Source organism: Castor canadensis, chromosome 5, assembly GCF_047511655.1.
Source record: "Castor canadensis chromosome 5, mCasCan1.hap1v2, whole genome shotgun sequence".
In the NCBI taxonomy this organism is placed as follows: Eukaryota; Metazoa; Chordata; class Mammalia; order Rodentia; family Castoridae; genus Castor; species Castor canadensis.
The window spans coordinates 156,902,093-157,041,082 of record NC_133390.1 but is presented as its reverse complement, the minus strand read 5'-3'; the positions used below and the strand labels follow the sequence as shown (position 1 = coordinate 157,041,082).

The following is a 138,990-nucleotide window of genomic DNA, read 5'->3' as shown; positions in this document are numbered from 1 at the left end:
GGACTGAGTGAGGTAACGGAAGCTGAGGTATCCAATGTGGTGCCCATGCCCTTCGAAGCTGGTGTCAGTCTCATGTACGATGCACACAGGTGAAATCTGGACTTGGCGCTCAAAGTGGGGAAGCTGGATGCAAAGCCATGTCAGCAAGAATGAGCTGCTGTGTCCAGGGAGCAAGAGGAGGCCAGCCAGCAGAGTGGGGCTGAAGAGGGACAGAGACCAGCCAAGTAAGACCCTCACTTAGGAATCTGTATTTTGCTCTCAGTTGCAGAAAGCAGAGGGGAGGATGATCTGGAAAAGGGGGCTGTGTGGTAAGGCAAGTCCTTCAGCTGGATATGCAGGACCACCAAAGCATTTCCTCAGCGGGGCAAGGAGCAGATGTCCCATCAGAACCCAGAGGACACCATGTACCCTCAGGCTCCCCAAGATGACTTGGACAGTGAGGACAATGGATCAGAAACCCCTGAAGGCCTCTCTTAAGTCCAAGGTTAGAGTAAACCTACCATCCTCCCACAAACTGGTAACTTCTACCATTCATAATGTTGAGCTAGGAAACCAGGAGCCCCAGAAGTTTCAATGACCTGCTCAAGGTCACATAGCTAGTGACTAAGGCCCAGGCCCACCTCCAACTCTGGAGCTTTCCATCCGTGTGACAATAGACACAGGTGGGTGTTCACAGATGGTACTGAGAATCTCACCCTTTCCAAAATCTACCTGCCAAAGTAGCCCCTATAGGAAGAGCCTCCAGGCCTGCTGGGACTTCCCAAGGGAGTCTCCCTCTATCTCTTCAGCCTCCCCTGAAGGAGATGGAGGTGCCATGTAGCAGCTGCCATCAGGAACTGAGGCTGCAATGAAACCTTCCCCACTATACAATACACATATGAGCTTGGGAACACAGATATGAAAGCCATTGGGAGAGTCCCAAGACCTCTACAAACCTTAGTGCCATCAGGGTCCCTTCACCCCAAGGGATAAGCCCTACTGCAAGTCTGAAACACTGCTCAGGGTAGGGACTGGAGAGGGACACAAGCAGGAAACCCTTTGTGCTGCTGGCAGCATTCTCCATGAGCCTTTCTGTGGAGCCCAGATTCTGGACTTGCTGGGCAGCATCAAGTACACAGCAGGTTTTCCTAAGAGTCTTTTATTGCTTCTTACTCTTACAGCAGAAAAACATGATGATGTTGGATTCTATTTATCAGGTCCTTGTTGTGTTCTTGCCCTGCTCACACACTACCTGTGTCCTGACATGAACTCCTCCCACAGCCTTGGAAGGACACTGGTAGTGTACAAGCCCCTCTTGACAGATGAGAAATCTAAGGCTAGAGAGCACACAGCACTTTGCCCAGGGTCACAGAATGGTAGATGGTACAGTTGAGCTTCAGCCCTGGCAGTCACGCTCTTGAGCCCACGCTTACAACCGCATGATGTCCTGCCTTGCTGGACAAAGAGTTTGAATCATCAGGACTTGGGGACAGAATAAGTGAGATAGGTAAGGAAGGGAGGCAGACTTGTAGCACAGGAGCCTTGCTTGATGATAATCATCACTCACTGAGATGAGGACTTGAGAGCAATAAGCCGTGTGGGCAGGGGCCTGCAGTGACAGGCTGTTTGGACAAACTGGACTGGAGGTGTCTGATGGACATCAGGTGGAGCCAACACCTAGATGGGCTCCTGCTTAGCAGAAGAGAGGGTGAAGCTCTCATGGAGAAACCAGGATCTGGACCCAAACCCTGTGACTGCAAGTCCAGGCTGCTTAGACCCCAAATCCCAAGGATGAGCCCACTTGGGTCCAGGTGAACCACATTGTCAGAGTGCTACAGCAGAGGCTCATGGGTATCAGCCTCACTCACCTTAAAGGAGCTGGTCAGTGAGAAGGATTCAGACCAGAACTGCAGGACTCCATCCTTGGTGACAGTCAGGAAACACCCAATCTTCTTGAACTGTTGGATTAAAAACTCCACTTTCACAATCTCACTCCCATGATTCCTGTGGACAGTATGCAGAAAGGAGGGGCATCTCCATGAGAACAAAGAGCCACAGAGGAGGAAAGACAAAGCAAGCAAGGAAGTTTCACTTGCACATGCACATGTGCACACCAAGAAACTGTAGCTGGCTCCAAAAACTCTACCCCTCCTCCAAGCGGATTTTAACTGTGACATAAGAAAAAGATACCCAATGGGAACTGGGGTATAGCTCAGTGCTGCCTAGCATGTGTGAGGCTCTGGGTTTGATCCCCAACACCACAAAAAGGAGAAAGAGCTAAGTATGATGCTGGTATGAGATGAGGCTCCCAAAGCTTACCAAGAAATAACAAGCTAAGTCCTACATAAGGTAATGGGTCAGAGAACAGAGGTCTTCTACAAAGCTTCTTGTCCAGGAAAAACAGCCCACAGAGAGCAAACAGAGTGGGCTTATGACTGAAACCGAAAAAAATAACACTTTCTAGCCACTGCTCTAGTGCTTGGGGTGGAAAGGGGAATAGAGTACAAAAATGAGGCATGAGTGAGCCGGGCACTGGTGGCTCACGCCTGTAGTCCCAGCTACTTGGAAGGTTGAGATCAGGAGGATTATGGTTTGAGGCCAGCCTGGGCAAACAGTTCACAAGACCCCATCTCCAAATAACCAGAGCCAAATGGACTGCAGGTGTGGCTCAAGTGGCAGAGTGCCTGCTTTGTAAGGGTGAAGCTCTGAGTTCAAAGCCCAGTTCTACTAAAAGAAGCAAGAATGAAGACTGCATCAGAGAACGGTGAGGGTGAGGTTAGTGGGTCCTGTGCATCCACTCTTCATCTCCAGGACATACACTAAGCTCAGAGAATAGGTGCAGGGGCAGACCTGGTTTAAACAAGCCAGACCCTACAGTCTTCCCAGTAAGTTTTAATGTACCTTCTTCCAATGGCTCTTCTTCTGCCCCAAAGTTGGCTAAGCCTGCTACATGGCCATAAAGGGTCACCACCATTTTGGCTTCCTGACACTTTCTCACCTCATTTGCCCTATCTTTTGAGACCTGGTAGGATTGGTCATGTTACATCACCTTACAGGGACCTGCTCCAGGGACACCCACTGCCTGAAGTCACATCCTGATTACCAGCAAGCTGGAACAAAATGTAGGCACCTTTACCCCAATTCCAGCGGCCTTTCCAAACCTTGCCTGTGGGCATGTTCTGACTCAAGGCTTAAGGAGAGCCCATGCCACTGTGAAATCTGACTGCTCTCCAAGCAGGAGAGTAAGGGAAGTGTGTATCTAGACACAGTCTCCTTTCTCCTACCCACAGCCCAATGCTCTGTGCAGATCATGACCAACATTCTCAGACATCCCTGAGGCCACCAGTTCCAATTAGAGTGTGAGGAACAGAGGTGAGGGCTCTGAAAAGTTAGGACAGCCAGGGAGTGTCATCTCAGTGAGGTCTTGTCTCATCTGAGTGACAGTAGCACTTCCTCCTCCTCCCAGAACTGTGATGGGTACAATCCACACAGGCTCAGTAAGGATAAGCCAACTTTTAAATAGTTACCCTTCCATGAAAGTAACAAATATTGTTTGGCTATTTTCTTCATCAAACTGGAAATGCTCTCTGAGTTTGTAGGTTGTAAAAATAAACAGGAGAAAGTGAAAGACAAACTTCTTGACATTTTTGTCTTGGAACCTTTAAACATTCTTGGGATCTAAATGTTCCAAAGAAATAGGAAGACCAGTGAAGGTGTGGCTACATCAAGCAAAGTGTTTGTGCCAAAATTATAATTACAAAATCTTTTATTGTTCATATTTATTAGCTACTCAATTAAATTCCAATCTTTTTTTATAAGTTACCCTTTCATAATTTTTATTTAAGCTACCTTCTCTATTAAGGCCCAGGCTGCCTGAGGGTATGGAGGCCCTCTGAGGACAGCCCCCCCCCTACCCCCAACAGCTCTCTCCTGACCAGGCCTCAAATGTGGGTCACCACACTGCATACCACAGGAGCTGGTTCCTTAGTTCCCACCACCTGCCCCATGCCTTTGGTGCCCCCGAAGGGGTGGTGGCCCACAGGCAGCCCCACTCAAGAGCCCTGGCTGCAGGGGGCTACTTGGGACCAGCAGGTCAGAGCCACCAAGTGCTACTTGTTCCTAGGAAGTTTGGAAGGAAGAAAAAACAGAATAAACAGGGCCATGGCACAGAAAGGAAGAAGGTGATAGTGTCCAAGACATGCTACCCCAAAATATGGCACCCTGGCATATTGAAAATTTTAAGCTAAAGGAATCTGAGGAACTGTACGCTCAGGAGCGACTTTTTGACCTTCCTGTGATGCAGGTGAGAAGATCTCATTGTAAGCTTCCCTCTTCATACCAAGAGGGAAGGAGGCTCCTTGTCTCTGATCCCAGGACCCAGAGGAATCTGAACAGACAAGCTTGCTAAGTTTCCCCAGTAATTACACTTAGCTCCCACCCATCTTTTCCCATCTTATTTCTGATGAATTTCTGTTCTTCACCAAACCTAGCATGAAAGCACTCAGGCTTAAAACATGTCTTTGGATCATTACCTAAGGAAGGCTGCCATTGTAATATAAAAATTAATAAATTTGTATGCTCTTCTCTTATGGATCTGTCTTCTGTTATAGAAGCCCCAGCCAATAAGCCTAAAACAAGTAGAAAGAAAGGCTATTTTCCTCCCCTCAAAGGTCAACGTCCAGTGGGCACAGTAGGTAGAAAAGCCACAGGGGGAGTGAGCAGCAGGTCAAGCACAGTCAAGACAAGAGCCACCAAGCTCCAGCAACTCATTCCTAAGGGCCAGTAATACTGAGACCTCTGTATCTAGTTGCAGGCTCAGGAGCAGTTTCCTCCCTATCACCTCAGAGAAAAGCCTTTCTATGCATATTTGATCATCTGTGCCCCTGGGGATGACAATGCCAGACACTCAGTACTGAGTGTGAAGAGAGTGTTTAACACAGGGGGAGAGGCTGAGGGCCGAAGACAGCAATCCCACCACTACTGGGAAAACCCATCTGACCTGAGTCTCAGTTTCTTCATCCATAAAATGGGAACAAATCACCTACCTTTTGTCTTTATGAACTCCCACAGGGTCCTGAGACTGAAAGAACTGGGCATTCGGCACCAAGCCCACTGTCAGGCCCCTGGGTGGACCAGCAGGGGGCGCATGGACTCAGGAAGTGACTCCCTGCAGGGCTGGTGTAACACTTGTTCCCTTACACCCCCAGGTCCAGGGAAAGGCTCTTACAGGCGGACAATCCTCATGGGAAGATGGAAGTGCAGGCGGTACTGACTCTTCCTCATCTCCTCCTTTCCCTGGAACTCCCGCATCATGTAATCCACATACTTTGGCTACCTCAAGAAGACAAACAAGGGAGGGAGGGTGTTGGTGGCAATCTGGGCATTTACCTTCAGGAACCCAAGCCTGATTTCCAACATCTTTCTTCATCTTTCCTCAGCCTAGGGGCTCTGAGAGCTGCTTCCTGAGCACTGGCCAAAGGAAGTGGCCAAGCATCAGACCTATGATTTCAAATATGAGAAGGGCCTATTCAGAACAGCACAACACCATCTCTCTCCTTAACTTCATTAACGCTAAGCACACCAGTGCCATATCCAGAGCTGGATCTCATTTAAAGTTCCTTATTCACCTCCACTTTATAGAAAGGATAAAAAACGGAGGCCCATGTAAGTATGTTGTAGTTGTCCAAGTTCATGTACAAAGTTAATAGCAGGGAGGACCCATAACTAGGTAGATGCACCCACTCTGGAAAATATCTGCAACTCCAGGCTCTACTGACCAACCTCAGCCTCATGACAACATGGTCAGGGCCTAAACAAGCCACTATATGAAGCAGTAACAAAAAATGGGAGCTGAGTACACTCAACTGATACACACTGGTAGTAGGCTGAGGCAGGAGGACTGCTCAAGTCCAGAAGTTTGAGACCTGAGAGGGTAGGAAGGAAGAAGGAAGGAAAGAACAGAAGAACAAAGGAATGAAGAAAGGAATGAAGACAAGGAAATACGGAATCATTAAGAAGGATTCTGTGTAGATGGTGGAGAACGTTGGAAATATGTTTACTATACAATGTTAAGATAAATAAAAAGAAAAAATAAAACAAGCCTGGAATATATACCCAAACCATTGGGAGGTATGCATGCTGTGCCAGGTAACACATGGACTTTTGAGACAGACTCCCTGGGTTTGAACAGTGGTTCAATTGCTAACCAGCTCTACAACCCTGGACAAGTTTCCTAACTTCCCTGTCTCAGTGCTCCAATCTGCCTAATGGAAGCAAATACCACCACCCTATAGGATTCCCACGAGATTTAAGTAGAATAACACATTAATTGCTTAGCGTGGGGCCTTATGTAATCAATGATATACGATATCAATACGTCAAACTAAGCTTGGCACGTTTCTGTATGCTTGAATGCTATATATGCTCAATGTAGAATCAAGAAACAAAATCACACTGGAGGAGTGGCTCAAGTAGTAGAGCACCTACCTAGCAAGTGTGAAGCCTTGAGTTCAAACTCTAGTTAACACCAAAAAAAAAAAAGCAAGCAAGCAAAAAGAAAATCAGCCTTATTTCTACACTATAGAACCCTAACAGTTTGGATATAACAGCCATAGGTTTACCTGTGCCTGAGTGATTGTAAGAGATATGAGGTAGATGAAACACAGCTTGGACCACCTAAACTAGAAGGGAGGTTAGCATGCAGGAGAGCTACATGGCAGGTAGGGATGCCCTAAGAGATGGTCTTATGCAGGGGCCACTAACACCTGCCACTTTCTCTCCTATGCCCCAGGAGCAGCCCAGGCCACAGAAGTCTCAGGGGGACCTCTCAGAGATACCAAGAACCCCCACCTGACAAGTACCCAGCTGATATGAGAATCCAGGGAGGCTGCCCAACACAGTGGCTATCTCCCCATCTTCAGACCTGTTTGCTACAGCCCCCATCCCCCCAGCTCCCTGAGGCATCAAGGGCTTCCTCCTCACCCAGGTGACAATAGCCATTACAGTCTGAGTCCACCTTCAAGAACAGTGTCTCCAGCATCTCATCTGACACATTGTTCAGCACCTTCTTCATGGACCTAATGAAAGCTTTCATGTCCAGGGCTTCAGAAAGAAAAGAACAGTATCCACTCAGCCACAAACCACTCAGCCCTCATGGGCCCGTGTCCACAGGCACTGAGAGCACATGGGCAAAGGACCACATCTACTGGGTGCCTTCAGCTTGAGGCAGCCTCTTTGCTGCCTTCCTTGTAATACTCAGCTGGAGCACTGGAGGGGAAAGAGAAAGGAAATGTCTCAAGAGGTGTGGCATGGTGGGGGGCAGGGTGGAGAAATGACCTAAACAATGTATACACATGTGAATAAATGAACAAAAAAAAAAGAGGTGTGGCGCCTCAGAAGGCTGCTGCTCCCCAGTCCCTCACATAGTCATTTGCTCAGCTCCATCCACCCTAGCAGAGGCCCACTGCTTCCTGAGGCTTCCACCATCACTTGGTTATTGTTTGCAATGTTCCACATTCAATTCCTCGCAAACCCTGCATCAGCACCTTTCCTGTGTTGGTCCCACAGCAGGAGGGTGGGCAGAGGTTCTAAAAAGACCAGCTCCACTGCTGAACAAATAAGACAGTCTAGGCATTGCAACAATAGCAATTCTTCAAAGAATAGAAGCAAAACAAGAACTGGGTGTGGCGGCTCACTCCTGTAATCCCAGCTACTTGGAATGGTGGAGATGTGAGGATTGTTGTTTGAGGCCAGCCTGGAGGAGGGGGAGTTGGTGAGACCCTATTTGAGAAATAAAGCAAAAAGGGCTAGAAACATGGCTCAAGCGTTAGAGCACTTGCCTTGCAAGTACAAGGCCCTGAGTTCAAACCTCAGTACCACCAAAAAAAAGAACACAAGTAAAACAAAAGTAATTAATGGCAATGAAGAGACATTAACAAATTCAATCATACAGAGGAGCGTTGAACTGCACTCTTTTTTTCATTTTTTCCTGTGTTGAAGAAGGAACCTAGGACCTGGTAAGCACTCCACCATCGAGCACACTCCCAGCCTGTGATGTGCATCTTTTAATTTAACACAATTTAACTTTGGCTGGAGAGAAAGATGGTGAGGGAAGAGAAGAAAAGGACAAGGATAAAATACTCTCCTCAATCTGGGTGTTATGACTAGAGGGGAATCTGTTTGCAATGTGTCAAGAGCCCATCTACTTTTTTTTTTTTATAATTACTGTCTTTTAAAAAGTGCTTCTAAAACCCCTCAGACATTAGAATCCTCCCCATGGCCTGAAGGTTGTGCATTACCTGGCTCCTCTTGGGTCTCACTTCCTACCATTTCCTTCATACTCTGCTGCAGTGATAATGACCCTCTCACTGCTTCTCATACCCCTGAGCCTAGGCCCACCACAGGGCCTTCACACAGCCTCCCTCCCTGCAGTTCAGGTCAGTCCTTCCACAGGGAAGCCTTCTTGAAGATGATCTAAGATGGCCATCCACCCCAACTGCCTAGTTTTACTGTCCCTCCTGACATTCCTCATTATCTGACACTTGATTTGACTGTCTTCTGTCTCCTACTCCAGCCTGTGAGCTCTGGAAATGCATCCATGACTGGGTCCTCAGTATTCAGCAAACATTGGTCCTGAGTGGGTTTGTTTTGTTTTGGGTGGATTAGGGTTTGAACTCAGGGCCTTCTACTCGGTAGGCAAGTGGCAGACGCCTTTTTGGCTTTAGTTTTCAGGTAAGATCTCACATTTTTGTCCATAGCCAGCCTCAGACCGCAATCCTCTTACATATGGCATAGACCTACCAGACAGTAGGTGACCTTTTGACATCAGGAGCCTGAAACTCTACCCTCAGACTATGCTAATGCTGCCATTTCCTGAACATGTGTCCCATTAAGAGCCATGCTTGATAAACATGCACAGACCACTGACTATACCACCTCCTCATCTTTCCCTACACTTTAAGTCACCTGCTTCTTTCTCCCATAAATATGCTCAAACGCTATCCGTGGGGAGGTGGATTTGAGATTTGGGCCTCTACCTCCACGCTTGGCCACCTTGTGAATACATTTCCTTCTGCAGAACCTGTTGTTTCGGTGACTGGCAGGCCTGCTTAGGTAACCATGGAACCTCTTGGCTCCTACACCAAACTAAGGAACCCTAATTTAGGAACTACCTCATTTCAGGGCAGACACAAATCATGCCTCCTAGGTCTCACTTTGCTCCTCTATAAACAGGATTTGTTATCCCTTCCTGCACACATCATGTAAAATTCAAGAGAAAGTAACAGGCAAGTACATGGGGCATTGGCACTCGTAGTCTAGTGGTTATAAAGAACTATGCTTTTACGTATTCCTATTACTTGGCTTTTAGAAGTGTTATTCCAAAGGAAAAAAATGAAGCTCTCATGAGTAAAAGGTTGATATGAAAAAAATATTCTCAAAACATCACTTATACTCAATAAAACTTCAACATACAAAAATAGAGGGGTGGCTGAGTCAGCAGTGGAACACCTGGTGCCATTAGATGACTATGCAGCAACATGGAAAACTCCTTAAGATTGGTGAAAAAGAAGTGTCTGAAATGACATATACAGAGTCCCCAACTTGTAATTTTTTGACTTTATGATGCAAATGTGTACCATACAATCACTGCTTTTCACTTTCAGTACAATATTCAGTAAATTATATGATATCAACACTTTATTATAAAATGCACTTTGTATTAGAATGATTTTACCTGACTATAGGTGAATGTAAGTGTTCAGTATGATACTAAGACTTGAACTCAGGGCCTTGCACTTGCTAGGCAGGCACTCTACCACTTCAGTCATACCTCTAGCCCTCTTTGCTCCAAAGTGTTTTCAGACAGAGTCTCATGCTTTTGCCTAGGCTGTCCCTGAACCTCAATCCTCCCAACTCTGCCTTCCAAGTAGCTAGGATTACAAGCATGTGCTACCACACCCATTGTGAACACATTTAAATCAGGCTAAACTAAGCTATGATGTTTGGTACATTAGGTATATTAAATGAATTTTCAGCCTATGGTATTTCCAACTTAAAACAGATTTATACTAGACATAGCCCATATAACAGACATATTCCACCCTAAGTAAAGAAGCATCCATACTGTACAATTATAGACACATAGAAACAAATGTAGCTATCCATTAGGGGAGCAGATTTAAGAACACCCCCGGAATGTCTACTTCCTGGTGTTGGTGCCCTCTAGTGGTCCCCTTCTACTTAGTGTGGTGGGACCTGTGACTTCCTTTAGCCTAGAGAACATGACACAGGTTAACAGGATATACAAAATAATACGCATATGATTACATGACTATGTTAGATGAGATGGCAATGCTCATCCTGCTGGATTTGCTCTCTCCCTTGTTGGCATGAGCCTTGCAAGCAGCCATGTGGGTTAATTCCACATGGCCAGGAACTGTGGGTGGCTGCTAGGAGCGGAGGACAGCCTCTCAACACCAGCTTGGAAGAAATGGAAGCTCTCCGTATTACAGCTGCAAGAGACTGAATTCTGGAACAACCTGAGTGTTCTTAGAAATGTATCTTTCCCGAATCAAGCCCCAGATGATGCTGAAGCCCCAGCTGATAAATTTGACAACAGCTTTGTGAGCCACTAAGTAGAGGAGCTGGCTAAGCTGTGCCCTCACTACTGGCCCATCAAAGCTATGAGATAATGAATTCATGCTGGTCGAAGCCACTAAGCCTGTGGAACTGCAGTAACACAGCAGTTGATAATAACCTGAAAATGTTTGGAAGAAAACACCTCAAAATGCTAATTGTGAATGTGTGTTTGACCTACAGAGATTTTTCAAAACTTCACAGATCCCAAATAACCTCTCATATGTTTATACTACTCACCCAATGATTAAGTTTTAAACAAGACACTGAATACAAAACTGCTGGTCCAATCTGAACCCTCCACATACCGATCCTGTACAGAAGTCACAGAGCCTGAGCTGGCCATGCAGCTTTACCTCCATTTGAGCCAACGTTCTCCTCAAACACTTTCTCCACCTCAGCCAGCTGTAGCTTGGTAAACTGCTCTGTCCTGTGCGGAAGGTAGGAACTCTGGCTAAGAGTGATAGACGGTGCTGGGGAGCTGGGAGCCTCTTTGTCCTGGAGTCCACCTTGGAGGTACAGCTGCAACAAATAAGGCTTCAAGAACCAGAAACTGAACCAAGTTAATACCCCAAACCAAACAGTTTTCAGTACATCTTACTTGACAGAGTCTTTAGGGAAGAACAGACTAAGTAGTGCTATGATGTTACTAACTGATGGCCTAGGAAGATCAACAAAAATCTAGACTGCTTCTCCTGACTTTATTCATCTATCATACAACTCTTTTTACAGATGCTCAGCAAGGTTAAAAGACACAGGACTCTGCAAGGGGCCTTAGCCCTGCCAAAAGAGCAACCATGTTCATCCTCCTATGAAAGCTCATTCACTCGCAGGCCACACACACTTACTGAGTGCAGATGCTGTGGATACGACAGTGAGCAGTGGGGAGTCCCTGCCTTCGTGGAGCCCAACAAACGAGTTGTTAATGCTTTCATCATTCACCAGGCCCCAAATTAGAAATCCCAGCACTGTCACCAGCTCTTCTTGCCCCAAATTAGAAATCCCAGCACTGTCGCCAGCTCTTCTCTCTTCATCCTATACATTCTTACTGCCCCTCCTGTTGATTCTTACTAGGATCTATCATAAAACTCTCCCAATCTATACCTCACCCCGAACTCTGGCCCTCTGCAGTTTCCCCACAAGACCAGGATCTGGTCTTCTCTTCCAATCCACCTCCCAACAATGGCACCTTCCTAGGAGGCAACTATGTTCAGGACTTTTTTTTTTTTTTTTTTTGGCAGTACTGAGGCTTGAACTCAGGGCCTACACCTTGAGTCACTCTGCCACCCCATCTTTGTGATTATTTTTTTTTTTAATTTTTATTTCAAGATAGCATCTCATGAACTATTTGCCTAGGTTGGCTTCAAACCACAATCCTCCTGATTTCTGCCTCCTGACTAGCTAGGATTACAGGCATGAGCCACCGGTGCCTGGCTCTGACACTCTCCATGGCCACTGCCTCTACCTCCAGATCCTGAGTGTGCTATTCAAAGCCCTTCACAGTCTAGCTTTGACCTAATTGCTAGTTTCAATGTGTATTTCATGTTCTAGGCACACCACTGTTTTCCACTGGCCCCAAACCCAACAGGCATTCCAGTTCTATTCACCCAGCCCACCTTCCCCAGACATGAACTCTCACCTATTCTTCCGCCTGGCTCAGATGGCACTTCCTCCAAGGAGCCAACCCTGCCACCTCTCTGTTCCCAGGCTCTCTGTTCACTTCAACCACCCATGGCAGGTCTCTACATAAGGAGACTGCAGGTGAGAGGAGAAGCTGCAGAGTCCCAGAGCTCTGGGTTAGAATTCTGCCTGGGTCCCCCACTTCCAAGCCATGTTATCATGGGCATATTCCCATCACTTCTCTGAGCCACAGAGTTCCCCATCTACAAAACAAGAGATCCATAGTACCCACATTACAGGGTTACAGAGACTAAATGACACCTGAATATGCAGGAAGCCCAGCAAAATTAGCTTCGCAATAAACAAAACCTCTTGTCACTCATCTCAGAGTGAGCTTTTTAAGACAATGGTATATTCAGGGTTTTTTGGGTTTTTTTTTTTTGGGTAGGACTGGGGTTTGAACTTCACATTTACAAAGCAGGTGCTCTACTGCTTGAGCCACATCTCCAGTCCATTTTTGCTCTGGTTATTTTTGGACATGGAGGTCTTGCAAAGTATTTGCACAGGCTAGCTTCGAACTGTGATCTTCCTGATCTCAGCCTCCTAAGTAGGAAGGATTACAGAAACCCGGCCTTAATCTCCTTTTTCTCCCTTTTTTGGGCAGTACTGGGGTTTGAACTCAGGACCTCATGCTTGCTAGGCAGGCACTCTTATCACTTGAACCAGTCCACCAGTCCTTTTTCATGTTGGTTATTTTTGAGACAGGGTGACCTGGGCTGGCCTTGAACCCTGAACTATGATCCTCTTGAGTAGGTAGGATTACAGGAGTGAGCCATCAGCACCTAGCCTGGCCTTAATTTCTATTACCTCTGTATTATTATCCAGGTCCATGCACTTAACAGATTGGCATGATAATAATCTATACAGCTCATCTCACCATTGTCCCAACTTTGCTGGAGAAAATTAAGCATAGGCCATGTACAGATTGCAAACTAACAGCCTCAATTAGCGATAAGGGCAAAATAGTTTCTGCTGGGTATTGAGGGGGGGAGCGGGAGGGGGTGGAGTGGGTGGTAAGGGAGGGGGTGGGGGCAGGGGGGAGAAATGAACCAAGCCTTGTATGCACATATGAATAATAAAAGAAAAATGAAAAAAAAAAAAAAAGTGTGTGGCACTTGGCCTATGCAGTGCTTTGAAAGGAGAAAACAGACTGTTTGTGGGCACATTTAAGTTATCTACCTGGCCCTATGAATACCCAAGTGCACAAGCCTGGTTGCAAAGGCTCATGGGCTTCTATGCTGATGAGTCATGCTCTGGATAGCTCCAGAGTGTCATTCCACTTTACTCACCCTGATGTTGTGCTTACCTTGGAAGGTGGACGGCTCTCTCCTAAGTCCTCAGGAGACACTAGTCTTGACCTAAAATAGGCAATCATAGGCGCTTTAGCTCCAGTCTTTGTAATACCATGTGGGAGACTAACCCAGCAAGCCACAGAAAGGTGAAAAAGATAGGATCAAGGGACAGGGTAACTGCCCCTTGTCCATGAGCACTCCCAACAAGGAATTCAAAAACATCCCTTTTCTCATAGATTTTTCCCCAAGTTTACAACAGATCCTTCCTTCCCCTGATGGAAAGGAGTTGCCCTGCTGAAGTTGTGGAGCTTCTCAAGTTACTTTACTCCTGACCAGGAAGTAAAAACTAGAGGCACCCTAAAAGACACCACACTTTCTATGGAATTCCGGGAGATTTTTTAGAGAGCCATTTGGTGGTCCAAGAACAGTTCACAGCTGAGGGAAATGAAGTCCAGAAGCAGACATATATCCAAAAGTCAAAGACATGCACCAGAGGTGAGCAGTACAGGCTGGACTTTCTACCATAGACACACTCCTGATGGAACTCTCTTCACAACAGCATGAGGATCAGGTGAGAGTCATGTGGGAGAGATCTCTTCCATGGGCCTCTGCTCTAATATTAGTCAAGGGCATTTTTTCTGAGTCAGTGCTGTGTTAGGATGTTGGGGCACCAGTCTACCTCATCATCAGCAAGTCCCTGCCAGGCAAGAGTTAAAAGGCTCTTTAAGGATGGCAGGAATCGCCAAGAGACAAGCCTAATATGCACAAGACACTGAACAAATGAGGCTCTAGTCTTTACCAAAGGGGTCCTGGGAGACAGAGGGAGGAGAGGAACAGTAGGAGAAAAGAGTGAAAAGAAAAATTGGAACGAGAATGCAAAATCTTAAATTTCTGATCAGGAAGACTGAAGATGATGAAGACCAATTATGGAAAGTTCTCAGCAAAAGATGGAAGGTGAGGGGGAAGAGGAAGAAAACTGAAGATGGGCCAAGACACCAATGGTGTCTTGATGACAACCCAAACTTAAGGACCAAAGGAGAGAAAAGACTCAAGGGAGAGGATCTGGAAGCCAAAAACCAAGGTAACCGAGGCAAATGGCAAAAGCATTTCCAGAAAAAGTAGCAGGGAGGGAAAGTGGTTTGATGCATATGATACTAAACTGTTCAATTTGAAATAAAACACAAATATCTGGAAATCTGGTGGACCAGTACAGTGGTGCATTGCTGTAATCCCTCCTGCATAAGCAGGAAATCGTCTGAGCCCACCTCAGGCAAAACAGTAACAATAAAACCCACACTAAGATCTTATCTGAAAAATAAAGCCAAAATAAGGGTGGGGAAGGCTGAAGATGTGCTCAAGTGGCAGAGCACTTGCCTAGCAAGCTTGAGGCTCTGAGTTCAAAGTCTAGTACCAAAAAAAAAGTCCATTTCTGTTAAGAATACATACATGTATATGGTGGCACATGCATTTTAAAAAAGAGAGAGCCTGGAAAAGTATATTCTAATAGTAGTTATCTCTAGCAGGTTAGATTTTTACTTTCTAAATCATACATTGCTCTAATTTTTATTTTCATTCAAAAAAGGCTCATGGTACTCTTTTTCAGTGGAGTGGAAAGAGTGGTTAGTACTGAGTTCCAGTACTCAGAGCACAGGGTGGTGAACTGGCTCTGGTGACCATATCCCCTTGACTCCTTGGACTCCTCACCCAATCAAGTAGGACACTGTCAGAGGAGAAACAAAGTAGGACACCTTCCTCCCCTGCTAAAACAAAGCTCTGGGTCCACGGAAGGGGACCTTCCTGCCTGGATTTAAGAGGATACTGTGGGATGGGATGTGGCTCAAGGGATAGAGCACTTACTTAGCAAGTGTAAGATCCTAAATTCAAAACCCCAGCAGGGGTGTGGGGGGAAGATAAAGGAGAATGATGGAGAGAATGAATTCAAGTATGATATACTGTAAGAACTTTTGTAAATGTCTCAATTAGTACTACCAAAAAAGGGGGGAGGAAAATATACTATATGTATGTGCAAATTATGAGTACAGACAAACATATGGAGGGTTATACACTAAGTTGTCAGTTTGGGTTTCAGGGAGTTGAAGGCTAATGAAGAAAAGTAAGTTAAAAAAAGGGAATAGAAAAAAGTCTAAACTAACAAAAGGCAAATGTATCATCACATTTATATAAAGCAGGTAAGCATAGTGCCCACAAAGAAAATGACTTAGGCTTTGTTTTAAAATCTTGGCTAACAAGCAATAAAAGTTATTACCAATGATGGAGACATCATGCATCTCCTGGATGTGATACATTCATGTATGCTCTCAATCATGAGGAAACAAACCCAAATTGCAGAACAATCTACAACATAACTGGGTTTTTCTCATTCAAAATGTCAAGGCAAAAAAAAGGGCCGGGCACTGGTGGTTCACACCTGTAATCCTAGCTACTCGGGAAGCAGAGACAAAGAGAATTGCAGTTTGAGGCCAGCTTAGGCAAATAGTTCACAAGACCCTATCTCAAAAATACTCAACACAAAAAAGAGCTGGTGGAGTGGCTCAGGTGGTAAAGCACATGCCTAGTAAGTGTGAAGCTGAGTTTCAATCCCCAGTACTGCCAAAAATTAAAATAAAATTTCAATGTTGTGCTGGGCACTGTGGCACACACCAATAATCCCAACATTGGGGAGACTGAGGCTGAAGGACTGCAAGTTCAAGGCCAGCTTGAACGATATAGCAACCTCCAGATAGCTATATATACGTATGTATGTATATAAAACGAGAGAGACAGACAGAAAGAACATAGACACTGTCTCAAAATAACAGTAACAAAAAAGCCAATGTCATATAAATAACAACAACAAAAAAAAGTTAGCAAACTGTTACAGATTAAAGGCTACTCAAGAGACCAACAACTACAGGCAATGTGTGATTTTTGAATTGGATTCCAGACTAGAAAAATAAAAAATCTATAGTGCCCGTTATTTGGTGAATTAAGGGAAATCTGAATAGGGACTCTGGATTACACACTGTATTACCATTTTCTGCTTTTGACAATTGTACTATGGTTATAAAACAGAATTTCCTTTTTCTTAAGAAATACGTGCATTTAAAGTACTTAAACATAAAGGGGCATGACACCTAATTTATTCTCAAATGGCTCAACAAATACTAATATAAAGCAAATCAGGAAAAATGTTCACAATTAATCTGGGCAAAGGGGAGCTCTTTGTATTATTCTTACAACTAGTTCACATATTTTAATAATTTCAAAACAAAATTTCCTAAGAGATGTCTTTAACCAGGAGAGAGCAGCTCTGCACCAACTGGGAAAAAAAGTTGGTCAATGACAACATAGAACAACCAACAAAAAAGGACCAGGACTGGAGTATAGCTCAGTGGTAGAGCACTTTGCCTGGCATGTGTGAGGCTCTCAGTTCAATCCCCAGCACCTCAAAAAGAGAAAAGGGGGGCTTTGGGGATGGGAGGCCAGTATACTAAGACAAAAAAAAAGGGGGAAAGGGGCCTGGAGGTGCAGCTCAAGAGCCCCTGCATACCAAGACCAAGCCCCTGAGTTCAAACCCCAATACCACAAGACAGAAAAAAAGAAAAAAAATAAATAAGCAGAGAGAGGAGTACAGTTCCAGCATAAAATCTTAAAAAAGAGAGACAGCACATAGAGAAGTACCATTTCCAATTTTGGAGGGAAGAGAAAACAGAATTCACTTTATATTTAGAATTAAGAGAACAGGAATGAACAGCGGTCACAGCCACTAGCCTCTATGTACTCCCTAGAGTTGCCCTGTCCAGAGAAGAATGAAGAGAGGGGTAGGGAGAAGAGTACAGATCTGGAAATGGGTAAGAGCTTGGGACAGCCTATAGAGGAGCTTGCTAGTGATAGGGGATAACCGGAGCACTGCATAACTGGTTGGTAGATTACTAAAGGATAAGGAAATTTACAACTGTCCCAGAAATAAGTAAGAGATGCTCCCCTGGTCTCCATCCAACCTTTGATGTCAGGCAAGTGACTCTTAAGGGCAAGGTGTCCAATTTTTGGAGGGCGACTTTAACCCAACACTCAACTCACCCTGACTCAATTTCATCTCTCCAGCTAAGTACACTGGCTGTCTGGGAGTTGTCAGCTTTCAACTCCAATTCCAACTGCGACATCTTGGCAGCTGTCCAAGTCCAAGACAGCTCCTCTGTGAAGTCGCAGCAGAACTCTGAGGGCTTCCATATGACCAGAGTCATTTAGAACCAGGGAAATGTGGGAATTCCACATGAAGAACATAAACAGAGTATCAGAATCCATTCCACAAACCATAACCACAGCCATTTTTATCCAACATGAGACATTCTTTTTATTAATGAAGTTGAACTTACAGTAGACAGTGACAGGAGACAGCACAAATAGCCAGGACAAGTACAAATACAAAACAATCCATAGGACAAGCACAGAAACCCCACCTCTCAATGGGAACCATGGAGAGGGCCAGGGAACCCTAAGGTAAAGCAGGATTCACTCAAACCAAAAGGCCAACTGGCTTCCATGGCTGGACACCAAAAGACACAATGGCTCTCTAAGCCCCTTCTGCATGAGACCCAATTATTTAAGCAGAGGAAGGCAACAGGAGCATTTGTGTGAGATAGGGGACAGGTTGGACATGCTGCAGCTACTGCATAACCTTGGTCCACGGCACAAAATGGCAGGGCTAGCTGGTGAGAGGCAAATCTCAGGAAAGATTTCAGCCAGGAACATGGATTCCAGATTTTAAAAGATCACACATTTAAAACAGCTAAATCACATTCCATGAGGAATTGAATGTTACCAAACTATCAAATGATCACTACACAAAACATTCTCTCTGGGCTTAAACAGAGATCATCAACATACATTTTACCAATAATGGAGAAAAAGGGATTTTGTCATATTATAGAACATTGAAGGTAAAGTGCATAAGTGAAATGCCTAAAAAAGTACAGAAGTAGGCTAGAGGCATGGCTTAGGCAGCAGAGTGCATTACCTAGCAAGCACAAGCACTCTAACCCTAGTACTGAGTTCAAACTCTAATACTGCACCAAAAAAAAAAAAAAAAAAGTACAGAAGTCCTTTATATTAATAGGGTTTTATTAGGGATGAACAAGTTAGAAGGATTAAAAAAAAAAAAAAGAGGCTGATGAACCTAAATCTGACTATTTCCCACTGGTTTTTGGCTCAGTGGGATCAGTTCCTAATAGAGCATCATCAATTTTTATGGCAGTTTCTGCATTTTTTTCCAATGACACATTTACTAATCAAATGATATATATTTTTTCACTATATCCTATCTTCACTGATCAATAACTTTACTAATATTTTTATACGGTTAAAATATGCTAGGTTCTGTCATAATAAATAAAATTTCCCTCTCTGGGAAGAAACACGAGGAAAAAAGGGATGGATTGCAGTGCATTCCTCTCTTCAGTTAAGTTTTAAAAACTCCATCAAGAGTGAAAATATAATCATTAATAAATAAGGTTAAATGCTGGGCACCAGTGGCTCATACCCGTATTCCTAGCTACTTGGGAGGCTGAGATCAGGAGGATCATGGTTCGAGGCCAGAGGCAAACAGTTCGTGAGACCCCCATCTCCAAAACAACCAGCGCAAAATGGACTGGAGATGTGGCTCAAGCAGTAAAGCATCTGGTTTGCAAGCATGAAGCCAAGTTCAAACCCCCGTCCCACCAAAAAATAGGGGAAAAAAAAATGTGGAAGGAAAATCTAGATAAACCTCAGTATATGAACGATTCTAGGAAAATTTAAAAGTCCTACCTAAGATGAAGTCAGGCATCACTTGCTAACCCTAAGGTAATTCTGATCCCTACTAGGAGGGACAGTAACAGAAAAGGGCCACTCAAGTGAGCAAGCACCCTGATCAACACAGACACAGCCACACTCAACAACAATCACCTCCTCATGCTCCCACTTAGCAACAGCAATGCTGCCCTCACACTTCAACACTGGGGTTTTAAGATGTCAACAGTTGTATCCTTCTTCAGGTCTGTGTAGTTTGTCAAAAATCTTAAGACACAATCTGGTAAAAAGAGGCTTTTCCTTTCTGAACAAGAATAAACAAGGTAGAAGTCACTGGCGGCTGGAGATCAGTGACAGCATCACACCTTCAGCTGGCAGTCAGGCTGAGCTCAACCTGGCTCACATGACTTTTACAACAATGCTCCTCCAACCACACCACACTGCCAAAGGGAACTTTAAGCCAAGTAGACTGGTACACCTGTAGTCCCAGCTACTCTAGAGACTGAGTGGGGAGGATCACTGAAGTCCAAGGCTTTAAGGTCAGCCTGGGCAACATGGAAAGAACCTGTCTCAAAAGAAAACAACCAACCAAACAAACAAACAAACAAAAAAACCCCACTTCTTAATGCTCAGCAGCACCATTAAGTCAGTTTAAAATTCTAGCCAGGTATCTGTGGCTCTTGCCTGTAATCCTAGCTTACCTGGGAGGCTGAGATTGGGAGGATCAAAGTTTGAAGCCACCCAGACAACTAGTTCCCAAAACTCCAATCTCTAAAATAACCAAAGCAAAATGGACTGGTGGTGTGGCTCAAGCAGTAGAGCACATGCTTTCAAGCATGAAACCCCGAGTTCAAACCCCAGTCCTACAAAAAAACTGTTTTAATTAATTTTCTTAGAAAATTTGTTAAAATATTTCATTCTACATTGACTATTACTTCCTCTCAGGCTTTAAAATTAAAGGACAGATGCATTCGGGGAGAAACTGGGAAAGCCTTTAGCCGCCTATTAAAAAAATATATATATATATATTTTCAAAGTAAAAACAGCACTATATAATTATACAAGTCTAATTCTCCCAGCTTATGTTGTAGGAAAATATAAAATGCACAAAAAAAAAAAAAGGGTCTATCTCAGGTTAAAAAACTTCAGAATGCTAAAATGCAGATATCCTTTAAGTTATGCTGTTATCTTAATATCACTAGAGCTACTTCAAAATATATAAACAAGCTCCATGATAAGAAATATAAATATGAATCAGGATGGCCGAGCTGTCTAAGACAGTACGTTCAGAAATACAAATATGAAGACAATAAAATAAATGAAAAGCAAGCATGAAAGTAAAGAAATCTGAGGGCCACTCAAGCTAAGATGAGGATAAACCACAACAGGTCCTAGGCAAAAATGCATTTAGATTCTTGAATTAAATGACTCAGTGATGACATTATTAGTGAGGCTCTCCCTGAAGCATGTAATCTATAGAAAAAGTCAAAGGGGCCGAACCATTTGTTACTTCTGTCAAAGCTTCCCTCCTTTTATAGTCAAAAACCAAGTACTTTTAAGCAAGGTATGGTGGTATACACCTACAATCCCAGCACTCAAGAGGCTGAGGCAGGAAGATTACAAATTTGAGGTCAACCTGAGCTATGGAGTAATTCCTCATCTCAAAACAAGAAACAAAAAATTTTGTCCTTTAGCTGATGAAAACCAGCCTCCAGAGGAACATTTGTTAGGAATTGCATACTCTCCTACTCTTTCTTGTTCCAGTATCCTATTAGCGTTTACAGAGCTCATTAATTTTTTCTCAGTTAGAAGGCTTATCTCAGTGAACTAATGAAAAGCCATTCTCTATAGACCTGGGATAGGATACAGAGCCTAGAGGAGGGGCCTTCCAAATACAATGCTGTCTCCATTTATTTTGGTCAGAGTGTCTATCAAGATGAAATTTTAAAAACTCATCTCAGTCCCTACTACAAACTAGTAAGAGCCATTAAGTCAGCTTTAAAACTTACCCTGAAGGACTGAATCTCACCTATCAAACTAAATTCACTTTTTTTCTTTTTTTTTGGTGGCCTCAACTTAGGGCTTCATACTTGCCAGGCAGGTGCTCTGTCACTTGAGCCATTGTGCCAGTTGAATCTCACCTATCAAAAGCTTTCCACATCTCATTCTTGGGCCAAAACTGAAAGCTAAACTAAAGATACTAGAAGATAGAATAAATTTATTCTTCCTTCTATGCCTTATACCTGTGCCCAGCTATCTACCCTTACCAACAATTCCTGCAGACTGCATAGTTACAGGAGAAATTTCTTTTTCCTTAAGGTACTGAACTCAGGGGCTCAGGCATGCTAAGCAAGTGCTCTCTCTACCACTCAATCATGCTCCAAGCCCTCAAAAAGTTAAGTCAAAAATCTCATAGACCAAGTCGCTGACAGATCATTTTCTGGTTCTAAATCTACCCCTTGATGCCATTTACAAAGCTGGAAGCTTTGGTGGACAAGGTGATTAGCTTTCAAATGGTGACAGAAAAAAGAAGTTTTCCCCTCCACTCAGAAACGTGTCTCTGAAGGTTATTCACAATTTACACTCAGAACCCAAGAGCCTCCAATACAAAAGAAATGAAGGTTACCTAAATTTTATGAAAAGAAAGATTTAAGGTTCTTGATTAAGGAAACCTAGAAATCTGACACTAAGACTAGACTTGCTCACCTAAGTAATCAATCAATGAGGCTACCTGACTATGATCTCAACAGAAAGCTTCTGGACTCCAAGAGTCAGTTAATATTATTTACCAATTCAGATTAAGTCCAAGAGGAAACAGACCTTCATGAGTTACGCTACATACCAATCTGGCTGAAGTCATCTAGGTTAATAGTTCTAACCACAGTCAAGTTCAGAGTAAAAGTTCAGAATCCTTCCTTGGCCTTTTAGAGAACTCTACATACTCAATTTATATGTTGACTTCAAGAATTAAGAAAAAGAAAAAGCAGCAAATGTTATGAGGATACTGAAATGAATGTTAACACATTTGGATTTAAAATTTTATAAACTGAATGTATGAATTCAAAAGTTAAGAACAATGGTGCCAGGCCAGAGAAATGACTAGTGATTCACAGACACTGATCACAAGATAAGATGCAGCTTAATTCAAAGCAAGTAGTTCCATACTCTCGGCTGATGACACCAGATCTGGGTCAGCCACATGCTAGCAAGCTAATCTGACCAGGGTGATCAGGCTTAAAGCCTAGGACTTATTTGTGGACTAAGCAAACTATTAACTATGGTAAACATCACAAGAATAAAGCTTCAGAGAAAAAAAAAGAAAACATCATAAGCTCCTCATACTACATCATACAGAATAATTTTAAAAGAAAAACTACTAGAGAAATCACCTTGGTTACAGCAAAAGAAAACTACTTTTTCAAACCATATTACAGCCTAGAGAGTTATATAGCAGGAACAGTGGTACACTCCCATAATCCCAGCTATCCAGCAGGTGAAGAGGATCAGAGTTTGATGCCAGCCCAGGCAAAGTTAACACAAGACTCCATCTGAAAAAGAAACTAAAACCAAAAAAGGACTGAGGGCATGGTTCAAGTGGCAGAGCACCTTGCCTAGCAAGCACAAAGCCCTAAATTCAATTCCCAGTATGCAAAAAAAAAAAAAAAAAAAGGAAGAAGAAAGAAAATGTGATCTTTTTAAAACAATGAATCTGAGTCACTGAATCTTCATTTAAAAGATAATGATGAAATGTCTGCTTAGACCTTGATTCCAATTGGGGAAAAACAGGAGGAAAATCAGTCTGAAGACAGAAAGGAGCTTGACTTATCAATACCTCCAAGCTGAAAAAGAAACATTAGAAGAACTTTGTTACTCATTTTATAGAATTCTCAGGATACAAAAATCTTGTTCTCAGCTTTTTCTAATCTCTAAACACAATTTAGGCTGGATTTGAAGAACACAGGCCATAAATAATGCCTCTTGTCTGCTCAGAGCTTCTAACACTGTGGTTGTTTCCTCATCCACTAGCTCACTGTGAGCCCAAACATATACCCAGGGAGAGAGGCACTTTACCAAATACCATCATCCTTGTTTTGCAGACAGGAAAAAGAGGTCAATTAAGCTTAAAACTCACAAAGCTAGGAGGGCTCAAATCTGATGTTCTCTATGCAGAATTAAGACTCTGAAGTTGCAGACATCTAGGCAGAGACCAAGTACAGTCCACCTGAGATACGTATTAAAATGCAGATTTTTAATCTCCTAACTCAGAATCTTTGGGAATGGAATTTACAAACGTTATGCCAAACTCACTCCCCAGGTGACTTGAAGCCCATCAGTTTGAGACCAGTCAGAGGACTGAATCCAAATCTACGCAGAGAACCCTTTGTTTATCCTCCATGTAACACAGAACTTGCCAAGCCAACATGTAGCTTATTTAAGTTTACTAAATGAGCTAGTGAGCTAACACAAACCAGTCACATCAAGATTTTATGTGCCTCAGCCTAAAGAGCCAGATCAATGTGCTGAGATCACAGGCACATGGCATCAGCTTCATTCCTTACCAAGAAGTAACTTCTCAGCCAACAGCGTCTTCACAAACTCCATTTACTCCTGGAGATATCTTCTTGCAGATTATGAATACACAGTATTAAATTCCTTCTGAAGGTGTATAACATTTTAAGGAAGGTATCATACTATTAACTTCCAGAGAAAATGTAAGGGCAACCCTAAAATCATGAAGTTGGGTTTTCAGAGCACCCACAATTATGATAGGTATCTAAAGAGCATATAAATAACTGTTTTCTACCCATTAAACTATATTTCATACTGAAAATGGCAAGGAGTCATCTTTTGAACTCATTTCTAAAGATAGGACTTTATAAAGGAAGAAAAATGGTGACAGCTCTAGATTATTTCATAGGTTGAGATTGTGCTAAGTATCTTTGAAACATACTTTCAGAAAAACAAAACATCTCTGCCAAGCATGGTCATCAGCCAAGCACTGTCCTGCTGTACCTCTCAAGAGTAAATAGCATGAAGACTTCACAGGAGCTAGGCCAAACATTGGGCTTCTGAGAGGAAAAACTCATAGTAATGAAAATTTACAACAGCAGGAGGCTGAGAAGTGTCATGTGAATGAAGAAAAAAGAAAACAGGCTTAGAAATAAACACATCTGAAAAAAAACAGCAAGGAATTTGAAAAGATCATTCCTAATTTAAGAAGCATAGGTACTTTATCACTGTAACCTAAAAGCTTATACCAGGGTAAGACAAATTCCAGAAGACATACACTCTTGAAATACAGAATTTTATTTAGAAACTGTTTAAAGTAGAAAAAAACCCTGTCAGGAAAGACCAGGTGGAAAATGGGTTCCCAATAAAATGGAATTTTAGGGCAACAAAAGTCTAAAAGGCCACAAAAGAGAAATAGCACCACTGTCATTTGAACAATGGCTAGTTACTTGCATTTTTTGGCATTGTTAATCAATGAATCTGGGTTTTCCTCTGAATTCCACACAAAGCATGCACTACACAACAATTTTATCATAAAATACCTGTTTTCTACACACATTTTAGGACAAGCTACCACCAGAAACAAATCAATACAAACACATTAGGGGCTGAACAATCAGTAGTGGGTAAAATACATTTTGCAGAATTCTGCCAAACAAAGGGACTGACTAGGCTGTGGGCAAAGCAAAGGAGGGAGGGTTAAGGAATGAAGTCTTTTAAATATTAATAATTAATTCAAACATGGTACTGTATTTTCTGCAAAAAAAGAAAAAAATGAACACTTAGTAACACACTAGTGAATTTTATCTCCAAAGAGATTAGTGCACTGGCAACGTATTCGGGTAACAGTGGAGAGCTGTGAACAGCAGATCCAGAAACACCCCAGCCTTGCAGATAGATCCCAAGGTAACGATGGCCTTCACCGATCACTCCCTTTGCAGAGGCCCAGCAAGAGCTTGCAGCCTGATCACCTGCCCGCTGTACTTCAACACTAAGCAGCAAACTTAATTAAGGAGCCAAAAAGGAGCCCCCTGCAGGCAAGGGGAGCAGAGGAGAGAATGTTAAATGTAAACTTAAAAGACAATGGGACACAGCTCCCATATGAATCCCAGAGATGTGGGAAATTCCCCAAAAGTAGTTGTTAGATTAAAAAACTGGACTGATCCCATTTCCCAAAAAACACAATACATAGAAATTTCGGGGTTAATTGAAAAAATCATCAGAGGACCGCTCAGTGAAAACTGAGTTCTTCACCTCAAAACATCTCAAGGCTGAAACGCACCCAGGCAACCACATCACTTGCTTTTAGCAGGGAAGCAACTGGTCAATGACACCAAATGGCTTTACAGACGCATTTTACTTTTTAAACTTTCCTTTTGGGCCAAAGACTAGGCCTGTGAGGATTTAAGCAGTCCTGCAAGGCCTAAGACAGCAGATTCCCAAAGTTCTGGCCCTTCCTTCCCAGACACAATGTCAGACACATAACATCTTCTGTCATGTTACATTTTCTATTTTGAAACATGGAAGCATATTTTAAATACTCTTAAGGCATTTATTTATTAAAATGTTCTCTGCCAAGATTTCACATTAGCTTGAAATTCAATTCAGTCTTTACATTTCTCAACTGAGGTCACCACCTCAGTGTATTATACCAAACACCTTCTCCAGCAATCAGTGTGACCAGCATCCACACAGTGAGCCCCATGGTCAGCCTCTTTGTTCCCCAGGTGAACCAACTAGATGTTAATACTGCTCTGCTACAAGGTAAAAGCTCCTAACTCAAACTTATCAGAAAAGGAGTGAAACTTCTGCAAAGTGCACTTTTAAGAAGAGGTACTTTTTGCTTATGAAAAGAAAACCAGTGAATCCTCTAAGAATAATAAAAGGGAGTATTTTACAGTTAAGCACATGATTTGGAGTGAAGAATTCAGATGTTGCTCTGCTGGTCCAAACTGTTAATACTCTTCCTGCTCTTCCTGCGGGCCCCCTTCATCAGGTATCACAAAGCCTTCCTAAAATGGGAAAATGAGAGGAGAAAGGTATTACTCAGCTGGGAATGATCTGTTTGTACTGTGGGTCACCTTCCTCACGTTTAAAGCCTCTCAAATGAGACATTTCTTCTTGTCTCTACCACATACCTAGCACATAATCACATGGGTCAGGTAACCCTTACTTTATTATCACTACTTTTATTTTTTGGACAGTGGAACTGCTTGTTACATGAAGCCAAAACTAAGCACAAACAAATTTGCCCTCAAAACTTTTGAAGGTGATAAATATTTGCTGTCTGATTTCACATGTCATCAAATGTACATTTAAAATATGTGTTGTTGACTAGAGGCATGGTTCAAACAGTAGAGCACAAGCATAGCAAGCATGAGGAACTGAGTTCAAACCCCAACATGGACAAAATAAATAAATATGTGCAGTTTATTACAGGTCAATAAGTTGTTTTAAAAAAGAAAGAAAACTGCCCACAAAAACCCCTCAAGTCTCCCGTATTCTATCATCTAACTTCAATAAACCACTAGCTTTTCTGTTATGCATTCCTTTTGTTTTACTTAGGAACCATGTTTAACCTAAAACATCAGATTTGAGGCTCCCACATAATGCCTACTCCAAGGCATCTCATGTATTTATAGCTGGGAATGGTACACTATACTATCATAACCGCAGTGTTGAGTATCAAACCCCCCAGGGTCTTACGCATATTAGGCAAGCACTCAACTGAGTTACAGCCACAGCCTTGGTTTTTCTGAGGCGGTCTCACTACGTAACCCAGACTGACCTCAAACTGAAGATCTTCCTGAGTACCAGGATTACAGACATGCACCACACCTTTTTTTTTTCCAAACTAAATCTCTATTGCTGAATGTACGTAAAATGTGCCTCCACTAAAATACTCAAGACTAAACCAAAGACCCTGCATCTTCATCTTCATTTTTATTATCTAGCACAGATCAAGTCCTAAAGATCTGTTTTATTATCAGCTTTTTAGCCATCTGTCTGAATCCCCCAAAATTCACAAGAAATGTTTAGAACACATCAATAAAAGCATTATTACTACTTTATATTTGTACTACTTTGTATTTGTACAGTGTTTGAGCCCACAGACCTTACTAGGCATGCGAAATTATATCTATTAAACAGTAGACAGATCCAAATACAAAATCCTAAATCTAGAGAAAATCAGTCTTCCCTGATCAGTTAACATGTTATGATTAATATAGCACACTTGGTTATCAACAAACATGGTTCCAAAGAAACTTACCACAAAGGACTCTGAGGGACTAGAAAACAGGCAAGTTCCTGAGGGAGAAGCAAAAGCACACCCTGGCAGCTAGGGGCACCAAACATCATAACAGGACAGAGAACATGGCTGGGGTGCTAGTAAATGGAGGTAGCACCTCAAGCTGCAGGTGATGGATTGGGAATGGAGGGCATTTCAGGCTAAGAGCATTTTGTGGCCTTTCAGTGACTACAAACTACAGAGGCTCAGCAAGCCAGCCAGCCACCTCTTTGTCCCACTGCTTCCTCAAAGGTTCGTGGACCTCAAGGTAGAGACTAAAGCTGGGAAAAGGTGCTGGCTGACTCTGAGGGATCAAAGATGAAATCTTTTAAGAATGCTACGATGGACATAAGCTTCAGCACAGTGTGCTAAAACCAACTATATTAAATTTATTTTTTTCTGAGTTGGCAAAATGGAAAGATAGTATCTTCATGTGAATACTTACATCTGTGGCATAGAGAATGTCTACAATCCTCTGCAACACAGGGTCGTTTTCCCCCTCATTCTCCTGGCAAATCAGTTCAATGTTCCTTAGCTTGCCAAAGTAGAAATCTCTCTCTTTCTCCAAGTCTTCGACAGTAAGTTTCAATACTTTGACCTGCACAATGCATTAAAAAGGGTAAGGGATCTGGCATTGGTACATCAATAAAATATCACACAAACTTCTAACCCATGCCGGGTGCTGGTGGCTCATGTCTGTAATCCTACTTGGGAGACTGAGATCTGGAGGACTGCAGTTCAAGGCCAGCCCAGGCAAATAGCTGGTGACACCCCCCCCACCCCCCCAATCTCCAAAACAACCAGAGCAAAATGGCTGGAGGTGTTACTCAAGCAGTACAGTATCTGCTTTCCAAGTGTGAACCCTGAGTTCAAGACAAACTTAACTGTAATAACGCCCAAGAAAGGGCTATACATTGAAAATTCAGGAACTAAAAAAAGGAGCCAGTAAAAAAAACTAAGGAAGCCTGAAGTAGAATCTACAATCCAGCCTGGCAAGATGAGGACAATCACAAATTGAGTCTTTACCAAAGGGACTGGCCAATCAAGTCAAAGTCTGGGTATACATGGAATCATAGGAAAGTAAAGAGTGTGATCTCCCACTAGCCCCACTGAAGGGCTATTAAGAAAGAAATCTTGCCAGGCATGGTGTACACACCTGTAGTCCCAGACTTGGGAATCTGAGGGACAGCCTGGGCTACACATAACATAGCAAGACCTTGGTTCAAAGAATGGCTGGGAATACAGCTCATTCCCAGCTTGCCTAGCATTCTTGAGGCCTGGGTTCAATCCCCAACACCACAAAAAAATTTTTTTAATAAATAAAAAGAAAAAGAAAAGAAACAAATCTCACCAGGCATGATGGTACATGCCTTTTAATCCTACTGGGGAGGATGAGGCAGGAGGATCATCAGTTTTAAGATGAGCCTGAACTACCTAGCAAGACTCTGTATCAAAAAGAATAAAAATTTAAAAAAATAAATCTCAGGACTCTAGCCGAAATCAGTAAAAGTCACAACAACTCAGGGTCCTTTGTGTACTTTAGCCACGGTGCACCTTCTTTCCAGTGTATACAAATCTATGATAAGTGAATTTAAGTCACACTGAATGCAAACTGCATGGGATACCATGCAGCATAAAATGCTCACAAAACTTTTGATCTATATGCTAGGGCCACAAAACAGCATGGAAAGTCAAACCAGGAAATCAAAAGCACACCAGAGAGAACGATCTGGGCAAGAGCAAATTCTGAGAACACTACGAGGTACCAGAAATCACCTAGCGCAACCTTCCAAATGTACCACTGGCAAACACAGAGGCAGGCAGCTGATCACACTTCCCCATAGCCTGGGAAAGAAACCAAATACAGCTGAGGAGATCAAATTTCATCCAGGGGTACAGTCAAAAAGAATTCAGAGCTGGGGGCGTGGCACAAGCGCTAGAGCATCACTGAGTTTAAACACCAGTGCCATTTTTTAAAAAAAGAAGAATTCAGAGGAGCTGGGGATGTAGCTTGCCTTGTATCATCAGGGCCTGGGTTCTATCCCAGATGCACATGCAACAACAAAAAGCATTCAGAAATGAGGAGCATGTGAGTGAAGCAACAGATAATTCTGCCAGACCCCTAACCTCAAAGCTCATCATGGAAGTTCGGAGCAAGCCAAACCAGAAACAATGTTCTAAAAAGTTTTTCACTGTTCTTTATCAATTATAGAAATTGTTGAAAACTTTCACATGTCTACAAATTTCTCTCTAGTGTTAACAGTACTTGCATCTTACTTCTCTCATCCCATCCTGTGATCACCTAAACCATTCTATCCTATTTGTATCTCTTGACCTTGTCCATTAAATTTCTTAATTTTATTACATATCTGTGTTCTGTGTTGCTCAAAATCTATAGCACTGCAATGAGACATATTTTCAAATAAATATTTGCATAATATGCTCAGGAAAAAAAAAATTGCAGAAATCACTTTGAAACAGCACCACCATCACCTGATGGCCAGCAAAGCTAAAATCTATTTCCCCATTCCTCCCACTCCTGCTTTTGCTACAGCTTGTTGACTTTCCGGAAACTAACAGCCCCAAAGTAGGATCTGAGAAGGGAGGGGACAGAGGGGCAAAAGATGACCAGCCCAGCAGCAAAAAGCTGCCTCAGAGCTTCAGCTCTACCATCCAAAAGGCAGAGAAGAGGCCTTCTAACAACAGCCTGGTGCCCTCAGTTAACCAAGGAGAAAAGGAAGTAAACATCTTAAAAAGGAACACTAGCTTTTTTTTTTTTAATTCATTTATTCACATGTGCATACATTATTTGGGTCATTTCTCCCTCCTGCCCCCACCTCCACACCCTCCCCCTCCTCCCTTCCAGGCAGAACCTGTTCTGCGCCTTTCTCCAGTTCTGTTGAAGAGTAGAAACAAGCAATAATAAGAAAGACATAGCATTTTTGCTAGTTGAGATAAGGACAGCCATTCAGAGAGATTGCTAGCATTGCTTTCATGTACAAATGTGTTACAACCCAGGTTGATTCATCTCTAACTGATCTTTACACTGGTTCCTGATCCCCTTCTCATGTTGACCTCTGCTGCTTTAGTTTCTGTATTAATTCCTCTGGAGTGGGGACATCAAATGCTTTCATGTTTTGGGTTTTCTATCTAACCCCGTACCTCCTGTATATGTTCTCCCCTTGTCATGTAACCCAAGTCCTACAACATTGCTGTATTTGCCCCAGATCTAAAGACCGCATATGAGGGAGAACATATGATTTTTGGTCTTCTGAGTCTGGCTAACCTCACTCAGAATGATGTTCTCCAGTTCCATCCATTTACTTGCAAACGATAAGATTTCATTTTTCTTCATGGCTGAGTACAATTCCATTATGTATAAATGGAAGAAAATGTATAAATACATTTTCTTGATCCATTCATCAGTAGTGGGGCATGCTGGTTGTTTCCATAACTTGGCTATTGTGAATAGCGCTGCAATAAACATGGGTGTACAGGTGCCTTTGTAGTAACCTGTGTCGCACTCCTTCAGGTATATCCCCAGGAGTGGCATTGCAGGATCATATGGCAGGTCTATGTTTAGATTTTTAAGAAGCCTCCAAATTTTTTTCCAGAGTGGTTGCACCAGCTTGCATTCCCACCAGCAGTGTACGAGTAGTGTTCCTTTTTCCCCACATCCTCACCAACACATGTTGTTGGTGCTGTTTTTGATGATGGCTATTCTAACGGGTGAGGTGGAATCAGTGTGGTTTTGATTTGCATTTCCTTTATGGCTAGAGATGGTGAGCATTTTTTCATGTGTTTTTTGGCAATTTGAATTTCTTCTTTTGAGAAAGTTCTATTTAGTCCAGTTGCGCATTTCTTAATGGGTTCATTGATTTTAAGAGAGTTTAGTTTCTTAAGTTCCCTATATATTCTGGTTATCAGTCCTTTGTCTGATACATAGCTAGCAAATATTTTCTCCCACTCTGTGGGTGGTCTCTTTAGCTTAGAGGCCATTTCTTTTGTTGTGTGGAAGCTTTTTAATTTTATGAAGTCCCATTTGTCCACTCTTTCTCTTAGTTGCTGGGCTGTTGGGGTTCTACTGAGGAAGTCCTTGCCTATACCTATTAGTTCCAGAGTGTTTCCTGCTCCTTCCTGTTTTAACTTCAGAGTTGATACTAGTACAGGGTGACAGACACAGATTTAGCTTTAGTTTCTTGCAGATGGATAACCACTTTTCCCAACAACATTTGTTGAAGAGGCTGTCTTTTCTCCATCTTATATTTTTGGCACCTTTGTCAAAAATAAGGTGGGTATAGTTGTGTGGATTCATATGCGGGTCCTCTATTCTGTTCCACCGGTCTTCATGTCTGTTTTTGTGCCAGGACCATGCTGTTTTTATTGCTATTGCTTTTGAAGTCAGGTAATGTGAGACCGCCAGCATTGCTCTTTTTGCTGAGTATTGCCTTGGCTATTTGTGCTCTCTTGTGTTTCCAAATGAAATTTAGGGTAGATTTTTCAATCTCTGTGATGAAAGTCATTGGGATTTTGATGGGAATTGCATTAAACATGTAGATTGCTTTTGATAGTATAGCTATTTTTTTTTAGTAAGTTGATTCTTCCAATCCATGAGCACGGGAGATCTTTCCATCTTCTGTAGTCTTCCTCAATCTCTTTCTTCAGGGGTTTATAATTCTCCTTGTAGGTCATTCACATCTTTTGTTAAGTTTACTCCTAGGTATTTGATTTTTTTTGAGGCTATTGTAAATGGAATTGTTTCATGTATTCCTTCTCAGTTTTTTCACTGTTGGTGTATAGTAAAGCTAATGATTTTTTTAAGTTGATTTTGTATCCTGCCACCTTGCTATATCTGTTTATGGTGTCTAAGAGTTTTTGGGTAGAGTTTTTTATGTCTTTAAGGTATAGGATCATATTATCTGCAAATAGGGATATTTTGACAGTTTCTTTACCTATTTGTATTCCTAAAAAGAACACTAGCTTTCAGTCCCACTGTACACCCACATTTCACTAGTGCCAACCTCACAAACTCATTTTAACTCTCCTGTGTCCTACAAGTCATCAAGGCCACCAAAGTCTTCTGAGTCCCACCTATAAGGCTAAAATATCATTTGTCCATCATAACACTCAATGACTATATATACAAAAGAAACAAATATGTATATACCAAGTCAGTGGCTTTACCTGGCACTCCTCTAAATGCGTATTTGTGAGATCATTAAAAATCTGAGCCAAGCATGGTGGTGCATGTCTAATCTCAGCACTGAAAAGGCTGAGCAGGAGGGTCACAAGTACAAGGTCACCCTGGGCTACAATAGTGAGACCTTTTCTCAAACAAAATATGTAAATTTCTCCAGGAAGACTTAAGAATGTCCAATCCTTGCAAGCAAAGAGCTCTGAGTTCAAACCCTAGTTATCACCTCCCCCTCCCCAAAAAATAAAAAATAAAAAACAAGATCTTTAACAAAAACTTTAAGAATATTTTATCCAGAATATGTTTCATTGACTCACTAAATTCGTAAAGACAGAACCAAAAGACTAATAGGCCTTTCATACCAGCTCTACTCAAGTACAACTTCCAGAAAGTAACTGCTTTACCTTTCACTCTCTGAATCCCAGAAACCCTGAGAACATCCCAGAAACATCCAACAAGGTTCTGCTCTAAGGGCTGGTTTCCAAACAGACAGGTCTGTGTTGTACTAGCAGAGCACAGAAATGCCTGACCCCTCCTCCCAAACCCCCCATGCTCACTATCCACACTACAGGTGTGTGAGCAGGACTGATCTGGCAAGTAGGGAACCCTCCTTGGTTCCTGCAGCAAGAAAAAACCAGAGCAACTGATATCCTGGACACAGGAGTACCTACCTGCTGCATTAATTCGGCTGCTTCATCATCCCCATTGCCTACACCAGGATTCTTTCGCACTACCCCAGGGCCAGCCTTAGGAGTTGCAGTAGTTCTCTGTGTCGAAATGGGCCTTGGTGGAGCTGAGAGAGGATTAAATATTATATAAGAGACGAAATTTCAAAAACAAACAGAAACCCACAAGACAGCAAGGTAAGGCTATGATCAACGGCTTTCCACAGACATTCAATGAAGGAAACCAATGCTAGAGAACTCCAGCATGTAAGTCAACACCCCACATTTGCCAAAAGTGGTTTTTATCGTGGCAGCAGACCTAAGTACTAATTTTAGCTACGCTCTCTTGTGCTGGGAGTTAAGTCCTCCAGTGAGGTCTTTTCTCTGCTGCAGTGAACAGTACTGTCCTCTGAAAGAGGTACAGTCATTCTGGTGGGTAGAAATGATTTACTTTTAACACAGCTCCCATCAAATCCACAAACAGGGCAGCTAGCTACATGGACCACAAGCAATCTTCCTACCAGGAGTAGATCATATCCCAACTGTTGCTGGTGACCTCTATGCTTTATATGGAAAACCTGAACCTTCCTAACTCATAACCTCAGACTTCCCTCCAGAAGAAGGAAGATGTCCATAAGGCTGGTAGAACTTTCTCTCACCACTATGACGTCAAAACCACTATCTTTGCTCACCCTTTAGAAGGTGTTTAGATCAGGATAGAAAAGCATCTCACTAATTAGGATTTATAGACTTCTCCCAGTATTTACAATCAAAAGCAGATGAAGCAGTAATGCAACTAACCTATATAAAGTTAAAATAATCATGAATGGGGTGCCTCAGGATAAATATATCATTCCTGACTCTTCTTATTCATCAAGCAGTTATTCTACAAAACATGTACACTATGCCAGGCTTAGATATAGTTAATCTTCCCAATACCCAAAAACCTGTAACCACAGGCCTTCTGCCTACCCCAAAATCTGTAAGCACAAGCCTTCCCCCACAGTAACAGTCATTTCCTCTGGATGACTCTTTCTAGTATACATTTATCCTGAAAACTAAATGCTTATTACAAATCTCCACTCAACTGTTAGCAGCATCTGAAATATGAAATATAGAAGGTTACCTATGCAGTTGCCATTCTAAACAGCTGAAGAATCAAAGTACACAGTATCTGGGGGAATGTGATCCCTCATATACTGTTCATGGTACTGTCGATGGTTTAGTCACTTTGAAAAACAGGTAGCTCTACAAAAGGTTAAACAGAGTTACCTACCATGTGATCCAGGAATTCTATTCCACAATATATACTCTTGGGCATACTCCCAAGAGAAATGAAAAAACATGTGTCCACATAGAAACTACATGAATCTTCACAGTGCTGCTACTCGTAACAGTGAAAAAGCAGAAAGTATTCAAAGGACCATCAACTGACAAATAAATAAAATGAGGAATAGGCACACAATGGAATACTGTTCTGCAAGAAAAATGAAGTGCTATCTAGCACAGATGAACTTTGACAACGTTATGCTAAGTAAAAGAAGTCAGACACAAAGACCACATAGTCTATGATTTCATTTATAAAAAATGTCCAGAATAGGCAAATCAATTAAAGTAGATTAGTGGTTACCTAGGGCTGGGGAAGGGAAAAGTTACAGGGAAATGAGAAATGACTGCTACAGAGCACGCATGAGGTTCTAAAATGTTCTAAAATTGTTTTGTCGTAATGGTTACACAACTCCTTGAATATATTAAAAAGAAAATCATTAAACATTTTAAATAGGTGAAATGTGTGGCATATAAATATATCTCAATAACACTGTTCAAAGAAGTACTCAACCCACCCTCTCTAACCAACCAGATGGATCAGATCTCTCTGGGTACCATGTATGAGACCTTAACTAATGTTCTCGCCACCTCTGGAAAAGAAGGAATTAGCAATTGTAGAAAATCTATCCTGCCCCAATGTACATGTTCTATGAATACACTACTGTAAACACACCTTGGGAAACATGTCAAGCCAATGCCTTCTGAAAATTGTTTCCCCCTGCTTCCCAAACTTTATTAGCATCAAATTAAGCCACAGTTGTTCGCCAGCTAAAGCTCTAGGGAGGGCAGGGAAGCCTAGAGTAAGCTGAGAAAGCTGATCTACAGACAGCATGATGATGACAGCCTAGGACAGTCCCTGAGACCTAGAAAGATTATTCAGGTCCTAGACTTCAGGACTAATTATAACTTACATTCCTAGGGTCCTATGAAATGCCCAATTTTCAACATAAGTAAAGCCTGCTTATGTAAGCTAACCTTAGTTCTACTCCACACAACCAAAGAGCTTTGGCAAAAGAGCATACAGTAACTCATTCAGTCCTCAAAAGCAATGCTCTATGGCAAGTACTAAACCTCCCATTTTACAGAGGAGGAAATGATTGAGCAGAGATGGAGGGGCTCACACAGAGCTGCAGAGAACACAGAACTGCCTAATGCCAAAATCCATGCTCTTTCCACATGTCTGAAGATCCCCAAGCTTATTGCTACTCAAAAAATACTGATTCAGGGCTAAGAGTCTACATAACTCAGTGATAGAAAACTTGCCTAGCATTTGTGAGGTCCCGAGTTCAAACCCAAATACCAAAACATTTTTTTTTAAAAATTTAAACTGCCAGGCGCCAGCAGCTCATGCCTGTAATCCTAGCTACTCAGGAGGCAGAGATCAGGAGGATCATGGTTCGAAGCCAGCCTGGGCAAATAGTTTCTGAGACCCTACCTCAAAAAAACCCATCACACACACACACAAAAAAGGCTGGTGGAGTGACTCAAGGTGTAGGCCCTGAGTTCAAACTCAGTACCGCCAAAAATAAATAAATAAATAAATAAACTCTGGTTCAATGCTGAATGAGCACTGGAGTTACTAGAAATGAGGTTTATGGTTTTTTGAGTTTTTTTCCTTACCTGCACTGCTAGAGCCAAGAGGTTTCTTCGGTTTATTCAGAGCTGGAGCAACAAGGGAGGGAGCCACTGCAGTTTCTTGACCTTGTCTGGCAGCGACAGGGTCATAGTCTTTTCCATCATAGTTTGCATCAAAAAACTTCTTGAACCACTGTACGAACTCAAAATTATCCTGAAACTTTCCTTTTACTAATTTATCCACAGGAATTATCTGCAGAAAAAAAAAAAATTATTTAGCCCAAAGAGAAAGTTTTTGGCAAGTATCAAACTGGCCCATAAGTCAAATCAGCATAAAGCTCTATCAAAGGGAGAAAAATGTATTTTAGAGAACTTTATACTAAGCCCCTACAAGTTAAAAGAGCAAGTTTCATTCAGTTTGCCTTCAAAAGAGTACCAATCCCTACCCAATCCCTCAAAGTTATGAAAAGGAATCTGAAATGAAAAAGGAACAAGTATCATCTAAGTCACATATATAAATCCAAACCTTTCTAAGATGTGTCGTTGTACTATGAAGGGAAAACCCCTGCCAGGAATGGTAGTAAACACCTATAACCCTAGCTAGCACTCAGGAAACTGAAGCAGGAGAATCTCAAGTGTGAAATCAGCCCAAGCTTCAAAGCAAAGACTGTCATTCAAAAAAAAAAAGTTAATGCCAGGCATGGTGGCTTATACCTATAAAGCCAGAAGGATCAGAAGGATCACAGTTTGAAGACAGACTGGGCAAAAAGTTACTGAGACCTATCTCACAGAACAAACTGGATGTGATGGCAAATATCTATAATCCCAGCTACATGGGAGGTAGTGGTAGGAGGATGGAGGCCCAAGGCCGGCCCCAGGTTAAAATACAGCACCCTATCTGAAAAGTAACTAAAGCAAAAGGGATAAGGGCATGGATCAAGTGGTAGAGCACCTGGCTAGAAAGCTGGGGGTGGGGGGGGTAAGGGAGGGAAGAAAATACGTACAATGAATAATATGTGCCAATTAAAAATGTTTTAATATCAAAAAAGTAATATAATGTAAACTATACTCCTCTGACAATTTTTTTTTAATTACTTGGCATTGAAACATTTTCTAATAAAACATGTCTGGGGCTGGGGATATAGTTCAGTGGTAGACAGTCTGCCTAGCATGTGTGAGGCCTGGGTTAGATATGGAGTAAGACACACACACACACACACACACACACACACACACACACACACAAATTGGGGCTGGAGGTGTGGCTCAAGCAGTAGACTGTGAAACACTGAATTAAACCCCAGTATTATAACCCCTCCCACAAAAAAAAAAATGTCTGGGTTCCCTTCAAAATAATTCAGAAGGACACAGGGTAAGATAGAGTTAAAACACAACTGACTATGATAACCACTGAGGTACACAGGGGAGGGAGTACATTACACTATTCTGCTTTTGTATACTTTTAGAATCTTTCCACATTCAAAAAATAAAGCCAATAAAAGAAAAATGAAAAAAAAAAAAACAAAAAATAAAGCCAAGCATGATGGCTCACACCTGAAATCATAGCACTAGGGTGGCTGAGGCAGGACCATCACAAGTTCAAGGCCAGCTTGGGCTACATAACAAGACCTAGGCTCAAAATGAATATAATTTCATAAAAAAAGAGTAGAAAAGTCATTGTATATAGGCTACTCTTAATCTATGCCTAAAAACTAAATGATATTCTTATAATGCAAATGCTTACTTTATACATTATACATTGCACAGAAATAAAACTAAAACAAAAATAAGAACTGATTTTAAAATTAAAAAAAAAATTATCGAAGACAGTAAGCTTTATCAAAAGAAAAGTTATCCTCCCCCAAAAATGGTTTAAAAGGATAAGCTGTTCTAATGTGGGGGAGAAAAATAGTAACTGCTTACTTTAGCATACTCTATTAACCACTAAAACAAAGGTAATTATTTGTGCTAATAAAGCTGGTAAACAATTTCTGGTACCATTAAATAACCTCAGGCACAACAGGGAGCTTCCCAGCACCCACAAGGGATCCTCCATGGCCCCTGCCATAAAAATCAAATATTTCTACTGGAAATTATTCTGCTGGGACTTACAGTGTGCTTTACATAAGTAAATCCACATTCATGAGGTTCAATTCATGGGTTCAATCCCTAGTACCAACAAAAAAAAAAAAGAAAGAAAGAAAGAAGTAAATCCAGAGATTAAAGAGCGTTAGCTCCCAAAATAGTAGAGATTAATCTTTTTTTTTTTTTTTAAATCACTGGTACAGATGTAGAGTTGACTCCTCCAAATAGTTACTAAACTCAGTTGGTAAAGAAAGAAGACAGAAAAGGAAGCAGAGATAGGAGGAGAGAGGAAAACTTTGCTTCCTATAAATACATATTAACTAGAGAAAAGAGAGCTATATAAATTGGGGAAAGGAAAAAGAAAAATCTCAAAGTCATGGGCTACCTTCCAAATTAACCTAAAGAAAGGAATGAAATTTACTTACTTTGTCAACACCCATTCTCTTAAAACCTGCTTGTAGTATTTTGAAGTTCTGGATATATTCGTGTTCTAGCTTAGCTTGGAATTTTACTTTCTTCAAGGCAATGGAGCCAGGGAATAGCATGTCCATAAACTGACAATAGGCAGCTCCTGAGTGAACAACAACAATAAGACAATAAACACTGCATCACTGAATGCTATGAAAGAAGCATTTACCCAAATAAAATTTAAAAAGCTATAAAGTGGTCCTATACAAACCAAAAGCTTCATTACCACTTGAATTCAAAGTCAACTTTTAAAAATCTATTAACAAAACTATAGTTTTGAACTCAGCCTTGCTCTTGCTAGCCATGCCCTCAGTCCTTTCTTTGCTTTATTTTTTCAGATGGGGTCTTATGCTTTTTGATTAGGGCCATCCTTAGACCTACGTCTTCCACATTGTTGGAATTAGAGATATATACCATCATACTCAGCTTATTAGTTGAGATGGGGGGGGTCTCACAAACTTTTTGCCCTAGCTAGCCTCAAACCATGATTTTCCATTTCTGCTTACCAAGTAACTGGGATTACAGGTACGAGCCACTATGCCCTACATAAATCAACTTTTTAAAAAAATCCAAAAATGTCATAATGAAACCCAATATTTGGTACAATTAGTATAAGCTAGTAAAAAAATAAAACTACATAGATACTGGCCATCAGTGGCTCATGCCTATAATCCTAGCTACCTGGAAGTTTGAGATCGGGAAAATCACGGTTCAAGGCCAGCCTAGGCAAGTAGTCTGCAATACCCCCAGAGCAAAAAGGACTGGAGACATGCCACAAACAGTAGAGAACCTGCTTTTGCAAGCATGAAGCCCTGAATTCAAACTCCAGTCCCATGAGGAAGAAAAGAGAAAAAAAAAAACCCCACAGGTGATTTATTAAGCATCTGTACTCACAGTACTGTTTTACATAGGACTATTTCACATGCAAAAAAGGACATTCTTCTGAAATAGCAAAATAATACACATTTACTAAAAATAAAGTATTCTCAAATCTTCCATGGGACTTAAAAGCAAGAGTCACCTGCTTCTCAGGAAAAGAACTATCACAGTTTTTATTTTAGAACTAGAAGAATGCTTAGAGACATTATAAATTTAAAAACTCACACCTGGGCTGGGAATGTAGCTCAGTGGTAGAATGCTTGCCTACACAGCTCAAGGCCCCTAAGGCAATCCTCAACACTGGGTAAAAATTTTTAAACAAGGACCAAAAATTGTGGCCCAGTATCACAGAAGCCAGAGACCAAGCTTAGGACCATATCCAAGCATTCTGATTTCTGTCCACTGCTCTTTTACACATCATTAGAAGTCCTCTTAAGATACCATGCACTTCCCAAAAGACTGTGACACAGGTTACTCCAGAGGCACCTGCACACCCATGTTTACTGAGGCACTATTCACAATAGCCAAGTTATGGAAACAGCCAAGATGCCCCACCACTGACGAATGGATCAAGAAAATGTGGTATCTATACAAAATGGAATTTTATGCAGCCATGAAGAAGAACGAAATGTTATCATTCGCTGGTAAATGGATGGAATTGGAGACCATCATTCTGAGTGAGGTCAGCCTGGCCCAAAAGACCAAAAATCGTATGTTCTCCCTCATATGTGGACATTAGATCAAGGGCAAACACAACAAGGGGATTGGACTTTGAGCACATGATAAAAGCGAGAGCACACAAGGGAGGGGTAAGGATAGGTAAGACACCTAAAAAACTAGCTAGCATTTGTTGCCCTTAACGCAGAGAAACTAAAGCAGATACCTTAAAAGCAACTGAGGCCAATAGGAAAAGGGGACCAGGAACTAGAGAAAAGGTTAGATCAAAAAGAATTAACCTAGAAGGTAACACACATGCACAGGAAATCAATGTGAGTCAATGCCCTGTATAGCTATCCTTATCTCAACCAGCAAAAACCCTTGTTCCTTCCTATTATGGCTTATACTCTCTCTACAACAAAATTAGAAATAAGGGCAAAATAGTTTCTGCTGGGTATTATGGCTTATACTCTCTCTACAACAAAATTAGAAATAAGGGCAAAATAGTTTCTGCTGGGTATTGAGGGGGTGGGGGGAGAGGGAGGGGATGGAGTGGGTGGTAAGGGAGGGGGTGGGGGCAGGGGGGAGAAATGACCCAAGCCTTGTGTGCACATATGAATAATAAAAGAAAAAAAAAAAGATACCATGCACTTGAAAAGATTCACTTTCTGCTATTTCACTGTCATTGGCTCAAAGTATTAATATATAAACAGAAAAACATTAAGGGCCAGATGTGGTGGTACCCATCTAAAATTCCAACTACAAGGAAGGTGGAGGTAGGAGGAATGTGTTCCACGGCCAGCCCTGGGCAGAAGTGCAAGACCCTATAAAAAATAAACTAAAGCAAAAAGGGCTTTGAGGAATGGGTCAAGTGGTAGAGTGCTTCTTAACAAGGTCAAGGCCCTGAAGTCAAACCCCAGTACCACCAAAAAGACAAAGGGAATATAACTCAGCACTTCAGTGCTTGCCTACTACACATAATGCCCCAAATTTGATCCCCAGCACTGGGACTGGGGGGGAAGACCCCAATAAAAATAAAGCTTTTGGACAATTCATAGAAGACACGTAAGTGACTAATAAACACATGGGGGTGAGGGGATGTAACTCAAAGAAGTAATCTAAACATAAGGAAAAAATCAAGCCTGGTGGCATATGCCTATAGTTCCAGCAACTCAAGAGGCTGAGGCAAAAGAATCCTGACTCCAAGGCCAGTCCAAGCTATATCTTGAGGTCCTTTCTCAAAAAACAAACGAACAAAAAAAACTGAAGAAACCTCCCAAATGCTTTAACACTAACATAAAGGGAACACAAGACTATAAACTGTAACAGTGTTCAGGCTTCAGTAAGTAGGTGAAACCTGAGTCATCTAAAACGGCGAATAAAATATGGGAAGAAAGGGCAATGAAGACATTAATACAGACATTAAAAATCAGGCTCAAGATATTTCAACATGGAGGCTGGCAACAATGGCTCACATCTATAATCCCAGCTATTTTGGGAGGCAGAGGTCAGGAGGATTGCAGTTCACAGAGAACCCACACAAAAAGTTAGCAAGACTCTCACAATCAATAAGCCAGGTATGGTGGCACACATCTTCGTTCCCAGCTGCAAGTGAACCCACAAACAGAAGGTTCAAGGTCTGAGGCTGGTCCCAGAGGCAAGACCTTACCAGAAAAGTAACTAAAGCAAAAAATGGTTGGAGTGTGGCTCAAGTGGTAAGGCCTAGCAAGCAAAGGCCAAGTCCAAACCTCAGTACTTGCAAAAAAAAAGGGTGTTTTGAAATAGGAAAAATACTATTTTGACTTTAAAAACAGGAAATACATGTGTTCGTATATACTACTTAACGCAACAGTCTGGAAGGACAACAAACTGTAAACTAAATACCCATTCCATTACCAGGATTGATACAGAGAACTACCCTACTACAGACAGAACAGAGGAATGGTAGGCAAAAGGCAACTAATGGCTGGTGGAGTGGCTCAAGTGGTAGAGCACCTACCTAGCAAACATGAAGCCCTAAGTTCAAACCCCAATACCGCAAAAAAAAAAAAAAAAAGAATTAGTGGTCTTTTTGACAAAAGCAATCCCTTATCAAAATCATTCTCTTGTGATCGAATTTTTTCCTGATCACTATTTTTCCAAACTACTGGATGACTAGCTCTCCAAAGTAGACTATGAAATGTAACAATGAATCTCAAAACAACCTGCCAACTCTGTCATTGAAAGTTAACCTCACCTCTTCTCACTACCAGAGCCAATCAAAGGCTCATTACACTGTTGGGGACAGGGAGCTCCTGGTGCTGACAAAACTTTGCCACTTCATAGGCACCTCAAAAATTTGTCTCCTGAGAAAAACCTGTTTTTATCTTTTAAAGCCTGTGCTAGGTGAATTCTTGTCTACTTGACCCTTTGCTCACCAGAGGCAAGATCAGGAAGCAGGCACCAGTGCTAATAAAGGCTATAGAGATTCTCTTCCAGCCTCAGAAACCACAGGGGATGGAGGAGCCTCCTTGTCTCCAATCCCCTGGCTGCAGGCCTTCTTCAGGGCAGTATCTGAGCTCATCCTTTATGGTCTCATACTGGAAGGGACAGTAGTGAAAGACAAATGCTATCAGCTAGTACTCAAAGTTAGCTTCTACCCAGCTTTCAAGAAAGACTACTTACGAATGAATACAAGTTTGTTTATGAATTAGCACTTACCACTTTCTACTAGGGAAAAGCACCTTATCTGTGGTAAGAAAAGTGGCAGCTGTTAAAAAAACTGAAATACTTCACAGATTTTGTAGTGAAACAGTGTCATTGTCATTGATTATATGTAATTATATTTGTTCAACTCTTCCAAATGTTTCTTTAAGGGCTGGAGATATGGTTCAAACAGTAGAGAACCTGCTTTGCAAAGGTGAAGCCCTGAGTTCAAATCCCAGTCCTGCCCGCTCCCCAAAAGAAAAACAGAACAAATGTTTCTTTAAAATATAAGATGCATGTCGTAGAAAGTATATGTGCTGTGTGGTCAGAAAGATCTCAATTCGAAACCAGGCTCCATAGGCAATGTATAAGCCACATGAGCAATCTCCTATCTGTGCAACACGGACATGTCCTCTCCAGAGGTCACTCACTCACCTCCAGGGTCTGGCAAACAATTAATACCTAAGAGCTATTATTACAAGGCACCCTCACAACAGTCAAACAGGTGGGCCAGGTGCTACTGCCCCAGTTTAACAGATGAGAAACTAGAATATCAACTGACTCCTCCAAAGTCACATGGCCCAGAGCAGACTGAAGCCTTTTCATGCCCAGTCCTGTCCACGACGGTTCCGTCTAAATGAGATAAACCTGGTGCCAGACTGGCACAAGTGCAACCTACCTACACAGGAAAAGAGGTAACTCTTTTCCAGTTAAGTGACATGAATATTTATAGGAAAAGTTTTAGGGAGAAATTGCTGGTGACAAAGCTGCCTCCAATGAAGGCAAGAATGACATCACACATTAGTCATAGATCACAGGGTAAACAAGCGCTTTAAAGGCCTTAAATAAATAGAACAAGGAAGGCAGGCACCAGTTGCTCACACCTGTAATCCTAGCTACTTGGGAGGCTGAGATCAGGAGGATTTGTAGCTCAAGGTCAGCCAAGACAAATAGTTCATGAGACCCCCATCTCCAAAATATCAGACTAAAATGGACTGGAGGTGTGGCATGAGTGGTAGAGCACCTGCTTTGCCAATGAGGAAACCCTGAGTTCAAACTCCACTCCCACCAAAACCAAAAACAAACAAAAAAACCAAAAGTGAAGATACTGAGGAAACTATAGAAAATGGAGGGAAAGCAGCACAAATGTAAGGCTAAATTGTTAGCCTTAAATTGTTAGTCATAGACTAACAAAATAATTAAGGTTTGATAAAAGTAATTGTTGCTGGGCACTGGTGCCTCACGCCTGTAATCCTAGCTACTCAGGAGGCAGAGATCAGGAGGACAGAGGTTAAAAGCCAGCCCAAGCAAACAGTTTATGAGACCCTATTTCAAAAAATTCCATCACAAAAAAAGGGCTGGTGGAGTGGCTCAAGTGGTAGAGCACCTGCCTAGCAAGCATGAAGCCCTGAGTTCAAACTCCAGCATTGAAAAAAAAAAAAAAAAAAAATAGATTGTTGGGAACCACTGCTTTACTGTATACCTTCACACATAGCATCCCTCTGAACATCTGTAAAACCTGTGAGATGGAGATTAAACCTCAAAGAGGAAATAAAACAAGCAAATGAAACTAAAACCAAGACCCAGCAAAAAAAAAAAAATTTTTTGAAGAAGGCTGGCAGTGAGGTTCAAGTGGTAGAATGCCTGCCTAATAAGCGTGAGGCCCTAAGTTCAACCCCATAGTGACACCATAAAACAAAAACAAAATTTTGAAAAATACAAAAGCTGAGCTGACAAAAAAACATAAATGATACTAGTAATTTTAAATCAATCCAAATGGTACCAGTCATAAAGAAAAAAGTCCGAAAAGCAAGTAAGGTATAGAGGTTGAACAACACAGGTTCTGGATTTGAACAAAAGTGCAAGTCCTTAGCTGGATATACATGAACTTGTTACTCAACATCTCTCAGCCATCCTGAGAATGAAACTGATAACCAAAAATATGTCATGAAGTACAGTGACAATTAAAAGAAGGAGATGCTTGAAAAGCATTTGTGTAACTCTGGCACACAAACGTCCAAGTAAATGGTTGTTGTCCTTATTATCCAGAAAACCAGAGGGTTTTGATTCTGTGCCCCATTAACTTTTTTTTTTTTTTTAGTGCTGGGGTTGAACTTGGGTCCTTGTGCATGTTAAGCAAGGACTTTACCACTGAGCTATGGCCCCAGCTGCCAACACTTGATTTTTTTTCTTCTTTTCTTTTTAACTTCCAGTGCTAAGGATCAAACCCAGAGCCTTGTGCATGTTAGACAAGTGCTCCACCACTGCTGAGCTACAACCCTGACCCCAAGACAAGAATTTAAGCAGAATACACATCCCTTTTCTAGAATATTCCTGACCTCATCTTCCATCTGTGGAAGATTCAGTTTTGACAATCCTGACACATTCTATACCATGTCTGAAGTCAGGGACAGTCAGAAAAATTCAAAAGTAAGACAAAAATCTGTAAAGGAAGACAGATAAAATCTTCATGAGAAATAATTACCAAGGGCCTAATGTTCATACCCTTGATCTAGTAATTCTACTTCTAGAAATCACCAAAGAAATAAACAGAGATAAGACACGTTTGGGCCAATACTGGTGGCTCACGCCTATAATCCTAACCACTCAGGAGGCAGAGACAAAGAGGATCGTGGCTCAAAACCAGCCTGGGCTAATAGTTCCAGAGACACTATCTCGAAAATACCCATCACAAGAAAGGGATAGTGGAGTGGCTCAAAGTGTAGGCCCTGAATTCAAACCCCAGTAGAGCCAAAAAAAAAAAAAAAAAAACCCAAAAGATACATGTTAAGGCTGGCAGAGTGAAACAAGTGGTACAGTGCCTGTCTAGCAAATTTAAGTCCCTGAATCCAAACCCCAGTACTGCAAAAAAAAAAAAAAAAGAAAAAAATGTTAAAGGATATTCAATCTAGTTATTATAAATAATGGAAAAATGGGAAATAACCTGAATGTCCAAAAACTGGGATAAGATCAAGCAACTCCAACAAATTTAAATATTTCCAAGTTACTGAATGATACTGGAGAATATCCACAAACTCTTAAATGATAAAAGCTGGAACATATGCATATGTATCAATATACATATAGAATACATACATACAGAAAGGTGACAAAGTTGTTCTGAATAATACAATTCTAGGCATTTTTATTTTCTACTACTTTTATAAATGTTATACAGTAAGTATACACAGAAACAGATGATGTTTTTTGTTCTTGTTTTAAATCATTACCTCTCTGGCAAATTGTAGTTTGATAAAATTTGTGGCTCAAACAGCACTGGCCCAACTTTGATCTTCTGCTTGAGAATAAGAAATGTCAGAGATTAATATAAAAACTAGAGGGCTAGGCTGGGTGCCAGTGGCTCATGCCTGTAATCCTAGCTACTCAGGAGGCAGAGATCAGGAAGACTGCAGTCCAAGGCCAGCCCAGGCAAATAGTTCGTGAGACTCTATCTCAGAAACTCAAAACACAAAAAAGGACTGGAGTAGCTCAAATGGTAGTGCACCTGTCTAGTAAGTGTGAGGCCCTGAGTTTAAACCCTAATACCACCAAAAAAAAAAAAAGCTCTGGAATTACTGTTCAGTGGTAGAACACTTGCCTAACACGTATGAGGCCCTGATTTCAATCACTAGCACCCAAACTTGTTTTTAAAAATTAAATAAAACTAAAACAAGTATAATTACTGTCCTTGAATAAATATTTGAAATCTGGCTACAAGAGTATAGACTGAGAGGTCTTGTGCTGCAGTCTCTGCAGAAGAGAGTGAACACCCTCTACAGAAGCATTCTCTTTATAAGCACAGTGCCTTTTAGAAAAGGAAGAAGGGTAGAGCTGAGAGGAAGAAATGGGCAGTTCTCTGTGTGGTTCTACAGATACAGGCCTGCACATTTCCAAAGGACCTGCAGACATTCCTAGAAAAGAAGTCTAGTGGATTTCTCTTACCTGAGCACAACTGTTCAATCTTTGTCAGATTCAACTGCAGAGACTCATTGATCCAGGCCAGCATGTCATGTCGACTTAGGTTATCACTGGTGACTGATGTCGAGTATACATTCACTGCCATCTTCTACAATATGTAAGGGAAAAAGGAGTCATATTTTAGTTGGTATGCAAGTAAGGACAAGCATTTCACAGGCTTGCCGACAGCAAACCTGTGGGAATACTCAATTTTTAAGTCTGGCCTTCTTCATTGAGGGGTCAAACCAGACACTAGGATTCCAGCAAAAACCTGGACTTCCAAGCAAGATCCCCTGAAATTGTCTAACATCAGCCAGCCAAAAATTTAGGTCTCATTTTAATGAGTGATCTAAAATTATAAACTGTAAGAGGCACTAAGTAAAGGGATGAGTAAGTGCTTCATGAAAATGCACAGACAAGAACATTCCATTTAGAAAACAGGTGAAGGGCTGGTATGGAGTGTGGTAAGCATGCGCTGAGGCCTGGGTTCAATCCCCAGCATTGCCAAAAAGAAAAAACACAGGCCTGGATGGGTGTGTATGTTTGGGGGATGGGGGTGTTTCAAAGGTAGAATGCTCATCTAGCATGTACTAGGTCCCTAAATTTCCTTAAAACTGAAGAAAAAAAAATTCAGTCTAAACTTTCCAATCTAAACATCAAAATGTTTATAGAAGTTTTCTTCAGAGAGTAGGCAGTGGGCTTTTCTTAATTCTTTATACTTTTCAGTATTTCTTACATTTTCATTAAAGACTATTTCTACTTTCACCATTGGGGTGAAGGGGTAGGTCAGTGGTAGCACACTTGCCTAGCACGCACAAGGCCTGGGTTTGATCTGCAGCACCGAAAAAAAAAAAAATCTTTCATAATGGTAGGACTGGAGTTCAAACTTAAGGGTTTGTGCTTGCAAAGTAGGCACTCTACCACCTAAGCAACACCCTCAGTCCATTTTGCTCCGGTTATTTTAGAGATGGGGAGCTCTCAAAACTATTTGCCCAAGTTGGCCTCAAACTTTAATTCTCCTTATCTCGGCCTCCTAAGTAGCTAGGATACAGGTATGATACGTTCATAATTTTCAACAGTCTAGGTACTGTAAGGGTGGTGTCAAATGACAACAGTTGGGCACTGGTGGCTCACACATATAATCCTAGCAACTGAGGAGGCAGAGATCAGGAGGAGTGAGGTTCAAGGCCAGCCTAGGCAAAAAGTTCTCAAGACCCCATCTCAAAAATACACAGCACAAAAAAGGGCTGGGGGAGTGGCTCAAAAGGTAAAGTGCCTGACTAGCAAGCATAAGGTCCTGAGTTCAGGACCAGTACCACAAAAAAAAGGAAGAAAAAAAAAGGACAACCTAACAGGTGAAGATTCCTTCCTATAAATTTTCTACAGAATCTTCTGTGGACTAGAGGATATGTGAGTGCCTACTAAGCACCAGGTGCTTTCCAGACACTTGTCATTTAGCCCTAACAACACAATCACTTCATTCTCCTCATTTCCCAGGTAAAGAAAGGAAGACCCTAAGACTGCTGGCCAATCTCATCCAGCCCATTCTCAGAAAATGCCCCCCCTCACTCTTCTGCCAGACTTTTAAATTCAAAACAATAAATGGAGGCAAGGCTCAAGTAGTAGAGGGCTTGCCTACCAAACACAAGGCCTGTGGTTTAAACCCCAATACTGCAAAAATAAAAAAATAATAAACACAGCAACAAATCTCATTTAACTTTATAATTATTTTACTTATTTACTTATTCTTTTTTGGGCAGGGGGAGTGACAGGAGAACAGGGTCTTGCGATATTGCCTAGGCTAGTCTCAAGTGAGCCTCCTGCCTCAGCCTTCAGAATACCTGAGATTACAGGTGCACACAACCACACCCTAACAATCTCACTTAATACACTACTAAATGTGGGTACCATCCTCTATGAACACCAATCCAGTCATCTCTCATGCACTCAACAAATATTTCCTAAACTCTATCACATGCTGGGCACTGTTCTAGGAACAGGAAAACAGATAAGCAAGAGAGACAAGGTGCCTGTCCACAAGGTGTTCACATTATGGTGGTAAGACGTCTGCCACAGACCCAACACACAGAGGAACATCATTTCATACCAAAAATCTAGGCAGTGAGGGTGGGGAAATGTGACAGGGAAAGCCTCTGATCAACAGCTGACTTTATCAGAAGAAAGCAGCCTCACCTGGAGGAAGGGGTCAATCACCCAGTGAGCAAGAGTTAAACCAGGAACAAAAGTAGAAATAGCCCAGATGAGGTTAGGGCCCTGCAGACCACAGCATGAGTCTGGATTTTCTTCTAACTATTAAAGAATCCCACTATTTTTTCACTGAACAGTCAAATGAAGTATGGCTTTAGATATAATCCTTATAAAATGCCTTCAAATCCCACTTTTTTTTTTTTTTTTGTAGTTCTCAGGTTTGAACTCAGGGTGCCATGCTTGCTAGGCAGGCGCTCTACCACTTGAGTCACTCCACCAGCCCTGTTTTTAATTTCATTTATGTATTTTGTAATTTATCTTGTTTGATCTATTGGTTATTATTTTTTTCTTTGGCAGTACTGGGGCTTGAACTCAGAGTCTCATGCTCGCTAGGGGGGCACTCTATCATTTGAGCCACTCCACCAGTAAATCCCACTTTTAATAAATGAGATTCATACAAAATTGAAAAAAAAAAAAGAAGCCCACTGTTTTAAGTAGGACAGAGTCTTGTTCTCATTAAGGTCTGAAAAAGTTCATCTTGAATTTGAGTAAAGAGACAACAAACAGGAAGGGAAGACTCAAGCAATATGAGATAAGGGCAAGCTACTCCAGATCTAAATGAAATCCCTGGGCAGTCATTATGAGGACATACTATAAAACAGTAGGTTTTATAGTGACCTTGACACTTATAATTTTCCTCATTTCACAAGACATCAACATTGCCAATGGGGTGATGTGTGGGATACACAGCAATTTGGAACAACCATGAGATCCCAACCCTCGGCTCTCTTGTGGCATAGCTCCCTCCACATGCATTTCCTACACTAAGCTACTATAGACCTCAAGAGTCACACACCTACAAAAGGTGAGAACCAAAAGAGATAGATGCCTCCCATCTAATGAGCAGGGATGACTGAGGTCTATAGAAGCAAATGACTTACCAGCTCTGTGTCAGACATTCCTGCCAGCATTTGACACAGTGCCTTGCACAAAGCAAGCACCCAGTAAATGTTACTTGTTTTCAGGCTATGAGGAACATGTCAGAGAAAAACTTTTTTCAGAAAGCAAATCATCAACACTCTAACATTCCCAAGATCAACTGATAAGACCACAGACCAACAAACGCAATTTAATTCCTAACTCTACTGGGAAATTAATCCCTGTGTTTCCAGAGCACTTCATTCAAACATATACAACTGGAATTACCACAGTGGACTGGCATTATCTCTTCATTTCTGAACCATTCCAGACCAGATTTAGGATGGGAGGCAACCCAGTCAATGCAGAGCTTAGAATTTCAGACCCAGCTGAGGATCTGGGTTTGTATGTGAGGCTATCTCATTAGCTGTATGACACAGCAGCCAGAAAGAATTTTCTGAATCACAAATCAGATCAAGCCTCTCTCCTGTTTAAAATCCCTGAATGAATAAATGAAAAGCAAACCGTATCAGGTACCAAGGCAAAACATCCCAACAAAAAACATAATCCCAGGCTGAGGACTTGCAATCCACCTTGGTGATATTCATATATACACCAGATATTGTGTCTTGCTACTATAAAATGTAAGCAGCTGGTAAAGCCACGTGTGTCTCCTGACCACACCCCACTTCAGAAAACATTAATAACCTTACATCATCATATAATTTAAAACTCTTTCATTAGCAATACATTAATACCTGGTCCCATGTGCTCCACAAACTCTACAGCCACTAAATACATGGGCTTAGGCACCCTGTGGATGTGCAATAAACATCCACTGACTCAGTCAATTAACTGGCTCTTCCAGGCAGTCAAAGCAGGGCCTAGTTCTCAGAACTACAGCTCCCATTCACCTTCTTCAGTAACAATTCCACTGCCTGCTCTCAATGGAAGACCCATGATTACCACACAAACCTCACCCTTCCTGGGCTCTCTGATCGAGGTTCCAACTACCACGACAACTCTACCACTACCACCACCTGCCTAGGTCTCTCTACCTGCAACAGCTCTCCTAGCAGAGTCCCTAACTCATTCTAATTCAGTGCTGGCTGAAGATAACCCTATTATTCTCAAGGCACAATCGTGAGACCTATGGGAAGGGAGAGAGGGAGGTACCGCTATTATGACCTAGATAGAACACTTCACCTGTAAAATGGGTAAAACTCTTCTGCACAAAGTAGTGAAGATTAATGAGAATCTAAGTAAAAGCACCTAGCTGAAAATGAAAAGCAGACCACGTCCTCAGCTTCCCTATGTACCATACACTGCATTAAGCACTTGACACACCTCACAGTGGCTGCATCTGCAGGCAACGTGCTTTCTGTACCTCCAGGAGAAACCATAATAAAGAGATTAAGAGCCTGGACTTTGGAGTCACAGATGCAGATTCAGACACTTGCTGGGAAGCATAAAGCAAGTCACTTCTCTGCTCAGAGTCTCATACTCCTCTCTGTAAAATGAAGACAGGCTGAGGACTTAGCTGAGTGGTACAGTGCTCGCCTAACATGTGGAAGGCCCTGAGATCCATCCCCAGCGGTGTCAAGAAAATAAAACAAAGATACTATCTTCTAAAAACAGTGTGAATATTAAGAGATATAATGCCACACCAAGCATTGAATACACTGCCTGACAAGTGTCAATTACTAAGAAGCTATCTTCATTACCAGAGAGACATCTCATCAGTTATGGCTGGCATAACTTCCCTCAATGGGCCTTAGGATCCTCATCTCCACCATAGGGCAGAGATCAGGCTCTGCCCCACAGCACCCGAGGGCAGCTAACCAGGGACTGGGAAAGCCCTGCTGATATCACCTTGTTACACTGCCTTCCCAGTAATTACAAGAAATTAACTTGTCTGTGTATTCGTTTTCTTATTCTTAGCTCCCTCCCCACAAGGCCTACTTCTGGGGAGCATGTCTTTGCCTGTCTACTTCTGGGTATAAAGTCAGCGCTTAGCAAGGTTCCCAGTTGGCATTCGACAAACACCCTTTGAAGAAGAGCTGGCTTACGTTACGCGTGCTAAGACTTCTCTACTTAGTACTACCGTCCCCGTTTCACAGACGAGGAAGCTGAGGCCCTGAGGTTAAAGCACCAGCCCAAGGTCGGAAGAGTAGAGAGCGGAACCCAGGTCTACGAACGCCCACCCTTAGGAAACACCGCCTGCTACACTGTGGGTCTCCAGAGCTCCCTGCAGGCCCACCATGCCCACACACACCCCCCACCCGGGTCCAGGCGCGCCTGACCCGCCCCCCTCCCCCCGCCGTCCGCAAGCTCCACACCTTGGCGGCCTGGAAGCCCCCAGGCCGCCGAGGAGCAGCCCGCACTTCCGGCCCCAGGCCCCACCCCCGGTAGAGCGGAACGCGCGCCCCCCGGCCCAGGCCGCGCGCGCCGGGTCACGGCCCCGCCCTTCCCCCACCCGGCCCGAACAGCACAGCCGTGTGTAGCGGCCGTCCACAGGGGCTACATGGCCGAGATCCATCATGCCACCCCCACAGCCGCCGCTCCGGGCCCGCTAGCCGACTCACCGGCTCTCGGTGGAATCGCGTCCACTGCCCGCGCCCAGCTCCGGTTCCGTCTTCGTCTGGTTCAAACCGTCCGACCCCGCCCGCTCGCCCGCCCGCGCGATGACCTCACACGCAGCCCCCTGTGACGCGCCAACGTAAGGGCTAGTCATCGCCCGCCGGCTCCTTTTATAGAGAGGGACCTGGCTGCGCGCCGGAGGTGGAGCCTAGTCTTTGATCGACAGCTGGGGTACCCAGGAGGCGGGACGCCGACTGCGAGAGCGACTGGCTCGGCTGCACCCAATGGGATCTCGTCTCAGTTGGCTTGACTCCGCCCAGAAGGCGGGGTCCAGTTACACAGCCTCCGCCGCAATAGCCAAAAAAGAATTGGTTTTACAATTAATTTCTACAAAGATGGGTTTTGGGCAAAGATACTTGGTAGGCGTTTGAGGTGATATGTCACCTCAGACACGTTCTTGCACCATTCTATCTGTAAGAGCCCTGAAATATGCGACTTATTTTCTTCTTAGTACTAGATGAAGTTGTTCTATTTGTTTATGCCTTTATTGTATGCCTTCCCATAAAGTGCATGGAAGCAAGCGCCTTCTTATTCCAGTTCTGAGATGTGTCCCAGTGTCATCAGAGCCTTGCTGAAAGAATGAATTACGCTACTTTACCGCAGAGGAAACTGAGTATCAGCGAGACCCATTGACTTACCCAGATTCACAGAGGTTGATTCAAATTTCGGCCTGATTTCTTTGTCTAGATATTATTTATTCGTGTATTCAAAAAATATTTATCTTCTGTGACCGAACAGGCCCTCGGGATTTGATGATGATGACCTTAAAACCAGACCCAGCCTCTGGCCTCTCAAAAGGTTCCAGTCTGACAGTGGAGGCAAACAGGACAGACACAATGACACAAATCCCTGTTTAATGATAAATCAGATTGATTTGTCACTGTGCTAGCAGGAGTGGTATATGCAAGTAGTGATGGCACTTGCACTGTGTGAGCAGGATTTTAGAGGTGACTTCTTTTCAAGTCTCACCCAGTTAATTGCTGAAACTCAGAGAAGCGTTCAGAGAACAATAGGTGAGCCATCTGGGCAGGAGCTGGAAGCATTTTGATATTCCAATTACCAGCACATACTGCTGGTTTCCGTGGTATGTGCTGCTCCAGGAAACTATTGCAAGAGACTCAACATCACTTCATGTGGAAGGAAAGACTTCCCAGACAGTGACACTTGTCCTGAAACATGAGGAATTATCCTGGCACAAGGTTTGGGGTAGGAAAGGCAAGCAAGAGGCAAAAGCCAGCCTTTCTATAATGGGTTTTTTCAAGAAAGGATCTCTTAAACTATTTGCCAGGGCTGGTTTGGAACAGAGACCCTCCTGATCTCTGCCTCTTGAGTAGCTAGGATGACAGGTGTGAGCCATCTGTGTCCAGAAAGCAATTATTTTAATGTGAAGTAATATCACAGATAGGACTTGTGAAATAAAACATTTACAAGCATGAAGCCCTGAGTTCAAACCCCAGTAACACTCCCCCCCAAAAAAGAGCCCTATGACTTCAAGGCCTGCCTGAATTTTACAAATGTATGACAACTTTATTGAAAAACATGGTATTGGCAGATCTCAGCTTTATTGTACTAAAAAAAATGTGTTGAGAATTTCACAAGTTCATGGAAGAAATGACAACAAAAATAGGAAGTTATCATAGAAAGTGCTTTGTGTTAACATAGATTCTACTATCTAGAGATAAATATTTATAATTATATTACTTCTAGGCCCTAATCCTGTCTAGAATAGGGACAAGGAAGACTTCCTGGAAGAGGTGAAAACTGGAGGACTATACTGGCAAGGGCAGAAAGCTGCTCCTGGCAGAGATTAACATGTACAGACTCAGGGTGAGCACTTGCTAATTCCAGTGATGCCAACCTCTGCTTTCTTTCTGCAATGCTGACACCTTGGAATAAACCACAACTCAGAGAACACAAACAGGTTATAAGATCTCAAATACCAAGCTTAAATGTATAGTTGTCTTATTAACTTGTATAGTTCGCAATTTTGAGTTTTAAAAATAAACCAGGCATGGTGACATACTTCTATAATCCCAGCACTCCTCAATGATGAGGCAGGAGAATCTAGAGATCATGGTTTAGGATCCATAGCAAGTTCCAGGCCAGCCTGGGCTACATACCAAGACCTGGTCTCAAAACAGCAAAGAGTCTGGCACCACTGGCTCATACCTGTAATCCTACCTACTCAGGAAGCAGTGATCAGGAGGCTAGAGGTTCAAAGCCAGCCTGGGCAAACAGTTCAGGAGACCCTATCTCAAAAATACCAACACAAAAAAGGGCTGGTGGAGTGGCTCAAGTGGTAGAGCACCTGCTTAGCAAGCATGAGGTACTGAGTTCAAACCCCAGTACTGACCAAAAAAGTTTTAAAAATTGAAAGTAACTAAGTGTAATATGTGATTCTAAAATGGATAACATGGATATCAAATAAGGAAAAAATTATCTATAAAGACATCATTGGAGCGATTGGCAAAATCTAAACGAGGATTGTATATGAATGCTCATTTCATGACTGTGATAAAGTTATAAGAAAATTGTAGTTTTAGGAAATACACACTAAAGGATTTGAAGGTGAAGAGGCATCACATTTACATCTGTCCAATGGTTATGTGAAAAGTGTTATTAAGAGAGGATAACAAAGCAATGCCACAAAACGTTAATAATTGTTTGGGGTTTTCTTTGGGGAGAGCAGTACTGGGGTTTGAATTTAGGGCTTCACCTATTAGGCAGACGCTCTAGTGCTTGAGCCACACCACCAGCCCATATTTGGAGAATGAGTCTTGCAACTTTTCTGTAAAAGCTTTTAAAAATTGATAAATTTTAGCAGAAAGGAAACAAAGGGAGGGAAAAAGGAAGGCAGTTAGGTTGGATCAAAGAATGAAGCAAGAAAGGTAATTATACCCCAGGCCACAAAGGGCAACAAGTCATTTCAAGCTCCAACAAAATAAAACAAGATGCAGATGATACCAAAGAGTAAAGGTTGCCAAATTCAGACCAGATTTCAACTCACAGCCCCTAAGGCTTGTGGCTGCATGACCTTGGGGAGGTGAGGAGACCTCTCAGTTCTGTTCCTATAATCCAGGCAACCAGGCCTCCCACCAACACTGTTAGAATTCTGCAGTAAGGAATAAAGCAGCTCATTTGACCAACATATCAGTCCTGAGACAGACTTTACAACTGGGCAAGCTGAGGCTCACCTAAGGTCATAAGTACTCAGCTTGCTAAAAAAACAGTGGGACACCACACAGCCATGGAACTGCCAGTCCCTGCACCACCATCCCCAGATGAGATCCCTGGGCAAGGCCAAAGCTACCTCCCAAACAAGGAGCATCCAGGCCCCGACAATGAGGGACTTAATGCTAGATGCTGCAGTTGCTAGTTAGCATAAACAGCCCAGCTGCAATGTATCTGGGGCAATACTGCCCAGTCCATCTTGAGAACTTTATTATTCATAAGCATTCCTCCTTTCTGTCATCAGCATCCATCATGTCACTAACACTGCATTGACTGATGGCTCGTTTTCACAATACCACTTAGTACAAGCGAAGGGGCTATTTCCTGCCTAGATCTGATACTTGAAACCCTACAAAGGTTTTATTTATAATCCCTATATTCTAGATATAAGATGAAGTTACCTACTCCAAGTGAGATGGCAGTGTGCCAGATTTGACATAAACCCACAAGACTGCTTCAAAAAAGGGCCACATGGGGAGCAAACTCCAGCTTCTTCCCCGGTATGTTCTGTCGAGCTTCCACAGGTACAAAGACCATGCAGATCCAAGCAAACACAGAATTACCCCCACAGTCCTTCCAAGGCCTCTGCCAACCTGCCCCGCAAACAGGCCCTCACCTTGAGAGGTGGTCCATCTCTCTTGGGGTTCCGAGGCCGAGGCTGTTTATTTTGCTTCATCCTGTCCTGGCATTTGCTGCAGCACTGTACACAAGATGGCTTAATTGGACAAGCAAGGCCCCTGGGGTCTCAATGCCTCAGGTGGAGCCCAGGCCCAGCCTCTTGCTAATTGCCAATTGTTTCACCATAGCAACTTGCACCTGTGTGGTTCTTACAGCCTGTGGCAACTTTCTAACATAATTTGGTGTCCCATCCTTTCACTCTCAAAACTTCTCTAGGGCCACTTTGGGAACCCGACCTATGGGCACATGGTCGTGTCACAAAATTATAGCCGTGTCACAAAAGTGCCAAGTCTGCCTAGTACACACATGCCCCTCATTCATGCCTGACTCCCTCTTTACATGCACCAGCTAATCAGCTTTAGCCTCTGGAGAGGTATTTCCCTTGCCACCTCTCTGAACAAAGGCTAGAGGTAGAGTATTTTAGTCTGGGGTTACAGCTCACTGAGAACTGCTTTTCCCCCAAGGGCTATGCTGGGATCACAGAGCCATTCCCAACCAGTGCCTGATTGAGAACAACAAAATGGCAGCAGTCAAATAGGGTGCAGAATTCCACAGAAGCAGGAGGAACTGCGTATCTGTGCTGGTGTTCTTGTAGGTGGTCATCACCTTAGTTAGCTGCCTCAGAAGTGCAGAGAGGGATATTCCAAACACCAAGCCTTTGAATGTCAACCAAGCTTGGGAACCAAGATTTAGATGCCCATTCACTAGCCCAGTGTGGTCCCAAGCAATCACGATATCACAAGCCCTGTAGGAGCTGATGATGTAGAATTGAGGACACTGCTTGGGCCCCATGGCATCCCACAGTGCTTGAATGCATGTTATGACCTAGCTCAATCACCAACCCTTACACTTCAGCCCAGTCCTCCAAAGCCCCACCCACCTGGCCTGTAAAAGAACAAAATGGACACCAGACTATTATAGAGAAATACTGATTTTAATTAAACAGAATAAGGTAAACTCTAGGCAGTGATCTTTCGGTCTAAAAATTAGCAAAAACTGTTGAAGCAAGGCACAATATTTCCCCATTCTTGTTACGTGGCTCCAGTAACCAAAATAAAAAAAAATTGTAATGAAAAACACATAAAAATAGAAGTCAAATTTTTTTTTAAAAGTGTATTTAAAAAAAAGACCCACAAAACTTGTCGAGGTTGTTCTTATTCTACAAAATAGCACCAGTAAGAAGTGTAAAAGGTGTTAAAAAACCATTACAGCATTTCTGAAATGCAGCTTGTTTGACCTCCCATCCCTCTAAAAACAGACATATTGTGGAATAAAAAAAGGATTTTAAAATCTCTGAAGGGAGGATTGAGTTTTTATTGCAGTGTTCCCTCTGCCATCTCTTAGATGAAGGGGAAAATGTGCTTCTGCCCCTGGCTGTCATGGCTTCAGTCTAGGAAGATGAGGAATTACAGTATCAAACTTCTCTCATCTGGGGACCCGTGCCGGTACCTGGGTGTGTAGGATGGAGAGGGTACTTGTGGTGGGCTGTATTACCTAAGCCCCTCACATAGGGAAGAGGGGAGACTGAACACGTCCACATAATACATGGCAGTTTATATTATGCTAACTTAGCCTGCCCCTTCCTGAGCTCCCCAGGGGGCTCTACTGGAGTTAACAGGGAAGGATTCTAGCTAAGGGTGGCCTGCCTTGAGTTTGTGGGGGAAAATAGCCCTGAATATGATGTCATCCCTGCTGCAATCATCATCATGATGGGAAATACTCCAAAGCAGACTCCAGTCATTGTGCCAGGGGAAGGGGTCAGGTAAAATTCAAGACATATATATCATTTCCTTTTCTGCTATCCCTAAAAACATCCTGGGCCCTGAAAATGTCCGTCAGCTACATGTCTACAAATGCACACTCCAGTAAACATGGAGCCGCAGACATTGAAAAAAATTAAAGTCTTACAGTAACTGTCTTGGGTGATTTTGCAGCATTAACCTGAGTATTAGAAAGCTGTCAGCACTGTGGTTTTGGTATCTTAGCCATTGATTCACTGAGAGGTAAACCCAGGAGGGGTGGGGGGAGCCATTTTTCTATCTACTTCAAGTTTTAAGGTTTGAAATGAAAATGAGCACCATGTTTGACCACTCTGAGCAGCCAAGTCTGAATTGTGCACAAAGAGGTGGCACCTCGGGCTCCCCCTGAAGGAGAGGGTCAGGCGGCTCTGCTCCCACTGAGCAGGAGAGAGCTGAGGTACACATTGAGACCCCACACAGCTGAGCTGAGGAAGGGCAGAGCTGGGGGGATGGGGGAGGGAATCAGTTTCAGGAATCAGGGCCCTGGTGCCCTAACACCTCAGTGCCCCAGCAGGCCTGAGGCACTATAGTTATTCACATGCAAAGTAGTCTTTCAAGGGGGCGAAGAGGTGTCGGATGACAGGTACACTCCAGGACCTCCCGAGCAGCTTCTGGCGGGCACTACGACCCATGTTGGACACGTCGGTGTAGTGTACAGGAAAGCCGAAGATCCTGGGAGAGCACCAGGGTAGAAGACAAATCAGAAGTGCCCATCCCTCACGAATGCCAAGAACCTCTGGGTTCTGGGAAGTCCTCAGCCAGTTGGCAAGCTACCACTCTTCTACCTTCATCTTGTTCCTTCAGTCAGGCCCACTGGGCCTTTAGAGGAGCCTCTTCTGGACTGCCAGCCAGGGAATGCAGGTCCACTTGTGCAGAACACTTGTCGTGAGGGCACCTGTTCTATACACCCCCAGCTCTATATTCCTGGCACATATTCGGTGCTCAGGGGCCCTGGCTTTAATGTGTTGTATAAATTAATATATGCATGAATGATTGTCAAACAAGCTGTATTACCAGCAGACATGGATCCTTCTTCAAAGCACAATGATGGAAAAACTTCCTTATGAAGAAATAAGGTCACTCACAAAAACATCATCACAGGTAGGTTCGTGTGAGTACACCAGTTTGCCTAATGCTGAACACCTCAGTATTACCCAAGTTTACAACCCAATATGAAACATAGCACTAATATACCCATGGCTGAAGGGCACAACACCTCGGGGCCACGTCTTGTTTTGTCATACTTAGTTACAGTCAGTTGTACCTCCCCTTTTCACATATTCACCTAACTCTGTATGCTTGGATCTCAAAACCCAGAAGAACTGGGCTGAAAGAGTGGCTCAAGTGACAGAGCACCTGCCTAGCAAATTCGAGGCCTTGAGTTCAAGCAAAACCAAAAAGTTAAAAAAAAAAAAAAATTCACAAGATCTACAGCATGGATAAATTGGGCAAGGTTACTGACCAATTTTCTTTCCACTAATCAGAAGTTATTTTTATGCTACGACTACTTTTGTTTTAAGTCAAAAGAAATAAAAAAGAACTGAAATACCTGGAATGAAACTCTGCATGAAAATCTTCATAATACAGTCAAATATATAAAGACATAATGCATATCTTTAAACTACATTGCTAGCAAATAATAATTTCAAATACTGTAAGAACAAAGTAAAACAAGCAAACAAAAAAAATACAGGACGAAAAAAGAGAAAACAAAAGAAGGAACTCCATCCAAGATCAGAAGGAACTTCGCATCAGGATAGACAAACTTAGCTCAATAAAGACAGACAGACTATGGTAAAGTATGGCAAAGTAGGAATGAGCTAGAGTGAGCAACTTGGAAGAAATCTTCCAAGAATAAGCAATAAGGTTTCCTTTCACTGGAAGATGTCGGGGCCAGACAGGTGGTGGTGTCTAATGACTTCATGTCTCAGATTCCTCAATGCCCATCCACACCCACAATTTCTGCCAGAAAACAAGGGCTGGCTCTGATACTCCTGTTTCACAGGAGGCAGTGAGAACCTGCAGAAATAAGTGAAGCCCCTGCCCATTTGTGCTCCAGGCCTAGCTCATGCTCCTCCCCTTTCTGTCTCTGCCTGCACCATGACCCTCTCCAAGTGCAGCCTTGCTCACCTTTCGAGCTCAGTGCACCACAACACATCTTCTTTGCCATTCATGACAACAGGGAAAAGTTGGTTTTTCCCCTGTCTGATCGAGTTCGACTTGGTGGTTATTGTCTGTACTTTCTTTAACTGGAGAACAAAAGGACAGACATCATGAAGGGAACGCAGAGGAAGGCTTCTGTGAGGGGTCAAGGCCCACCAGTGAAGGGGGAGGCAGGTGCAGGAGAGAGGCAGCAGGGCCAGGCTTGCAAAGGGAGTGACAATGGGAGAGTCATGAACATTTTGTGCTTCCCACAAACACCAAGAAGTTAACAAATAAGCCTCAGAGAATGAGATAAGCAAAAAGTGACCATGAATGAAGGAGATCACATGGGGGCCAAGACACCAGTTACAGATCAAGCATGATTAAGGAAAAAGGTAGAAACAAACCACCCAGATATAAAGAATGGTCAGCCAGACTTTGGACAAACATTTTTGCTTGATGCAGACATGGAGAATTAGGCTTATAAATCTTATTTTTATCTGGGAGAATTAGGCTTATAAATCTTATTTTTATCTGCAGCTCCACAACAGATACTTTGTTTGCAAAAGGACACACTTATTAGTGAAAAGGCCAGTTTCAATTCTGCCTCTAGTAACAATTGGTAAGTATAGTTGCCTTTTCTCACAGTGATTTTTTTTTTTAATCAAGAACATTTCCTGCTCTCTGTACTTGAGGAGACAAACATGTGAGGAAAGAGGCCCAGCACCAGGGAGGGGGAGGCAAAGGAACCAGCCAGAAACCACCAAGGTCATCTACCAAGTCCCCACTGAGGGGTCACCAAGTGCATTTTCCAGGACACTGTACAGGCTGTTCAGGAACATGTCTTACCTTTGCTGTCCTACTGAATTCCAAGCAGTCCTGCAGTTCGAGTTTATCATTCTTTGATGCTATCACGGGCCTGGGAACAGCCAAAACCCATTACTTTCTACCCTCTGCACAGGGGGCCTCAGTCAGGCATCTCACAAGGCAGGAGGGAGGGGTACCTCCATGGTGAAAATGTGCCCTGGCAATGAATGTACCACATATGGACAATCCAAACAATCCTGTTTTGCAAAGCCAGGGGTATAGGTTTACTAGTCCCTGCAGGCAGCAGTCTAATGTCCGCATTTTAGAATTAGTGAAAGCCAGACTTCCACTGAGGGACAAGGAACACTGGAGGGAGAAACAGGAGAACCCTCCAGGCCCACTGCTCCTGGCTTAGTGAACTTTAGCAAGTCATGGACTTCATATCTGGGGGCAGGGTGTGCTTGGAATAAAGCTGAACCTAGGGACCAATGTAGGCTAGGCAAGTGCTCTACCACTGAGCTACACCGCTAGCCCCATGGCATAAAGTGAGAAGGTTGGATTAGACTTTGTGGTTCTACTTGATACAGCTAGCATACCATGACTCACAACCGGGGGTGCAGTCTCAGGAAAGCTGGGTGGGTGCCACCCTCACATGAAAGGACACTCAGTGTCCAAAGACTAAACCCCCTTATCCTTACTCATGAGACCTATTTGCCAAGGGCAGAGAGATGCAAACTTGCTGAGAAAGAGAAAGAACCAAAAGGAGTTGAGTTTCAGAGCAAAACCTCTAATACCTCTGAATGCAGAGTTGGTGAGCACCATGGTAACTCCTATTGAGAAATTCAAGTCCAAAAAAGCCCCAGACATGAGAATGGAAAAATGCCAAAAAGAGACTGAGGAATTACACAGTATTTCCCTAGACTCTGCAGATTTCCTCGACCCTCACCTTTCAAATTACCAATGCTACCCACCCCTACATATCTTTCTCCTGCATATATATACCCAAGGGACCAGGGGGGAAAAGGAAAAAACACAAAAATGACCTTGTGCATATTCAAAGATTAAGATCTACAACGTAAATGAGTTAGGTTTCAGCCACCAACTAATGCTTGACACATGTAACCCTAAAGAGCTCAGCCATAGTTGCTCATCCTTTTAGGTCATATTCAGTCATCCAATGCACAAACAAATCTTGAACTTGACCCCATAGGACTGGGGAACCTAATACATAGGACTGTCACCTTCAGGTGGCACAATAATCCATCATCCATCCTGCTCTGATAATGCACCAACCTCACCTGTGGCCTTCCCTGTCCCTGCCCCTGCCCTCTTCTGTTCTCCACACAGAAACTACCAGGAATGTAGTAATTCATCCCACCATGCATGACACTGATTGTCCCATAATTATAGTTTTCTACCCTTCTCTCCCAGTCACGCTTGCCCTCTAACCTAGTCTGAGAATGGTCTCACCCATTATTCCTAAGCCTGCCCAGTCTTTCCTTCTGCCTGGAACACTTGTGAATGGCTACAATCCTTTGCTGCAGGTGGGATGTGGCACTGTCTCCCCCACCATCTACCTTTCCAGTGCTCAGCCCCCAGCCATGAACCTTTAATCCCCCCCCCACTAACATGTCAACTCCAAGAGTTGACAGTAGTACAGTGCCTGGCAGCGTGTGGGATCAAATGTCGGGTTTGAGTAAGTCCATGTAATTCTAAACATTAACATGATACCGTGTGATATGACACCATTTGACTGAGAAAACCAATCAAAAAGACAAGACATCCCCAAAAAAATCCTCCAAGCTATTCTAAGACAATCTCACCACTGTCTACAATTTGCTCAATGCCAAATAGTTACCATGCTTCCAACACTTCTATCTGAAGGAGAATTTTTTTTTTAAGTTTAACTCATTTACAAGTTTGGAATATCACATTACCATCACATTTGCACCTTAATTTAGCAAGTTTTTCTTAAACCAGTTAATCTTTAGCAAAGCTACTTGCTTTGAGGGGGAAGTTTCTAGGACTGAACTGCCTTTATAATATGGTAAAAAGGTAGAAAAACACTTCTTTGGGGCTGCCACTTGTCATCTCAGCTCTACCACCTAGCTGGCCACTATGTGCTTGGTCTAGGGGTCAGTCATTTCATCTCAGGGGTAAGAAGAATGACACCTTTTAACAATCTATTTCCATTTCCCAATGGGTATTGTTACAGTAGTAAAAAGAAGAGGAAGGGTTTGGAAGAAACAACAACTCAGTTTTCAAGAGGACTCCTGGCATCCCAGGCATTGATCTGGCCCCAGCACAATTTTCAGGGCTGGCAGGCTGGCTCTAGTGGTTGAGCACCTGCCTAGCAAGGATGAGGCCTTGAGTTCAAATCCCAGTATGACAAAAAAAAATGAGACAAAGAGTCAATCTTCTTCTATCCAGGCTACACCTATAATCCTAGTTACACAGGAAGATCACGGTTCAAAGCCAGCCTGGGCAAATAGTTCTCAAGACCCTCTCTCAAAAATACCAAATACTGGTGGAGTGGCTCAAATGGTAGAGTGCCTGCCTAGGCCAGTGTGGAGGCCTGAGTTCAAACCCCATTACTGCAAAAAGAATAAAGAACAAAATAATGAATGAAAAGAGTCACAATGTTCTGTAGCTGACAGTCAGTAGGGCCTGACTCCTCAGGGAGCTCCTGGCTTGTTTCTGAACATAGTAACAGGGAAGAACTGCTGACACTGCAGGTTGGTCTGAATTCCTGGGTAGGGCCATTTCTCAGCATAGCTAGCACTTTCCAGAATGGTGAAAGGTCAAACCTAACATCATTAGCTCTGTATTACTTAGCTGTTACCTGTCACACTTATTACCTGTTCATCCCAGGTAGGTTGCCCCAGAAGTATCTGGCCCTGTGAGCAGCAGAAACTTTGATGGCATCAATCATCACTGGATTACACTGCAAAGAGAGAAGGAGGATGCTAGAAACCCACATAGAATTCAGGGTTCAATCAGAGCAAGTCCCCTGGCAATGGTACTAGCAACCAGGAGACAAACCAGTTCCCATTAACAGACTGGCTAGAGCATGAACCTGCAGGCTCTTGAAAAAGTGTCCCCAAGCCAGTGCTGGTAGCTCATGCCTGTAATCCTAGCTACTTGGGAAACTGGGATTAGGAAAATCACAGTTCAAAGCCAGTCCACGGAAAGAGACCCCATCTCCAAAATAATGAGAGCACAAAAGACTGGAGGTGTTGCTTAAGTAGTAAAATGCTCCTTTGCAAGCACAAAGTCATGAGTTCAAATCCCAGTCCCAGTGAAGAAAAGAAGTCCCCTGAGACATACTAGATGTGAGGTAAAAGCACCTCACAATCAAAATCTGGTAAGTCAAGATTTCTGGTTGTAGGAAGGAAACATGAGCAGCATTGGGCTCAGTGACATCCAGTTACAGGAGTCACATGGCATGACAGGACAACCAGTTCTGTTACCTCTGCAACCGAAGCTGTAAAGTCCTTTAGAAAACTAAAATTCAAAAAGCATTTTCTATGCTTGATGCATATTAAAAAGTAGATAATTAACTTCCCCAAACCCCTAAAGCAACCATTTTCAGAACAAGAGTGAGAGAAAAAAGAACTCTAAAGTTTAGTTAAATATCATGGCACTCTCTGCAAGAGCAAAGATGGTCTCATCACTGCTGACTTGGGTTGGGGTGACTACAGACGAATGTTCCCCATATACTCCAAACCCAGCAGCCACCCTGGCCAGCAAGGCCTTCCCCTCTCAGGCCCCGGTCCTCTCACCTCCAGGAACCTTGAGATGTCCCTCTTGTCGCCAACCTTCATGGCTACAACATTCTCAAACATCCAGAAGAATGGCCGATCATCACCCTCTTTTGGACGTGAGTAATTCAGCAAGTGGTAGAACTCAAAGAAAAGGCGCCCAGTGCCCTCTACGTCCATAAAAGAACATCAGAGAGGAGAGTTCATTCAAAGCCTGCAGTACAAGCCTTCATATTCCGAAACCCCCACGAAAAGACCAATAACCTCACAGCCCTATCTTCCTGGAGGCCTCTAGAATGAGCAAGCAACATGCAAGCAACACAATATTCGTTAGCCCAGTTTACACTGAGGCATGGGCAATGCTCAAGGCTGTATAGAATCAATTGCTCCTTCCCAGACTGCTCTATTGGCACCAGCACAAGTGTGGTAGGGTCCCTGGGGGCCACCAGATGGGCTGCTCACCATACAGTCCTTTCCTGGCAGGATTCACATTTGAGAGGTCATTGCACGGGCTTCCACCAATCACCAAGTCAAACGGACCCCACTCATCAATCTGAGGGACAAAAATAGGCTCAGGGAAGGGATATGGCTGAGGAAGGAGTGAGAGAATGCCTACATTCTGGGATGACCCGATTCTACAATCTTGCTTGGTCAACAGTTCCATTGCTTACCCAAAACAAGCTCCATGCTCAGGAATCCAAGAACTAAATCATTCTGAATTATTTCTAAATTGCAGGTATTTCACTAACTATAATTTGAAGTGACCACAGATAATCTTCAACCCACAGCCCTGGGCCCTAAGGACAGGGACGGTATGCCATGAAAGCTGTGAGTATCCAGGGTGTGGCGAGGATGACAGGGAAGAAGAGAGAGATGGGTAAGGGCTGAAGCTGCCCTCACATTTTTTTTTGTGATGTTCCTGACGTCGTTTACATATTTGATATTCCCTTCATGCTTAACGGTTCCAACAGCAATTGATTCTTCACAGACTTCAGAGGCAACGTACTTTTCTACTTTAATCCCCAGTTCTTTGAGCACCAAGTAACCTGTTGGGGGGCCAAGAACACATGTTAATATAAATGATGCTAAGTACAGAGAAGCTCAATCCACTCCATGTGTGGTAGAATCAAAATGGCCTAACTGGCAATTTTAGGAGTAAATGAACTGAGGCCCAGTCCACAGGGCACCATGCATGTTGGCAGTTCTTGCTCCATGAATGGGAAAGCCTTAGAAATGAAAAAGGGCTGGCTGGAGGCATAACCCAAGTGGTAGCGTGCTTGTCTGGCAAGAATGAAGTCCTGAGTTCCAACACCAGTAGCACCAGAGATAAAAAGGGAAAAGAAAAAAAAAAAAAAGGCTACAATTTAGTAGGGTAGTTGTCGCCTAAATGACCACCATGTGAAATGAAAATTACTTGGACCTTAACAAAATAAAATCTAAAATGCAGCAGCTAAGACATTGCATTCTTTCAAAAAGGCCCAACAGTGGGCTAGTTGGTAAGGAGATGACGAGGTTGTACACAGAAGGAAGAGCAACAGGACAGGTACAGAAAGGTTACACACACTTCTAAGCACTTCTAAACACTGACTCTCTGGCTATTCCTATAGCATGCCTAGATGAATTTCCAAACTCACCTGTGGCAATTCCATCAAACAGTGACAGGACTCGAATGGGCCGCCTTCGGGCTGCAGGAATGGCAGGGTACAACTTGGGGGCCTCCTGCCAGAGAAGAAAGGAAGGTCATGGAGTGAAGGAGTAGAGGGAAGATTCCACCAGAAAGCGAGAGGGAAGAGGCTGATGCTACTGAGAGGAATTCAAATGTGCTGTGGTTTCTCCAGAAGTTCCATGGAAACTGGTGAGAGAACATGGCACAAAATGGGAGGCACACACAGAAAGACATGACCCGACAGGAAATAGTAACTCAGGGACTCTAAAAGAAAATCCACTACTAAAATCTGAAGAGTAAGTCACAGGTTTCCTGCTGTCTTCAGGAGCTTTATTCTTGTTCTTACAACCAAACTTTTGAAGATGCATGTACTGAGGTGCCAATTGTCATGTTCTCTTGGCCTCGAAGGCTAGGAGAAGCTACACTGCAATAAATTATCCATTAACTCTTGCTATGAGAATTCCAGGTCAATCCAGACCCCTGTGGCCATGAGGCCTGTGATGGTGGGTGAAGGGTGGAGACTGGCTTACATATTCGAGGCCTGTATCACTGGTGAAAAAGGCCTGCAGGCGCACATTCCAGTCCTTTCGTCTCCGCAGGACACCGTGACAGCGCTGCGGTAAACACATGTAGCAGCTCCAGGGCTCTTGAAGCTTGGCTTCTGCCGCTGTGCCTGTGCCCACCAGCACCTCCAGACACTCCACACAGAAGCACCTGTACCCAGTGGCCACGGAGAAGGGAGGTGTTTGTCACCAGGCAACTCATGCTGAGATCCCTCCCCAAGAAGATGGCATCCACCACCTGAGTGGGTCCACATTGCTCAACAGCATGACCTACAAGCCATTAGCTACCACTTCCTTCAAAACCTCACTCCCCTTAAATACACAAGGCCTTTGCACAAAAATGCACTCTAGTCAATTCCCATAGACCTTTGGATTTCAGGCCAATTGGCAAGGCTCCGGGAAGGGAGTTTTTCTTGACACCCACTCTCCTGCCCTGATACACCTAGCCTGAGCACATGAACCCACCCACATGCACTTATCTAACTGTATTCCCGTAGGGCATAAGCACACAACCACTACAAAATATTGGACCCTGTAACTGAACTCAGTCCAATTTAGCTGCCTGTCTTGGTGCTTAGGATAACATTGAACTTAAAAGCAGCTGCCTGTAGGCATTGCAGGGTACTACTTTGAAGCCTTGGAGTCCCCAGGTTACACCCAAGGTCCAGTGCTTACCGGCAACAGCTGGTGTTGCTACAGAGAAGCAGCTCTCGGCCCTCACAGCACACAGTGCAATAAGACTGATAGCCATCATCGTCATACATGTAGAACAGCTCAAGGAAGCGATCCTGGCAGCCAGAAAGAAACTGTGAAACTGGAGACCAAGGCCAGCCAGCCCAGTTTGCCTGCTGGCTGGGGCCTTCTAACACAGTCAGAACAAGTCACTGGTGGCCTGGTATCCTTTTACAGGGACAAAACTGCATTGTGGTCTGGGTGCCTTACTGATTAAATTCTCTGCTGCAGGAAGGGGGTGGGGGGGACAATGGGCTTGGGAACATATACCAAGCAGACTTATTTTGGGAATAAAATGCAGATAAGGTTGTGGAGAAAGAGGCAAAAGTGTCAGTACTTACCCGGCATGTCTGGCAGAGCCCACCCTCAAACAATGGGTGAAAGGACATGGGGTTTTTTCGACCACAGGACAGACAGCTATCTGTAGAAAAGACAGGGTCATGACTTATTGCAATTAAGGCCAGGTAAGGCAGGCCTTACCTACCAGAAGGAAGGGCTGGAAGAGAGATCACATTACCTTCCAGACTGTTCTTATTGTTGGTAACATCAGAAGCCATTTGCTCTGTTGAGGAAATTAAGGTCAAATGAAATTGGGGAACCCCTTCTTGGTTATCTCAGCCATGGTCACTATCACATTTGCATGGTAGCATGGTCCTCACAATCTGCCACTACAATGGGTACCCCAGACTCCTGGCCAGCCCACTGCCCAATCACCTCGGCTCTGATCTTCCTCTCCACGGTCTTTGCCATTGTTATAGCAATTGGTCTTGAGGCGCTTGGGTGGGGGACAGTAGTCAGAAGTGGCTGAGTCATCAGCTGTGCGTCTTCGACTCTTGTTCTCTGTGAAAAGGTAAGCAGATGGCAGCCATGACTTGTTTGGAGGAAGGTCCAGAGAGAAGAGGCCCTAGGACAAGGCTATCCTACACTGAGAAAAACCTGCATCTGAGGCTCGAGAAGGGTCCTTGCTGGTTGTGCATGGCCCGTGATGGGCAGGCAGAATAGGAACCAATTAAAACTCCCTGATACTCAGTATGGGGTTTTAAATATAATACATCCTCTAAAACAACAAAATACATCTTTCGGGCAGGCACCAGTGGCTCATGCCAGGATTACATGGTTCATGTAACCCTAGCTACTCGGGAATCAGAGATCCGGAGGTTCAAGCCAGCAAGATCCTACATCTCAAAAATATCCCACATAAAAAAGGGCTGGCAGAGTGGCTCAAAAGTAGCAGATTGCCTGCCTAGCAAGTGTGGGGCCCTGAGTTCAAAGCCCAGTACTACAAAAAAAAAAATCTTGCTACACATTTAGCTCAAGAATCACAACTAAATGCTGACAAATCTACATGAGATGTCCAAAGTGCTGTCAGACAGGTATCAGACATGTATGTAGCTGAGCACTTGAGATGCACAACTGACTGTGGATTTTTCCTGCTAATAGACCTAGTTTATTTTTTCATATATCATACTTTAATTCACTGCCTCCACAATTCTTGTTCACCCCCCCCTACAGTCACTAAGAACTTTATATATTTTTTAATAGCAATTAAAAACTGACAAATGCCTGCCAATGGCTCACGTCTATAATCCTAGCTACTTGGGAGGCTGAGGTTGGAAGCCAGTCCAGGCAAGTTTGCAAGACCCATCTTCAAAATAACCAGAACAAAATGGTGGACTGGAGGTATGGATCAAGCAGTAGAGTGCCTGCTTTGCAAGTACAAAGCCCTCACAAAAAAAAAAAATGACATATGAAGCCTCCCTGGCAAACAGAAACCCTGAGTTTAAACCCCAATACGATTCCTCAAAAAAAAACTAACCAAAAAACCCTAACAAATGATTCCACAAGGGTTGGCAGAGTGGCTTGAATAGTAGAATGCCTGCCTAAACCAAAAAGTGGTTCCTAGAGTGGTTCAAGTGGTAGAGGACCCGCTTTAGCACCAGGCCCTGAGTTCACCCCCCAGGACCGAAACATAGTAATTTTTGTATTTAATTAATCTGTATGCAATAAATGAATGAAAATTTATCATCAGAATGGAGATATGGTTTAACATGTATAAAATACATGATTTTAAAGATAGTACTACAAAGTAAGGTGAAATCTCAGGCTAGTAAAGGAGCTCAATAGTATAGCCCCTCCTTAGCAAGCATTAAGCCCTGAGTTCAAACCTCAGTACCCGCTTCCCCCACAAAAGTGAAATCTCAATTTTAGACTGACTAAATGCTAAAATACTCAAAATTATAGAAATATTAGATTACCAATTTCACCTGTTCTCTTCTAAAGAAACTACTAGAAAAAAATTTAATTAACTTACTATAAACCTTTTTTTTCTATTTCTATTTATTTTTTCTATTTCTATTTAATCTATTGAATCATGCTTAAAAATGACTCTGCCCCTTGGACAGCCATCAAAACTCTTAAGGACATTTGGTGTAGTGGTGCCCGCCTGTAATTCCAGCACTTGGTAGGCTGAGGCAGAGAATCACAAGTCGAGGTCAGCCTGGTATACATAGGGAGACCCTGTCTCAAAAACAAAACAAAAAAACACAAGGAAATTTTAGTGACACAATGACATTTGACAGTGCTTCTGCTATTAATGTTGAGAAATAAGGTGAAAGCAGGAATCAAAGTGCACAGAAAACGGTGGAAGGATGTGCACCCAACGAGCTTAACCTGGGGGCATCAGTGAGGGTGGGGAGTGAAGTGGAGGGTGGGTGTGAGTTTGGATAGATTAAGAAATTTTATCCTTTTCCAGTGAGCACTGTATATGCCAAGAAATTCAAAGCTAGAGCAAACAGAATGCAGTCCAAAGATGGGAAGGGAATACCGTATTTCCTGGATTCTAATTTCCTACTGCCTGCACGACGCACCTTCGACTTATTAACCACTTTTTGGGGGAAAACAAAACAAAACAGAAAACATGACATTAAATGTATGGACAGTTAAGATACAGCCTGCATTTCAGGAAACCACAGGTATAATGGAGGAGATACAATTGGCCAAAATCTGTTTTCTTAACAATTTTCTTCAATGACAAATTTAATTTTTCTTTGAGGAAAGGGTTAGGAAAGATGGAATCTTGCCTTCTTGTTCATCGCAGTTTTCAGTAGACTTAATCTTAATTACATACAGTGACTTTTAGCAGCAAAGTGGCCAGGAAAGGCAGGGAAAGCTGTTACAGACTGTGTGTACCCTGGAATGCTTCTCATACCCCTGGGTGTTCCTAAGGCACAAGTGGGCTTTGGCCTGAGGCTGGCTAGGGGAGAGCAGTGAATGCTGCCCAGGGACTCATTCCCACCTGGTTGCTTGTTGTTGGGTTTGAGGCCCTCGATCCCAGTGGGCTTGAAGCCCCCGTGGGCCCACTCCAACATGGGCTTCAGCTGGTCCTCCAGTGAATCTCCAGGGCTGCTGGGGAAGGTCTTGCCAGCTCGTACCCTGGCTTTCTGCCGAGATATAAAGGCAGTCTGTGATGAATAGGGGTGGGGAGGGGGTACTTGCAGGGCCACACCCAGATATTTCCCCTGCTGAGGCCTACATTCCCCCTCACACTGGGCTCTTTCATAGTGAAACAGCTGTTCAGAACTGTGGTATGTGTGACAGGAAGAAGGGGGAGGGCCTGTGTAGAGACTGGCAGAACTCTGGGGGGGGGGGAGGTCTCTTTCCCTACTAGGCACCAACTATGACGTCTTCCCCAAAGGGAATCTCCCTCAGGAGAGGACTTAGCTCTGCCACTAAGATGTAGGAGAAGCATCAGCAAGCCCCATTTTATCCATCCTATACCTTGTTTTTAAGAAGATACCAGGCTTCTTGTTTTATCTCCCTAATGAAGAGGATGGAAGTTGTGTCCTTCATTACAAGGCCCTTGAGGATGTGTCTAATTAAACACATGGCCAAGAGACAAAGGCAATTCCAACTGAAGGTGAAGGAAGGGAAAGAGCCTAATGGTTCATAGGGGATAACATGAACTGAAGACAAGGGGAGGAGGCAACTGGCCTCTGCTGCCTCCTCTTAGCCTTGAATTACACCACTCAAAGGAAGGAACCTCTGGAGATCTGTGTGGAAAAAAAGCCCACAGTCCTGCATGACAGTACCCATCCTTTCTGACTCAGTCAGGTCTAAGTCCTGAGGGTGCCTCTCAGTCTCAGGCCACCTGGTCAGGTCATCCTGAATAACATGATACTCTTGGCTAGCTATCAGGGAGTCTCTTGCTTCCTCCTTACTCAGGTCCTCATTCCCCATTCCCATGTTACCTCCAGGGTGTGGTACATGGCCTTCCTATAAGAAACCAGTTTATTGAAGGTGGCCAGGTTAAAGTGCTGGCTGAACTGGCCCAGGGCCACCAGTTTGTCTGCAGAAACCTAGAAGAGAAAGACATTATCAACATCTCTAAGGGAAGGGAAGGTTGCACCCTTCAACCAAGGGCCCATTCCTGGGGACAAAGTTCACAGATGCAAATTTGAAAAAGAAAAAAACTGTAGAGTCCCTGACATACCCTATAGCCAGAAACATATACACAGGCCAAATCTGGTAAAGTAAGACACTCAGAATGGCCACAATTTAGATAACCATGTACTTATGTATGTCCGCACATCCGTATGTGTTTACATGCATGTGCAGACTCCGTGTCCCCAGTATGGACCCCTGAGGTACAGTCCAAAAATCCACCATGGGTGTATTTTGAAATGGCGGCTTACACATGTCTTATGTTCTTTCCCTTTCCTGAGCATGGAGAATACATTCCACTCTATTCTAACACTCCCATGTGGCACCCAACTGGCATCTGAAAAAGAGCATTATGTCCTACTGGGCCAAAGCAATGACAAAGCATCCATCCTCCATCATGTCACAGAAGTCATTGATCACATATTCCTGGAATTCAATGCTTCCAGCCACAATAGGCTAAAAACTAGTACTTCTGCTCCCTCTTCTGGTCAGAGAGGACAATGGCATACAGTCTCTACACCTGCTGGAGTCAAGTCCTATTATTCTTGCCTTTGGCAAATGGTCGCATGGAGTCCATTTCCTAAAAAAACCCAAACCTCCAACTGAGTGAGGCTGAATCCCAGGAACGTACTAGATGGTCCTTCATTCCCTGTGTTTTCTTCCTGCCTAGCTTGCAGGATGGAACCTCACTGACTTCTCTCCCTGGATGGAGAAAATGTTCTACTTGCATTATTCAAATCAAACTCTTGCAGATCAAAGGTATAACTCAGGTTTGATTCCAGGACATCAAAGAAAAAAATCCAAACTGCCTGAATATGCCCAACAGAGTTTACCACATCAGACCCTCACTTTAAAGAAAGATTCCTTTTTAAAAGGCTAGTAACAATCATCAAGAGGCTCCAAAGGAGTGACAGAGTGGCTCAAGTGGTAGAGGACCTGCCTGAGCAAGCATGAGACCCAGTCCTGCCAAAAAAGGCTCTGAAATAGCCAACTCTTTTTTTCTGTAACTGACCAGGTCACCCTAAACCCATCTCCATTAATAACTAGAGATGCCCTCCCACTTGGTCCAGGGTTAAAAGAAACAAGAGCAAGGAACCATCATTTTAGTCTCTCAAATACTTCTCCATTAAACATGGATGGTTGCACTCCTAAGTCTATGAGAGTGACTCTACCCCAGAAAAATAAATGCAAAAAATAAAATGAAATCCATGGGCTGTGGGTCCAGAATTTTCCAACTTATGGAGCTCTGGCTAACACCTGAGCATCTATCTGCAGGACGGGAGATCCTGTGTTTCATGGGACTTACCTCGGAGAACTTGCCATCACCAAACCACTGGACCCATCGCATGCCGGACATGGCCTGGCGTTTGGAGGTGGCCTTCCAGGACACCACCATGGCAGGCCACCAGGAAAAACCCTTGATCTTTCCCCACACGAGGTCCCCTATTCCAAACTCCTTCCCATCCTGGAACAAAAACCACAAGAACTCCCAGTTACAAAGACAAACTACCCTGGGCCAGGTCCTAAAACTTCACCATCCTAAGGTCAAGAAAAGCCTTGTCATACAAAGTTGATGCTCACTGGGGCATAACTCAGTGAAAGAGCAAGGGCTGAACATGAGGAAGGCCCTAGGTTCACACACAAAATATGCCCAGGGAAAACAAGCCATAAAGAATATGTGCAGTACAATGTACGAAATTAACGTACATACAGAAAGAATCCCAGAGGGCTGGAGGTGTGGCTTAGGTGGTAGCGAGCCTATCTGGAAGCATAAGGCCCTGCAGAGCATGGTGTGCAGGTGGACAACTATAATCCTGGCCCTTGGGAGGGAGGCAGGGAGAGGCACAGTATTGAGTTGGAAGGCCAGCTTAGTTCAAGGTCAGCCTGAGCTACACAGTGGAAAAAAAAAAATCAAAACCTTGGCTGGGGGCATGGCTGAGGTGGTAAAAGACCAGCCAAACAAGCATGAGGTTGAATTCAAATTCCAGCAATGACCCAAAAGAAAAAAAAAAAGGATTCCCACAGGTACATACATGTGCAACAGGCTTCATGCAGCAATGCTGCGTGAACATAAACAAGCCCAATTGGTTAACTAATTAAACACTGTGCACATTCCTGGATGTAGTTCTGAAGTGAAAAAAGCCAATCTATAATTACATGCCTACAGAATAACATTATACTTTCTATGTACAAGTAGGTAATACTCAGAAATCCAACACTTGTGTGGTAACTGATGCTTGACTTATGTCTGGAAGGGAAGTAGAGTGAAGATTGACCCATGTTGCTAATGAAAAATATTTAGAATTCAAATTTGTGATAACAAATGACAATCATAGTAATAACTGGTCACTACAAATAAGTAATCACCAAGAGTAGTTGGCAACTGTTTTTTTTCTCTTCCCTATTTTGAGGGTCTTTGGCTACCCGGGGCAGGAACCCCTTCTTAGAGGTACCTGATACTCAGTGCTGTCTACATCCACCTGTGAGGACTCCAAGCTCTCCTGCTGGCTATCCTGGCTTGGCCCAGCATAAGGGGTACTGCTGCCCTGGGGCGTCACACCATCATCTGTGAGGTCAATGGTAGGGTAAGGGCTGGTAGGAGAAGGCCATGGTGTGCCTGTTGATGCTGTTGCCCGCCGCCTCAGGGACTGTGAAGAGAAGGACACAGTTTAAGCCACAATGAAGCGAAGCTTATGGGTAGACAGAGACCAATAGCTCCTCAATGTGTTCCCATACAAGAAAAAACAGGTTTAGGATAGCCAGACAAGTTTTCCAGGAACATGCATCCCCTAAATGGTGGAAAGTCACTGTAGCCATCTAGAGACAAAGCAGAAGGAACAGGGAATGAAAGCATAATGACAGGTAACGCCTACAGGCTCCAGAGTCCTGGTTTAAGTGCTGCATCTGTGCCCAATCTGGCAACAGAAGCGGGATTTGCTGGACCTGCTGGGGTGGTGAAGACAGATGAAGACACTATGGAGAAGGCAGTTCTAGAAGTAAATGGCTTTCAGTTCAATTCCAAGGTGGGCCAGAACCTAGGCTATTGGGGATTTCTTGTGTTCCTGATATAGTTTCATACAGGACCAGGGCAGGAGAGAAGCCATTCAGCTCAGGAGAAGCTTACCCAAATGCCCAGGAGAGAAAGGAAAAGAAAAACCCTAAAAAAGTAGTTGAGTGTGAAGAAAGGTCACAGGTTATACACCAGCCACAGCCGGGGTGCAGGAATGAGGCAGATCCTCCAGAGACTGACTGGGGCGGGGGACCAACCCTAGTAGCTGGAAACTCCACAGGGGACTCGTCCACGGGATTGCGGCCCTGCCGGCCTCGGGTAGAACGTGGGGAGGGCCTGTGCCTCTCTCGGCTGGAGGCACTGGTGTTATTTCGGGTTCGGACCTGGAAGTAAAAGAGGATAAGTATGGGGCTCAGGTGAGTGAAAGCATGGGGGCTAGAGCAGTGGAACCCAGAGGACTGAACCTGAGGTTCGTCCAGGTGACCTGGCGGCCTCAGGTGAACTAAAGTGAACAGGTAATTAAGTTGATGGGGACTCTGGCTGGACTCCCAGCCCAAAAATCATCCTGTTGTACACTAACCATTTCCCCAGTTGGCCAGGTAGGTGGCCTGACCATCCTTAAAAGATCCTATCTGCCACAACATGCAGAATTGGCCAACCGAAACCAGCACCTGCAAATCTAAATTAAACAAAATACCTATTTCCTCTAAACAAGATCTCTCCAAAGACTAAGGCCAATTACTGGTTTTTTTTAGGAAAGCACTAAATCATACAGACTAAAGTACCCTTCTGTTCTATGAACATGTACTTTGGTGTTACAGTCCTCTGTTCAAATTCTGTCCGTGAAAGTTCATGTTCAACCTTGGAGAAGTTACTGAAATATTGTCACTTGGAGAAGCTACTGAAATGATGATGTCAGTCTAGCCTGCTATGGGTGGGGTGCTCATGGTCAATCCCATATCACAGAATCAAGTTCCATGGGTGACAGCTAAGCCATCCATTCTGCAAACTATCGAAGTCCAAGAAAGAACCTGACACCTTCCAAATAAATGGTATGAAGCCTGACACCGGTGGCTTACACCTGCAATCCTAGCTACTCAGGAGGCAAAGATCAGAAGGACCCCAGTTCGAAGCCAGCCTAGACCCTACTTTGAAAAAACGCATCACAAAAAAGGGCTGATGGAGTGGCTCAAGGTGTAGGACCTGAGTTCAAACCCCATCACCAAAAAACAAAAGAAAAAAAGAAGAGAAAAAGCATGTAAAATCAGGCCTTCCGACAACACCACCGAGCCTTGTTTTCCACATTCCTGTGGGCGGATTCTATGGCTCAAAGAAGTTTGAAGTCTGAAAATGGAGGATAATTATTGCCCAGGAGCACCCCAACCTTAACAGGTCAGACTGACACCAAACACCAGACTAACACCATTTGTTAACTTTTGTCTTCACACTTTCTTTAGGGAGATCTTCTAGTGGAAGAGCCTGGGCTCAGGGGGTGGGCACTTACTGCTGGGCTCTCAGATCGTGGTGTCCTGGTCTCTCGGAAGAGCTTGGGCATTACTGGAGTGTCAGAACCATCCCCATCCTCGGCTTCCCCATCATCATCGCCAGTCAGATCCTTTGTAAAGGAGACAATCAACTTTCCAACGTAATTAAGTCACAAATCAAGATAGTTAATCATATCAAAACCCATCAAATAGCCAGGCACTGGCGGGTCATGCCTATAATCCTAGCTACTCAGGAGGCAGACATCAAGAAGATCTCAGTTCAAAGCCAGCCCCTGGCAAATAGTTTGTGAGACCCTATCTCAAAATACCCATCACAAAAAACAAGGATGGCAGAATGGCTCCAAAGGTAGAGTAACTGTCCAGAAAGTAAAAAGCCCCAAGTTCAAACCCCAGTACCGCCAAAAACAATTAAAAGGAACACAGATTTTAACTTGCGGATGCCAATTTTTATGAGCCTCAGGATGCTCATATGATGAAAGCTAAAGAAAATATCCCTGAATCCTGAAAAGGGAAAGAAAAGGTACCTGCGTGTAACTCAGCAGACTGGAGACCTCCCTCTTGGACAATCGTGAGCTTGATCTACGGCCTATAGCAAAAAGAGATAGGAATCTGTCAGGGAGAAGGGGCAGGCACCAGCCAAGGGCAGCCTTGCTGTCAGTGCTTTTAGGGCTGTGGCCTGGGTCTCTCCCCAAATCAGTGTTCCCCTCCACATGCCTATGAGGCAACAGAGCATGGGCACATAGTAGGAAAGCCTTCTAAGGAGAGAAGGGAAAAAAGGTGTGATCTCACACCTTTTTGTGAGGCTACTGAGTAGCCTATAGTCCTAGCTACTCAGAAGTCACAATTAGGAGGATCAGTTTGAAGACATCCTGGGCAAACAGTTGGTAAGACCTATCTCAAAAATACCCAACACACAACCAAAAAAATGGCTGAATGACTCATTCAAGTGGTATGTACAGTGCCTGCCTAGCAAGTGTGAGGCACCCCAATATTGCAAAAAAATTGAAGGAGATAGGTGTCTGGCCTGTTTACTTTCACCCTGAAAAAGTTTTATAGGAGAGCACAGACCTTCATGAAAGGAAATGGCAATTCAGAGTTCCCAAACAGCATGGACAGAATTCCAGGTGGTGCAAGACTGGATCTCCTGCTGATCACAACTCCAGCCCCATTTCTGAAAGCCAGGGGCAGCACTGCAGAAGCTTCAAAAGACCCTAGCCTGTGCAGAAAGCACCCTCTTCAGAACTGACAAAGGACAGGGGACCATCACCTTTGGTGTCCTTCTCTTCAGAGTCCCACCTGAGGTGAGAGGAGCAGAGAGGGTGCAAGGGGCTGTGGGCAGGGATGAGACAGGGCTTTGGCTTTCACATTCTACAAAGGAACTTCTTAGAAACTGTGGTAGGCTATCAGAGACCCTATTCCCAAATATCCAAGTCTGCAGGAGGCTCCTGTTCCAGCTGTGGTCTGCAGGCACCAGCCATTATCAGCCAGCCCGACCCTGCCCCCACAACCCACTGGCCCAGCCACCTCTGATCTCCGGGGTTCGGATAGCCTCCAGGATGGGGGGCGAGGGGGCGTCCTTGGAGTCCGAAGATTGGTCGCCGCAGGCCCCGTTGATGATAACAGAGTCCTCCCTCCCACTGGCGCCTTCCTCTTCATTGAGGTGTCTGGTGTCTCCCTTCATTGTTTCCTGTGAGAGAGGGCCAGATGGGTCAGGGAGAAAAAGAGGAAAGTAAGGATATGAGGGAGCACCACACCCCCAAAATTCCCACCATTGGCTTTATGTCCTCAGGCCAAGAGAGGCCCCATGATCCAATCTCAGGATGACACCCTGCCCCAGGATCCCACCCAGGCTGCCCCCCATAGCCTGCCCCCTCACCAAACTCGGAGGCTCAGGACTTGGTTCCATGTGGCCAAGTGGCTCAGAAGCCAGGACCCAGGACAGAGGAGGGGTTTGGGGCTTGGGTCTGAGGCTCAGGCTGCTCTGTGCATTTCGCTGGCCCTTCAAACAATGCCATTTAGGACCTGCTTGCCCTGGCCTGCCTGCCGCCAGCCTCGGTCCCCTCTGCCCCTGGCTCCCTCTCCTTGCCCAGCCTCTGCAGGGCTTCAAGAAGCCAGTGCATTATTTTCCCTCCTGACCCCTTTGTTTGCTCTCTCCCTTCCCCTCAATCTCCAGGTCCTCTTCCCACCGCCCCCTCCTCCCCCACTGAACCGCTTCTCTCTTCTCCATGGCAGCCCAAGCCCCGCCCTACTCCATCCTCAGGGGCCCATTGGTCTGCTGTCTTGTCGCTCAATCCCCTCCTCCCTCACCAGCTGGGGCTGTGGAGTCCCAAGTTCCCAAGAAAGGACAGAGGCAGAGAGGGCAGCTACCAGCAGGACCATGTCCTGATCTGCTGCAGCCTCACACCCACCTACTGGACTAAGACACAGGACCACGTACTTACGATGGCTTGAGAGGCCCTGTGACCTTTGGCCTGGCCCACTGTCTGCAACAATGTGGGCACTTTTAAGACATCTCCTGATGCAACCATCTGCACCTTTCTCCTAGGGAGATTGTGGGCCCATTTTAGAAAAAAAAAAAAAAAAAACTGGGCTGGGCATCATTAGCTCATGCCTGTAATTCAAGTCCCTTGGAAGGCACAGATCTGGAGGTTCAAGGTTCAAAGTCAGCCTGGGCAAATAGTTCACATGACCCTATCTCATCAATGTTGAGCAGAGTAGCTCAAGTGGTAGAGCGCCTGCCTAGCAAGCATGAGGCCCTGAGTTCAAATCCCATTACCACCCAAAAACAAAAAAAAAAAAAAAAAGGAAGTGGGCATGGCTAAAGTGTTTTAGTGTCTCTAAGGTTGACATTCAGCTGGGCATATCTATAGTCCCAGCAGTCCAGAGGCTGATACAGGAGGAGAGTTCAAGGATACAATTCAAAAAAGAAATTATCAAAGCACTGAGGACAGACCAGGCTAAATACTCCCGGCACACAAATGCTTTCTCTTCTCCCAGTACTGGGGTTTGATCTTAGGGTCTCTATCACGAGAGCCATGCCAAGCTACTTTTGCTTGTTTTTTAGACAGGCATTGTCTCGGGGTTTTTGCCCAGTTACAGGTGTGTCACCACACACAGCTTGCTTATTGATATGAGGTGTTGCTAATAGCAACCTCCCAAGTAGCTAGGATCACAGGCATAAGCCACCAGAGCCTGGGTGGCCTTTGTTTTTTGTGGGGATTTGTTTGGTTTTTTGTTTGTTTGTTTGTTTTTGGTGTTTGAACTGGGGTTTGAACTCATGCTTGCTAGGCAGGCCCCAGTACTTAAGCCTCACTCTGCAGTCCATTGGTCCTTTTGGCTAGGATTACAGGCATGAGCAACCAGCATCCTTTGCTTTTTGTTTTGTTGGGTTTTTTCTTTTTGCAGTACTGGGATTTGAACTCAAGGCCTTCACCCTGAGCCACTCAACAAGGAGTTTTTTTCTAGATAGGTTTTCCCGCCTGTGGTTGGCTTTAAACCACAATCCTCCTGATCTCTGCCTCCTGAGTAGCTAGGGTAACAGGCGTGAGTCACCAGCACCCAGATTTATTTTGTATTTACTTATTTTGACAGCACTGAGGTTTGAATTTAGGGCTTCATGTTTGCTAGGCAGGTGCTCTTGCAGCTTGAGCTCGAGCTCCACTAGCCCTGCCATTTTTCAATCCACCTTCGTCCATCCCATTTCTTAGTTTCCCTCCAAATAGCCCCGATAGTCTCTCACAATATACCCACCTGCCCTAGAACCCTTTTGCCCAACAAGCTGCTGCCGATCTGCACCATTCCTCCCCCTTACCTCATTTAGAGACTCAGCAGACCCTGCTAGCCTCTGACAGTACCTTCTAGAAGTAGCACCTGGGGCTGCCTGGCAGTGGGCTCTACAGGTCCCATTTCCACCAGGGGGCGGTGTAGAGTTCAGTATGAAGACGCCCTGTGCGCCCCCAAGCGGATTTATAATTTATCCAATGACCCAATCCCATGCTTTGCACCTCCCCATCTTCCAAGAATGTGCAAAGGGCACTAGATGCCTCATATTCCCCCATGTGGTCCAGGAACCAACACCCTTAGACATAGGCGATTCACATGCCTGTTAGAGAAGCACTGTTCCAATTGTAGTTAATGTATACACTGATGCATAGCACATGGGGTTTCTCTATTCTCCAAGGTCCACAGCTACTGGGCTCTTGGTTTTCTCAACACAAGGAATCTCTTCCGCTACTGCCCATAGCAATGAAGACAAGTCTGACCCAGCCCCATCCATCAGCTGCTTCTCAGTCCCTTGTCTCCAAGCCTTGACCTGGAAGAACAGGCTGGCTGACCCATGGCCAGTTCCCCTGAGCCCAAGTAGCCAGAATCCTAGTAAAGCTGCTAGGGTGTTATTCAGAATAGTTCATTCCAACTGTTTCATCTTAGGCCAAATCAGCAGCCTAGGTAACAGGTGGGAGACTCCAGGAGGGTCCACCCTCAAGGAACAGGTTAGAGGGGACACATAGGTCTTGTAGTCACAAGTTGTGAAGTACCACAGTCCTAAATGGAAGGACATGACCTCTTATCCAGGTTCAGTGGTGGGTTTCTCTGGCAAAGTAGGACTGGACTTCAGTCCCTCAGACAGTAATGTCCTCTTGTCACAGACAGGCCCAGGCAGACCCTGCAGCCCTGAGCTGACAATGATTAAACCACCTGTGACCTCCGGCAGGACATTAACAGTGCCTACTTGCCTGCCAATCTGTCTGAAGTGTGGGTGACTTCAACATTCTGGAAAAACCTCCTGCCCTGCATACACTCCCTGAGGCACTGCTTTGAATGCTTCCCAATTCATAACTCAAACATGATTTCATGACACTCATATTTGTCAAGCATTGTGTATTTTTTCGACCCAAAAAACTTTTTAGAGTTTGAGACCAGCCTGAACTATATATAGTGAGACCATGTATCAAAAAACAAAATTCCTTCTCTGTCAGTACCCTGACTTTGTACTAAAAGTAACTACCCTTACTGCCTTAGTCCCAACTGTGCAGGTGGCAGTTGTGTGTAATCCTTGCACAGGGGCCATGCTAATCTCTGTATCGTTCCAATTTTAGTACATGTGCTGCTGAAGCGAGCATGAGAAGGAATTTTTAATGAAATCACATTTAAGTTATGCATTGGGAAGGACTCAAAAGCTGACTCTCTCAAATCTTCCTACAGGGTATGCATCCAGCACACACCAGCTTCCAGCACCTGCGTCCATATTAAAATATGTCCAGCTAGCTGGTTGTGGCGATGCATGTCCATAATCCCAGCACTCAGGAGGCTGAAACAGGAGTATCAACCAAGTTTGAGGACAGCCTAGGCTACACTGTGAGACCCTGTCTCAAAAAACCAAGGGCTGGGATGCAGCTCAGTGTTATTTATAGTGCTTGCCTATGCCCAGCACTGCAAAAACATTTAAATAAGCCCATCTCAGTTCCTCCCTCGATCCACAATTTCTACACATAAGCCAAACAAATCCAGCCTCTAGACGTGTGCTGCTCCTTCCCTGCAACTGTTAGCCCTCCCATCTCCCTACCACACATGATTTCTCAGCCTTCAGAACAAGCCAGGAGAGGATCTCTCCTAGGGTCTCTGCTTCAAGTAATCTGGAGGAGGGCACAGGGCAGGTCTGAGGATGTAGCCCAGTGATAGAGCACTTAGCCTAACGTGCATGAAACTCTGGCTGGGTTCATTCCCAGAATCAAAAAACTCTGGTCCTTAACCCCATGGGGACAGGTATGAGTCTTTTTTCAGGGCTTACAATGAAACGCACCAGGTGCTACTCAGTGCTTTACCCATAGTATGTATGTTAGCTCAGTTTTTAAGAGTCGTACATGTGTTAGTACTATCCCCATTTTGCAGACAGGAAAGAAAGGCACCAATCAACATATATAGCCCAAGGGTATAGTCCATAGTAGAGTTTGAGTTTAGCACATGCCAGGCTCTGGATGCAATCTCTAGCACTTAAAAGAAAGAAAAAGTCATAAACCAATGCCCAGAGCAGGGAAGTTAGGTAAGAACATACAGAACCATATATTTCTACACAGAGAGGCATAGAAACCCACATCAGATTGGTGTGGTGCCAGATATGATCTCCTATAGTACCTCAGTTCAAGGTTGGTATTTCCTGGGTAAAGTGGCCCCCATCATAAGCCAACTGCTTTTATCTAATGTGATCTTTCCAGTGCTGGAGAAGAAACTGGCTTCATTACCCCCTAGGCAGGAAGGAGAGGGAGGAGAGAGGGACCTTCCTAAGAGATTTTTACAGTGTCTGACAGACTGCTACCCTGCACTGTCAAATGACAGTGGCTAAGAGTTCCCAGGTCTCCACTCACTCACAGTACAAACATCATTCAACCCCCATCCCATCCTGAGGCATTATCAACCAACAGGCTCAGATGAGTTTCTTAAGTCACCCAGGCAGTTCAGGGCACATGCCTAACCACTGTGCCCCAAGGCAAGGCAGACAATAATTATAGAAGTCATGAACCATGAATCAGCCATACCCCAGGCTCTGAGCACTTGTAACTGAGGAATGAGCACCAGCTGAGTGATTACCAGCTTCACAGGTGATGGCTGCATACCCTTGGGAGCACAGGTGACCTCTGACCCTTTTCTAGAGGCTGGGGTGCAGCATGTGATTCAGGAGTGGGCAAGAGTGTTGGGACCAGGTCAGATGTGCTCAAATGTAATGTGGCAGACAGAGGTGTAAGTGGCACCCCCCAATTAGACTCAGAAGGCCCAGAGACTCCTCCTTCCAACCAAGCAATGAAGCTGAAAACTGATGTCATTTATTTCCTGCAGGCTGGTACCAGCAGCAGAGCTTTTCCATAGCACCTTGTAAATGTTAATTGCATTAACTAAACCTCACAATGGAGGAAGGAGGGAATGAACTGGGAAATGAGAAGAGGACATCTGTTTAACCTCCAGTCCCCCAAGGCAAACCCCATTTTAAAAATCCCTTAGCCTCCATGGCCTGGGCAAGGGAAACCAAATTCCAAACTGCTTAGCTCTTCCTTAGCTGCTTCCCTGTAAGAGTCCATGAGAGTAAGTGTATAAAGTCTTTCCTACGTACCTCACAATGGAAGAGGGTAAGCCACTCATCGTTCAGCAGTGAACTGCAGCTCAGAGGAAGTAGACCCGTAGAGACAAAGTTAGGCCAATCAATACAGGAGGCAGCTTTTCAAAGGCGTCCTAACATACATAGTACAGGTATAAATAAAAGCTAAATGCAGACAAGACACCCGTCTCACCCAGGTGAGTGAGGAAGCCAGCAGCAGGCACAGCACATCCAAAGGCAATGGGGCCAGAACTTGCCTGCCCACCTAGCAGGAACCAGCACCAGAGCACCCAGTCTCAGTTCAGTACTTTTTGCCTGCTTAGGAATTTTCACTAAATTCCAAAGAGGAGACTTACAGGAAAGAAAAAGCCTTCAGTGTTTATCTCAAACTGTTTTATCACTGTGACATGAAATGACCCACCTGCTGAGGGTCCTAAACTCTGGACCCAAAACTCAATCCCAAACTCTGGAGATCATTCTCATGCCACCCACCCCAGCCCTACCTCAAAGAAACATCAAGAAGATTCCCTTGAGCTGGATATGCTAGCACAGGCCAGTAATACCAGCACTGAGGAGTCTGAGACAGGAGGATCTTGAGTTCAAGACCAGCATGTGTGTTTTCTGAGACATGATCTCATTATATAGCAAACAAAAAGGTGTTTCTTCCTTCATACTCCATGACTCAGGAGTGTGCTAGATGGCTCAGTGCCTCCAGGGTATCATCATAATTATCCCACATTAAGTCAGGCCTATGCATAATAAACAGGATTATCACAAGAATTATATCCTTGGGGCTGGTGGTATGGCTCAAGAGCAAATTCAAAGCCTTGAGTTCAAATCCCAGTCCCACCCAAAAAAAAAAAAAAATTACATACATAGAGCACCTGCCTCGCAAGCACAAAGCCCAGTAACTCCAAAAAAGGAAAGAGAATGTCCAAATAGGGGAAAACTGGATAAATACAAAAAATAGCAATTATGTTTGTAATTAGTTCTAATAAAATTATATGCCATTACTTTTTAGATAATTTGCAGGAAATCTTAGGAGCATATAAAGACTAAAATGATATGGAGTGTAACTTTTTGCCGTATGTAAATAAAATACAAGCAACAAGTCCATTCCCTTATACTGGTTGAATAGGTGTGGGGCCAGTGGTAATTCAGAATGAAGGGTGAGGCAGCACAAGGAGCAGAGGTACCATGCTCACTCCGGTGGCCATCTGCCCACTTTTAAAAGCAGAGCCAAGGGCCCTCTGTCCTACAAAGGATCTAATAGAAAGGAGGTCAATATTATGAAGAGCACCTTCCTCAAGGTATATCCACCATTGCCACAGCTAGCAATGCTTTAAATCTCAAGCCATCTAAACACTGATATAGCGAAGACATTTGTTTAGCCTGTGAGAGGCCAATCTTGACATCATCTAAAATGTCAGGCATCTGTATCCTGCTACACACACTGCTGGATTCCACCCAGCCCAAAGCTCTCAGCAAGACCCAGGGACAAAGCTAGTTACTGCAGACCTGCTTGTCATGTAGCAAAAGCTGCAAGCACATGGCTATCAATAGGAGACTGGCAAACTGAACTCCAAGCAGCCACTAGAGAATGCTACACGAGGGGCACAAGTAGAGGACCTGGAAAGTGAGGAAACAAATCTGCCTGATATAGCCCATTTGGTAATATTAGCATTTGCATTAAGTCATGTTCCTTTTTCTTTCGGCAGCACTAGGGTTTGAACTCAAGGTCTCGTGCTTGCTAGGCAGGTGCCACTCCACCAACCCTTCTTGTGTTTTTTTTGAGATCAGGTCTCGAGAACCATTTGTCCAGGGCTGGCTGCAAGTCATGGTCGTCCTGATATGAGCCACCAGTGCCCAAGCCTATTTTTTCTTAATGTAAAAATTCACGTTTCTGCCAGGTGCCAGTTGCGCATGCCTGTATCCTAGCTACTCAGGAGGCAGAGATCAGGAGGATCGCAGCTTGAAACCAATCCAGGCAAATAGTTCATGAGACCCTATCTCAAAAAAAAAAAAAAAAAAAAAAAACCTTGACAAAAATAGGTCTGGTGGAATGGCTCAAGGTGTAGGTCCCAGAGTTCAAAAAAAAGTTCATCCTTCTAAAGCGAGGCTTTGTGGTGGAACTGACTACCCTAAACCCACTGGTACTGGGGATTGAACCCAGGACTTCATGCATGCTTGGCAAGGGCTCTACCACTGAGCCACATCCCCAACCTTACCCCACTTCCTTTTACAATCAGACAACTCCCATGACCAAGAAGCATTTTCTTTCTTTGACTTGAGTCCTTCTGGCTTAGTCAACCTAATTATTTGTATATGCAATAAGGTGAGAATCTAGTATTTTCCCCCACAAAGAAAACTGTACACCTGTGATATCTATCTGGTATGTCCCAATTCCACTTCATAAAGTCCTGTGTATTTCTGAGCTTGCTATTTTCTTAGGGATAGGGAGAGACAGGGTTTCTAGCTAGGTGGTGGCTCAGAACTGTAATCCCAACACTCTGGAAGCTGAGGCAGGAGGATCACCCAGGTTAATGCCAGCCTGGGCTGTAGTCACACCCTGCCTCAAAAAAGTAAAAAGTAAGAGATGGGGTCTTAGGCTAGACTCCAAACTCCTAGGCTCAAGTGACCGACTCTGCCTCAGTTTGCCAAGTAGGTGGAACTGCATGTGTGCACCACTGTACCCAGCTAACTGCTACTTTTTGGTTGACTGCGATACTAGGCAAGCGCTCTGCTACATCCCCAGCCCTCCTTTCCTTCTTTTAATCTGTATGCCTTCAGACTCACACCTGAGTAACCTTATTAAGTTAACTATCTCCTAAGAGGTTTGAACATTCATTCCTTTCTAGCCCCCTCTTCTGGTCCCTAGGTTTCTTTCCTAGGGAGCGTGGCTTCAGACAGCACTTTTAATTGTTCCAACATTGATGGACTTTCAAACTTTTCCCACCATAATCAGAAAATAAGTCTTTGTGCAGTGCATAGTGAAAAGAAAAAAAAAAAAAAGATTCCAGCCAGTCAGTGGCTCACACCTATATAATCCTAGCTACTCAGGAGGCAGAGATCAGGAGGATCTCAGTTCAAAGCCAGCCCAGGCAAAGTCTGCAAGACCCTATCTTGAAAAAATCCATCACAAAAAAATAGGGGCTGGTTAAGTGGTTCAAGGTGTAGGCCCAGTACTGAAAAACAAGGATTCCGATGCAGATCCCATGCATTGCTGGTCACAAGCCATACACAGCAGCCACCAACTGTACTGTGCTCATAGTTGAGCACAAATACCCAAGGTCACAGATGAGACTACAACTTGCAACTTTTAAATTTCCTTCACCCAAGGACATGGGAAAGCCAGGGTCAACTGGAGTCTCAAGTGCCATACCTTCCTTACTCTTGGTGCCAAACATACATACTGAAGGGTCAGTGTAGGGGCTGAGGTAGATGGCACACTAGCATAGAGCAGAACTCACTGTTCACCACACCATCTTTTCCATGTAAGAGGCCTGCAGCTGGCTCAGGGACCCCTCCTACCTCCTCCCCACTACAGAACCACTAATTCTCATCACAAAGGAGTGCCTGCTATGCTTCTAGAACCATGGCTAGGGTCCTGGAAACAAATGCAGGGGTTGGGCAAGGCTGGGAATTGGCTTGGATTCCTGAACACCATTTGCATATATAGAAATGCCACACTAATGCACAATGTTAATTCCTTTTTGGTGGCATGGTGTTTAAACTCATGGCCCTCCAGCAGTTAGTTGATCATCTCCCCTGCCCTTTCTGATTTGGTTATTTTTTGAGACAAGGTCTCACATATTTTTGCCTAAGCCAACCTGGACCAAGTCCTTCTATTTATGCTTCCTGCAGCTGGGATGACAGGCATGTGGCCTAGCTTTTTATTGGTGGAGATAGGGCATGCCAGGATTACAGGCACTACCCACCACATGTGGTGGTGACCTCCAAGAAGGTATTGGTAATGTCCCTTCTCCAGGAAGCAGGATCCAGCCCAAAACTCTGGCCCAAGCATGCACACTTGCATCAGGAAGCAAATACTGCTGCTTACCTCAGAAGGCACGGCTGCACAGGAGGGTAAAGAGTTGTTAGACTCTTCTCAGATGCCCTGTTCTGACAACCTGCATCTAGGCTGAGCCTTGTATAAGAACAAGAGTAGGACTGAGCTGAGGGAAGGGAGGGGTGGCACGGGGACAACTCTCTCCTGGAGATATTTGGCTGCTCCAGGCAGAGCACTGAAGAATCCTCTATTCTGGAAGTAAGTCTCAATAGCAGAAAATTTCATAGATACCTAAAGACACTATCAACTCACTGTCCCACAACACAGTTCAGTTTTGTTCCTTGTTTGGAATAGTGCTAAGGACTGAACCCAACCTAGGGCTTTATGCACTCTACCACTAAGCTACATCACCAGCACAAATTCACCAGTTCTAAGTCCGAGAGACAATTGTTAGTCTGTCTCAAATAGAGGTAAAAATTCAAAACCTAAATATTAAGCTGTGTGTGGTGATGCACAGCTAAAGACTGGCTAAGAGACGGGGATACTGAGTGCAAGGTCAGCATGGGATACATATCAAACTATCTCAAAAAAAATCAAAAATTTAAATGAAAACCAAGGGGACATAGCTCAATGATACAGTGCTTGCCTAGTATACATAGATTTGCTAGGTTTGATTCCACCACAAAAGTAAACAAAAAACAGCCAGGCACAGGTGGCTCGTGCCTGTAATCCTAGCCATTCAGGAGGCAGAGATCAGGAGGATCAAGATTCAAAGCCATCCAGGGCAAAGTTATATCCTATCTTAAAAACAACAAAAAAAAAACATAAAAAAGGGCTAGTGGACTGGCTAAAGATCCAGCCCCACTACTGCAAAAAAAAAAAAAAAAAAAAAAAAAAGATGTAAGAAAATTTAATCAGGCCAGGAGACTCAACATTCAACTTCTACTAAACAAAAAAAATATTCAGAAGGGATTGTTGATCCCAAACTTGGAATGCAACTGTCAGCCTTGTCTCACCTTCCTCCCTCAAGACCACCCTTATATAGCATCATCTAACCTCTCTGAAAAAGGCAATTTGGAGTGGAGGTGTGGCCCAGTCATACAGGGCTTTGCCTATCATGTGCAAGGCCCTGGATTTGATCCCCAGCATCACAAGGGATAAAAGTAAATTCACTGTTTTATCTGTTTATTTCTCAGTCACTGAGAAATAAATACTGCTCAGCTTTCAAAGATTGTAATAGAACATTTTTGTTTGGGTGTCAAACAAAACCTGTGCCATGCAGCCCGGTCTGGCCTAAACTCTGGGATGCTACTATATGTGCACACTGCCACACCCAGTTTAAAAGGCCTTTTTATGGGAAAATTTAGGTTTCATACTTCAGTAGCCAAAGTAAAGGCGGGGAGAAGGGGTGGAATAAAAGGGAAGAGTTTGACTCAGAGACTGTGGCCCATACTGTTTAAATGAGTGAGAAACTCAGTGGGGGAAGCAAGGAGAAATGACCCAAACATTGTATGCACATATGAATAAAAGAAAAAAAAAAAAAAGAAACTCAGTGAGGCATTTTGGCTAGGCAAACTGGTGAAAGAACAAACTCTGGAAGAATCTCTTCCCATAGCTCCCCAAACTGTCCTATGTCCACCCTGAAGCAGCCCCATTGGTGAGTGCAGTACCCACTAAGAAGAATAACTGGACCAAGTTCCTTGCTCCAAACATCCCTGCCATTGTGCATATTTTCCCAGGGAAGATTTGTGTGGTACAATCTAAAGAAATCGAGAAGACCCAAAATGGTTGCAGTGGCTCACATGGTGAAGCGCCTGCCTAGCAAGCACGAAGCTCTGAGTTCAAACCACAATACCACCAAAAAGAAAAAAAAAAAAAAAAAAAAAGGCAGAACAGTGATTACCTGGGGCTGGTGTGATTACAAGCCAACAGCCAAGCCTCTGAATACTGTTAAGTTAGATTTTCATTCATATTGAAAACATAGGAGGAGCCAGGCATGGTGGCATACCATGTAATCCCAATCCTCAGGAAACTGAGGCAGGATAGCCTGGGCCCTGTGTCAAAAAAAAAAACAAAAATCCTTACCACAGGGAGAGTGGAGGTGTAGTTCAGAGGTAGAACATCCCAGCACAAAAAAGCAAAACAGTGAAATGTCTTGCTTTGTATGGCCCTAGGCAAGCACTCTACCACTTATTAAACCCTTAGTGTGTGCCTTCTGAAAACTGACTTAAACTTCAGCATCCACTTCCTATTTACAGGTAGGGAAACAAGCCCATGGAAGTGTGTGACACTGACCCCCACCCCTTTGGTCTATTTATCATCAGCTCCCTACCCTACAGATGACAGATATAGCAACCATTAGAGCTCATCCAATTATTTTTGTGACTGAACAACTACAGTTGGCTAAGCTAAAAAGCCCCCGGACTCCATTAAATCTTCCTGACATTCCTGCTGGGTCTGAGTATACCTACCCACTTCCCAGTGGGGAGGGACATAATGAAAGGTAATCTGCCTGCCACAGAAACCCCTACCACACTTCTCCAGCCAGCCAGACCCTGCTGAACATCTCCTCTACCTGGCTTCTATCCTTCTGCAAAGACAAACCCTGTCCTGTGATGGTGTCAAGTGTATATGTCCTCTGAAGTGCTCACCACAATGTAGAAGTGGCTGGATCTCCCAGAGCATCATACCCACAAGAAGGGAGAAGTGGGCCCAGTCCCCTTACAAAGGAAATTTACAATTCAGGAATTTCCACATGAATCTGGAACTCACTTCTATAAAACTAAAAAGGAAGGAAAGAAAAGACAGTACCCAGGAAACAAGGGATATCTCAGGCAAAATTGGGAAATGTGCCTCAGCCTGGACATGGTGCAGCCAGCATGGGAGTTGGTCAGGGACAAAGGAGTCACAAGAAGTTTTCCTGAAAAGAGATCTTATCCAAACCTCCATTGGAAGCAGCTCCCTGGGGCTGCAATAATGAAGGGTGACAGGCACCTCTAGGTCACAGGCGCCACGTGGCTGGAAGAAGGGAAGCAGCCTCCCCATCCCCACCTCCCTTATACCCCCTGCAGCTCACAGATCCTCTCCTCCCCTCCCCCCAACCTCTGGAAGGGTAGAGGCCATGCCTATGGCTTAAAGGAGGATGTGGCTTGCCCCAGCCCAGGCCCCTTTGTCTTAGCCCTCTCCACCCCAACAGGGAGAGGTAAAGGATCTCACTTAGCTCAGCAATTATACCTTCACAGTTGGTCCAAAGCTTGGAGTGGGGAGGAGCAAAAGATGGCCCCAACACATAAAAAAAGCCATCGCTGCTTTCACAAGGGAACAAAGGCAGTCTTTCTGCCAACAGCCCAACAGTCATGGACAATGATGATTTGGAAAAGCTTTAATAGCTGAGAAAGGACAAGAGAGTACCTTCGGAAAGGCAGGAAAAGGAGGGGCTGCAGAGGCCTCTCCTTCCACCCCCAATTCTCTGTACTGAACACCCTAAAGAGGTGGTGAACTAGTACAGACATCAACATTCCTAAGGTGTTGACCCTCTGCCAGGCACTGTCCCTCTGAGTCCTCATCCAAGCCCAAGGCAATTTATTTAGCACATGGAAACACCTGAAGAGGACTCAAGAAAGTCATCCATGTGTAAAAGTGGTTTCAGCCCGTAATCTGGGATTAGGATTGCTCCTATTTCACAGATGTCAAAACTAAGGCAGAGACGACAGATTTTTGCAGACGGGCTTACCTAAGAGGGCAGCCGGCTTAGCCCAAGCGCTAACGCCACCCAGGCCAACAACGGCAAACACGGAGCGCTTACTGTACAAGAGCCCTATTCATTAGGTACCGTTCTGTGACTGGAAGCGTAGCTCAGTGGTAGCGCCCTTGCCAAGCATACACAAGACCCCAAAGTTGGATTCTCCCAAACACTGAAGAAAAAAAAAATCAAGTCGGCCATCTGGGGCTTCCAAGAAGCCACAGCAGGCTTGGTTGAGGGCAGAGGCAGGTCAGCGTTCTGGGTCCCCTAATAGAGGGCCCCAGCAGGAGCTGTCTCCAGTATGCCAAAACCCACACCATCCAGAACTCAGGCAGTTCAAAGTTCATAGTCTGCCCTAAATCCCTTTAATTCGTACACCTCTCAGCTTGGGGGAGGCAGAGACACAGCGGCTCCGCAAGAGTCTCCCGAGGCAGGCAAGGATCTAAGGGAGGGAGGGAAGGAGGCACAGGCCCGCATCGGGCCCAGGTCTCCCGGCACAGGTGAGGCTTCCGCAGGAATGGCTGCACCAAGGGTAGCCTTTCCTTACTAAGCTTGCACTTTCTGCCCTGGAAAGTAGGGCTCAGCAAACGCCCCCAAGCAATCACTTGAGCACGGAAGCTTGTCTGCTAAGGGTAGTACTATAAAGTTGAGGCCTCGAGTGTGTGAATTTGGAAAGTGGGGCCAGCCTCATCCCGGAAGAAGGCTAAGAATGAAAAGTGAGCCCTTAAGGCAGATAGGTGGCGGGGCAGGGAGGCACCGCCCCCGGTCAGCTCCTCCCGGGCCAGGTGCGCACAGCGAACCGGCAGCCCCTCCCGAGGGCGTCCCGGCAGCCGGCTGTGCCTTGCCGGGGATTGTTGCTGAGCCCGGGAGGACCCCGGGGAACCCGACACGTGCGTACACCCTGATCCACCTGCTCGCCCGCACCCACTATTCTAGCCTTTGGGGAAGGGAGGCGGTCCCGCACCCCAACTCTCCAGGTACAATCAAGACCGACGCCCACCAGGTGCCACGACAGACCGTTCGTCTACCTCCTGCCCATACCTCTTGAGTCGGCTCCCTCCCGGCCCAGGCCAGGTAAGGACCCCCGACACCCATGAGCACGACCCACATCTCGGACCCCCGACCCCCATGAGCACGACCCACATCTCGGACCCCCGACCCCCATGAGCACGACCCACATCTCGGTTGTAGACCGAGGCTACACGTCCGCTCCAGAGGACCAACTTCTCTCCGGGGTGTTGGAGTGCAGCGCACCCCTTCCGCTCATATCCCGGACCCGTTAAGGCATACGCCCCCAGCTTCTTGCCCGCTTCCCCATACCATCCCCAGCAGAGTCCGGGGACCTTTCCTCTGCACCCCCACCCAGCTGAGCGAGGCCCTCAGCGCGGCGGGGGGGGGGGTCCGCGGAGCCCACACCCCTATCAGCCGGGGCGCCGCGGGACCCGAGCCTCCCCGGCGCGGGGCGCTCACCTGCCGCGAGGCTGGCTCGGGCGCGGGGCCGCGGTTGCGCGGCGGATCGGGACCGGCTGGCGGGAGGGCGGCGGGCGGCCGCGCAGGGCGCTGGGCTCGCGAATCTCCGGCGCCGATCGCCGAGCTACGTTTACTTGGGCCACTTAACCCCAGCGCTGCCGGCCGGGCGCGGCCGCCCGCTCGCCCACGCGCCAGCGGGCCGGTCCCGTCGGTGGGGAGCGTTCGGGGCGTCCACGCGGGCTGCCGCCGCGAGCCGGAGGGAAGCTGCTGCGAAGAAGCGGCGCGGGCCGGACGGACAGCCGAGTGGGTGGGAGGGCAGCGAGCCGGCTCCCCTTGTAACCCCGGCCCGGCCCTCGCCCCGCCCCCGCCCGGGGGCGCCCCCGCCGCAGCCACTCAGAGCCCCGGCCGGCGGGCGGGGGGGTGGGGGGAGCGGACGAGGGAAATTTGAAATCGCTCCCGGAGCCTCCCCTTGCCCCTCCTCCACGGCGCCGCCTCTTGTGCCCCTGCGCCTGTTAAATCACCCACCCGGGTGAGGAGCCTTAAGGGGAGCTCCAGATAGCTCAACTCTCCTGCGACCCCTTAGCCAGCTCCCCACCCCAACACACAGCCACACACACACACACACACACGTCTGGATACAGGGCCCAGAGAGGGAAGAGTCCCCCCCTGGAGTCACACAGCAGCTTTACCCCACCTGCGACCCCAATGCCACCTGGGCGCTGCGGGGTCACCCTGCTGTGGATTTCTAACTACTCCTTCCTGCCCTTCTCCCATCCAGCTTGGCTTTTGTCAGCCATCTTGAGCGAAGGCAGGGCGGGGAGAAAGCAAATCAGGTCTCTGGCCGCCTGGGTTCGACCAGCAGGTATGAAGTAGCTGAGGGCAAAGCCCCTGTGTTAGGTCTGGGCTGTCTCTGTCGTTAAATGGCCATTGAGGCATTGGATTATAGTACCTGATATATTCCTTATTTGCTTGTTTGCCAGCCTATTGCCTGCACACATTAGGCCGTAGAAAGGATCGAAGTTAGATGAATGAATTAATCAAAGTTGCGTGAATGAATGATTGACTTGATTGCCAACTAGATGAGCTGACCCTGCCCGCCTTTTCACATTCTCCTCTCCAACTTCACCACCAACCTTCTTTTTGTTCTTCAAATACGCCAAGCATTTCCCTGCAATGGAGCCTTTGGCTGAATTCCTTCACCTGGACGTTCTTTACCCTGGCATGACCAGCTTCTCACCACTCAATTCTCCCCGAAAAGGTCACCTTGAGGAGAGCCTCTTCCTGATTACTACACTCAAGACTTCCCGCTCCTGTTCAGACAGCTTTAAAGTGCTATCTGAAATTGTTTTGCATATTTTTTGTTTTCTTGTTACATCCGCCTGCAGACACACAGTAAGTTCACTCCAGAAACCTCATATCTGTCTAAAAACCTTGGTCCAAGCTGTGTCTTCCTTCAGGGCCTAGCACCCAAAGGAACTCAATACAAGTTTGTTGAGTGAATAAATAGGCACAGGTTTCCTGCCTTGGGGCTCCAACTCTCAAACACAGCTTTCTCCCTGATCTCTTACAGGTTAGTGAGTAAATGAGTAAAATTGAAGTACTTTAGGAGCTGCAAACATTTCTACCCCTGCTGGACCTTGTTCTACTTGAGAGCCCAGGGAGAGGCTGAGGGGACACTAGGAAGAAAAAAAACAGTGCCCTGCCTGGCTCCCAGGCAGGCCCCATATGGACAAACAGCAGGGACTCCTCTGCACTCTGGACAAACATCACAAAATGTGTTCCAAGTAGCTGATGCAGAAGAAGGGGCTCCCTTGAGAGGAACTGTGACTAAGGTATGTATTTATGGGAGAGAAAATATATATGCAAGCTAGTGGCTCTGGGGAGGGCTGTTGGGCCTCCACTTTCTGAACCCTAGGCCAGAACCTGGCACCTGGCAAAGGATGTCTGTGGCAGGAATGAGAACACATGGGGGGCCTGGTTCAGATGCCAAAATATTGGATATACTGGTACATGGATGGATGTTTCTGAAGACAGCAAACTCCTAAATCCAGCAGGGAAAGTAGAGGGTCTCAGTGAGATGGTGATCATTGAAAAGATCATTGGAAAGGAGAGGATCATGAACGTCAGGAGAATGGGTGGAAGGAAAATAGGCCTTTGACTCTAGAGGGCACAGGACTTTATAGTCTGCAAAGTTCATGGGTCATTTTCACCATTTCGCTCAATGGGTCATTGAGCCTACAGCCACCCCTGGCAGGTCAGCGAGAACTGGGGTCCCATTTCAGAGGAGGGGACTGAGGCCCAGAGGAGGAGAAGTTTATGCAAAGTGAGTCACTGTGTAGCCAGCCAGACCTTGACTGAGCACCTGGATGTGGTGGTCACCAAGGAGTATTTACTTTGAAATGTGCGCTAAGAGATCACAATGATTGTAATCGTGATGGTAATCAATGTTCAGTACAGAGATAAAAACTCTGATTACAGCTGGGTGTGGAACTCAGTGATAGAGCGATTGCCTAGCATATGCAAGGCCCTGGGCACCCACATACCCCAAAAAGCTGTGATTAAAGCCCATTTGTTTTATCTATCATCAAAAAATCAAAAACACCGCCTGCCTAGCAAACATGAGGACTGAGTTCAAACCCCACTACCGCCAAAAAAAGAAAAAAAAAAAAACACTTGTCTAGCTAGGGCAGGGCCTTGTGTAGGCCAGTACCTACACAAGAAAATTTCCTAGCTCTTAAGAAATAAACATGAGCCAGTGGCTCATGCTTATAATCTTAGCGACTCAGAAGGATCTGGTTTGAAACCTGAAAATATCCAACACAAAAAGCACTGGCAGGGTGGCTCAAGTGGTAGAGAACCTGCTTATCTAGCAAGCATGAGGACATAGTACCACCAAAAAAAGGGGGGGGGCATAATGTCACCCTCAAACAGTTCAGAAAAATAATATGCACATATATGGGGAAGGGCAATTTTACAGTAAATGGGGAAAAATGTAAATAAATGGAATATCTGGTTAAAAAAATGAGTTCCTTGCACTTATAACTCCTCTATAAATTAGAGATTATATCAAATAAAATTACACCATAAAAATAACACTAAAAAGAAAAGAAATGTGATTACATACATTCTAGACATCATGCTTACAAGTGGATACATGGATGGACTTACATCTATGTCATGATCAATAATATATTTGTATTGAATTATATTTTCAACTGGAGAGCAGGTGCAGGTCTTTAATAGTCTGTGAAGTGTTAGTACAGTTCTGATACATAATAGGTGCTTAATGTAGGGGAGCTATTTTTATGAGCAAAGGCCATTATCTTCTCTATGCCTCAATTTCTTCATCTTTAAAATGGGATAATAATTTTGCCTACTTCAAAGGGTCGCTGTGAGGATGACATAAGTTATCACATATAAGGCATATCCAACAATGCCTGGCTCATTGGAACTATAAAAGTGCTTGTAAAATAAAAGCTATATTGTTTGTAATAATATACAGCTCATGGCAGGTACAGAGTTGAACATTTTCCTGCCTCCTCAGGGTGGGCGAGGTAGCTAGCCCCATCTGTCCCTTACGCTCCCAGCTACTCAGGCGATGCCAATTCACCTCTAGATCTACCAGCAGCATCCAAAATGATAAGCGCTCAGTTGTAGAAATTGAGGCTCAGCAAGGGAAGTCAGTTTTCCTGAGAAACACACCTGCTGGCAGAACTGGGACTATAGACGGCAAGGTTGACACTCCCCCCAACTCTGTGAGACCCTCCCTCCCCACCCTGTGTACTATGCTGAGGAGTTCAACTCAGCTTCTCTCCTCTCTAATTGGAATAATAATAATAAGAGTAAAGCCAACTTCCCCAAGTGACTGTGAGGACTCCCCCAGCCCTTGTTTGTGAAAGGAGCCCATTGTAAAGTACTCAGGCTTAATTGCAGTCTCATTAAAGGTCATGTTCATTTGCAAAGTGGGTTTCTCACCTTTCATTTTCAACAGGAAAACCCAAACCTCTTTCTTTTCTCCTTTTTTAAACCCCGAAAATCAGGCCTTTGAACTACTTTCTTTAAATATGCCTGACTAGACAAATACTCAGAATCTTCACCAGTGTTGTCATTGTGATCTCCTTACTGTTGTTTTTTGTTGTGGTACCCAGGATGGAACCCAAAGCCTCGCACGTGCTGGGCAAGCACTCTCCCGCTGAGCTACATCCATCCCCAGACCCCTGAGGTAACACTGACTGTAATTCATCCTCACTTTGAGCTTCCCGTGCACAGAGACCACCTCTTCCCCATACTATGCACTCAATAAATGTATGCTTGAAATGCTCCCTCATTCTTATCCCCCCTATCCCCACCCCTATCCCCCCACCCCAGGACAAACCAGCAAATACCCCTGGGCCCGGCCTCCCTTGTTTTCAGAAGCTCTCTCTGAGGAAGAAAAGATACTTGAGGGAAGAAGGTCGGCAGCCTGGGCTTTCTATTAGCCCACTGAGGGAGCTGGGGTGACTATGTGTCTTCCCCAGGCAGGTGATAGAGCATGAAATGAGCCCCAAAACCTCAGTTGTCATCCTTGTCTCCTTGCCCTGTTACCTGGATTCTGCCTCCTAGATTTGCTCTGGGTTCAGACTGCCTGCCCTGGATTATTTATTTATTTGTTCATGCTATTCATTCATTCATTTTCTTTTTACGATGCCGTGGATCAAACCCAGGGCCTCTCACATGAGAGGCTAGTGCTATACCATCCAGACCTTCCTGCTCTGTATCTCCCCCTTGTCCAAAGCTGTCCTTATCTCCTCTGGGCAGGCCGTCCCCCTCCAAGCTTCCTGAAGTCCATATTCACAGTATTCCAGATAAGGTAGGCTGAACTTTGGAAAATGATCACTGAGTTGTGTTGAGTGAGCTACCTGGTGGTGGGAGAAGGTAGGGATGACACCCAGGGCTCCCTGCTTGACCAGAGTTTAACAGAAGTGAAAAACTAGATCTGCTTAACTTCTGTTTATCTTTCAGGTCTACTCAAAACTGGTCTCTTCCCTCCACCAGCCAGCTTTATTCACATGAAACCTGCTAATGACCCCTGCTAATGAATAGGAACTGCCTGTAAGTATAACACATCCTTCCCAGCATTTATCTCTGTTGCAATGTCTTTAAGTGACTTTTCAAACAGAGTCTGTCACCATCATTAGACTAAATACCAGGAGAGAGGAGCAGTAATTTGTCTCGTTCCCAGAACCTAACACAGAGCCTGGGATAGAGTAGGTGCTCAGTAAGTATCTACTGCCCCGGTGAATGAATAAGTGAGTAGACTTCATCTTTCAGATAATGAAAAGAATGGAGAAGAAAAAAGTCTTGAGACTACCCCTCCCAGGTTACACCCAGGCTGCACTCAGCAGCATTGATATGCATTGCAGTCCTTCACGGGGCCAGGCCAGGCATTCACTTTATAATCTTTCCAGGAAAAAAACAAAGCAGACAATAGAGATCCCAGGCCTCATTTTCTCAGGCAAAGTGATTCCTCCCATGAATTTGAAATGAGGGGTGAGATTTCCAAAGGGTGGAGGCATTATCACTGCCCCCCTCAAACTAGGAACTCCCAGGGCCCTTTAAAAAACAAATTTCTGGAAGTGACAGCTTCAATGTCCTTTGCAGCTTAGGCCCAAGGACCTTAAAAAGGCTTAAACTTTTCTACCCCTAAGGAATTCCACTTTTAAAAATTTATCCCTACAAACTATCTTGAGAGTTGGTCAGAGATTTCTGAACAACTAAGCGAGTTCATCACCAAATCCTATAGAGAAACCAGAGACTAGGAACTGCCTTTAAGTATAAAATAGAGGATTCTTTACATTAATTACCTGGGAAGGAGAAAAACTACAAGTGGAACTGACTCCTCGCACCCCTGGCTTCCAGCAAGTTCAGAGCCAGTTTCAAAACTAATCAGAGCTCTTCCTGGTCTCACATGTGGAAGAGTTTGCATTCTACTGGCCCGAGTTTACTTCCACTCTTTCTTTTCTTTGCAGGGCTACAGATGGAACCCAGCAAGTACTCCACCACCAGGCTACACCCCATCTATATTTTGTCCTTTTTAGTTTCAATTTGGAATAATTCTCCAGTCTTCTTTGTCCATGACTTTCATGACTCAGATGTCAAGCATTTTTGTTCTGTGTTTTATAATAAAGGCTCTAATGCTGAGGAGTAAGATGAGGACAATGGGAGAAACAGGAAAATGTCCATCCTTATTTCTTTGTTCTAATTTTTGGTAGAAGGAGGAGCTGGAGCTTGTCCCATGAAAATGCCCTAGGGGAATAGGTGAGTCCTGGGAATGCTCTGAATCCTGACTGAGTCCTGCGATACTGGTAGATCCCCGAGCTCAGGGAGCAAGATAAAGGGAAGGAGAGAGTGATACTATGTCTTACAACTGGATATGAATCTACAACTATCTCAAAATTAAGCTCAATTTAAACTAAAATGCCCTTTGGCATTTCAGACCTTTCACCTAGGGAGAACCTAGCCCCAGGGCCAGATTCACAGCAGGAAGCTCCCAGCTTGAGCCACTGCTGGGAAATAAATACCTTTCACTTACCGGATGGGGGAAGGGCCGGGATGCAGCTTCCCTGACCCTCTGCAGAGGGATTTTAAAGTGAATGAGGGGAGCAGGGTTGAAAGTGGGGGTGGAGTTCTCTGGAAGGGAGATGAGGAGGACCTGCATTTCCTGCTACAGCAATCCCTGATCCTTCCTTGGTCCTGAGAGTAGATTCTGAAGAACAGTAGAAAATTTCCTTACCTATTCTAGCTCCCCCTATCCACCAGGGATAGATTCCAAGACCCCCAGTGGATACCTGAATCTGCGCAGAACCAAACCCCATAATATGTCCGAATTTCTTCCTATACATACATACATGCCTACAATACAGTTTAATTTATATGTTAGGCACAGTGAGAGATGAACAGTGTTAGTAGTAAAATAGAAGTTGGGCATGGTAGTACACGCCTGTAGTTCCAGTACTAGGGTGGTGGTGGTGTGAGGATCACCAGGTTTGAGGATAGCCAGGCTAATAGTGAAACCCTCTCTCAAAAAGTATATAAAACTAAAAATTTCAGGTCTGGGGGACATAGCTCAAGTGGTAGAGCACTTACCTACCAAGAAGAGGCCCTAAATTTATTCTTTTTTCTTTTCTTTGTTTATTTGTTGAAGCCCTGAGTTTAATAAAAAAAAATAAAAATTAAAAAGAAAAGAAATACAAAGTGCAATTGCCCTATTTCTCAGGGTTTGTTTTGTTTTGTTTTGTTTTGGGGCAGTACCAAAGTTTGAAGTCAAGGCCTCCTGCTTGCTAGGTAGGCCTCTACCACATGAATCACTCCTCAAGCTCATAATTGCTCTCCCCCCACCACCACCACCCATACTGGGGTTTGAACTCTGGGCCTACACCTTGAGCCACTCCACCAGCCCTTTTTTTTTTTTTTGAGAGAGGGTCTGTTTTCCTGGGCTGGCCTCACACCTCGATCTTCCTGATCTCTGCCTCCTGTACAATTGCTTTATTGAAGCTGCTGAATACTCTCATCCACCCTAAACTTCAGGTGTCTAACTGGATCACAGTTTTCCTGATCCTTGGAAGGCAAATACTCTTAATTTGTGTGTTTCTTTTTTTGGGGGGGCGGGCAGTACTGGCATTCAAACTCAGGGCTTCATGCTTGCTGGGCAGGCACTCTACTGCCTGAGCCACTCCACCAGCCTTATGTTGGGTATTTTTGAGACAGGGTCTCTCAAACTCTTTGCCCAGGCTGGCCTTAAACCCTGATCCTCATGATCTCTGTCTCCTGAGTAGCTAGTGTTATAGATGTGAGTTACTAGCACCTGGCCATCCTAAAATTAAATGACTCCTCCTACTTTATTATTATTATTATTATTATTTTATTAAGATTATTATTTTATCAAGACTTGGTCTTATGTAGCCCAGGCTGGCCTGGAACTTAGTCTTCCTGTCTACTCAGTGCCAGAATTACAGCATGCACCACCATGCCTTGCCCCTCGTGTGTGTGTGTGTGTGTGTGTGTGTGTGTGTGCACGGTACAGTACTGGGGTTTGAACTCCATCCTATTTTTGTGATGGGTTTTTTGAGATAGGGTCTTGTGAACTATTTGCCCGGGCTGGCTTCAATCTCGATCCTCCTGATTTCTGCCTCATGAGTAGCTGGGATTACAGGTATGAGCCACCAGTGCCTGGCCCCTCTTATATCTTAACTAAGCACTATGGTACACTTTTGCAGTTTGATGTATGGTGGCAAAACTACCAAAAATTTCTTTTTCCTTCTTCACAATTTCAAAAATAAAATATTTGTTTTGGGATGAGGGTATGCCTGCCTTAGCAAGTCTGAGGCCCTGATTCAAACCCCAGTAGCACAAAAAAAAATTGTTTCTACCATATAGGTTTTTTTCTTTCCTTATTAAATCTAGAACTTTTGGCCACGTGCAGTGAAGGCAAAGATCGGAGGACAGAAGTTCAAGACCAGTCGGCAAAAAGTGAGACCCCCCCCCATCTCAACCAGTAAAAGCTGGGTGTAGTATGGTGATGTGTGCCTGTCATCCCAGCTATGCCAAAGGCATAGACAGTAGGTAGGATCACAGTTGAGGCTGGCCTGGGCATAAATGGGAGACCCTATTCCAAAAATAACTAAAGCATGGCTAGAGGTGTGGCTTAAGTGATAGAGAACCTGCCTAGCAACATGAGGCCCTGAAAAGCCCAGTATTGCCAAAAAAAGAAAAAAAAACAAACCTAGAAGTTTCATCTTTTCACTTCAGGGAAATATTTTATAGTTTCTGCTTGGCATATCCAAATTGCCATTATCATCCTGCTCTTGTTTGTGGTCATTATTAAGTAAAAGAAGGATTACTTATAAAAAGCACCACAGGCTGGCAGAGTAGCTCAAGTGGTAGAGTGCCTACCTAGCAAGTGTGAGGCCCTGAGTTCAAATAGCAGTCCCACTAAAAAAAAAAAAAAAAAAAAAAAGGAATAATACTGTCTGAAATTTTAGGACAAGGGTTGAGGGGAGATGGGTTTGAAGAACAACAGGATCCAAATCCTCATCAGGGAAATATACCAGGTCCCTGCTGGAATGCTGATTTCTGGGTGCTCTTAGGCAGTTCATGGTCTAGTCTCCTTTCACCTTGAAAGTTCATCCATCCTCATAATATTTAGAACTCAGAAAGTCTGAACATCTAGAAATTTCTCCTAAAGAAATAGGCCAGTGTAGAAAAAGGATTGTATGTGGGAATGTTTATTACTATGGCCTTTTCATAAAATTGAAAAATTGAACAGTATTAATAACAAGCATTTATCAAACACTTTCCATGGACCAGTTGCTGTGCTAAGTGCCTTGCAAACATCTCATTTTATCTTTTCAGCTAGATTCTATTATCATTCCCATTCTATAAATGCAAAAAGAAATGGCAGCTCAGGAAAGTTAGTAATTTGCTTACCCATTCATTTGTTTTTACAGTACTGGGGTTTGAACTCATGGCCTCATGCTTGCTAGGCAGGCACTCTACCACCTAAGCCATCCCACCAGCCCAATAATTTGCATATTATAATTAGTATGTGGAAGAGACAGATGTATAATGACAGACTGAAATAACACAATGCCATAAACATTAAAATAGAAATAATGGTTTATTTTTGGCATCAAAAAAAAGAAAGGGGCTGGCAGTGTGGATCAAGTGGTAGAGTATTTGCTTAGCAAGCAGGATGCTCTGAGTTCGAACCCCAGTACTGCCAAAAAAAAAAAAAAAAACCAACAACAAAAAGAAAGCAATAATACAACTGACAATAAGTAGACAGTATAAAATATTAAGATCATACATAGTACGTATTCAGGTGCTTAAAATAAAGCTCTGGATGTAATAGACATGTAAAAATGGTTATTATTATTTGCACCTCAAACTTTAATGTGCCCATGAATTGCCTTGTAAAAATACAGACCCTGAAGGCTGGAAGTGTAGCCTAGCATTTATGACGCCCAGGGTTTGAGCTCCAGCACCTTGGGGGTGGGTGAGGGAAGCAAATCCTTAATACATAGAGTGTCCATCAGCTCCTATCTGCCCCACAGCAGGTGCTCAATATTTTTTATGAATGAATGAAATAATGACTAAAAGAGATAGGTTTGATCTCTGCATAGAAGACTTTCATTCAGAACTTTCCAGAAGGAATTTTCAGGGAAGGGTAGAGAGGAAGCCTGACTGAGAAGGACAACCAGTCCCCCCAGGTTTCTGGGCATGCCCTGAGGACCCCCAAGCAGGCCTCATGATGAGCTCTTGGGCTTGGGGTTCAGGTCCTAGAATCCAGGGAGCCCGCCTCTCTTTTCCTCATCTGTCCAGTGGGGATCAAGATAACACTTAGGGGCAGGCCCAGGGCCTTGTGCAATCTGTACACTCCACCCCTGAGCTACATCCCCAGCCCCAACATGGGCCTTAAAGAGTCAGCCAGCGGGCTACTCCTCAGGAGGCAGAGATCAGCAGGATGGTGGTTTGAAGCTAGCAGGGGCAAATAGTTTGAGAGACCCTATCTTGAAAATACCCAGTACAAAAAAAGGGATGGTGGAGGGGCTCAAATAGTAGAGCAGGGTGAGGCCCTGAGTTCAAACCCCAGTGCCGCAAAAAAGAAAAAAGAAAAGAAAAAAAGTTGGAGGGCTGTATGAATTTCTCACTGTGTCAGTAACATTCCCTCGCCTACAAAACCACCTCTCTGACCTGTGCTCTCACAGCCTTTGCTGGGTCAGATTCCCCTGCTCCAGATGTCCTCACAGTGTGGTTCCTAGGGCTGGAGCTGGGGCTCAAGTGGTAGAAAGCACAAGGCCCTGAGTTCAAACACTAGTACCACCAAAAAAAAAAAAAGTGGGAGGGGGGGCGGTTTCCTGGAAATGTGTTGGAAATGCAAATTTCAGGTTCACTCCAGGCTTTTTCGGGTGGGGGAGTGGGGGGACAGTAACTGGCACTGTACCAAACCCTCCAGGTGAGTACAGCCTCAGGTCTCAGAGATCAGTCTCCAACGTCGCCAAGAATAGATGGAATGTGGGAGGAAGGGAGGGAGGGAGGGAGGAAGGAAGGAAGGAAGCAGGGAGGGAAAGAAGGAAGGAAGGAGGGAGAGAGGGAGGAAGGGAGGGAGGGAGGGAGGAAGGAAGGAGGGAAGGAAGCAGGGAGGGAGGGAGGGAGGAAGGAAGGAAGGAAGGAAGCAGGGAGGGAAAGAAGGAAGGAAGGAGGAAGGGAGGGAGGGAGGAAGGAGGGAAGGAAGCAGGGAGGGAGGGAGGGAGCTGCGGATTGCATGCTAACAATGATGACAATGACAGTTTTCAGTCAGTGCTTGCGCATCGGGTTCTGTGCTAAAGGGTTTTGGACGCATTGAAGCAGCCACCCCAGGTGTCATTTTGCAGACAGCGACACTGAGGGTCGGAGAACCAAGCGCTCCATCAGGGCAGCCCGCGGGGGGCGGCAGCGCTGGTCTCGGGGCGGCGCGGGGCGGCGCGGGGCGGCGGCCGTGGCGAAAGTGCGTCTGCGGAAGCGCGGCTCGGCGGCGGGAGCAGGAAGCCGGCTAGGCGGCGGCGGCGGCGGCGCGGCCTGGGGGCGGCGGGGCGCCATGGGCCGCCTGCACTGCACGCAGGACCCGGTGCCCGAGGCCGTGGGCGGCGACATGCAGCAGCTGAACCAGCTGGGCGCGCAGGTGGGCCCGGGGGGCCGGGGCGGAGCCGGGCCGGAGGTCGCGGGGTGGGGGTGGGGGAGGGGTCGGGTCGGGGGCGTCCGGAGGCTGCGTGAGTTTGGGGGGAGCAGACCGAGGGCGATTGGGGTGCGTTTGGGTGTTGAGGGTGGATTAGGGAGAGGCTGAGGGGAATGAATGGTGGCCGAGGAGACTTTGGAGAGGGCCAGCGGAGGGGTGGGGCCCAGAGGGGAGGCAGGGGGCTAGGGGGATTCTGGGATCCTACAGGAGGGGCTGAGGGGAGTCCCTGATGAGGCTGAGGCGCTTGGGGCGTTTGGGGAGCGGTGGAAGCTAACATTTGGTAGGGGGCTGAAGGCCCGAGGGAAGGCTGGCATGGGGCAGGTCACCCGGAGTCCGCCGGTGGGTGTCAAGGCCTGGCCAGTCCGGAGTGGGCTCTGGGCCAAAGTTGGCAGCTTCTAGGGTGAGGCTGACGTACAGCCCCTCCCAGTGGATGGGGAGAGCCTGGAAGTCCCCATCCTTGGCGGTGGAGCACCAAACCCCGCTCCTGTTGGGATTGCAGGTGCCTGTAGGGCATCTGCTCCCTACTGGTCGGGATGCCACCCCAATGGGTTAAAATGACAGGTTTCAACCCCCTGTGAACATGCATCTGATTTCCCCCAGTAGGTCCTAACTTCCTTGGACGTTCCCTTCCTCTGCCCCCTGCCTCCCCTTTCATCTCAATGTCCCCTATAATTCCTGGTACAACCCAGAAGGCCTGTATAATGAATAAAGACCAACCTGACTTTTCTGTTAAAGTAATGGCACCCACGGTTATAATGCCCAACGTGTTCTAAGCCTGCATTGTCCAGTAGAAGTACATTGCAAGCCACATTTCTAATTTGACATTTCTTAGTAGCCACATTTAAAAATGAAAAGAGGAGCCATAGCTGAGCACCAGTGGCTCACATCTGTAAACCTAGCTACTCAGGAGGCAGAGATTGGGAGGGTTGTGATTCAAAACCAACAAGGGCAACTAGTTCCTGAGACCCTATTTCAAAAAAACCCATCACAAAAAAGGAATGGTGGAGTGGCTCAAGGTGTACACCCTGAGTTCAACTTCCAGTACTGCAAAGGAAGGAAGAAAGGAGTGAGGGAGGGAGTTTGAGGCCATCCCAGCTAAATAGTTTAGGAGATCCAATTTCCAAAGTCACCAAAGTAAAAATGGACTGGAGGTGTGGTTCAGGCCAGAGCTCCTGCTTTGCAAGTATGAAGCAAACCCTGGGTTCAAACCCCACCCAAAAAAATAAAAATATCAATGAGATACTTTTTTGGGAGAAGGGAAGAGGTGCAGGGGATTAAACTAAGCACACTATCACTGAGCTATTTACCAGTCCTAACATTTTAGTTTTGGGTAGTAAATTTTCTAAGTCTGAAGTATATTTTACACAGACTCATACTTTACACATAGCTCATGGTAGTTGGACAGTACAGTTCCAAGTACTTTTTGAACATTAACTCTGAGTCCCTGGAATTACCCTAGTAGGTAGGCAGTTTTATGACTTCTATTTTACAGGTGAGGAAAATAAATCATAGAGCTGTTAAATAAAAATAGTGTTTTGGGAGTTTGGGGGTAGAGCTTAAATGGGTTCAATCCCCAGCACTTAAAAAAAAAAAAAAAGCTGTTATTTATTGAGCATGATATTTGTGCCAGGCAGGCTTTCAAGTGCTTTATGTTTAACCACTGGACAAGATAGGTGCTAGGTGCTGTTATTATTCCCATTTTACAGAAAAGAAAAATAGCTCAAGGCAATAAACTGATCTGTTTAAGGTCAGGCAGCCAGGAAGTGCTGGAGCCAGGAACTCAGAACAGGATGTCTGACTTCAAAGCTTGGGGAGGCAGCTTAGTGTGTACTTGGCATCACTGTTATGTGGAAGACTTCCATTAGGAAAAGAAAAAAGATTCTGCTGTTGAAAATCTAAGTTTTGTTTTGATTTGAGATAGGGTCTTATTGCCTAAGCCCAGACTAGCCTTGAACTCACTACTCACTATTCTCCTGCCTTAACTTCCTGAGTGCTGGGGATCACAAGAGTGTGCCACCACACCCAGCTGGTTTTTTTTTTTTTTTTTCAATGATGGGATTGAACCCAGGACTTTGAACATACTAGGCAAGCACTTACCACTGAGGTACCTCCACAGTCCTTTTGGTTTTTTTTTTGCTTTTTTTCTTTTTATCCCCATCCCTTTTGTTTTTAAAGTTCAAATGCCAGTACTGCCAAATAAATATCAGAGCCCTACTCATTATCCCACTTTGAAACAAACTAACTTTTTACCTTTGTTGGGCTGGCATAGTGGTTTAAGTGGTAGAGCACCTGCCTAGCAAGCGTGAGGCCCTGAGTTCAAACCCCAATGCTGCAAAGAAAACAAAACCAAAAAACAACAGCACCTTTTACCTTTGTTTTTTTAATACAGAAAGCTAGCTTTCCTTTTTTTTTTTTTTTTTGGTGGTACTGGCATTTGAACTCATGACCTCACTTACTAGACAGGCACTCTACCACTTGGAGCCACTCTGACAGCACTGTTTTGTGTAGGGTGTTTTCAAGATAGGGTCTCAAGAACTATTTGCCCCGCTGACTTTGAACCTTGATTCTCTGATCTTTGCCTCCCAAGTAGCTAGGACTACAGGCGTGAACCACCGATGCCTGGTTTGTTTTTGTTTCTTGACACATGGTCTTTCTATGTAACCTAGGAACTCATGATCCTCTTGCCTCAGCCTCCCGGTGCTGGGATTACAGGAGTTCATTTTTATAAATAGTGCTTTTAAGGAACAGCTTTGTGTAAGTCATCACATATGACTGGAACATATGTGATGGGTATACTTGCAGGGGAATTAACTAGGTCAAAGGCTACAGATTATTTATTTACTCACTTACTTTGGGGTGGTACTGGGGTTTGACCTCAGGGCCTCATTTGTTAGGTAGATGCTCTATCACTTGAACCATCCACCAGCTCTTTTTTGTGTTGGTTATTTTCAAGATAGGGTCTCAGGAACTGTTTGCCCTGACTGGCCTTGAATTGTGATCCAGTGCCCGACTGGGCAGTGGATTATTTAAAAATTTACAGTCCTTCCTGGAGTCATCCACGCAGAGCCTATCTGTGTCCCTCTACTGTCACCAGCACTGTTGTCCTCCTCGAACTTATGTGCTTACAGAACTGATAAGTGAAAAATAGTTATTTCCCTTTACTGATTTGCGTTTCCCTGGTCTAAAAGGACCTGGAGCATCTGTATGTTTACTGTTGAGAACACTTAAGATTTGGATGATACTGGAATAGTCATGGGTGGTATGCATTCCAGAGAGGGGCAACTATGTGGGAATATTTATATTCAGCAAATGCTGTGCACTACAGTATTGGAGATGCTGTGACAGACAATACAAAGCCATGCACGAGAGCTTTCTCTGCTGATATGGCTTGTGTTCCTTATCAAGGTTGCAAATTCTAGGTGTCCCCAGGCAAGCTTCCAAAGGGAGCCTCAGAAGTTAAATCTGGGTAGGTCTCTTTTCTCCTTCTTCCCTTCCTCCCTTCCTCCCTTCCTTTCTTCCTCCCTCCCTTCCTCCCTCCCTCCCTCCCTCCCTCCCTCCCTTTATCCCTTCCTCCTTCTCTCCCTCTTCCTCCCTCCCCCCTCTTCCTCTCTCCCTCCCTCCCTCCCTCCCTTCCTTCCTTCTTCTGTTGCTTGGTCTTTTTTTGTTGTCCTTACAGTGCTGGGGATTAAACCCAGGGACTGGTACAGGCTAAGCAATAGTTTTTTGAAGTTTTGTAGGTTTCCTTTCTTTTTTAAATTTCTAAAGAAAGGACATAAAATTATATGTATTTATCACACACACGTTTTGGAGTACATTGACATAGTTAAATCTAGCCTATTAAATGTATCACTTCACACAGCATCATTTTTATAGTGAGAACTCTTGACACATACTCTCATTTTTATATATATCAACTATAGTCACCATGCCGTATAGCAGAACTCTTGATATTACTCCTCCTATTTTACTGAAATTGTGTATCATTTCGCCAACCCCAGGCAGCCTCCGATAACAACCATTCCATTTTCTGCTTCTACTTTTTTAGATTCCACATATAAATGAGATCATGTGTTAATGTTTGTGTTTTTTCTTTCCAGTGCTGGGGCTTGAACTCAGGGCCTGCACCTTGAGCCACTCCACCAGCCCTGTTTTTGTGATGGGTGTTTTGAGATAAGGTCTCTCGAACTATTTGCCTGGGCTGGCTTCAAACCTCAATCCTCTTGATCTCTGACTCCTGAGCAGCTTGGATTACAGATGTGAGCCACCAGTGCTGGTTCACTTAATTTCTTTTAAATACAAATGGGATCTTCCACAGTCTTCAGCGTAGCATGAGACTGTATAGATTTACCACAATTTAGCTCCATTGTAATGAACTTTAGTTGTGTGTGTGTGTGTGTGTGTGTGTGTGTGTTTGTTTATTGTTGCTATTACTAGAAGCAATTTGTAATGAATATCTTCCCACATGTTTTCTTTTATTACATGTACAAGAATTGCTTAGGATATTAAATGGCTTAATTATTAAAACAAATCCTAGGATAGGTCAAGTGTGCCTAGCATGCTCCAGACTGGGTTTCCCTGCACCACAAAAAAGTATGTTAGGTCAAAGGATCACCATTCAAAGCAAGCCTGAGCAAATAGTTTGGGAGATCCTATCTTGAAAAACCCATCACAAAAAAGGGATGGTGGAGTGGCTCAAGGTATAGGCCCTGAGTTCAAAAACACCAGTACCACAAAAAAGAAAAGAAAAGAAAGAAAGAAATGAAGTGAAAATATGACCAAGGCCACAGAAGGTGTTAGCATTAACCTTGTGGGGAGTGGGTGTGAAGAAGATGTGAAGAAAGATTCTATTTTATATTCTTTTATGTCAGTTCTTTTTAGAAATTTGCACACATGTATTACTTTTGTATGTTCAGAACTACTTTTAAGGGCTGGGAGTGTGGCTCACCAGTAACACCAAAAAAACTCTAGTTTTATTTATTTTTAATTTTTTTGTGGTACTGGGGTTGAACTCAGGCGCTCTCACTTGAGCCACTCCACCAGCCCTTTTGTATTTTGTGTGTTGGGTATTTCTGAGATAGGGTCTTGGAGAACCTTTGCCCTAGCTGGCCTCCAATTGTGATCCTCCTGATCTTTGCCTCTGAGTAGCTAGGATTACAGGTGTGAGCTGCTGGCACCCAACTGGTATTTTTACTTAATTTTACTTGGGTTTGGGGATTGAACTCAGGGCCTCATACATGTATACATGTTAGACAAGCTCTCTATCATGCAGCTATTCCCTCAACTCCTTAGCTCTTGCTTTTTCTTCTTTTTTTTTTCCCTGGTGGTGCTAGGAAATTTTTTAGAATAGGATTTTTTTGTTGAGACAGGGTATCAATATGTAGCCCAGACTGGCCTCAACTTACTTTCTTTTTTTTTTTTTTTGTTGGTACTGGGGTCAGGGCTTTATGCTTTCTAGGCAGGTGCTCTACCATTTGAGCCTTTCCACCAGCCCTACACGTTCAACTTTGAGGACTTTGAAGTGTCTGCCTATATTATTTTTTTTTTAATGTGTTATTCCTAGAAGGTGGATCAAATAGTATCTCTAATTATAGCTAGGATAATTGCTACCATTTGTTTAGCTTCTCACCTGACTCTTTGCCAGAGGTTCTGCATATGCCACCTTTAATATTGTTCTAGAAGCTATGTATTATTATCTTTGTGTTCCCCATGGGAACTGAGACCCAGGGGCTGAGTGACTTGCCCAAGGTCACATGAGTGATCAGTAGAAGAACTGACTCCCATCTGGGTTTTTTAAACTCTGAATTCCTTCCTTCCTTCCTTTCTTTTGTTCATGGATTTGAACTTGGGGCCTTGTGCTTACTAGGCAGGTAAGTGCACTAGCTACCACTTGAGCCACTCCACCAGCCAGTGTTTTTAAACTCTGATGTCTTCGTTTTTCCTACTGTGGCACATACACCACCCTTCGGGAGGGCACATGGAAAAGTAATGATGTCTTTCTCAGTCCCACAGGCTCCTAATAAAAACAGACTTAAACAACAAACTTTTATTTTCATAATTCTGAAGGCCAGGAAGTCCAAGATCAAGTGACAGCCAGTTCAGTTCCTGGTGAAGGCTTTCTTCCTGACTTGCAGAGTACTTCCTTCTTGCTGTGTTCACACACAGTAGAAGAGAAAAAAGTCTGGTGTTTCTTCGTTTTTTGTTTTTAATGGTGCCAGGAATTGAACCTAGCACTTCTCTCAGGCTAGGCAAGCACTGTACTATGAGCTGTACCCCAGCCTTCTTTACCAGCCCTATGGGAGTTAGAATCCTGTTCTTATGGCCTTTATTTTTTCTTTTCTTGGCAGTACTGGAATTTGAACTAAGGGCCTTACTCTTGCTAGGCAGGTGCTCTACCACTTGAGCCACTTGAGCCACTCCATCAGTCCTTTTTTTGTGTGTTGGGTTTCCCCCCCACCCTGGTACTGGAGTTTGAACTCAGGGCCTACATCACCATCCCTTTTTTAGTGAAGAGTTTTTCAAGATAAGGTCTTATGAACTTATTTGTCCAGGCTGGCTTTGAAACGAGATCTTCCTGATCTCTGCCTCCTAGTAGCTAGGATTACAAGCCTGAGCCTCCGAACCCAGCATAGGTTGGATATTTTTGGGATAGGGTCTCATTTTTTGCCCAGGCTGACCTCTAGAGTTACATGTGTGAGCCACTGGCACCTGGCTCTCATGACCTTTTTCACCCTTATCTCTTCATAGCCCCTGCCTCCAAATTTAATCACATTGGGAGTTAGAGCTTCAACATTGGAATTTGTGGGAGACACAAATACTCGGTCCCTAACAAAATGGTTCTAGTAAAAAAGATTAACATTCATAAAACAGTAAGAGACTATTTTAAGAGAGTGTATAATAAAGTTAAAATTTACTGTTTTGTTATACAAGTAGCAAGAAGTTTATTGTGAGGATGGAGAGAACTAGAAAATACTGATAAGCAAAATCATCCATGGTCTTGCCACACAGAAGTAATTGTTCTTAATGTTCTGGAGATTTCCACTTTGAGATCTTGTATGTGTGTGTGTATGTGTACCTGTGTATCCACGGTCTCTCAATATATGTCTGTTGAGTATCCTAATTAAATATTTCTGCTTTTTAGACAATGTAGTACTGCAGATATATTGACAATGCATCAATGCAAGTATATTGTCAGTGGTGGGTATTAGAAATATGGCAACTTTAAGCCAGGCACCAGAGGCTCACCCTGTAATCCTAACTACTCAGGAGGCAGAAATCAGGAGGATCATGGTTTGCTCAAAGCCAGCCTGGGCAAATAGTTCTGTTAGACCCTATCTGAAAAAAACCCTTCACAAAAATAGGGCTGGTGGAGTGGTTCAAGGTGAAGGCCCTGAGTTCAAGACCCAGTACTGCAAAAAAAAAAAAAAAAAAAATATATATATATATATATATATATATACGTATATATATATGTGTGTATATATATACGTATATGTGTGTATATATATATGTATATATGTGTATATATATACGTGTATATATATATACGTGTATATATATATATATATATATACGTATATATATATATACACGTATATATATATATATATAGCAACTTTGATACTGTTCTTCTCTCCCAAGGGCCTACAATTGGGTGGGATGTGGCACACTAACGCAGGAGTAGAAGTTGTACTAATGCTCCATGTTGTTGTGTTACAGCAGTTCTCAGCCCTGACAGAAGTACTGTTCCACTTCCTAATCGAGCCCAAAGAGGTAAAGTATTTTGTAATAAGGAGAATTCCCTAGCGTGGGACTACAGGCCCAAGAAGCTTAGAAGTAAAGGTCTGGTTTGTGCTGTTTCTTCTCTGCAGGTGGAAAGGTTTCTGGCTCAGCTGTCTGAATTTGCCACCACCAATCAGATCAGTCTCAGCCCACTGAGAAGCATTGTGAAGAGCCTCCTCCTGGTTCCAAACGGTGAGTGATCTCAAGAAAGGCTGGAGGCAGAGACTTTACCTGAACATTCCTTTAGTCCATGGAGGCAAACAAGCTTGGGCTGGCACTGAGCCAGAGAATTCAGTAATGAGCCAGAGATGGGTGGGTCTCATAGTCCAGGGAGAATACCCAGGAAAACAGGTAAGTGTAGCACAATTGGCCCTCCTCGATGTGCTTGGGTTCCTCATCTGTGGATTCAAACAAGCTAGGATTGAAAATATTCTAAAAACTATTTGGCTCTATACTGAACACAGACATTTTTTCTGCTCATTCCCTAAACAGTACAATATAACAATTATCCATATAGATTTGCATTATATTAAGTATTGTATGTAATCTAGAGGTTATTTAAAATATATGGGAAAAGGGCTGGTGGATTGGCTCAAGTGGTAGAGCACCTACCTAGCAAGCATGAGGCCTTGAATTCAAACCCCAGTGCTGTCAAAAAAAAAAACCACACACACACACAAACACACAAGAGAATGGATGTAGGCTATATATAAATACTGTGTCATTTTATATAAGGACATCAGCATCTGTGGATTTTCGTACTCTAGAGGTTCTTAGAACCAATACCCTGAGGATGCCAAGGGAAGACTAAAGCAACAAAACTGCTATGCAAAGTCATACAATTCAGAGTTCAGTTTGTGTCCTGGTGGTAGTCTCTTGTCCCTTGAATTTTATTTATTTATTTATTTTGGGGATTTGAACCCAGAGCTTTGCCCACACTAAGAAAACATTCTACCACTGAGCTACGACCCTAACCCAACTAAATTTTTTTAAATGGGGCTATAGCCTAGCATAATGGTGCATACCTGTAATCCTAGCATTTGGGAGACTGAGGCAAGAGGACCTCAAATTCAAGGACAGCTTGGATTCCATAGCATGACCCTGTTTCAAGAAAAGAATAAAAATAAATTAATTAATTAAATAAATATATACATACATAAATATGGGACTAGGTTTTTTTTTTTTATTCTGGTTAACATAAATAACAAAATGTACCATTTTAACCACTTGGGGCTTATATTTTGTGTGCCTTTTTTCATTCATGTCCTTAGGAATTCTTTTTTTTTGATGGATATAGGGTTCGAACTTAGGGCTTCATACTTTCATGCATCTAAAGCAGGTGCTCTACCACTTTAGCCACACTGCCAGTCCATTTTACTCTGGTCATTTTGGAGGTGGAGTCTCACAAACTAGTTGCCTGGGCTGGCCTCCAACTACAATCCTCCTGATCTTAGCCTCCCAAGTAGCTAGGATTACAGACATGAGCCACTGGCACCCAGGTATAGATTCTTCCTTAGGAAAACAGAAAAATGAACTTAGCCCTTCATCTTCGTAATGCTTGTGCAGTTACTTGTAGAAGTTCAGTTTGGTAGAGTTGAAGGGCCTTAAGAACCCACCAGATCTCTTTTTCCCCTCTAGTCAGTGTGTCCAAAAATAAAAGACTTCATCGATCAGAGTCAGAAAATCCTGTTCCCAGATGGTGGCTCATGCCTGTAATCCTGGCCAGACCAGGCAAATAGTTTGTGAGACTCTTATCTCAAAAACACCTAAACCAAAAAAATGCTGGTGGAGTATCTCAAGTGGTAGAGCCCCTGCCTAGCAAGTGTGAGGTCCTGTGTTCAAACTCCAGTATCACATAAAAAAGAAAATCCTGTTCCCCTCTCCCCAGCTCTCTCTCTCTCTCTCTCTGTCTCTCTCTCTCTCTCTCTCTCTCTCTCTCTCTCACACACACACACACACACATGCGTGCACATGCACGCCACACACATCTCAGGCTCTGAAATGTCATGCAATAAAGAAAAGAGCTGGGCTGGTGCAGTGGCTCAAGTGGTACAGTGATTACCTAGCAAGCAAGAGGCCCTGAGTTCAAGCCACAGTGGGCCCCCCCCCAAAAAAAAAGGAGCTTAAACAGCACCTGTGAAGCAGTGAACCCGTGGAGCCTTTCTTTTTTTGAGGAGTAGGAACAAGGCGAGTTTCAAGTAAAAGTTTTGTAAGGTGTTGATCTTTTGTTCTGTTTTTTTAGTGCTGGGAATCATTGTCTTACAGCTTTAAAAATGTCTTTTCATTGCTGGGCACTGGTGGCTCACACCTATAATACTAGCTACTCAGGAGGCAGAGATCAGGAGGATCGAGGTTCAAAGTCAGCCTGAGCAAAATAGTTCAACAGACCCTATCTCAAAAAAACTCATCACCAAAAAGGGTTGGTGGAATGGCTCAAGGTGTAGGCCATGAGTTCACACCCCAGCACCAAAAAAGAATCAGATTTATCATTTCATTCCTGAATACCTAATTATCTTTCTCTAAAAGATAACCACAAGGCCATTATCATATCTAAATGGAAAATATGCAGTCAGTGATCAAGTTCCCCATTGTCTCCTGCATTGCATTTGTTTATGGTTGGTCCCTGTCAGGATCCAGATAGGGCCTGTCCTGCATTTGGTTGCTGTGTGGCCCTCCTGCCCTCACTCCCTTGCGTGTTCACTGTGGCTACTGAAGAACTGAGAGACCTTAAGCCATGTTCCTTAACCTTTCTGAGAATCAGTTTCTTCATCTATAAAATGGAGCTGAGCGGATTCCTCATACTCGCTGTCAGAAGGATGGGAAAAAGTAATAAATGTGAATTGCTCGCTTCATGGACTAGTAGCTGCCCTGCTGCTGTTACGACTGTCACTATCATTATGTATTATCTCCTACAGAGGATTCCAGATCATTTGAGAGTAGGGACACTTTTTGTGAGTGGTGGCTCACAACTGTAATCCTAACTACTTGGGAGGCTGAGATTGAGAGGATTGTAGTTTGAGGCCAGTCCAGCAAATAGTTTATGAGACCTCATCTGTAAAGTAACCAGATCAAAAAAATGGACTGGAGGTGTGGCTCAAGTAGCAGAGCACCTGCCTAGCAAGCATGAGGGCCTGAGTTCAAACCCCAGTCACACCCAAAAGGAAGGAGGGAAGGACAGGGGAGGGGAGGGAGGGATGGAAAGAAGGAAGGAAGGAAAGGAAGGAGGGAGGGAGGGAGGAAGGAACAAAGGAAGGAAGGAAGGCTGGATGGAAGGCTGGCCAGCCTAGCCCTAAAAGGCTATGAGTGAGAGGCAGTGTCATTTTTTTTTTTTTAATTGTAGGACTGGGAGGGGTTTTTTTTGTTTTTGTTTTTAAAGTTTTAGCAAGGATTTATTTTAGTATGACAGGATAAAGTATAAACAAGGGCAGGGGAGGAAAAGAGAGAGAAACATTTCCTGTTCCCCCAAAGTTACCCTTTTCTCTCTTTTTTTTTTTTTTGGCAGTACTAGGGTTTGAACTCAGGGCCTCGAACTTGCTAGGCAGACGCTCTACCACTTGAGCCACTCCCCCAGCAGGACTGGAAGGTTTTTAACTCAGGGCTTCTCATTGCAAAGCAGGCACTGTACCACTTGGTTATTTTGGAGATGGAGTCTTGTGAACTATTTACCTGGGCTGGCCTGAACCACAATCCTCCTGATCTCTGCCTTCTGAGTAGCGTGAGCCACCGGTGCCCAGTTTATTCCTGTATTTTGGTGTTGGGGATTGAACTGCGGGCTTCGTGCATTATAAGCTGATGCTCTGCCACTGAGCTATACCCCAGACCCTGTAATTGTTGATTATATAATTTGCCAATTTTTTCCTTAAAAAACTTACTCTTTCTGATCTTCAGTTTCCTGGCAAATTAAAGGTTACAGTAATAATCCCCACTTCTCAGTATTTTGGGATCATCAAGCAAAATATTGGATCTGGACACTAGGTATGGTGGTCCATACCTGTAATCCCAGCACTCAGGAGGCTGAGGCAGAAGGATCTTGAGTTCAAGCCCAGCAAGGCTGTGCCTCAAAAAGAAAAGAAAAAAAGAAAGAACTCAATCCCCAGTGCTGTAAGAGAATAAATAAATAAACAAATAAATAAATAGACCTAAAAAACCAAGGAGCTGTACTTGATAGTTGTGAGTTAATTGGATTGCCTAGGAAACAGCCACCTTCTCCAGAGTCTTTATGGCCTAGGTGTCCTGGGGTCTTGCCTTTTTTATTTCGCTGTGGCTTCCTTGCTTAGTCTGATTTTGGAGATAAAAGATTTCCTCTCTTTGTTTAAGGAGTTGATTTTGCAGGGCACAAATAGCCTTCAGGATTGTTTTTCTGGAGTAAAGTGGGGGTGGGGAATTGAGTTTAGAGTGTAGGTTCAGGACCCTCCCTTGATAGGGGGATATGTTATTCTTTAATTAATTAAGCACCTTTTGGTGATTAAGAAGTAGGAAATTTTAAAGTAGTTGCCAAATTATGGTTCTAGGCTGCAGCCTGAAGTTTAAATGTTGAGAAGCCCAGAATGCTGGCCATACTTTGTTCTCAGGAGTTGGTGCCTGGGAGCAGAACAAAACAGGCCTGTGGGGAGTGTCTCAGGCTTCTGAGGGGAAGCTGTCATAGCCCTCCTGGAAGTGACTTGTGAATTGCGGAGGCCAACCTGTTTAGCCCATCTTGGTACTGCATGAAAGCTGATTTCATAAAATAACGCCTTTCAATGGAACTTTCTAGGCAGATGGAAATGGCCTAATCTGCACTAGTACAGTGATTATTGACCTGTGCAGATGTTGAGCACTTAAAACAGCCAGTGCCCCCAAGGAATGGAATTTTAATTTTATTTATTCATTCATTCATTCGTTGGTTCATTCATTTTCAGACAGGGTCTTGCCATGTTGCCCAGACAGGTGTTCTTCCTGCTTAGTAACTGGAACTACAGGTGCACAGCATCCTGCCTAGCTTTTACTTAATTTTAATTAACATTTTAGTGACCATATGCAACAAGTGGCTACACATTGCTTCATGCAGCACTAGACTGTTGCCCTGTGCCCAGGCTGCCATCCAGTTCCCCAGGCCTCTTTGCCCAAGAAATCTGTAGGCTTTCATTCCTCGCTTCTGTTACCTGCCCCACATGCAGTCTTTTCTGTTGTCTTCATCAGGGGTGAGTATTCCTGTAGTGCAATAAACAAGCTCCTTGTCTTGCCCTACTGTTTCAGAGTATATTTTCTCCCAGCTGACTTGAGAATACACATTCCCTCTGTCTTCTTTGCCATGTACATTGTGCCTGTCGCACACTTATTGCCCACTGATTCATTCATTTACCCTTTTACTTTTATGATTTCTCTCTCCCCGCCTCTGGGCCCCCCCACCCACCCACCCAGGTGCCTTGAAGAAGAGCCTCACTGCAGAGCAGGTCCGGGCGGATTTCATAACTCTGGGTAGGTCATTACTCAGGGTTGCCCAGGGAGAGGGCCTCTGAGCTTTTTATTATGTTAATGAACCCTTCTGTTCTCCTACAGGTCTTAGTGAGGAGAAAGCCACTTACTTTTCTGAAAAGGTATAATGCCTCTTAATCAAGGTTAAGATCTTTGGCTTTTATTTTGTGAAAAAAAAAAAAAAAAATGCTGAGCAAGGCAAAACTATCATCTCCTTACTTCATTTGGTCTCACACAAATGACACACATGGTGCTTTTAACCAACACTGTTTAGTGTATTGCTAATTTTTTTCACTCTGATTTGACTGAATATCAGTGTCATATAGTTTTTGCTCCAACATGAATTAAATCTTGGAACAAAGAGAAGGAATTTATGTTGGGTTCCCCCTGGATATGTGTATATGGGCTCAGCCCTCGGTTCTGCATTCATCCCACGCAAACATTGCTGTGGGCAATGTTTGGGACAGAATGAAGTGGGGAGATTGGTCACTCATGATGACTTTGGCTTTTTGCCTTTGTTCCAGTGGAAGCAGAATGCCCCAACCCTTGCCAGATGGGCCATAGGTCAGACCTTGATGATCAACCAGCTTATCGATATGGAGTGGAGGTTTGGAGGTAACAGTTACAGCCAGTCCCCAGGACTGACCCTGGGTGGGGTTGCAGAGGCTTTGGAGAGCCTGGGTGGGAGGATACATCTTTGGTCTCAAACAATAGCTGTCTATGGACAGTCTGCAAAATTGGGGTCTCATGCTTGTAATCCTAGCTAATCAGGAGGCAGAGATCAGGAGGATCACGGTTTGAAGCCAGTCTGGGCAATACTTCAGGGGACTCTATCTTAAAAATACCTAACACAAAAAAAGACTGGGGGAGTGGCTCAAGTGGTAGAGCACCCACCTAGACAGCATGAAGCCCTGAGTTCAAGCACAATACTACAAAAAATATAAATAAATAAATAAATAAATAATTGGGATCTTCAGAGAAAGTCCTCAGTCATTTAATTTTTTCTTTTGCATCACAGTTACATCTGGGAGCAGTGAATTGGAGAAAGTGGGAAGTATTTTTTTACAAGTAAGTCTTCTTCTGATCTGTGAAAATGGGGAGATTTTTGACTTAGTAAAAAATTGTAATAGGGCTGCTGAAGTGGCTCAAGTGGTAGAGTGGCTGCCTAGCAAGTGCAAGGCTCTGAGTTCAACCACCAGTACTGCCAAAAAAAAAAATTGTTAGAGCCTTGCATGGTGGGGCACTCTTGTAATAATCCCAGCATTCTTGAGGCTAAGGCAGAAGGATCATGAGTTTGAGGCCAGCAAAACCCTATCTCAGAAATAAATAAGCTGGGCACTAGTGGCTCACATCTGTAATCCTAGCTACTTGAGAGACTGAGGTTAGGAGGATTAAATTTTGAGGCCAGGCAGGGAAAATAGTTTGAGAGAACCCCATCTCCAAAAATAACCAGAGCAGGACTAGAGGTGTGGCTCAAGCAGTAGAGTACCTTCTTTGCAAGCACGAACCCGAGTTCAAACTCCAGTTCCACAAAAAATAATAATAAACAAAAATGTTTGGCCAGGTACTAGTGTCTCATGCCTGTAATCCTAGCTACTCAGGAGGCAGAGATCAGGAGGATCACAATTTGAAGCCAGTCTGGGCAAGACTGTATCTCAAAAAAAACCCAACACAAAAAAGGGCTGGTGAAGTGGCTCAAGTGGTAGAGCATCTGCCTAGTAAGGTAGAGGCCCTGAGTGCAAGCTCCAGAACCACCAAAAAAAAAATAATAATAATTGTGTCCAATATCCATTGGGTTTCTTAAAGTATTCATGTAAGTGAATGTCCTGCTAAAGTGCCCTGTACATCTCAGAGCAAGTGTGGTCAGCGAAGGATGTGGTCACTGACATGGCTTTCAGATTAACAGATCCTAATATTAGTCATAAATGTTCAGTTCTTCCTGGAATCAGGGAATGGTTAGAATTTGTGGTGGTGGATGATCCAGGCCCTTTTTGTGTAATTCTCAAGGTAAAACTGATGCTGGAGGTTGGGGTGTAGTCCAGCGGTACATAGTGAGTACATACATAGCATGTGTGAGGTCCCTGGGGTAACTCAATGGTTGGAGGCCAGAGGGTTTGGGGGATTTTTTTTGTCTAGTTGTCATCTTTTAATTTTTAATTTGTATTTTTTCTTTCTTTATTTTCTTTTAACTAGTTAAAGTTGGTGGTTAAGAAAGGAAACCAAACAGAAAATTTGTATATAGGTGAGTCAGGATTCCCATTTGAATCTTTCCATCTCTCTGTGTTCTCTTCTGGGGGCCAGGTTGATGAAGCTGCCCACAAGCCATCCTGCAGAGACCAGGTTATCATGAAGCTGTGGAGTCCATTCCCCTGCCTTTCCAGTCCTGCTGCCAGGACTGGGGTATGGCTCAAGTGGTAGAGCTCCAGGCCCTGAGTTCAATCCTTAGTGCTAAGCAGCTGCAAGCAGGGTGGAGAACCCCCAGTAGTATATCCTTTTTGAAAAAGGGAATGGCTAGGAAGCCCACTAAAGGCAAGAAATGCCTCAGGGCTATGAATTAGGCATTTGCATTTTAATATCCTCCCTCCTTTTTATAGAGCTGAGAGCCTTTTATGTTCAAGGCTCTTGGTTCTTTATTGTGATCAATTACCCATCAAGAACTTCTTACTAGACAGAGCCAGTGGCACATGCCTGTAATCCTAGCTATGTGGGAGGCTGAGATTGAGAGGATCATGGTTCAAGGCCAGCCAGGGCAACTAGTTTGTGAGACCCAATCTCCAAAATAACCAGAGCAAAATGGACTGGAGGTGTGGCTTAAGCAGTAGAGTGCCTGCTTTGGAAGCGAGAGGCCCTGAATTCAAACACCAGTCCTACCAAAAGAAAAAAAAAAGTGGTGGGTGGGGGGTGACGCCAGTGGCTCACACCTGTAATCCTAACTACTCAGGAGACAGAGATCAGGAGGATCTCGGTTTAAAGCCAGCCCCAGCAAATAGTTCTCCAGACCCTGTCTTGAAAGGAAACATCACAAAAAAGGGCTGGTGGAGTGACTCAAGGCCCTGAGTTCAAACAAGGAAATACCCAATACAAAAAAAGGCTGGCAAAGTGACTCAAGTGGTAGAGCACCTGCCTAGCAAGTATGAGGCCCTGAGTTCAAACCCCAATACTGCTAAAAAAGAAAAAAACTCTCTGGGTGGAAATGAATTTTCTTGGGTAATGCTGTGGAATTAGAAATACTTACCTAAAGCTGAATTTTCTCTCTCCAGAATTAACCTTGCCTCAGTTCTACAGCTTCCTGCATGAGATGGAACGAGTTAGAACGAGCATGGAGTGTTTCAGCTGATCTCTGTCCCTGTCCCCTGTATCTTCTCCTGGACTCTTTCCTCGTGACTGCTCTGAGAGGCACCTCCCTCAGGCCTGCAGGACCCGTGGGCCCCTGCTGCCTTCTTGGGAGCCCAGGTGCAAAAGGTTTCTGAAAAGCAACAGGATTAAGTTGAGCCCTGCACAATTCCCCTGTATACTTGTTCAGAGAATACCACCACCTGTCTCAGGGAATAAGTTAGACAGCTATTGCATCTCAGATTGGCGGGGATGGGGGGTGGGGGGAATGGAAGGGGAAAGATAAATTGCCACCTCCCCCATCAAAATCAAAGCTCCAGAATAAACAAATAGTGCCTGTCACTCAACATAATACACTGATCACCCTCCTCTCCCAAAAAGCAAGAGCTTGTTTGTGGCTAAGAGTGGGGTGGGTTGTATGTATGAGGTGTCCTGTCTGTTTCTACTCTATGTATTGGTGGTGATGGTGATTGGCAGGCAGTTTTCTGTTGTAGCATGTTTTGGTTCCAGCTGACTACCTCTGTTGGTTGGATGATGAATAATGATGATAATTAATAATAAAAAAAGGTTCTAAAGAAAAGGTCTGAATTTGGTTGTCTTTCTACATGTATCAGAGTAATCTGAAGCCAGGCCTGGTGGTGTATATCTGCAATCCCAGCACTCAGGAGGCTGGGGCAGGAAGATGGCCAGTTAGAAGCTAGCCTGGGCTACATACATAGTGAAACTCTGTCTCAAAATAAAAACAGGAAAAAAATTATGTTTCTTGTTTTGGTAAAGGACCAGGGTATTCAGTGAGATCAGCTGTGGTCCAAAGTTAGACTTCCTTAAGAGCCATTCTGAGGTTAAAAGCATTGCAAGTGAATTCCCCCAACCTATCCAGAGAACATTCCTCCTCTTCCTCAGAATTTTATTAAAGTTTGAATAGCTAGTGCATACTCAAGATTCACAAGATTCACTATAAAGTGAATCTTTGCACCCTCATCCTCCAGTTACTAGTCTGCCCAGAGGCAGCCACTGCTAGTTTATTCCACATTCTGGAGATATTTCTTGCATTTGCAAATTCTGTGTGAATCGTTTGACTTTTCTCCCCACACAAATGGTCACATGGTGTACATACCATCCTGTACCGTGCTTTTTCCCACTGAACTTGGAAAGCATATGGGAACAGCTACCTCATTCTTTGTCATAAACACTTGTTTCTTCAAGTGAATGAGTTTCCTGCTCATAGGTGTTTAGGTTCTCATTCTTTTATAAGCAGTGCTACAACTGAGTAACCTAGTAAAGTATATGTGTCATTTTGCACATATGGAAGAATGTTTATATAGATGGATGTAGAGTTGCTGGGTCACAGCCTGGTGTGATGGTTCACGCCTGTCATCCCAGCTACTCCCAGCAGCTCTACTTGAGGTGAAAGCAGAGGATGGAGAATTGGAGGCCAGCCTGGGGAAAGTTATCAAGACTGTCTCATTGGATGCCGGTGGCTCACACCTATAATCCTAGCTACTCAGGAGGCAGAGATCAGGAGGATCTTGGTTTGAAGCCAGCCTGAACAAATAGTTCATGAGACCCTATCTCGAAAAAACCCGGACTCAAGTGGTAAGAGTGCCTGCCTAGCAAGCATGAAGCCCTGAGTTCAAAACCCCCGTGCCACCAAAAAATAAATATATAAAATAAAAACAAAGGGCTGGTAGAGCACTTGCCTAGCAAGCTTGAGGCACCCTTGGTTCAAGCACCAGTAGTGAAAAAAGAGTTGGGTCACAGAGTATGTCCATTTATGAGAGTATAAGTATTTACTTGGTCCCCCCTCCCATGTAGAAACAGTAGAATGTTCCTTTTGTCTTTTTCAGCAGTACTGGGGTTTGAACTAAGGTCTTAAGTGCTTGGGAGCTGAGCTTTCTATCACCTGTGCCATGCCCCCAGCCCTTTTTGATCTGATTATTTTGGAGATAGGATCTCCTTTTTTGCCCAGGCCAGCCTGGACCGTGATCCTCCATCCCAGATTCCTGCCATTTCTGGAATGACAGGGGCACATCACCACACCCAGTTTTTTTCCATTGAGATATCTCACTAACTTTGTTCCCAGGCTGTCCTCTAACCATGATCCTCCTTATCTCTGCCTCCCAAGTAGCTAGGTGTGAGCCTCTGGCACTTAGCTTTTTTTTTCTTTTTTCTTTTTTCTTCAGTGCTGGGGATCAAACCCAGGTCTTGTACATACTAGGCAAGCACTCTACCACTGAACTATGTACCCAGCCTTAGGGGTTTTTTTTGTTGTTTTTTGTTTTTGCAGTACTGGGGCTTGAATTCAGGCCACTGCACCAGCCCTTTTTTTGTGATGGGTTTTTTGAGATAGAGTCTTGAGAACTATTTGCCCAGGCTGGCTTCGAACCTCAATCCTCCTGATCCCTGCCTCCTAAGTAGCTAGGATTACAGGCATGAGCCAGGGCACCCAGCCCAGCCTTAGGTTTTTTGAAACAGTCTCACTACGTAGCTCATGCTAGTCTCAACCTTGCAATCCTCTTTCCTCAGCCTCCGAAATACTTGGATAACAGGCATCAGGCACCCACCACCAGGCCTAGCTTCCTTAATTTTTGTTTTGTTTTTTACTACACAAGTGACTACACAGTGCACACACTTCTCGTGTATGTTAAAGACCTTTCCTTATCGTGTCTAACGAGTGAGTCTCCATCCCTTTCTGTGGCTGTGGCATACTGAGATGTGTGGATGGGTCATAACCAGCGTTAGCAGTTTTCATAAAGAATGCTGGTACTAATCAGTGTTCTCCAGAGAACAGAATCAACGTGATATGTATGTGTATGTGGATATAGATACATGTCTGTCTGTCTCTCACTCTCCATATATATATATGGGCAGTTGTTTTGCTTTAAAGGAGTGGCTGTCACCATTTGGTAGGTCTCAGGGTAGATGGCAACTAGAGACCCCCTAGTAGAGGTGCAGTCCCATTCCCAAGGCTGTCTGATGACAGAATTCCTGCTTGCTCCAGGGGAGGTCAGGCTTTCTCTATTGAGGATTTAACTGATTAAATGAGATAGAGGGGAATCTGTTGTACTTCAAAGTCTACTAATTTAAATGTTAATCTAATCAAAAAACCACCTTCACAGAAACATCCAGAATCATATTGGACCAACTATTTAAGCAATGTGGTCTAGCCAAGTTGATACAAAATTAACTATTCTAGTGCCAGACTGATCTTGACAGAGAGTATATCAGTTTATACTTCCACCAACAAGGTTACTATCCCCAAGTTCCCAGGAGGAGCAAATCAGTGCCTTCAGACAGTGTCCAAATATTTGTAAGAGCCTCGAGAATCTAATGTAAAAGAATTCACAGAATTTCAGCACAGGAATGTACGTACCTAAACTACACTCATTACAGATAGGGAAACTAAGGCTGGAGAGTGGTCAGATAGTGCTGCCCTGCGATCCATGGGGTCCTACTTGACTCAGAAATAGAATCCCAAGAAGCCTGGAGAGGCCTCAGCATGGCAAGCCATCCAGTGCTGGTCACACAGGGCTCTGAGAGAGCCACACCAATCTGGTCACAGAACAGAATCTGACCAAGATACTCCCGGTCCCACCCAATTCAGGTAGATCCCAATGGTGGCATCTTGATGATCGCCCCCCCCCATCCAGTCTTCAGCCTTACAGCTTCCACAGTCCTACTTCCCTGTAGGACTCTTCCAGGCAGGTCTCAGAGATCCAAGTGTTTAGGGCTCAGCATAGTGTCCAGAAAGGTCCAAATCCTGACAGTCTCCTCTGCCCACCTCTTCCAACACTCCATGTCCACTGCCTCCTGCCAGGTGTCCCATGCCTGGAGCCACCAAGCCATGAGGCTTGTTTGCCTCTTCTCCCCTTGGGCCTTCATCCCTCTGCTCAGGAGTGCAGGCTCTGGTTAGACAGCTTGGCTTCCAGGACTGGTCCTGCTTATTAACTGTGTGACCTCAGGCAACTCCTCAACCTCTTAGAAGCCTAGTTTCCCTATACAGAACAAGGGTAATCCTTTACAGAGCCATTGGTTAGATCACTTGACATAGTGCCTGCTGGGCTAACCTGGGAGATACTCATTATCAAATTAGTGTAATTATTATTTTCAGGATTCTTTTCTTCTCCCCCCCTCCCCAGCTAGAAATACGTTACCACTTGAGCTACTCTACCAGCCCCTGTTGGTCAATTTTATTTTATTTTTTTTAATTACTTTTTATTTATTGACTTATTTTTTATTTTTTTGATACTGGGGTTTAAACTCAGGGTCTACACCTTGAGCCACTTCACCAGCCCTTTTTTGTGATGGGTTTTTTCAAGATAGGGTCTCACAAACTATTTGCCTGGGCTGGCTTTGAACCTTGATCCTCCTGATCTCTGCCTCCTGAGTAGCTAGGATTACAGGCATGAGCCACCAGCACCTGGCAATTGTTAGTCAATTTTAACAGACAGTCAAGACTGGTCTGAGTGGTGAGGTGGCCAAGCTGGGCACCTATCTTCAGGGCCCATCTTCCAAGAGTAACCCAAGACCTTGCTCCCTGATTCCATAACCATTCTTGGAGCTCTTCCTGTGGGCCAGGCTTCTCCAGGCCTTGTGGCAGAACTTGACAACTATACACAGATAACACAACCTGCCATTCTCATGCAACAACAGATCAGATTACTGGGAATGGGAATCCCCATTCCCATCCAGAGCCTGTTATGAACTGCAAGAACTTCTCCAGTGCCTTCATTGTACTGGATTTTGCCACAGTATAACATATTGAATAAGGAGCATTGGGCAGGGCCTCCAGACTATTGGGAAAGGATTTGCTCCATGCTGGGTGATTTGAGCAGGATCTTTCTTACAGTTAGCATTTCATCTTTATATAGATTCATTCTTGTTCCTGTTCTGTTTAGAGAGCTGCCATCCTTTGTCTCTGGCTACAGGTCATTTTTTTTTTTTTTTTTGAGTGTAGTGTTCATTAAGACGGTAAGATGGTAATGGTCACTGGACATCAGTGGCACATGCCTTAATCCTAGCTACTCAGGAGGCAGAGATCAGGAGGATCACGGTTTGAGGCCAGCCTGGGCTAAATAGTTTGAAAGACCCTATTGAAAAAAGCCATCACAAAAAGAGAGCTGGCAGAATGGCTCAAGTGCAAAGAGTGCCTGTCTAGCAAGTAGGATGCCCTGAGTTCAAACCATAAGGAAAAAAAAAAAAAAAAGATGGTAATGGACCAGCCAGGAGAAGACAAACCAGAAATACCTGTCTTCTTTCCCCAGAGGAAAAAGGATTGTCCTAGATGGGGCTGAGGAGGCAATGACAGGAGTGGTGTTCACTGTTCAGTTTCGACATTTTTGTTTCTTTTTACTGTGGTAACATTAAAAAAAAAAGCTGATGATGACAAGGAAAGTTCCCAAATAACCCAAGTGGTCAGGTGCACCTATGGGACTAACTGCCTCACACATGAACGTTTGCTAGAGTGTAGGAATGGCCTTTCCAAAGGCAGGTCACTTGGCTGTAGGGCATAGCTCAGAGTGCTTGTCTAGCTTGTGCAAGGCACTGTGCTCCATCTCCAGTGAAGGGAGGGAGGGAAAGAGGGAGGAAAGGAAAAAGGAAGGAAGGTCAAAACCAAATATTTTCCTAAAAAGATACTTGGTCTTTCCCAGTTTGTTTGTTTTTTATTTGTGGACTGGGGTTTGAACTCAGGACTTTGTACTTGCAAAGCAGCCACTCTTCCCCTTGATCCACACCTCCAGTCCATTTTGCTCTGGTTATTTTGGAGATGGAGTTCCTGAACTATTGGCCTAGGCTGGCCTTGAACCTTGATCCTGCTGATCTCAACCTCCCAAGTAGCTAGGATTATAGGCATGAGCCACCAGTGCCCGGCTTTTGCCAGTTTTGATGTTTGTCACATTTCACAAAGGTTTTTCAGAATTTCTGTGAACAGTGCTATGTATAATGTCTAGTGATACTTCATATTGGAGACCACTATGGACTTATTTATGTTTTTATGGTCTTGCTATATAATCCACACTGACCTTGAACTTGTGATCCTCCTGACTCAGCCTCCTGAATGGTGGGATTACAGACATGCACCACCATGCCCCGATGCTCAATGAGGGTTATTTTTATTTATTTTTTTTGACGGCACTGTAGTTTGAACTCATGCTTGCTAGGCAGGTAGGCAGGTGCTCTTCCACTTGATTCAGTCCTTTTCGTGTTGGGTGTTTTCAAGATAGGGTCTCAAAAACTATTTGCCTAGGCTGGCTTTGAACCTCGATCCTCCTGACTTCTGCCTCCTAAGTAGCTAGGATTATGGGTGTGAGCCACGGGTGCCAGGCTTCAATGAGTTTTGATAATAATAATCACACTCAAGATTATAGATTATTGCCAGCCTCATGCTCATAATCCTAGCAACTCAGGAGACAGAGTTCGGGAAGATCACGGTTCAAAGCCAGCCCAGGCAAATAGTTGCAAGACCCAACCAACCCTTCACAAAAAAGGGCTGGTGGAGTGGTTCAAGGTGAAGTCCCTGAGTTCAAGTTCCAGTACCTTAAAAAAAAACAGAAAGAAGAAAGGCTATAGATTATTTCTATCACCCCCAAACTTCCCTCACGTGATATTATAGTCACTCCCCTCTCCTTACTCCCAGCTCTGTCAACCACTGACCTGACTTCTGTCCCCACAGTTTCTCTTCTTCCAAGGTGTTACATAAATGGAATCATTCAGTATATAGCCTTTCGTGCCTGGCTTCTTCTAAGAAGAATCATGTTTTTTCAGTTGGGCATGATGGAGCACCCCTGTAATCCCAGCACTCAGGAGGATGAGGCAGGAGGATTACGAGGTTGAGGCCAGAAGAAGCTACATAGTGAAATTCTGGCTTAATGTATTGAACACACCTAGTGTAGAGGACATGCCAGCCTGGCCACACAGTGCACTGCAGAGTTGGGGGTGTTTGCATGGCTGAGGGGGGTTCTGGCTCACTGCCACTGCCAAGCACTGCCAGGAATGATCCTGTGGCATTTTACCAGCCTGGAGTGATTCAAGGGGAGTGATTCAAGAATGCCTGTTGTTCCCAGGCCATTGCACGGTTGAAAAATCCTAAGCAGAACGATTGTTACTCAGGAATGCCTGTATTAAAAATTTAACCCTCACTGTGACATCTCCAGGAATATATTTTACTTATCAATTGTGTTGAAGCTGGAGAAATCTGTTTTTTGTTTTTTGCGGTACTGGGGCTTGAACTCAGGGTCTACACCTCGAGTCACTCCATCAGACCTTTTTTTCGAGGTAGGGTTTCTCAGAACTCTGCACAGGCTGGCTTCGAACCCCCATCCTCCTGATCACTTCCTCCTAAGTTGCTAGGATTACAGACATAAGCCACTGGTGACTGGCTGTTTTTAAGTGTAATTTAATTGTACAAAGGAGTTCCATTGTGATATTTCCATAAATGCTCCAATAATTCATCCCTTCTATTACTCTTTTTCTTTTCTTTTCTTTTCTTTTTTTTGATGAGACTGGGGTTTGAATTCAGGGCTTCACATTAGCTAGGCATGATTTTATTAGTTACTAATGACGTAACTAAGATCCATTGTCTTAGTGGTGAACATCTACAATTTTTGTAAAAAAAAAAAAAAAAATTCCTTTCAACCAAAACAGCTGCACTTCCTTCTACTGACTACCGAGATTGTTTCTAGATGCTTTGTCCCTGCCAAGGTCATAGCCATCCCAGGCGGATCGGAGTCTGCGACCTGGGAGCGGAGCTCTGGTTGGCTCGTCCAGCAGGCGACCCCTCACCAGCCTGCTCAGTGCTGCCCCCTATGCTGCCCCCGCACGTCTCGAGGGTTACATTAGATTCAGAGAGGCTTTAGTTGTATCACCACTTTCGTGAGCTCAAACAGAAGGGCAGGGGAGAAAAGCCAACCAGTCCTTTCCCTCCCAGAGTCTGCATTACCGCACTCAGCGCTCTGCGTCCGGCCACTGAGATAGGAGTCGGAACTTTGGAGTCAGACCTGGTTCCCATCCGCGGCTCCCCCTCTGCACTCCTGGCTGTGTTTGCTCATGGAGAAATATGTCGGCCACACGCTGCTCGTGGACTCCTGTGCTAAGCAGCGGGTAGCCTGGAGGTTTGCTTCACCTCTCCGTGCCTTTGAGGTTCACGTGGAGGCGATAGTGCCTCCTTGCCAGGGTGACTGAGGATTGAGTGAGATGGTTTCTGTGAGCACCAAGCCTGGTGCCTGCTTCCGAAGGCTGGATTATTAGTACTAAACTCTGGTCAGTACCCATCCCTGCCCTCACCCCTGCAAGTTTCACACCTCAAAACTGTGGTTCTAGACCAGTGACATCAGCTCTACCCGGGAGCTCTCTAGCCATTCAAATTCTTGGACTCCACTCTAGCCCTGCCAGTCAGGAGCTCTGCAATGGGCCCCAGTGATCAGTTTTAGTGCTGCTTTTTTTTTTCTTCAGTACTGGGGTTTGAACTCAGGGCTTTCATCCTGAGCCACTCCACCAGCCCTTTTTGGTGAAGGGTTGGTTTTTTTCTTTTGAGATAGGACCTCCTGATCTATTTGCCTAGGCTGGCTTCGAACTGTGATCCTCTTGATCTTTGCCCCCTGACTAGCCAGAATTACAGGCCTGAACCAAGAGTGCCCAGCTTAATGTTTCTTGAGGGGTAATTTCTTTTGTGTTGTTGTTGCTGTACTATTAAAGACAGGATCTTGCTTATATCTCAGACTGGCCTCAGCCTCCTGAATGCTGGGATTACAGGTGTGAACCACCATGCCCAGCTTTGAAGGGCAATTTATTTATTTATTTATTATTTATTTATTTTTTTATTATTCATATGTGCATACAAGGCTTGGTTCATTTCTCAGCCCTGCCCCCACCCCCTCCCTTACCACCCACTCCGCCCCCTCCCTCTCCCCCCCACCCCTTCAATACCCAGCAGAAACTATTTTGTCCTTATTTCTAATTTTGTTCTACAACAAAATACAGAGAGTATAAGCAATAACAGGAAGGAACAAGGGTTTTTGCTGGTTGAGATAAGGATAGCTATACAGGGCATTGACTCACATTGATTTCCTGTGCGTGGGTGTTACCTTCTAGGTTAATTCTTTTTGATCTAACCTTTTCTCTAGTACCTGTTCCCCTTTTCCTATTGGCCTCAGTTGCTTTTAAGGTATCTGCTTTAGTTTCTCTGCGTTAAGGGCAACAAATGCTAGCTAGTTTTTTAGGTGTCTTACCTATCTTCACCCCTTCCTTGTGTGCTCTCGCTTTCATCATGTGCTCATAGTCCAATCCCCTTGTTGTGTTTGCCCTTGATCTAATGTCCACATATGAGGGAGAACATACGACTTTTGGTCTTTTGGGCCAGGCTAACCTCAACTCAGAATGATGTTCTCCAGTTCCATCCATTTACCAGCGAATGATAACATTTCGTTCTTCTTCATGGCTGCATCATATTCCATTGTGTATAGATACCACATTTTCTTAATCCATTCGTCAGTGCTGGGGCATCTTGGCTGTTTCCATAACTTGGCTATTGTGAATAGTGCCGCAATAAACATGGGTGTGCAGGTGCCTCTGGAGTAACCTGTGTCACAGTCTTTTGGGTATATCCCCAAGAGTGGTATTGCTGGATCAAATGGTAGATCGATGTCCAGCTTTTTAAGTAGCCTCCAAATTTTTTTCCAGAGTGGTTGTACTAGTCTACATTCCCACCAACAGTGTAAGAGGGTTCCTTTTTCCCCACATCCTCGCCAACACCTGTTGTTGGTGGTGTTGCTGATGATGGCTATTCTAACAGGGGTGAGGTGGAATCTTAGTGTGGTTTTAATTTGCATTTCTGAAGGGCAATTTCTGATGCATGTTTAAATTGAGAACCACTGGACTCCCCATCTCTGTCTTGAGAGACTCCTCAATACATTGTTTTTTTAAACTTTTTAAAAAAAATTTTTTTGCAGTGCTGGGGTTTGAACTCAGGGCCTTCACCTTGAGCCACTCCACCAGCCCTATTTTTGTGATGGGTTTTTTTCAAGATAGGGTCTTGCAAACTACTTGCCTGGGCTGGCTTCAAACCTTGATCCTCCTGATCTCTGCTTCCTGAGTAGCTAGGATTATAGGCCTGAGCCACCGGCACCTGACAGTACATTGTCTTTTATGAACAGAATAGGACCAGCCTATTCTGGAGACCTGCCAAAACTTTACCTCTAGCAGAAATGCCTGTGGGTGAGTTGTGAGGCACTGAAATCCACCTGTAGTTAAACACGACCTAAAACACCTTGGCTCTCATCAGGCATCAGGAGCACCTCATGTCTTGGTCACCCTTGGGTTTTAGTGACAGCACTGCCTGTTTCCCCGGATGAGGGGGTTCTTCAGTTTTCTTACCTTGCTGTGTCAAACAGGCACATGAAGACTTCATGAAGCACTTTGGTGCTGGAGGAAGGAAGGGGAGGCAGATCCTTTCCTCCATATCTGGCGGTTTTGATGCGATCACAGTTCTCTGAGCACCAGTGTCAAATAGTCTCTCCCCACCCCCCATCTTTTTGAGATCTTTATACCTGTTAGACCTTTGCTGTAGGTTTTTGGCTTGTAAGTAATGGTCCCTGAAATTGTGTACAAGCGATGGTGCCCAGATCTAGAGTGCAATAAATTAGGAGATCTGGCTTCTCATCCTCAGTAAACTTTTTAAAAGAGTTTAAGAGCCGGGTGTGGGTGGTTTATGCCTGTAATTCTAACTACTCAGGAGGCAGAGATCAGGAGGATCTCAGTTCAAAACCAGCATGGGCAAATAGTTCATGAAACCCTATCTCAAAAAATACCCAACACAAAAACAGACTGGTGGAGTGGTTCAAGTGGTAGAGCACCTGCCCTGCAAGCAGGAGGCCTTCAAACCCCAGTACCCCGCCAAAAAAAAAAAAATAGGGTTTAAGAAACTCTATAAGCAAGCCAGCCGGGCACCAGTGGCCTGTGTCTGTAATCCCAGCTACTCAGGAGGCAGAGATCAGGAGGATCGTGGTTTGAGGCCAGCATAGGAAAATAACTCGAGAGACCCTATCTCCAAAATAACCAAGGCAAAATGAACTGGAGGTATGCCTCAAGTGGTAGAGTGCCTGCTTTACAAGCACAAAGCCCTGAGTTCAAATCCCAGTCCCACCAAAAAAAGAAAGAAAAAGAAACTCAAACAACACAGAGGAAATCGTGTAGGCTGCGGGTGGTGTAGGAGAATGCTGGGGTTCTAGCGCCCAGGGAGGAGAGATAGTGAGAGATGGTGAGTGGAGCCGCAGGGGAGACCTTGCTGTGCAGGTGCAGACTGGGTCAGCATGAGGGAGTGTCAGCTTTGCCCTGATAGGCCCAAGGAGACAGGGTCTCCCTCCAGAGGGCTGATGTTTGGGCCACACTTTCCCTTCATGTGGCCTGGTGTAAGCGGGTAGATCAGGAAGCTGCCTCTGGCTGTTCTGACAGCCCTTTACCTACTGTTGACTAAATAATGGCTTAGAGAGGCTTAGGGAACAAGGTTGCCTTCCCACCAAAGGCTCTCACCAACAGCGTGGGGATGAGTTAAGTGCAAATGAATCAGAAACAGATGGACTCAATTTCCTAGAAAATACCCCTGGGCTTCCATGAGAAGAGAGAGAGTGCTCAGCCAAAAGCACTGTGGGTTTTTGCTGAGCCCAAAATATGCTTCACGATTTTCCCTGAGACAGCCGAGATGCTGGGAGCCTGTCAGGCTCACCATTAGAAGCTCAGGCTGGGATTCTGCCAGCAATCAGCTGGTGGCCTGCAGCTCTCTCAAGCCATCCCAGGGGATTTGAAGGAGACCGTGTTGGCTTGGTAACACTCCAAGTTTGCAAGACCTTCACAGAAGGTGCCAGCAAGCCCTTCTCTTCTTGTGTGGGTTTCTTGACCATGAAATACAGAAATTCATTTAGACGAGCGCTAAAGACCTTTTCACCACTTATGTTCTATGAGTAACAATGCCAATAATTACCAACATTTACTGTGGTTCCTTATGTGAGACTCTGCATTAAATGGTTTATATAGCTTATTCTATTGCTTCTAGCAACCCGGGGTGAGAACTGTAATTATCTCCGTTATACAGATGGAGAAACTGAGGCTCACAGAGGTTAAGTGGGTTGCCCAGTGGAATATGGTACAGTTCAGATTTTAGTAGAGTGGCAAGGCTTCTCTTCCTAATTTCTAGCCTGTCAACTCCTGGATTTCCACTCCTGTGCCAACATTCTGATTCTTGGATTGGGACTGAATAGTCTCCTGTCAGTCAGTCCTACTTGATGCTCTTTGACCTCCATGAAATCCTCCAAACCTGGAAACCTGGTCAATGTCACCTGAAACCACAACTTGGCCTTGCTTCCCTCTGCTCCCCCAAGCTCCCTATACATCCAGCTCTGTAAGGCGTTCAGCACACAGAACCTAGCTCCCAGTGCAGTTCACTGGGTGATCTTGGAGGATAGGTGCAGGGCATGACCTAGAGGCCTGGGGTGAGTGTTGGGCAAGAGGAAAGGAAGACAGGTACATAGTCAGGGCCCCAGCCTACCAGGCAACCCTTAGGATGAGGTCCTGAAGGAGCTGTGGAAAGATAGATGGCCCTGCCTTCCTCCTGGCTAGGTGGGAGCAGTGACATCAAGTGCAAGGATTCCGGTGTTCATCTGTGTGGCCCTCCTAATTGTTCAGTCAGTGTTCATGATGGGGCTGGTGATGGTAGTGGGTGTTTTCTGACTCCAGGCAGCTACCCCCTGCAAGGTGATCCAGGTCCTTCAACTTGGATTAGCTAGAATAGTCTAGAAAGCAAGCATTTGGGCCAGTGATTCTTAACCTTGACTGCACAAGAGAATGGGAATGTTTGAAAAACACCACTGTAGAGTCCTCAGCCTGGGCCCTCTGGTGGCATCAGCATTTGCAGAAACTCCTCAGGGCTTCCCTTGCCTGGCCAGGGTTTGTCCTAGCCTAGGCCAGAGGTGCTCACTTTGAATGTGTGTCAGATTCTCCCCAGAGCTCGCCTGCCCCAGCCCAAACCTAGGAAATAGGAAAGGCTGGGATAGGGAGGGGTCAGAGCCTCTGTGGGCTTTTGGCTTTTGTTTGTTTTGTTTTGGGCACTGCTGGCGATGCCAGGGTTTCTCATCACCCACTCACATCCCAGGTCCAACCTCTGCATTTTCAGCAGGCTCCCTCATGACTCTAAGGTCATGTCAACGTGGAGAGCCCATGATCCTATCATTTGGATGTACTGTCTTGATTTCTAATGGAGGTCTGGGACCTGGTGGGTGCTTGGAAATGCGCCATAGAGCTAGATTAGAAGGGAGAACCTTCCTCACTCTGTAGCAATGTGTGAGGACCTTTTCTGCTCTTGGGAGCACAGAAAATAGAGAGGAGGGGTCTGTGGAGAGTCGATTACAGAATACTTCCAGCCACTCTCAACAGGGCCCCTGCGCTCAGGGTGGGTGGGACAGAATAGCCTGAGTCCTAGTTCCAGCCTCATCCCCCTGTGTTCTTCCCAGCCATCACAAAAAAGGCTGGTGGAGAAGATCAAGATGTAGACACTGAGTCCAAACCCCAGTACCACAAAAAAAAACCAAACAAGTGGTGTAGAGGCGTTCTGATCAGTACCCTCACACCTGTAACTCTAGTTACTTGAGAGGCTAAGATGGAGAGGATCACAGTTCAAGGCCAGCCCAGTTTGCAAGATCCCATCTCCAAAAAATAACTAGAGCAAAAAAGGACAGGAGGTGTGGCTCAAGTGGTAGAATGCTTGCTTTGCAAGTGTGAAGCCCTGAGTTCAAACCCCAGTTCCACCAAAAAAAAAAAAAGGGCTTAACTTGGTGATATGGTCAGAAGACAGAAGAGCTTGAACGCCAGCTGGAGGGTTCTTGTTGTTTATAGCAAAAAAGTCATTCAACAATTCATTTAACAAACATTTATCAAGGCTCTTTTTGAGCCAGGCCTTGGGAACGCCATGGTGAGCAAAACCAGCCTGGTGGGCTTGCTGCTTACTCTACCTGGGGAGACAGACTGCAGGTGGGTAAAGAAGCATAATGAATTTGTAATATGAGTTAGGATGAGAACTATCTTCATGCAGGAAAGGGGAATAGTGTATATGAGAGTGTATATGAGGGAGAGTGGTTTATGGCGGCCGGGGAAGGTCTCTGTGAAGAACCAACAGGTACCCTACTCTGGCAGGATAATGAAGAGCCTGACTTGCAATGAGTGGAGGGCAGAGAACTAGCACATGCAAAGGCCCTGAGGCAGAGCATGCTTTTTGTGTTTAAGCAACAATTTGGCCAGAGCTGCTCAAGAAGGAAATCAAGGGGAAGTGGAACAAGAGCCTGTTCTTCTGCCAGAGAGCACCTGAGTTTCATCTCCCAGGTAAGAGCTGTTATCTACCTTTGGAATTCTCAAGTGACCTGGGGCAAGTCACTTCCCCTCTGTGGACCTGTTTTCCTTTGAGGAGGACTGCCCCAGTTATCCAAGCTAAGCCATATCTAGCAGAGTGTCCTGAGAGCCTCTAGCTGACTACACATACACTGAAGATAAAGAAGTGCTCACTGCTGGCATGATCATGACGATGAAAACCTTCCAGAAGCTGAGTCGCTGACATTCGTAATACAGTGAAGTCGTAGTTCTTCTTCCCTCTGCTTTTGTCCCCGGGGCAGGCAAGTAGCTCACATTAATTTACTGGGGCTTAGCTTGCCTTATTTCACAAGCTCACCTCCCTCTCATCCCAGAAGGAGAAAGAGGTCTGGCAGGGAGGGGAGACGCTCAGGCCCGGTGACCATGTGACTGGGAGAAGGAGTTGGGTGAGGCTGTGCTGGGAAGGTGTCATTTTTTATGAATGACTTCCTGACAGGTACAGGAGCTGAGGAGCTGCAGCCTCCCGCAGGCGGCTGGGGTGCCAGCCTCTTTTCCGGAGCCAAATACTAATCTGCCTGGGGCAGCTGGCTCCAGGGAAGGAAGGGCCTCCGACTCGGTGGTGGGGGCAACGGTGCATCTTTGGTGGTTTGAGCTTTTCTTAGCCTGTCAGGGGGTGGGCTGTGGGGAAGGAGCAGGACCTCAGCCTCTCCTCCTCCTTTTCCTCCACTCCCTCTCCTGGGCGGCCTGCTGTCAGCAGTTTTCAGCTCCACTGCCTGCTTCCAGCAGAAGTGTCTGCTGGGTGATGCTGCTCCCTGAGAACTGAACCCCTCCACCCACCCAGCAGGCCTCTGCTGCCAGGCCTGGAAGCAAGGAGCTCTTGGCGGTGGGGGTGAGGCAAGGGCTGAGCTCTTGGGGAATGAGGAAGGCCAGATGGGGAAAGATTGTGCCTCTTCCATCCGTGCACAGCCCCAAGCGCTGTCCTGGCAATATTCCAGCCCTGGCACTGTCATCTTCTGGGGTGGGAGAACTCCTACAAGAGCAGCCCTGTGCTTGTGGCTGGTGTGGGAGGGTTTTCAGGTCCCTCTCAAAGTCCAGGCCGAAGATGTGTCTCTGAGTTGGTGTGTTTGCTGTGGAGAGGAAAGGGATCCCCTGCCTCCCCAGACTTCAGGAATGCTTGCCATCTGTCCCCAGTGGCCCCCTCAGATCTCTCCGGCCTGAGTCACAGCAAGAAGTCATTCATTTATTCATTAAGTTCTTTCAGCAACATTAAGAAGCAGTTGTCATTTTCTGGAGAGGGAAACAGGCTCAGAGAGGGGAATTCATTTGCCCAAAGTCACCCAGCGGGGTCAGCCCTGCCTGACCCTTCTCCCTGCTTCTTGGAGGGAAAGCTCATGAAGAAGGTGAATTGGAAGGAAGAATACCCTCTTGAGGGGCACCAGAAGAGAAGTTGAGGATGGGGACTTGGGACCTCGGGTCTAACTTGTCACTCAGTCTTGGTCAGATGGCATCTTTCTCTGCTCCTTCTTTGCCCCACCTATACCATGTCCGGTTTAAGTTATGTGTGTTTGGGATTCTTGGAAGTGCCAACATTCTTCCTTCTGCGGTGACCTCACCACAGCCCAGAGCTTTGAGGGGACTGGCCACTGGTGTGCCAGGAGAACCTGACCTGCAGTGCACCTTCCTACAAACCCATCCTTCACTTGGCCTCCAAGGCTTATTCAGTGAGAAAAAAAAGATGCTGCTGGGAAATGGAGCTGCTTTTTCCAGCTTTGCCTGGGAGGAGTTGTGTGACCTTGGACAAGTCACTGGCCTGCCCCAGCCTCAGTGAACAGAGACCCTGACCCTGTGTTCAGCCTCAGTCCAGGGTCTCAGGGGAGGTGATGATGCCCAAGGGCTCTGGATTCATTTATGAAAGGCAGAGCTCCCAGTTCCTCCCTCTCCAGTGTTGGATTGGGTCTACTGTCATGATTGACACTTGAAGCAACTTGCAGGTGATGTGCAGTGGGGTAGAGGGGTGGGTGGGCCTCTGGAGGGCCTAGAATGTCTAGTTGCTGAGCGGCATCTGGCCCAGGTCTCCCCCTACCAGTCCATTCTGCAGGTCAAGTCAGGCTAGCTCCTTCATCCTGGTCTTTGTGCCAAGTGTCTGGAAACAACCCCTACTCTGCTAGCGGAGGGGATGAAAACAGCAAGTATGGCTAGTGATGCTGGAAATAAGTTCAAAGGTCTTAGCCAGGTACCAGTGGCTCACACCTGTAATCCTAGCTATTCAAGAGGCAGAGATCAGGAGGATTGCAGTTTGAAGCCAGTCTGGGCAAACAGTTCAAGAAACCCTACTTTGAAAACATCCAACACACCAAAAGGGCTGGCAGAGTGGCTCAAGTGATAGAGCACCTGAGTTCAAGCCCCAGTACCGCCAAAAAACCAAATAAATCCAAAGGTCCTTATATGACTGTCGTTTGGATGTGTTGGCTAGTTAAATACATTGGGTGCCCAGAAGCTGCTCTCAGTGTTACCTAGAATGAGCATCTCTGGAGCCAGCATGCCCCCTCCTCCTTCCAGTCCTTCCCTTACTGCCTGGGGGTGATAGATAGGTTGCTCACCTCTTTTTTTATTTTTTTGGTTGGGACTAGGATTTTGAACTCAGGTCTTCCCGCTTGCAAAGCAGGCACTCTACCACTTGAGCTAGTCCATTTTACTCTGATTGCTTTGGAGATAGGGGTCTCAAGAACTATTTGCCCATGCTGGTTTT

General features: G+C 44.6%; 3 protein-coding genes, 1 long non-coding RNA gene and 1 pseudogene across 14 annotated transcripts; 2 read left to right on the top strand and 3 right to left on the bottom strand.

Moving 5' to 3' along the window:
* Positions 1-24,662: 24,662 nt before the first annotated feature.
* On the bottom strand, positions 24,663-53,005 carry Mapre1 (microtubule associated protein RP/EB family member 1). The gene is made up of 7 exons (XM_020186212.2): positions 52,878-53,005; positions 47,152-47,275; positions 38,946-39,091; positions 36,481-36,688; positions 33,538-33,659; positions 28,118-28,270; positions 24,663-26,395 (listed from the first exon to the last, which is right to left on the bottom strand). The coding sequence occupies exons 2-7, from the start codon at positions 47,270-47,272 to the stop codon at positions 26,339-26,341; spliced, it is 807 nt and encodes a 268-aa protein (XP_020041801.2). The 5' UTR covers positions 47,273-47,275; positions 52,878-53,005; the 3' UTR covers positions 24,663-26,338.
* A 4,779-nt stretch (positions 53,006-57,784) lies between these two features.
* Positions 57,785-93,679, bottom strand: Dnmt3b (DNA methyltransferase 3 beta). 7 transcript variants are annotated; one of them, XM_074074560.1, is made up of 23 exons: positions 93,575-93,679; positions 78,791-78,953; positions 77,791-77,852; positions 77,266-77,376; positions 76,019-76,144; positions 75,205-75,399; positions 74,058-74,216; positions 72,559-72,666; positions 71,607-71,751; positions 71,136-71,195; positions 69,026-69,151; positions 68,829-68,873; positions 68,653-68,732; positions 68,255-68,367; positions 67,547-67,730; positions 66,985-67,069; positions 66,251-66,396; positions 65,813-65,903; positions 65,372-65,520; positions 64,448-64,533; positions 61,632-61,701; positions 60,771-60,889; positions 57,785-59,312 (listed from the first exon to the last, which is right to left on the bottom strand). In XM_074074560.1, exons 2-23 carry the CDS (start codon positions 78,945-78,947, stop codon positions 59,171-59,173), a joined length of 2,559 nt encoding a protein of 852 aa, XP_073930661.1. In that variant the 5' UTR covers positions 78,948-78,953; positions 93,575-93,679; the 3' UTR covers positions 57,785-59,170. The 7 variants fall into 7 exon arrangements, with proteins under 7 accessions (XP_073930661.1, XP_073930660.1, XP_020041803.2 ...); XM_020186214.2 differs by lacking the exon at positions 71,136-71,195 and having other exon boundaries at positions 57,786-59,312; XM_074074558.1 differs by lacking the exons at positions 60,771-60,889; positions 71,136-71,195 and having other exon boundaries at positions 57,786-59,312.
* LOC141423653 (U6 spliceosomal RNA) lies at positions 82,307-82,386 on the bottom strand (annotated as a pseudogene).
* Positions 93,090-99,877, top strand: LOC141423393 (uncharacterized). Of its 3 annotated transcripts, none has more exons than XR_012448214.1 (8): positions 93,090-93,178; positions 94,353-94,436; positions 94,736-94,966; positions 95,145-95,406; positions 97,723-97,796; positions 98,372-98,423; positions 98,576-98,665; positions 99,583-99,877. It is a non-coding gene; the product is annotated as an uncharacterized lncRNA (long non-coding RNA). The 3 variants fall into 3 exon arrangements; XR_012448212.1 differs by having other exon boundaries at positions 97,943-98,423; XR_012448213.1 differs by lacking the exon at positions 98,372-98,423.
* Positions 99,878-104,866: 4,989 nt separating this feature from the next.
* Positions 104,867-122,472, top strand: Commd7 (COMM domain containing 7). Of its 3 annotated transcripts, none has more exons than XM_074074554.1 (9): positions 104,867-105,272; positions 113,046-113,096; positions 113,195-113,297; positions 118,506-118,562; positions 118,644-118,681; positions 119,084-119,174; positions 119,578-119,627; positions 120,753-120,801; positions 121,820-122,472. In XM_074074554.1, the coding sequence occupies exons 1-9, from the start codon at positions 105,189-105,191 to the stop codon at positions 121,894-121,896; spliced, it is 600 nt and encodes a 199-aa protein (XP_073930655.1). In that variant the 5' UTR covers positions 104,867-105,188; the 3' UTR covers positions 121,897-122,472. The 3 variants fall into 3 exon arrangements, with proteins under 3 accessions (XP_073930655.1, XP_073930656.1, XP_073930654.1); XM_074074553.1 differs by having other exon boundaries at positions 105,114-105,272; positions 113,043-113,096; XM_074074555.1 differs by lacking the exons at positions 120,753-120,801; positions 121,820-122,472 and adding an exon at positions 120,861-121,763 and having other exon boundaries at positions 113,043-113,096.
* The last annotated feature ends 16,518 nt before the right edge of the window (positions 122,473-138,990 follow it).

What these genes read in the sequence shown, in the direction of transcription:
- Commd7 (XM_074074553.1), top strand. Translation starts at nt 105,189, where the DNA reads ATGGGCCGCCTGCACTGCACGCAGGACCCGGTGCCCGAGGCCGTGGGC. An exon ending in TGAACCAGCTGGGCGCGCAG is followed by an intron (nt 105,273 to 113,042) that starts GTGGGCCCGGGG and finishes GTTGTGTTACAG; the next exon opens with CAGTTCTCAGCCCTGACAGA. An exon ending in TCCTAATCGAGCCCAAAGAG is followed by an intron (nt 113,097 to 113,194) that starts GTAAAGTATTTT and finishes TCTTCTCTGCAG; the next exon opens with GTGGAAAGGTTTCTGGCTCA.
- Mapre1 (XM_020186212.2), bottom strand. Translation starts at nt 47,272, where the DNA reads ATGGCAGTGAATGTATACTCGACATCAGTCACCAGTGATAACCTAAGT. An exon ending in AGAGAATGGGTGTTGACAAA is followed by an intron (nt 36,689 to 38,945) that starts GTAAGTAAATTT and finishes TTTTTTCTGCAG; the next exon opens with ATAATTCCTGTGGATAAATT. An exon ending in CAGCCGAATTAATGCAGCAG is followed by an intron (nt 28,271 to 33,537) that starts GTAGGTACTCCT and finishes TGCATTGTGCAG; the next exon opens with GTCAAAGTATTGAAACTTAC.
- Dnmt3b (XM_074074560.1), bottom strand. Translation starts at nt 78,947, where the DNA reads ATGAAGGGAGACACCAGACACCTCAATGAAGAGGAAGGCGCCAGTGGG. An exon ending in GGCTCTGCCAGACATGCCGG is followed by an intron (nt 68,368 to 68,652) that starts GTAAGTACTGAC and finishes TCTGGCTGCCAG; the next exon opens with GATCGCTTCCTTGAGCTGTT. An exon ending in GTTTGATGGAATTGCCACAG is followed by an intron (nt 66,397 to 66,984) that starts GTGAGTTTGGAA and finishes GCCCCCCAACAG; the next exon opens with GTTACTTGGTGCTCAAAGAA.